Source organism: Tympanuchus pallidicinctus, unplaced genomic scaffold, assembly GCF_026119805.1.
Source record: "Tympanuchus pallidicinctus isolate F22 unplaced genomic scaffold, pur_lepc_1.0 scaffold13, whole genome shotgun sequence".
Taxonomy (NCBI): Eukaryota; Metazoa; Chordata; class Aves; order Galliformes; family Phasianidae; genus Tympanuchus; species Tympanuchus pallidicinctus.
This window is the reverse complement of record NW_026294648.1, coordinates 18,740,954-18,862,849: the sequence shown is the minus strand read 5'-3', so window position 1 is coordinate 18,862,849 and position 121,896 is coordinate 18,740,954. Positions and strand designations below refer to the sequence as shown.

Sequence of the window (121,896 nt, the reverse complement as noted above, 5' to 3'; positions counted from 1 at the left end):
TTGACTGACAGATCTGTGTTTAGCTGATTTTATTGTGGTGGGGTAATGAGAGGATAATAGGAAATAGGATATATTTTAATTTAGAGGAGATAAAAATTCTGCTCTCATGTTAGAAGCTGGAGAACACATCTCCCATCGTGTAGTTCTTGTTTTTTGGGTTCAACATATGAACACTGTTACTCACAATTATTGCAAATAATTACTTAGTGACACTGGAATTCCTTGGCACGGTATCACATCCATTTTAACACTCCTTCCCTGTTCTGCACTGAACTGGTTATACTGAGGAGGCCACTCAGGTGTGAGCTGTTTTCCATCGTCAGAATGTTTTGCCTGCTGTCTTCAGCAACTGACTGCTGTTTTGAGGAAATGGACTGTGTGCAGGAGAATTAGTCACCATGCTTTCAATTGGGTGGAGGAATTCTATAAAGCTATCTAATTGCTAGAGCACTACTGGTGATTGTATTAGCCAAGGCATGATCAAAGCATTTCCCTCAACTCATCTTGCCCTGCAAAGCTGCTTGTTGGTGTGCTAAAAATCCCTTATGGGAAAACAGTAGATGTTTAGAAACAATCCTGTTCTCCTCCCAACAACCTGCTGATCTGCCTGTGACCTCACTTGCTCTGTGAAAGAGCACAGGAGAGCTCCCAAAATGTAACGCTCCCTCTAACACCATTGTCCTGCACACTTCCGAAGGTGGAGTTGCTTGAGAGCCGTCCAGGAAGCCAAAAATCTCCGGAAGATTTCTGCAAAGACTTCTGCTCAACTTTCTTGACCACATATAAGAGATTGGCAGCATCATTTTATGAATAATGAGAATCACTGTACTTTTGAGGAAATTAAAATGCATCCCTGAGCAAGTCTTGGCACATCATGAGGAAGAGAATATGCTTACCAGTCGGGTCAGAGCCCGAGAGCTGATGAACAACATAACCGAGTTCGTGAAAAATGCCCATGCGTGACTCCTTCCCTCATCATATCACCATCTGCATTGAATGCAGCTCTTCTGCTCTCCAGATTCCCAGGAATTATATGGGACCGATGAAATGTTGTTGGAAGACTGGAAAAAGTAAACTGACAGGTAGCTCATGCACACATGATCTCATTTTCCCTTGTGGAGCTGTATCTTCCTTTATTAGTTGTGAAGGACTGCAGCTATTCATGAAAAGGCTTGCGAATAAACCAGAACCTGAAAATTACAAAGGGCTAAGGCATTCCGTGAAAATCAAAGTCTCATCACAGGCAATTAAAGCAGGCTTTACTGAAAGAGGATGATGATTAGAGTGGTGCACTCCCTGAGCAAATCAGGGTTGATGAGATGCTTCAACAGTATGCATAAAAACCCGAGAGAAGATGGAATGGAGCTCTGTGGCCATTGCAAAACAATTAAAACCCTTTGGAATTATTTGTGCCCATTTATGTGTCTTCCCTTCATGCTAGGCATGTGCATGTGTGCCAACACAAGCATTTCCCTTCTCTAAGGCCACTCTATTCGATCCTGAAAAACACAGCAGGCTGCACTAATATTTTTTACCTTTTGTCTCGGTGTTTTAAGAAGTTGTAGTTGGTTTGTACAGTAAACTGCAGCATCTTCTAAGAATATACTCCAATGATTTATCTACGATAGGGTTGAAGGGCCCCAGAGATAGACTTAAAATCACTTAGAGCCGTAAGAAATGCACAGGTAAAATAAAATGATTTTGCTATTTACCTTGGGAGCTTATATCTCACTGACTCACTGACAGTTTAGTGATCAGCTCAGTGTCCCCTTTGCACATCTTTCACAGTCCTCCCAGCTGAAGACTTCCAAGATACTGATTATGCTGTCTTGAATCACGCAAATGAAGGACTGCATCAGAGTTGAAGCTGCAGTCAAAAGTCTTCTAGAGAAAGTAAAATTTTACTTGAAATGCTTATGTCAGCAAAGAATTGCAGGGGGCTGTGCTTTCCAAACCAACACACCACCTTTGTTTCTTAGCTTCTTCACAAACACAGTTTAAGGATTTGTTCCACATCCCCCACAAGCATCTCTCTTGGTCACAGCAGAGCAGTGCAGCCGCTCTCCTCCAGGAGCTTTGCTTAGAGGCAAGAAGAAGAGAGGCAATGGAGAACAGATGGCAGAGAAAGCAACAGGATGGGTGCGAACATCCACTGCTGCCAAAGAACTGCCAGGGCTTCAGGTGGTTTTGTGAGGGATTGTTTGAAAGTAGTTTCAAAAGTTGAAATGTAGTGACATTTGTACTCCTTTCTCATGGACTCATAGAAGGGGAAAAAGTAAGATGAGATCTGATCTTCTCCAAGAATTAAGAAATCAAAGGTCCTCCTGAGCTTTATCCAATGTTTTACTGATATCTTTCTCTACCACATCCCTCATCAGAAATGCAGTTCTCAAGGCCTTGACTACAAACTTCGCAGGCAGATGTGTCCCTACTCAGTGCAAGACACAACTTTGGCAGCTTTGTAGGATGATATTTCTGCAAACTGTTTGACTGCTGACTCCCTATTCTGTGAAATGGTAGTTCAGAGGCATTGTGTAGCATCTGCTCTCTGAATGCAGTTCTCATGGCAGGCAAATTCCCACCCAGACCCAGACGCATCCCTCCAGTCATGACTGGACCTACAATGTTTGATCAAGCATTCATGTCCCAAGTCCTTTAAAATGTTTATTTTTGTGTGTATTCTTTTTCCTTCTCTCCAGTAGTGCCATGCACTTCCTAGGGTAGAAAGTAGTAGGAGCAAAAAGAAATTATGATGGAGACGGGCGAGCAGAAACATCTGTCAGCCAAATGGTGTCTTAAGACTGAAGCTCTGATTTTCGGTCTGTGAAAGGCACTTCTTGTCTTCTGCCAGCAGGGAAATCTGGATGGGTGCCCAGGAGTTAAACAAGAGCTGAGCAGAGAAAGCATCAACAGAGCTGTAATACAGGAAAAGGTGGAATTTTTGTGGAATCTTCACTCTTTCCTGCTGGTTTCCTGCTTACTACATATGAATCACAGAGAAAACTTTTGTATTGGAAACTGAAGCAGAGCAGCCATTCTGGGATGGCCAGATTGAGAAAAATAGCCTGTGGATAACCCGCTACCACTAACCTGTCTTTAACCCTCTTTGTGGCATACAACTCAGCTAACAGCTGCTCTGATTTCCAGGAGTGTAGTCAAAGTGCTCTCTCTTTTATTTCTCTCATTCTTATAGTGAAAGTCTGTCAGCCATCCAGCATCAGGGAGGATGGAAGCGCTGTGGGTCAGTACAGTTAGCAGTGGCCCATCTCCCACATGCCCGAACAAGCGGCTCCCATTGCATGATTTTTCACTCTCATAAGATATTATTGATTCATGACATATTTACTCCAGAAGGCTTTCCTCTGGAGGCCTTGCAAGACCTTTTTTGGGGGGTTCAAGGACTAATAAATGCGTTTCATTTGAATCTCTTACTATTAAAGAACATAAAAGTAATACAGACATTCACCAAGATATTTCCTTCATTGTGTTTTGGACCTACTGTGGGAGAGAAGCAGCTTGATTTATGGCAAACATTACTTCCAGCACCAGGCTGGTGTGAGCCATGCACGTGTGTGTTTTTATGAAGAGATTACATTTAATTAAAACGTATAAGCCTGATGGGAGAACTTTAATGGATCCTGACAGTATTTTGCATAGAAAGAAGGACAAAAGCCACTCACAAAAATACATTTTGCAAGGCAGATTTAGAATGACTTACACTGTAAACCTGTCCCACCTGAAAATAAACCTCAGTTAGATTAAATGAGTTTGCTTTTGCTGTTTGAAAGAAAACAGTCCACATCCCATCTAAAGAAATGGGACTCTAAGCATCAGAGAGATGGGAAACACGAGAGATAATTCACTAACTAACGTTCTGTTATCATTATAGTTCAAATGTGATTAATTCCTCTGGAATTTGTTGTAATAATATTAGTCCTGGTGACCTCATTTGTTATACATATTGCTGCCATCAGGAACCTGATGTGTTGCCTAAAAGATTCGGAGCCTGCAGCCATCTGCGCTGTACCTGCTGTGAGGACATCTGGATCTCCTCATCTACAACTGCTGCCTGATTCTTCCACCTTGGCAGTGGTTTTGTAGCTGAAGCTGCCAAAGGAAAACCACTGGCAGTGATTCAGTGGTTTGGGGCTCAGCAGCAGTTCGGTGTCCCAGCATGCACAGACTCTGCCTAGCTTCCTCTCCACTCATTGAGAGATCCCCACTTTATTTAATTCCTCTTTGTTTAGTTTTGGCATTTGTTTCTGTTGTTGTTGCTCTTTTTTTTTTTTCTTTTGTCATCTTCCATCATCTTGGTCACATCTCTCCTCTTCAGCCATCTGCTTACTTCTCTCTCCTGATGCACTCACACTGGTGCTGCTGTTCCTTCCATATGTGGCATGGCTCTCATCTGAACTTGATTATTACAAAGAGCAGGAAAGGCCGAGTTAGTTTCAGACTCTCCTTTTGTTGCCGCACATATACAGGGATGATGGCAGTTACTGTTACAATTTTTGGATGCAGATCTTCTACCCAGAATTTGGAATAGCAATCGACTTTTGATGAAGGGACTATCATGTTTCCATCTGTAACATTCAAATTTCATAAAGTTAAATAGACCGTTTGACACCTAGAATCAGATTGGTGCACTTTTCTTGAGTTTGAACCCTGCTCCTAAAAGTTTGCTCTTGCTGTACATGGGGAAAGCCAGTAGATCCAGAAGGTTTGTGTGTGGATGACAAGTGCTGGCTGCATAGGGGCAGGACTCTGGGGAAAAAGAAGTGCTTTGTGAGGTCCAGGCACAGCCCTGAGCAGCCTTGAGCTGCCTTCATCTCAACCAGCATTACTCACCTTGCAGGACTGCGCTGCAAGTGTGGTTAATGCATACTGACTTCACAGCAGTTCCAAAACCTAGGTGCCTGCATCATAAAATGTATTACTAGCGATCAATTTCTGTGTCTTCCCAAAGACTTTTTGTCCTGTTCTCTGTATGTGCTCTGCACACATGACAGTGCATTTCCCTTGGCTTCATTCTTTTTGTGTCAATACTACTTCATAACAGAACTGTTTTTGTGATGTTTCAGGCAAGGATACACAAATTACAGGGCTTGAATTGTTACATAGCAGCTGATGGTCATTGCAAATGAAGAAAAAAAAAAAAAAAGAAAAAAAAAAAAGCAGTATAAGAAGTCCCAAGGTTTCCTGATGGTCAGGATTTCCCAGTTGCAAAAGCAGAATACAACGCCCTGATGATGTCACTGCAGCATCAGTTGATGACCAGGCTATGTTTATAATACTAAACAAAACATTGTCAGCTTGAAAGCTTAAGTACAAGACAAGCAATCATCTGCCACACTTAATTGTTAGCTCACAACTTGGCAATTTCAGCTGTTGCTAATTAATACTCTCTAAAATGATGTCTGAGCATTGTTTGGACAATATCATAAATCAGGAAGCATTGCCAATAGGCAGCATAGGCAGTGCAATTTTGTGCTGTGAAAACACTGTGCTAATGCATTACAGGACAGGCTGTGTGTCCTTTCATGAGCTCTGAACTGGAAAAGAGTTAAGGACTACGACTTAGGACCACAAGGCCTCCATGTGGTCCAGCTGGGAATGAAATACAATGAGAAATCCCATTTGGGAAGCAGTCCCATTGTGCGACTTCAACCTTTACTGGATCCCTTTGGACTTCACTGCTATGTTTAAATCAGACCCGTAACACAATGAAAAATGTTAGGAGTGTTCTCAGTTCTCCCTGATAGAAAGAGCTTCACCTCAGTGGTGCCGTGCAGGCAGAGAGCAGTGCAGCACATCAGGCTCAGGGCAGTGTGGTCCCCCTTATCACAGCAGCATCCACTGCAGGTCCTGCATCCCCAGGCTCCCAACTCGCCAGGCATTTAAAATAAAAATGATAGCGGAAGACAAACTTGTTTTCAAATTATGGTCATGACATGTGATAGTGAAAGCATGTGTGTATAAACTGAGAAAATGTTTAAAAGACAAAAAGCAAACAAATTCCAAGAAGGGAAGATTTTTTTTTTTTTTTCCCCTCATGAGAACATGACGCAAAAGGCAAAGAACCAATCATGGGAAGAAAAAAGTTTCTGAAGCACGTATTTATTTTATTTTTACTGATTAAAATAATTTTAAAATGTGGCCCTGAATAAAGAAACAAAATGTTTCAGTCTCTGAGAAAATGACTCTGCAGAACATTTTCATAGACAAATTGCATCAGAGACAGCACAACTTAGGAACTGCTCCAGGGGATGAAGTGTCTCTGGGTAGCTCTGAGCAGGAGAGGTGCAGGAGTCCAGGAACAGGAGCTAAACAGGAGATGAACAGAAGCTGAAGTCCTGCATAGAGCTGCAGTGAAACCTCGGGGTCTGCTGCAGGAGTGAGTGTGTCACAAGGGCTGAGCTGCTCACAGAGCAGACTGAAACCTCAACTGTACTATCATCCACTCTTCCTCCTCTCGCAGTCATGTGAACTTCCACCCCCAGTCTGAATTGCAGATACTTTTGATTATTCAGCTCAGGTGTCCTTGCAGAGTAATGAGGTCTTTCTGCCCTGTTATTTCCAGCTGCCATCACTCTCGGCAACCCAAACAAACCCAACTGATTGCACTTATTTATAGACCTGAATGCTGATGCTGCTCTCCCCTGGGGTTGGCTCTCATCTCTCCGGATGGAGCAGATTTCAGGTCAGCTCATTTCCTAGCCTTCTTTCACTTCCTCTTGGCCCTGGTGCTGCTGCCAGTCCTTTTCCTGCAGGATATTCCACTGGTGAGTACTCACGAGTTGCTGTGGTTGACACTTCATCTGCATTCCAAGTGCTGGCTGCATGCTGTGGTCTTTCACTCATCTAACTCTTCTACTCCTTCAGCTTTTCCTGTCTTGGGGCACTGGTAGTATGGAAGTTGTTGCAGTGCTCATCCTGGCTGGAGAGACTTACAGAACTTGTAGGACTGTAACTGCTAGATAAAGAGGTTTATTTCTGCCTACATCAGGCTGTAGGAAACTGGAATAAATCCACGGGGAGAAAATGGTAGCACTCATTTCTGTGTATTGCTGTTCAGAGCTGCTCCATCTCTCAGTGTTGAAGTTTGCTTTGCTGCTGCAGAATGTTTCCTGTGCTTGAATCAGTCCCTTGTCTATTTGCTCACACTTGTTTCTGACCAGTAAATTAAGCTGGGAAGGTTGAATGTGCCTCGCCTGTTCTCGAGATGTGAAAGTCACATGGGAATGCCTGCCCACAATCTCTGTTAGTGCTGCAAAGTTGGCCATTTCTTCGCCACACTAAGTACAGCTCTGAGATATTTTGTATCCAAGCCTATCAGAGCGCTCCAGAAAGTAGCCCTACAAATGTAACACAGTAGCTTGGACTGCCAAAGAAAGGAATCCAAACAGCAGCGACTGTTTGCACTACCTCAGGCAGCGATCTCTGGTGGGGCTGAAGCTGGAAGCTTTGTCCACGTTGATGGTCCATGAGAAGAAGGTGACTTTCCCGAGGCCAGGTCTGGATAGGCAGCAGTTCTGGTGCATCCCCTGGTGCTCCTCTGCATTAATGACATACAAAGTGAGGGTGCTGGGCTCTTAGCTTGGGGAATTGAACTATGTACCTGGCATCCCACTGCAGCAGCAGTGGAAGTAAAAGTTCTTGGCTTGTTAATTAGAAAGTGAGCAAATCAAAATTGGGTCCACTTTTCTGCAGGGGTTGAACATGAGCACTGCTGTGATCCCGGGTCTTGTACTGCAGTCGGTCGTTGTCACCTCCTCAGTTTTTTTGTCAGTGCTTCATAGTTTGCAAACCCTTTGGGGCAGAAATTCTCTCCTTTCTGTTTACAGGCCCTTCTGAAGTCAGGCCCTGACCTCCCCTACAAATATTTGTACAGATGTGATCATATTGTACTGTAGTTCAGTGGAACGGCTGATAAATATTGCCCCTGCCTTGAGGAGCTTGAAACACAAGATGAACTGTTATGAGCAAGGGCATGGCATTGCTTTCAAGGCATGAAGTCTGATACGTTAGTAAATCATTTCTCTTCTGTCCAATGATATTGAGGTTGTTTAGAAATGCCTGCCTCCAATCATAACAGACAGTGGTTTGAAGCAGGGATAGGTAGGGGTGAGTCCTGCAGTTGAGTTCAGGACAGGTGTTCTAAACAAGTGGGTATGACAAACAGCAATAGGCTCCAGAGATCTTCAATCTTAATCACCACTATGAACAGACATATATTGAGAGAATGAGGTCAGTGAAAGCCCTGGCCTCCTAACATCAATATTTTCTTTTGTGTGCTTCTTGTTGAGCCTCCGTAAGACTGACCTGGAATGAGACAAGCAGCTGGCTGTGAGGGTTCTGATCATTGCTTGGTTTGGGTATCAAGGACTGTGTTCCAAAAATTACTGTAGTTATTGAAGTCTGCTTAGTTTTCCTGATTTGGTTCTGGCAGAACTGTCAGCTGTGGGTGATGATAACAGAAGTCACATTTTAACCAGTAGAAAGACGATCTCCAGGGTGAAGGTTTCAGTACTGCTGCCTTTACTTTGATTACAGCTATTCAGCAGGACCGCTCTAAGCAGCCTGGGAAAGTGTCTCTGCCACTGCTCCACCGCTCCGTCTTCTGGGCACCACAAGCAGGCACAAGCCTTTATCTGACTTATTTTTACAGTCTTTAAAAATAAAATCCAACTCCCAGACCGAAATGTTGCCCTTGCATTTTTCGTGACAGCAGCTATTTCTCTGGGGAGACTTTAAGCTGAGGATTGCAAAGAATGTTCCCATGCACTTTGCACAGCACCACCCGCCATGGACACAGAGCATCTGCCGACCAGTGAGCCACCAGGAGTGAAGGCAAGCTGCTATTCTGGCTGCTTTCCTAGCAGCCCACTCTAACTAGGTAAAATGAGGAACTGACCTTGTGCCTTAGATTTGGTGGCTGTGTTTTGGCAGGACTTGTTTTATATCTGGAAGTGCAATGCAGCTGCCCAGGTCCGGGTGCAATGGACGCTTAGCCCTTACCGGCCTCTGGGCTGCCTTCCTTTCCGTGTTAAAGAGAAGGGCAAGATCGCCCTTGGCTGCTGCAGCGTAATGGTGCTGGCAGTACAAAATGGTGAAAGTCAAAGCTCGTTTTCCAGCTCTGAGCGCGGGATGAGAGCACCGCGGCGTTGGGAGCCGTCTCGGCGGGGCGGTGGCGCCACCTGGTGGCGGCGGACGGAAGCGCGGGGCCTGGGCGGGACGGCGCCCATGGGTCGGCGGGTGCTCTGCTGCCGTAACGGCGTCCCGGCTCCCCGCTGTCCGAGCAGGATGCAGCCCTCGTTTTCCCCACGAAAAAACATAACCTCTCCGCGGTCGTGGCGTGACGCCGTGCTGCAGGTGAAGCCATCTGTGTGGGACGCGGTGGAGTGGAGCTGTAAGGCGCTCGAGCGAAACAGCTGTGCGGGAGCGGGGCGCGCGGATCGCGGAGGACCGGGGCAGGGCGATGAGAACAGCTCCAGAGGAGGGCAGAGCAGCGGCTGCAAGAGAAAAGGGCGCTGCGCAGCGCGTCTTCCTGGCTCGGACACCCGGATCGGGCTTCGTGCCTGAGGGGACTGCTCCGAAAGTAATGCCTCCTATTTTATGACGTTGGCCGCGATGTCGGTCGGAGGTGACAGCCGAGGACGAACCTTCCCGCCAATATTCCGTGACAAATCGTTGTTGTGCGACAGATGGCAGCAGAGGGGCGGTCTGAGAGAACGGTGCCGGACATGGAAGTGTGTATGGAGCAGAGGGGTGGAACTGAATTCATCCCAGTGGAGAAAATGGTGCCCGTTGACATTGATCGACACTCATTGCGTTTTTATGGAGCCCTGGGTGCGGCTGCTGGCACAGCGAGGCGCTGGGTGCTGCGTTTCCGCTGTGGCGACAGCGATGTGGAAGACAAGAGGCTGTGGATGGCCATGCAGATATTTATGAGCACAGCATGCAGGGTCTTGTTCGTTGCTGGTGGAAATGCACAGATAACAGTGGTGACTATGTTAATAAAATGTATATATATATTTATAGCTGATAACTTGCTCTATCAAGTAGTGTTATTGTGCTCTTTGTAGATGTTGGGGTTTCCATGGAAATAAATGACTTTCATAGCAACCCATGTGTTAAAAAGCTACAAATCCTTAGGTAACTCCTCAATGTAACATCCAGAAATGATAGTCAGCCAAACAGTTTTAAGATTCAGCATTCATATTTACTCAATCTTTGACAGGAGGCCATCTGCCCCATAGACAGCCTGTCTAGTTGCCTGGTAGCACCGCAAACCACTCATTTTTGAGTGCTCTGACACTCGTGCCTTGTTCAGGCAATGTGCTCAGATGGTCAATATAGTTTCTGTCTTGGTGCCGGATGTGTAAGTTCACTGCCTCGATTAGGCTGAAATGCTGCTAAAAGTACACTTTTAATCTACCTTGTTGATTTGTGTGGTGTTCTAGAAGCTGCTGGTAAAGAAATTGGTTTGATCTTTATATATTTGAAATCTTCAGAGAGAGATTGGGAAACACTGTAGACTGTTAAGGCAATGTGTACATAAAAAAACAAAAAACAAAAAAAAAAAACTGGTTCCTTCTCTTATGAAACTTATTGGCAGTTGTAGCAGCAACACCTCATTGTGGGTCTGTCTTGTTTCACTGTGATGAGGTTTGATGAAGCAGCTGGTTATGCTGTGAGAGGGGCTTTGGGGGTCAGCTTTACGAGAGCAACTGAAGAGATCTTTTGTGTCCCAAGAGGACAGGTTAGATCTAGTGGTTACAGTGATGATGCCCATTGGATTGAGTCATGCATTATATTGTACAGCAAAGCCACTTTCCTTCTGTTAGGAAGGCTTCTGCAGCTGAACAGCAGCTCTTTGTTGGGGAAGCCCTTCGTTGCCACAGAGGGTGATGGCTGATGCAAACCCAACTGTCACTGTTGAGCAACACGGAACACGAAATGGGAGCTGGAGCCCAGAGGTCACATACTTCCCTAAGACAATGACTCTGCAAGCAAAGACTGCAGTGTTGAAATGCCCTCTGCATGCTAAAAGTGGGGTGTATGATAAGCTGCACATCTGTGTCCCCTCAGAAGCCCAAAGCAAAAGGGTCTGAAAACAGCAAAAGCTGGCGCCTTGGTGACCCTGTGGTGGCTGCTGGCAGGCCTGTGAGAGCACAGGGCTGATAAACATGACATCTGGGTATGGTAGGCATTCCTGGTACTGTTGATCCCACGTTGTTTCTCCAGTTGTGTCTGAGGCTTAACTGAACAGCAGAACATCTGCTGGAGATCAGACGAGGGGGCAGCCAACCTGCTGCCCTATCACTTTGGGTTTGCCAGCAGCAGATGCTAAAGGGCAGAGCAGCTGGTATCGGAATGGGGCAGCCCCGCTCTCTGGTTATCTGTGACTCAGCCTGTCAGAACTTGTATCGCTGAACTTAAGAGTTCTGATGCCCTTTTTCTTCCCTGACTTTTGTAATTGCTTTTGCCAGTGGCGGCCAATGGCCCCTTGATCAGAGTCTGAAACATCATTTCAGAACGTCACTGAGCAAAGCTATGCTTCTTGATGTGTTCCCATGAAGGAAAGGACCTGGTGTAGTGCAGAGACAATAGCCACAGTAGGAGCACACCAGTTTAATACAGACCTTCGCGTGTTACATCATGTAGTAATCAGAAATGCTTTGTTCCCAGGGTATTCATTTGATAAGATCACTAGAAACTGGTAGCAGAGAAACTTGGTGAATATGTCATTTCTGAAAGCAGTATGCAGAGAAAAGTAATTTAATGTGGTCAGTAAAAGCCATTGATTAGCATCAGAAGCACAATCTCTTGGAAGGAGCAGGGTGGAGCTCAGGAGGAGTCAGCACAATGCTGGCTTTCTGATGACTTACGTGCTTGTTTGAACTTTCACATATAGAACTGCATTGGAATCCATGGCTGTTTTCCTAGTGTTCTAGGGCTGGACTCTTTTATTAGGGATAATACATATGCAGTAACTGCAATGACATCAGCAGTAAATAAAATGCATCTTTACAGCTCCAAATTTTCTTAAGAGATTGACTGTTGAAGTCCTACCGGGTGTAAGACTCATTCCTTGCCTGGTCACATAACAAGGTTACTGCAAGAGAAAACATACTCCTCTGAGGGAATAAAGGTGGGAAAATACGGCTTTATTTTTCAGTGATGTGCTGGAATTAAGGAGATAGATAGCTGCAATATGTGCTTATTTTGAGGCAAAGCATCTAGGCAAGACCGTGATTCTGGGTACGTGTGAACAGAGAACAGGTCCCTGCTGAATGGAGATGACAAACTCAGGGAAAATTAAGTAAGGTCTGGTTTTCTTTTCATAAAAATGAGAAGAAAAATATGGGTGTACTAAATGACATAAAGTAGTGCTCTTTTTCTGCCTCTTTAGAATTACAGCATTTGCTCAACAGTTCTTTGTTGTATACTATTACTAATAGTGTGTGCAGTACAGAATGCCTTGTGGGTCATTCAGTGGCTGTGACAGTTAGTGTGGTTTTGTTATCTGCTGCTGTCCATCAGGAAAACAACTTTGAACTCCTGGTTTTTATTTGTCTTCTTTCTCTCTCTTTTTTTGCTTTGTAACCATAAGTCTAAAATAAAAGACTAACATGTAATCAGCCACAAACAGAAACATCCTCCATTGGTTGGAGTCGAGCCTCTGACTTACTGCTGTGTGCCTGCCTGAGAAGGGGGCACGAAGGGAGGGAGACAGCTCTTACAGCAAAAATGGGGGTATGTGTGCGGTGCTGACTTGGTTTTTCTTTTCTGAATGAAACAAGGATTCAAAATGGAGGGAAAAAAAAAAAAAAGTGCTCTCACAACTCAGGGCCCAGGCAGGCCAGTGAGGCATGTGCAGCCATGTGTGTGTTTTGCAGAAGGAACTAGCAAGCAGGCAGACAAGCAGTGGGGTGCAATGTCTCCAGCCTAGTTTGCTGGCTGAAGAGATTCCTACTCTATGCCCAGCTGCAGGAGTTAAAGGCCTGGGTTACAGGAGGATTTCCCCGGTGAGTTCCTCTGTTGTGGATGTCTGAGCCTTTGAGGAACAGTTGTCATTTTTTCCTGCATTGCTGCAGGTTTTTTTAGTGTCTGTAGAGTTAAGCTGTGGCTTCATCAACCATCTTCTGAATGTTCTCAGCACTCGCCCCATCTTACTCCCTGGAGAATCGTGCAGCACAATTGCTCCCAGATGTAAGCCTTGTGATTACTCCTGACCTCCCCTTTCCTCCTCTCCTCGCTCCACTACGGTCACTCATGTGAAAGATCCTTTGTACTGTTTTCTTTTTCCGTGCATGTTCATGTAAGGCTCACACCGGTCTCCTCAGCTTTGCCCTGACATCGCCTGGAGAAGTGTCAGGGTTCAGTGCCATCTGGACAAATCGCCACAGGCTGTGCTTAGAGCTGACTGCTGTATCAGGCACTCCTGGCTTCCTTGGAGCCCTGGAGTTGGGCTCCTGGACATAGGCTGCCCCCGGGTACATCAGTATCTACTGCTCGCAGAGACAGCTCAAGAGAAGTTCCAGCAGCAGATGGCTCTTTGGGATTTAATCTGAAAGCTCTCCAAGACCCCAAGGGTGGAGAAAATAACACTTCAAATAGTTAGCCAGTGTGGAAATAAATAGCACTCCACCTGGGAAGAGAATCTAAGCTTGATGTACGAACAATTCATGTTTGCATCACTTTATACAGTGACATAAAAGCTGATGACCTCAGTTCCAGGTGCTGCTCTCTGGATGGTAAAACTGTGTTTTCACATTTTCAGTTTCCAAGGAAACTGAAAGACCATCCTGATGGTTGTAATCAGTCGTATATATATATATATATCAGATGATATACAGCTTTAATTCCTTTGTCAAGAGGAGCTTGGCTTTGAAGATATTTATGGAATGAAGTGTTACGAGGAAAATTCTCTTGCTATTCTGGGAAGGTACACTGAGCAGTGGAGCAAACTCAGCATTCATTTGGTCTTCACCAACTGGTGTAGATCAATGAATACAGAGCAGCACAGAAGCAGAATGAGAAGGAATTGTTCTTTGTGCAGTACAAACCTGCTAATTCTTCATGGCTGATTTCGTGACAAGTAAAACGTACAGTGACTCGAAACTAAAATGCAAGAGAACTTGTTGCAGGCTGGTCAGATGGGCTACGTGAGCCATTTTAGCCACTTCTTTCAAGCTGTTTTCCAAGACAATTTTGTGGTTTGGGAAACAGTGTAGAAACCTCTGAGACTGTATTAGTTGGCCATCTGTAATCCTTCCTATCTTCTCTCTCTCCTTTCTCCCACTTCCCAGAACAGGCCGCAGAGCTGCATGCTGCAAATGTACTGAAAAAGCTAGCTTGATTAGGAAATAGAGTGCAATTTCAAGGCTCTTGCACTGAGTGGGGTGCTGTGGTGACATTTGTAAGCTATGGAGGAAGTCAGCTTTGCTGTGAACGTCCACCTTAGGCATCAGTATTGGCCTCCAGGACCATGCAGCATTTGGGAGCTGCGCAAAGCAGTGTCTTGACTAGAGAAAGGCACTGGATCATCCTCTATCAGACTTAATGGTCTGTGCTGGCATGTCTGCTAGGAACTCTGGCTGAAGCTGGCCTACCTGAATAAGCTTCAACCTAGCTGCTTTGGACGGAACCATGGAGCACATGTTGACCGTGAAGGACCTCAGCTCTCAGTGTGAGTTTTGCAGCTGTGCCTTAGGCTTTTCTGTTGAGTGCAGAAGAGTCGTGTTTCTCTTCACACTGATTCAGTTTCATAATGTCTTTTAAAATCAGTCTGTTTCTCGTATTACATGCGTAAAGTCAGTACTAATTTGTGCAGCCACCCAAGGCGAGCCTGAAATGCCCACAGACCAATTTTCAGCATGATGCTGCTCCCAGATCTGCAAGGTTTGCTACCAGGTGCAGCCAGGTGACAAAAATGAGCGGGACAAAAGCACCAGACTTGGAATGAGCCTTCTAATTTCCTGAAATGCAAAGGACCTGATCTGCAGGTGCAGTGAGGAGGCTGGGAGCCTGCGAGCCTGCAGTCTTTGCCATAAGGCTGTTTGCACCAAAAAGCTTTATCCACAGATTTAATGGCCTACATTTAGGCATCTGAGTTTGATGCTTCTCACCATTAATTGTGAGAAGGAGTGGCCAAAAGAGACCACTCTGATTAACCACCCTGACCTCCTGTACAACAGATGCAGCACACTTGACCCCTAGCTTCAGAGCAGTATGGAGATAGCTGCCAGCAGGATGGAGCCAAACTTGTGGAGGGTTGCAAAAAGGACAAGTAAATCTGTGGAGGAATTCTCTCCTGTTCTCCTAATGTGTGTATTGAATAGCATCTACATTTTGAGTGCATTTTTCAGGTTCTGACTTTTTTTGCCTGTGGGCCAGAATCGATTCTGATCCACGCTGTTGTGCATCAGCACTATTTCCAGTAAAATACAGGAAGTCCCTCAGATGTTCAGAAACAGGCTGACAGGGTTTTATCAGTAATGCTAAGAACTTGTTGTTGAAACTAGCAAAGATGAATTCAGATCTTTTGTTCACATAGCAGAAAATGATGGGAGAGACACTGTTAGCTGCTTCATGTTGAGAATACAGAGAAGTCCAATGTGAGATTAGAGTGTGGACTGAAGAATTTGGATTTGTCTGGGATTTCAGAAATGACAAAATGCTGTGGTATTTGCCTGGGTGTTCTCTCACTCTTAAATTCAGCCCTGAGTTGTCTTCCAATGTGAGTGACCAAGAATTTTGTTTTTCAGCACTTTATTTGCACTGCGTGCCCACAAATAGTAAAAATAAAATACCTGCCCTTTCTTTCTATAGATCCTAACCTCAGTGCTAAGCCATTTTAAAGCCTTTTGGGCATAAGCAAAAGAAGGAGAGTGAAAAAGAAAGGCCAGAAAAAGGCTACAAAGACTACATGAAGCCCGCTTCTTTGCCCTAACTAAAACCAAAGTAAAAACAGAAATAAACCACCCAGACCTTTCCATTCCTCTTTTATTATGTATTTTAAAACGCAGGCAGATGAAAGAGGAACTTGAAAGTAACTGTATTCCTCATTATCTAACTATCCCTCAGCACAAGCGTCAGGTTTGGATTTCAGCAGGAGAGCTGGCCTCTCTGGCACCTACACACAAGCACAGGAGCAGCCCACGAGCAGTCCCAAGGATCTTGGAGCACACAGTCCCTGGCATACATGTCTTACAGATCAGGAATTTGGACAGAACTGCAGGAACATAATAAATAAATGTCTGCAACCCAAGCTTGCTGATAACATAACTGAAAGCTGCTGGAGATTATGCAGCACTTGCTGCTGGAGCCTGCATTAGCCAAAGGACTGGGGCAGCACATGTGAGAAGAGCTCTGAGTGGTTTGGCATCAGAGCTGGGACTGGAGTAGGAAGGCTGGGAAGGAAAACCTGAGAGTTAGAAGTTGGAAAACGAGGACAGCAGCTGAGTGCTGGGAGAGAGAAGATGGATCCTGAGAAGGATTCCACATCTTAATGGTGGCACTGCTGCTGGCATACATGCTTGGGATAATGCAGGCACAAAATAACACTTTTAGTGAGTCCTGTCCTTACAAAATATGGTACACCATACTGACCACACTAAAGAATCTCCCTCTAAAGTTTCTGCTTTTGTTTGGACCAGTTTAGCTTCTGCACTGGCCTCTGTCTATACAGCTGTATTGACATGCCTTGCTGCCAGTCAAGTTAGATGAAAGCAGCACTGAGGGATGATGCACCATCTACCTTAGGGCACCCTGTACTGCACGCAGGCCATGATGTAAGAATCGGGATCTGCTCTGTTTATAACTCTGGATGATGCTGAATAAAGTCTGGGTGCAACTCCAGAGGCAGCACTTTGGCAGCCCTTATCCTGCTGCTTATGCAGCTGAAGATACAAGAAACCCCTCTGGGTCAAGCATGTTGATGAGCCTGTTCCTTGAGTCAAAGACTTCCTGGTGGTCCTTGACTTTGTGTCCTTTCCAGCTCTCCCTGCAGCTCCTCTGGGTCCCCCAGCCCAGCTTTGCTGTGATGCTGTGAGCTGGCCAGCTTTGGTCAGCCAGTACAGCCGTGCAGCTGCTTCATTGTGGAGACAGCAGGGCAAGCAGGATGATGCCCTCAGCTGGGATGTGAGGGATTGGCTGCTCTGCTCCAAAGGCCTGGGCTTGCTGAGGTGACTTGGCTGCACATAGTGAGGGCTTGAGGGTCATCCTAGCTGTCTCTTGCCCTCTCCAAGCCTTGCACACTAGTATGGGATGGGGAGCTGCTTTCACAACCTGAACGTGTTGTCACTCGCTTCCAGACGTTTCCTGTTATCTAACCTCAGCCTTATCTTCCCCATTTGCAGCTTCCTCTTGAAGGAGGAGCGGCCCCTTCAAAACTGAGCTGTGTTCCCTGAGCTGTGCCCTGCTGCCAAGCCAGCCCCACACCGCTGCCTCTGCCTGGTAGGTGCCAGAGGTCTGTTCTGCAGCTGAGGGGAGAGGGAGGATCACCCTGTGGGTCACTGGCTTTGGGGCGCCCTGCCGCCATTTCACCTCCAGCTTCTGGGGGATGGGAGCTCAGGTCTGGTTGCTCCTTCCATGTCGAGAGCATTTCTTGCTAAGCCAGAGAAGCTTTGTTGATATTCCCCTTTGGGGAGCAGCTGTGGTTGGGCAGTGTGTCTTCTGTGTGTGCAGAGCTGCAGGATGCAGACACAGCCCATCCTACCTAGGGAATGCAGTCCTTGGGACAGTGATTCAGTAATGAAGATAATTAGGAATTAATAATATTAAGTGGTGTCCATACCCTACTTAATGTTGGGATGCATGTGTTTTCCCTGCCTCCTGCAGGCACATGCAGACATGCTACAGATGTTACTGGCTGTAGCAAGATTATGATCTCAACTAGTCATAGATGAGACATCAACGAAGAGTGGGGAAGTTGTGGGATGGAGGAGGGTGTACTGGGGAATCGTGTCCCAGCTGGGCACAGTTATGTCCTTCAGCTCCTCTCCTGGCTGTTTCCCAGATCCAGGCTGTCAGACGAAGGTTCTCCCGACCTCCAGAAAGCATCGCAGAGCAGCGGGGGAAGGGGCTGGAGCTGACAGGTGAGTGTGGGTGATGTGGGAGGGCATGTGGCCATGCTACCAGCTAATGTGGTGACTGGGCCCTTCCCAGCACTTTCGCCTAAATGCGAGGTGCCAGTTAAAGCATTTTGGGACCTCAAAAGCTTTTTCTGCAGCCATAGCCAAAGCCCACGGCCTCCTTCCCAGAGCATTTGCAGCTGCTAGAAGGTGCCTTATACTTATGGCTCTGCACCCAGAGCTGGGGCTGGCTGTATGCTTTGTTGCCTCTTACTCCTGGGAAGGAGGTGTGGAGGCATGAGGTAGGCAACCATGCAGTTTCCTGTTGGAAGTGGGGCTACATTGTATGCGGGGAAAGAGTGCTGAATTATGTTCTTTGCTTTTGGAGTAGGTCCAAAGAGGGAAAGTTAGACTTATGGGACAAGATGGAGGAGCAGGGCCAGGAAGGGGATGTCCAGCCTGGGCTGCTCTCAGCCTTTTTACAAAAGCGGGAACAAACCGAGCGTGTGTGGAGCTGTATGGCCAAGGTAATGGCAGTGTGAGTGAGTGGCAGTGGGAACGTGTGGCTGCTAGATGCCTACGGCCCTCATCAAGCACTGTAGGCTCTTAGCTAGGTGCTCCCAATGCTGTGGTGCGACTGCTGAGTCTCAGCTTTAGGAGCTTTCTTCAGGACAGAGCAGTGGCTCAGTGGTGACCTTCAGCCCACAGGCTCCTGGCAGTCTGGTGTGAGCGGCAAGGGCCCTTCTAATCGCTGCAGAGCCAGGGGGGGAGAGGCTGCTGGGGCAGGAATGGGGCTGTCCCTTGAACACTGCTGCTCCACAGTGTTACTGGGCTGTGATGGGCTCAGTCTGGAGCTGCTCTGTATGACAAAGGAGGCAGCTCAGAGCTGCTTTGGCACCTTCCAGCTGAGGAGCAAAAGTTATTATTTAAATAGATGTTGCATTTGGCCTCTTGTTCCATTTTTAAATTGCTAGCTGTCTCGTTCAAGCCAGCAGATGTGCTACAGGGAGCTATAATAGATGTACAGCCCAGCTTGCCTGTGATGAAGTAAACCCTTAGAGCTGCAGCTCCAGGCTTCACTGGAGCCTGCCTGATAGATGAGACTGGACTGTGCCAAACATTCCAACATTTTTCAAGCAAAGCTCTCAGCAGTGTCAGCTGCAGGGCTGGGAGCACAGGAAGATCCTAAATGGATCAGCACCCATGGGAAGTCTGCCACCAGCAAATGCTTATTTAAGTTTGACTTGGTTCTGACGAAGGCTTCCAGATCCTGGAGAAGCATGTCCCAAGGTTCACTGACAGCCATGGTACAGAGGACCCGGTTCCCACACATCTGTGGGAATTCTTGCTTTCAGTCCAGGCTGCTATTTGGGTTTCACTGAGCAGAAAACAGAGATGGCCTGGATTCCAGTGCTAATCCTGCACAGTAAGTGCATATCCTGGAATGGAAGTAGCCTTCAACTTAAGGCACTGCCACTCAGTGTGCAAGAAACACACTGTTGCATATTTGTGCATGCTGTTATCAGGCTTAGAGAAAAATGTATGCAATAATTTTACTTTTCATTTGTTTTCATCACAGGCTGCAGACCTGCCTGGTAGCCATGTAAAATCCCCCGAGAGACGGTGAGTGACTTAGAAAAGTTTTGGTTTTTCCCCCTAATTTCAATAAAGGACTTAACTGGAGAATGCAGGAAGCTTTCTGTTTCTCCCCCACAGTATGGAGCTGATTGCTTGGTCTCTTTTACAGCACTAAGCTTTGAGTTGGAAATACCCCAAAAGCTTGAAACCAGAAGCTCTGACAGTGACAGATCTATTCAGAAGAGATACCATCATTACAGGGTGGGGTAGTGAGCTCCATTCCCATCTGCTGATAGAATTATCTCCACTGTGTGACCCTCCTCTTATCCGTTACTGTCAGCAACGTTTCTTGTGGCTGTTCCCCCCACCCACCCACCCAGCTGCAGTGAGGGGTTGTTGTCAGCTGCTGGAGCAGATGCAATGCTGGCTGATTTTTTTCCTCTCAAGGCCAGATCTTCCAGTTGGCAACCAGCACTGAAGCAAGGCAGGTCTGTGGCAGATTCCTACTCAGTCTCTGTACAACCTCTCCATTGCACACTGATGTTCTGAGTCAATGAGGGCAGTTTATTTTTTAACCCCCTGCTCTCCTCTGTGTGCAGTGTTGAATTCTTACTGACAAAGCATTTTCAGGCAGAGGGATCTTATCCTGCTTTTTTTTAAGACTGACAGCAGCTGTGTAAACCCTTTGGGGTTTATTAATTCATTTTTTTTATTTCCTGCAGTACAGCAGAGTGTGATTTGGAAGGAGACCCGTTTGGCCCACGTACCTGTTTTAATTGCACTTACCAGTATTTTGCTGGAGTGATCTTAAATCAGCTTATTAGCACTGACACAAGTTTTCTAGTGTGAAATGTGCATAATTCTTTTATCCACTGCAACATACCACTTTTATCTGTGGTTGAAACTCACCCTGAATTAGGAGGCGGAACAAAGAGTTGTTCACTATCTACATCTCCCTGAAGGCCTGATGCAGAGGGCAGGGGAATGTAAGACTTGTGAAGCCGTTGTAGTAACCTTGCCTGGAAATTGATTTTATCTTTAAGGCTGTCGCTGTTTTTTTTGCTGTAAAATGCTTTTTCACTGTACTGGTTTTGCAGCTCACATGAAGAGCGCATCTTTGGCACAGACGTGCCACTAACATTTTTTAATTTGTACTTTAATTTTTGAGAAACAAACAAACAAACAAAAAAACCCACCAAAGATGCCCTTTTCAGTTTATTTCTGTGTGTAATATTGATGAATTCCTACAATGCTCCTTGTAAAATAGAGTCCTAGAAGTCAGAGACAGAAAAGGCTCCGTATTGCTCACTGCAGAATGCTGTTAACACACCTCAGCTAAATTCTACCTTCATGTCTTTAGTGGTTGTCCTTCCAAAGTATAATGAGAAGCTGAGCTGAAGTTTATTCTTTCTCAAAAACTGATGCTGCAAGTCATGTGAAATGAAGATGAGGGGAGAAGCAAGGCAGCTAAAAGCACCGTGATTCAAACCAGGTCACAGCTGAGCATGGCCTGCCGAGCTGTGATGGGTGCTGGATCTCCATGCTATGAAGGATGAGTACAGCTCAGGAATCACAATGAATTTCTTAGAGAGTTGAACATGTTGGAATTCAAAGCTGCTTGAATTCTGAACTGCCAACATCCCATCACAGTACGAGTTAAGAGACATACTGCTATTACTATTGTCTAGTTTTTTTAAAGTTCTTCAGGTGCTTTTCTGAGTTTAATTCCCACTCTTGTTAAAGGAACAGGGGAGCTGGCAGCATCTTCTGGCCTTTGTGCAAAGGAATAATGGGAGAGGGAAGGTTATGTTCACGCCTAAAGGGACATGGAGAATGTCCATGTATGAGGGTGGAGAGTTCTGTTTATTGCAGGAGAGATTCTTGTGTGCTGGAAATGAAGCAGAAGGGGATTAATTTGGCAGCGGAAGAGAAAGTTTCACTTCATTCCCCGAGAAGTTCAGTGTTTCTCTGTGGAGCAGCTCAGTTTTTAACATCACAGGCTTTACAATGAGCAGTGCAGCTTCCTGCTGGCAGGCAGACTCTGGGAGCAGAGTTGTGAGGCAGAGTTGTGCCTTTTTCCAGATAGGCTTGAAGGGTTCCCTTTTCAGATCTTTAGGTTTAGGTAGAAAGATCCCTTTTAACCGTTAGTGTACAATATGAGGTAAAACACAAATCCTGTTCCTGTTAGTAGGAACTCTGAAGTGCATAAAGCCAGGATTTCACCCCAGCCTGTGTTCCTTGGGATCTGTCAGACTGGCTACAGCAGAAATGCATATCTAGAATTGGGCACTGGAAAGCATAAGACCACTTGATTGCAAAATTAACAGAGATGCAAATAAAAGAAACCAAGTACTAGAAGCCCCCAAAAACTCGTTTAAGCTTAGGAGAACAGAAATGGAAGTGGTGAGAAGCCTGGTGAAAAATCATGCTCTTATCTCTGCCCTGTGCAGAATTGTTCCCCTGCAATATGTTCTCCAGGTCTTTGTCTAGACGTTGTGTGTCTAGAGAGACATTTGTCTTCATGATGTTGTACCCAAATGGCATGTCTGAGTGCTCAGATGGATATTTTGTCAATATTTCAAGCTACCAAAGTTGATCTTTAGCTAAAGGGAGAGCTTAGAACTCAGCATTATTTCCAGCTCCACAGATCTTCAGCACTTCAACAAATATAGCACTTTCCTCAGTAGGAAGGCAATGTCTGCCTCCCCAGATGTGTTGGAATGGGGAAGTATAGGAGGGATGATGATGTTTGCTAAATGGAATATGCCTCTGGAGTTAACAGCAGCTTCAGCGCTCTTTTCCTTCTGTTAGCCCAGGACAGCACCGCAGCGAGGATGGTGACAGCCTGCTGAGAGCTGCAGTGCAGCACTGCGTGTATTTGACAAGCTGAGTTTGACACTCAGTCTGGCAGAGTGTCAGTTTGTCAAATACCCCAAGTGAGGCACTTGCTGAGCAACACGGCCGTGCACTGAGGCGATGGACTCCTTCACGCCCATATTCTGCTCCTCTCTAAAAACCCAACAAGGTACGGAACAAACCGCCCCACTGTTAGTGGGTGCCCCACTGATTTCATGCTGTCAGGTTTCCTTTCCACCCTGGTCTCAGGGATGCCTGTTGGAGTGGTATTCTAGTGGCAAACTGCTACAGGAGTGCTAGTACAGTTCTTCTGCACTGGGAGAACAGAACTGGGCTGTTTTTGAGAAAGACCATGGAGTCCATTACTTTTCCTTGCAGCAGTGTTGTTTGGTTTTGGCTGGGTCTTCCTAGTCAGCACTTGCAGCAAGGCTGCTTCTTGCTTTTGCCACGTTTCTATTTTGTTCAAATAATTCTCTCTAAGTGACCTTGCTTGAAGATCGAATGCTCTCTTAGCATTTTTTTTAAGGACAGCCTTGTAGCATATCAGACACACAGCTTGAGATAGCCCTTGGTGAGCGAGGGGCGCAGCTGACAGAGCACAAGTGCCCAGCCCAGTTTGACTAACTGCTTTGCTCAGACGCTGAGAGAAAAATGCCAAAGCCCTACTGACCTTTCTTTTAGGTCAAATTTTGTGGTATTTGAGAATATTGATATTTTTTAATACTAAGTTTTGGGGTTTTTTTTCCTAAATATTTTGAAGAAGTTGGAGTTTGTACAAAGCTGGGACCAATTAACATGTAGTTTGGCCTAAGCAAACTGTGTTCTGCTTTCTGAGTAAGTCCTATCAGCAGGGCTCACTGTGTGCTCCTGGACAAACACGGTCTTGCCCGCTGTGACTCACACTCCCGTGGTCTCTTTCCAACCTACGCATGACTCACAGACATCACTCTGATCAGTATCACTGAGGTCAGCTTCAAAAGAGAGCAAAGTCTATTATTTGAGGGTTTGTTTTGTCCTCTGTGGATCCTTAATGTAGCTGGTAGATACATCAGCCCCAGCTCTCATCACCCTCACAGACCTCCGGGTTGCAGCAGGCCTGAAGTGTTGTGCAGTGCAGTGCAGTACAGCTAGCCCAGTGTTCATTTTAAGCTCTTTACAGTTGTTTTGTTATGCATTTACAGCTTTTGCTTTCAGAAAAGTTAATCCATTCTTATTCTATGAGAAATACCAAAGCAGAGAGGGACAAACTTCCCTACCAGAGCCTTCCTCTCCTCTCTCTGTTGAGAGCAGCAGGTTCAGGAGGGCTCTGATGGCTGGCCTAAACCTGGCAGTTTAGAAGCCAGCAGGTCTGCACAGCTGTACAGAAGTGAGGAGAGCTTCAAGTCTCATGATATTGTGCTGGCTGCTAGAAATAGTGTACTTTTCTGGAGACCCTGTAGTTTCAGAGCGGAAGCTGAGGTTTCCCTTTCTGTGCTGGTGTAGAACTGGGCTCTGTCAGATGAGCCATGTCACTGGGTGAATACAAGCACAAGGAAAGGAGAAGTTCTGTTTGATGAGATGTGACACAGCAGAGCCCTCTACGGCTTTCAGGAGGAAAACATTCTGTTCCCACCGGCTTTTACTACCAAGCACACAAAAAATATAAATAAAAAAATAAGCATGTGCTGCATAGAGGGAACAACAACCTGGGCACAGGATAACGTGTGTGTCTTTCTCTGGTGACCAAGGCCATTTTGCTGCCTGGACTGGAGGCAGTGCCAACAGCTGAGGTACTCAGGATGCGCTCCAGCTGAGGTGTTTGCTACCTCTTTCTTTGTTCCTGTTGCTTTCTTCTTTTGCAGCCTCTCCTTGAATTCAGGGCTCCTGAGGAAACTGCCTGGAGTTGCTCAGGGAAGATTGATGCTGGGAGGAAGCACAGTTTGGAGAAATCACATTGTTACTAAGTCAGTGAGGGAATGTGAAGTCTGGAGCTTATATTGAAAGTAAATCTTGCCTAACACATTAGGCTAGCTGTAAATGAATGAGCTTGAGACTTGGAATGGAAGAAAAGAGAGCCATGTTCTACATTTTGTCTGCTGTGATGACAATTGGGAAGCTCAGAAGCTTTCAGTTCCTTCCAACACAGCACTGGCCTCATACCATATGCTTCTGCTCCCTGTGCAAAGGGCTGCAGCTCCCCATTTTCCTCATTTCTTTTGTGCTGCTTCACCCAAGACTGGCAGCACCAACACTACTGTTTCAACCCTGCGCCTTCAAGGCCAGCTTCTGTGAGGTGCATTCTGCAGTGAGTGCATGAGTTACAAAGAGCACACAGCCCTTTCAGGATGAGCTACCCAGAGACAAAGCAAAAGAGCCCCTCGCACATATTTCCAGCAATCCCAGCACTTCTCCTCCTCAGCCAGGACACAGCTACCCTCCTCTCCAGCAGGCAGGAGCAGGGAGCAGGCCAGGTGGAAGCACCAGCAACACACGTGTGCAGATCAATGCTTAGCGTGAGGCTGAGCCCCACGTAGCACCTGGGGACACAGTCCTGCTGGGTGCTACCTGCAACTCAGGAAGCTCAGCATCCTGGTGCTGCAGCACAGCCATCGTGCAGTGCCTGCAACTGTGGTTGAACTAATGAGAGGAGCGTGGTGTGGGCTTGATGTCTCTCACCCGTCCTCTCTAAAAAGGAAACCCAGGTCAAACTTCCAAGTCACAGAGTCAGAGATTCCTTACAGTTGGAAGGGACCTTCAGAGGTCATCTAGTCCAACTCCCCTGCAATGAATAGGGACATCCACAGCTCCCAGGTTGCCCAGGGCCTGATCCAGCCTTACCGTGAAAATTTCCAGGGTTGGAGTATCCTCCACATCTCTCTGCAACCTGTTCTGGTGCCTCACCACCACATATCCAACCTAAATCTCCCCTTTTATGCTTGAAGCCATTTACCCTTGTTCCATCACCACAGACCCTGCTGCAGAGGCTGTCCCCTTCATTCCCACAGCTCCCCTTTAGATACCAAAAGGCCACTCCCAGGTCACCTCACAGTCTTCTCTTCAGGCTGAACAGCCCCGGGTGGCAGCCTGTCATCGTAGGAGAGGTGTTCCATCCCTGGGATCATTTCTGTGGCCCTCCTCTGGATGCTCTCCAACAGGTCTATGTCTCTCTTGTCTGGATGCAGTGCTCCAGGTGAAGCCTCACAGCATAGAGTAGAGGTGCAGGATCACCTCTCTTGCCCTGCTGGCCACGCATCTTTTGATTCAGCCCAGCATACGGTTGGCTTTCTGGGCTGCGAGGCATACTGTTGGTTCCTGTCCAGCCTTCCACCCACCAGTAACCCCAGGGCTTTTTCATCCAGGATCTCCCTTACTCAGTCACTATTCCAAATGCCTCAGATTTCTCTCTGCAATGCTTTTTTATCATTCCTTTCATCCCCCAGTTGGTAGTGAGGGTTGCCTCAACCCAAATGCAAGACCCCACATTTGGATCTGCTGAACTTCATGAGGTTCACCTGGGCCCACTGCTTGAGCCTGTCTCAGTCCCTCTGGATGGCATCACATCCCTCTGGTGTGTCCACCAGACCTCACAGCTTGGGGTATCAGCAAACTGCTGAGGGTGCACTCGATCCCACTGTTGCTGTCACTGATGAAGATATTAAAGACTATCAGTCACAGTTCTGACCCCCGGGGGACACCACACATCACTGATCTCCATCCAGACATGGAGCCATTGACAAACACTCTCTGGCCTCGATTCTGCATCCAGTTCTTTGTCTGTTGACCAGTCCACCCATAAAATCCATCTTTCCAATTTGGAGAAAAGGATGTTGCTACTGTGCCAAAGGCCAAAAGTCAAATGCTGGCCATGTCTGGTCTGTACCCCTATCCGTTCTATATAATCGAACCAGAAGACAGAGAAAGAGCACAGATTTGCAAACAACAGACATATGAAGGCACTGTGTGGTAAAACACCAAGAAAGCCAGAAAGCATCTACTACAGATGCTTTTGAAGTACTTTATATTTGCCATGGGAAACAAATGGCAGTGCACTAATCAAGGCATTTTACAAATGAAAGCTCACGGCACCCTCATTAGATAGACAAGCATGAACATCACAAGTGTAACCAGATTTAGTCATGTCCCATACAGTGAGTCGGTGTCAGTCTGCTGGATCCAGGATCTCCCTTACTCAGTCACTGTTCCAAATGCCTCAGATTTCTCTCTGCAACACTTTTTTATCATGCTTCTGGCTTCCACACTGCAAAATGAAGTGCTAGCAATCCCTTCAAAACCAGCTCTGCTTTGCCAGAAGAAAAACAGAGGGTGCTAGTTAAGAGGCTCATCACCTACAGGGTTATTCCCACTTGTGAGGAGCTCCAGTTTGATTGCTAAATGATATTCCTGGGATATCAACCCCTTCTGTAGTCTTTTTAGTATCCTCTAACAACAAGACAACTCCAGAACAAACAAGCAGTACAACCAGTATCTGCTGGACTGTAAAAGCCAGAAGCCATCCATTTCCAGTACAGTTCTTGGCTCCTCGCAGTCTGGCATGCCCAAACAGGGGAACATGCGCTGGAGAGTGCGCCTTGCTGGTGTTATTGGCTAGCAGTGTTGCACCCAGCTGCACTTTGACCTGGAGGCAAAGGACGTTTCTGTTTCCACCCCTTCAGACCCTTTCTTTCTCACTTTGCTCCTTCAGGCTGCTCAGAAATTATTTGCTATTTAAAAATGTGTGGCTGAAGGTTTCTGCACCACTGGGCAGGGACTCATTTGCCAAATCCTAAGAAGTTCCCCTGAGTTAAAGAAAGCAGTAAAACTGGTATATTTATCAGAGGAGAAGGCAGACAGGAAGAATAGTTTCCCTTGGTAAAGTTTACCGCTCAGTATCTGTAGCCTCATCTTCTGCACAGCTGCTCACGTGGGAAATGCTGGTACTCTACTGAAAGTTCTGTACTTCGTATTCTGATTCCATTGCATTCACAAGGGTCTCACTCTCAGCATCTTTACTCAGGCATGTGCTCTCATAGCTGTTGCCTGTTATGCTCTCATAGTTGTTACATGTCACGGTAACATTTTCATAGGATTCTTCAGTCTCAGAATTTATCTTCTCTTTTCTGCACTTAACAGGGACTTCCACATCAGTGTCCAATCTAATCACATCTGCAGTGCTGTGGCTGAAACAAAGAGACATTCTTACGAATGAGGACTAAATCCCCCTTAACAGCTGCTATCTCACTCCACCTTCCTCTGCATAATGGAAAGAATGTAAGATGGACAAGTTCTCGAATTAAGTTAGAGGCACTTTAATGACAAAAGCAAAGGCCATGTGTGGAAGCCATCAGAAAGAAGCAGGGTGATTTATTCTTTGCTTCCCATCGGCCGGCAATACCCAGCCACTGCCTGGGAATCCGAGCCTCAGTACACGTGATGGTTGCTTCCAAAGGCAATTGATGTAACCAGAAACGCCTCCCCCAGCTCCTCCCACATCCCTCAGCATTATTGTTGAGCTGGGTGTCATACGGTGTGGAAAATCTTTGTGGTCAGGATAGGTCAGCTGTCCTGGCTGCGTCCTACCCAAGCTGTTGCCAACCCCGACCTGCTGGCCTCTGTGGGTTGGAAAGAGAGCCTTGGTGCTGCACAAGTGCTCAGCAATAGCCAAATCCCTGTGGGGTTACTGACACTGTTTTAGGCACAAATGTAAAGCAGTGTTAGGGGTGTTATGAGGAATATTAACTCTGTCCCAGAGTAAGGCCAGAAATCTCTGGCCTTTTGCTGAGTAAAAAGGCTTTTCTGAAACAAATAACAGTATGATGCCCTCAAAAAGTCTTCTCAACATAATAGGTGAAAAATTGTACTTACAAAGCAACTTCATAGATGGATTCTGAAAAAAAGGAAGAATTGAAGATATGCATCAGTACATTTTATGATGAATGTACCCCAGAAATAAAAATAAAAAGGGAAGAAAGCAAGCAAAACCAACAAAGAAACCACAGATGCTTCCAGGTATTTGCACCTTCAGGAATCCACCTTGTTGCTCCCTGGGGGGACAGTGGGGCAAGGAGGGGGCCAAGGCAGAGTGATGGGACTGTGGGGATAGGAATGGGGCTGGAGGGAGCACAGTGCCCTGCCCTACCTGCCCCCCCCTGTTAAAAAGATGCTGTTCTGAATGCCTTTAACAAAAATAATTTTTAGAAAGTGCATGCTCTTGTGTGTTCAAGCATTCAATAAATATATTCTGTGTTTGTTAATAAAAATGAAATGCCTTTTTCAGTCTTTCACCACCTATTTTAATTTGTATCTGCTTTGGTCAAGTGTCTTCAGCTACCAGAGCTGTCACACACAGCTGTGAGGACAGTACCAACCCCAGCCCACAAAGCCCTCAAAGCCAAACCACGGCAGGTATTCAAGCTCCCCACAACAATCTACTCACCATTTTTGGGCTTTCTAGCACAAGCAATAGCAAAAATGACAAGGAAAACCACAGCACCACCCAACACAGCAATCGGGATGACCAGGTACAGGTGAGTCCTCCAGGAACCTGTAGCAATATGGCACAAGACTTTCAAACAGAGAAGCCCTCCCAGGCTGCAACAGCACTTACATGATGCTGACCACATCCTGGAGGCCCAGCCAGCCCCTGAGCTCTGCGTGCAGTTGTGCACTACTTGACTATGTCCCTGCTGCTCCCCATGTAGCAGCATCTTGCCCATTTGGCCCCGCATGGGTATTTTTATGTGAGCCAGAGCCTCCTGCTGAGTGCTGGGGCTGTAGCTGTGAGCGGGGTGGAATTGTGCAGTGCATGCCATTGAAGAAAGACTTTCAGATGGTGCCCTTAATGCTTTTCATTCAAGGATGCTGTCCAATTGTATTTGGAGCATGTTCAAACCTACCATGGCACTGCAAACTTAGCTGAGGTACAGAGAGTCAGTTTGCACACGGTCCTTTTTGTTGCTCCAGCCTTGAGAGCAGAATGAACTACTGGTCAGGAATGCTGCAAGAAGTCTGGATGTTCTGGTTATGGAACGTATTTCTTTTTTCCCTAGAAGTATCTGGTTTATTTTAAGGGTCCCTAAAAAACATCTAGGTTGTTGAGAACAGCTTGAGAACAGCTAGCAATGCCATTCGTAGTCAAAATACAGAACACAAACTTTGGAATGGAAGATACTGAGCAGTCAGTTCAGGTCCCTCAATCTTGTTCAGAGTTACACCGATGTCTCAACTTACTCTGAGTTGTTTCATCTGTTTCTGGGTATCCCACAACATTCTCAGAAGTCACTGCAGCTTCAGGCAGATCTGCAAAACCAACAAGAATGAGAAGTGTGCAGTGCAATTCCAATCTGCCGTGGAAATAGATAAGCTCTGGAAATAAGCAGCCCCTTCCCTTAACTTCTAGCTGCTGAAGCTGATTTACATGACCTGCTATGGTGGCACACAATCGGTTCAGATGAAATGACCTCAAAGTTTCTACAAGAGGTTCTACTGTAGCCCAGGTCTGAGTTCCCACAACCCACAGAGATGAACTGGCAACTTTGCATCCTTCCTCAGAGGAGATATCCTTGGCAAGGAAAGCAGCTGCTTTACAGAGGCTTTTGTCTCATTTGTATCTGTTGTTTCTGTTCGGTCCTTTCTAAGGTCTAAGGAGAGTCTGAGGTGGCATGCCTAATTGTAGATATCAATATAAGCTTCCCCCCTCCTCTGGGCCAGTTTTATGTGGGCATCATTGAGTTTGTGTTCCCAAGGATGGTTGCCAAGAGACTGCGGTAGGGAACCGAAGTGGCAGTACATGGTCTGCATGTGCTCTTGGGAAGGATTTCAGGCATTGCATCAGCTTGTCGTCTTGGTGACTTTTGGACTGACTTAAGCATCATCCCAAGATTGCTGTTATTACTGCTAAGTACTGGGTCAGCTCCCAGCCCCCAGCCCCTCACCCTGGTCACACATTGCTCCCTGCTGACCTGTGGCTGGGCGGTGTGCCTCCATCGTGACAGACAGATCTGCAAATGAAAAGGGCAGGGAGGCTCAATGTGTGCCCGCAGGATGCAGCACTCCCCCAGCCACTCCTGGATGCCTGGAGTCCTTCTCCATAGGCACTATAGCATCGGCCTCACTCTGCCAGCATGGCTTGCCAGGCACCATGAGGTGCGCTGAGGGCTGAGCCAGGCTCCCTCCTGCTCAGCCATGCTGCCAGGGGCTGGGTGCCATCTCCTGGGCTTTGCCTGACCTGCTACGCTCTGGAGCAGGCAGGACACGATCCGCATTTGGCATTATGCACCCAAACCCTGCACCCCTCTGTGTCTGCCTCAGTGAGGAGTTGAGAGCTGGGACTCACCTCTCACTGTCAGCTCAACAGCATCACTGCGCTGCACCATCTGGGTATTGACCCTGTTCTTCACCTCGCAGTAGTACACCCCTGCATCAGAGGGCTGCAGGCTGCTCCACACCAGCTCAGCTTCATTGCCCAGGAGCTGCCCACTCCTGCCTGGTGCCATGCGGAACCAGTGGTAGCTGATGGGGGGGGACCCTTGTGCCACACAGGTCAGGCTAGCCTTGGCTCCCACCGGCACAGCCAGCCCCAGCTCTCCAGCCACAATGGTGGGCTTGGTCACAGCCACTACAAGACAAAGCAGATGGGTCATGGTGGCTGTGGTGGGGGAAGGTTTCCCTCACACTAAAGCAATTCCCATCCTCATGGTCCTTTCCCAGGACATCACCACTGGGTTGTGCTCTGTGCAGCTGTGCCTATGGATATAGACGTGCACCAGCTGTGTCACCTATTGCCATTGCTGCACCACATCAGCCTGCTCTGCTGATGCTCTGCCAAGCACTGAGAGTGCTTGGAAAGGGGGGAAGGCACGTCTGGCCAGCATGATTCCCATGTGCTACAAGAGCCAGGGACATTGGGTATCTGCACAGAACGAGATCCAGTCCTGGGTGCACTTGGATCTGTGTCCCACTGGCAGATCCACACCACAGTGAGTGCAGACTCACTGCTATCCCTTCCTGAACGCACAGAACTGAGCAGAAGGCTCTTCCCATCCAGGTACCTCAACACCCAACTCGATATGGATATGGGCAGGCAGAATGGAGTGAACTGCCTCTTCTCCGAATTGTTCTGCAGATTATACAACAGCAAAGCTTTATTGCTGGATTACCTTTGGTGACTTTAACCGTAGTGGTCACCTCCTTCGTTATCAGGCTGTAGTTTTCAGACCTCCAGCTGACTTGACAGGTGTAGTGTCCGCTGTCAGGAATTTCGAGGTCTGTGATGTGGAGTGAGGCATCCCCTGGGCTGCTCTTTGGGACACTGACTCGGTTTCGGAACCGAGATAACAGGATGTGATCACCAGAAGCATCCCTCCGAAAGATGGTGGAGGTGCTGAGGTCTCTCTCCACGCGCCAGGTGAGCACCTGCTGTGTGAAACCTCGTGAAGGCGTGTAGGTACATGGTATAGTGGTGGATCCCATCCATACCCCTTTGACCTGAGCTGCACCAGACAGATCCAGGAGGGCTGCAAAGAAACAACAATTGAAGGGAAGAAACAAAAATGCAGCAGAAGAGGGGAACATCCCTTAGGACCAACAGAAGCCACGAGGCAGTGGAAGCCGGCATGCGGTAGCGTCTTAGTTATGCACTAGACCACAGGCAGCTAAATCTGGGCCTGCCCCCATCTCACTGAGCATGGGGAAGTGAACAGCTACATCAAACTCATGACTATTCTTATTGCTTCTCTCTGGACACTGGCCAGTTCTCAATTCCTTCTCAGTACCGAGAGGCACAAATCCCACCTCCAGTAGCAGCATCACAGCTGCAGCCTTCCAAGAACTTCAGGAGCATCTCTTATTCCTGCTCCCTAGCCGCAGCCTTCACACAGTACTTCTGCTGCTTGGCTTTCTGCTTATACTTGCAGGATGACGCAAACAGCAGAGGCCTCTCCCTCTACTGCTGACACTGCTTGTTCTGACAGCACCACTTGCTGCATTGTCCTGTACCCCCTGTACAGGAAGAATGGTGAACAAATCACATTTACTGTTTCACTGCAATAAGCGTGCACGTAAGACTCAGTGTTTGCACTCCTTAGCATCATTAGCTTCTTACAAAACTACCCTGTTGCTCATGGAGGCAGCAGTGCAGCCGTGCAGGGAGAAGCCCTTCTCTGTGCAGCTTTGCTGTCTCTGAGCGGCAAGAGGGGCCCTTAGGGTGTGGAGCGGGTCTGTGGATCTCTGTCCACACGGGCACCTGAGGGAGCTGCTGGGGCTGAGCTCTGTGGAAGCTTCTTTCTGACAGCACCAACAAAATATTCATCCCCAAGATGGTATTTTTAAAAGAAACGTTTCTTCCCTGTGATGCTTATTAAACTGAGATGCTTCCTGAGACTTCCAGAAAAAGGGTGTCAGTTCTCACAATGGGGGAGGTAGAGCTGAATAGACAGAAACCCGCAGAGCAGGTTTGGAAGAAGCAAAGTAGTGAGAGAGATTTGTATCATCAGCAGTGCATGAAAAAGAGAAGAAAAGAGTTCTTACACTCCGGTCCATTTGTAAAAGAGCTGAGCACCTCCTTCCTAGCCTGATAGCACCAGCATTCGTGGTGGCATGGAAGCACTATGCAGGCAGGTATCTGCCTTTACTGGTCTGGACTACCAGATTTGGAACACTAGATCAAGCCCAATCTTTTTGCATTAGCCTTGGAGAACTTCAGCTCTGACCTGGATTCCTTGGTTGGTATCTGTCTCAGCCAGATAAACACTGCCAGGACTCAAATGGGCACAGGAGGAGGGGGTGTGGACTTTGCGATATTTCATTTGTTCTCCCCTTCTTTCCAACTCTCTGTCCAGTGAGGCTGTCCCAGGAGCAGCACATATGTTTCATGGGCATATGAATTGAAGCCAAGGTTCTACTGTCACCTCTCCTAATGCACTGGAGAGCCAGGGCATCAGGAGTAATCAAGAGGAATTATGTGCCTTCATAAATCGTCACAGTTACAGCCATCTCTCTTCTTCTTCCCAGGACCACGCTAGCAGAGCAACGGAGATGCATTATTAAATTGGAATCATAGAATTGCTCAGGTTGGAAAAGACCTCCAAGATCATGCAATCCAACCATCCACCTACCAAATTCTAGAAGAACGTGCACATTCCAGCTTCACAAGGACAGTTTTGGAAGGTAACAGCACATCACAGCATGTCCTCTGCAAGGATCCTGAAAGGTCCTGTTTTGATCCTGCTGTGGCACATGGAGCCAACCTGCCTCACTCTGCCCTGTCTGCTGCACTCTCGAAGCAGCTGGGTGTCCCTGATAGGAGTCTTCCCAAAGGAGACTTGTGAACTCTCAGGCTCTATTTTTCAAGAAGAAACTAATGGCTTTCCACACTTCACAACTTTTAAAAAAAGCAGGACATCATAATTGAAAAGAATTCTCCTACCCTCTTAGTTCTTTAGTTTTAGTTCTCATGCAAGGAAGCAGTTACTCACCCCTGCAGCCAACAAAAGCCTTCACCACCACCAGCACCAGCACCACTGCTCCCATCCTCCCAGGACTGCAGCTCCGCTCTCCTCCTCCTATGCTTGAAGAGAGACCTCCACACTTCTTGGAGCAGAAGACAAGTCAAGAACACTTCCCTTTCTTCTGCCCTGTGTCATCTGGGATCCAGGCTGTGCTGCTGTCCTTCTTCCTTCCTTCTTTTAGAAATATCATGAGTCCACTCACCGAGGTGAAGGATGACCAAAGATTGCAAGGCTCTGTCTCTTTCCATTTCAAATCCCATCCCCACCCTCTTCTCTTGCCTTTTTCTAATACTCTATTTTTTTTTCCTCATGGTTTTGTATACATTTCTTTTTTCCTTTTCATCTTCTTCCAATTATTCCACGTTTGCGTTCACTTTGTAATGAAAGAGCTTTATGATGGCCACATAATCAAGTACTCAGTAAAAAGGGAAAGCAAATTGGAGAATGCTTGAAAAGCAAGAATTCAGCTACCTCTGACTCGTGTGTGATGATACGGCTCAGCATCTCCTTCCATCACATTCAAAATTGGCTCCAGAGATGTCGAAGCACAGCAGCCTTCCTATGGGAGGTGTGAGCACATCGACTCACTGCACGTCAGGCAGGAGCATGAGGCACAGATCAACCTGCTGGGGTTCTGTTATTTCCTTGGAATCTTCCTTGCTGATGATACCGTGCTCTTCCACCACACACATGCAGTATTTCAGCAGCACATGATGTGCAGGTCAGTCTGTAGCCTGAATGAGGAAAAGGAACAGCTGTAGTTCCTTTGCCTAATGGAGCCTTTTAGACCAGAAAAACTTTTACTTTTTTTTCCCCCCCGATTCAACAGAAATATTAAAAAAAAAAATACAAAAAACCACCAACATCCTGCTCTTTACTATGAATTTCCCCACAAAAATCTGCATTTTTCCCCACCTGCCCAGAAATTGCCCTGTTGTGATGCAGCTGCAGATGTACTTCCCAGGGCAGCAAGGGAAGGTGCACAGCGAAGGTCAGCAACCCAGAGACACCCACACTTAATGCTAGAGCAGATCTTAACACCCAGAGGTGAACAGATGTTCAGTGCCTGCTGCTCCCATTTTCAGAGAGTCACAGATTGTCTTACACGCAGAATTATTCTGTGTTCATTAATATTAACAAAAGAAGGAGTTACAGAAGACAAGAAATGTATGTGAAAGCGAGCCTGCCAGGTGAATTATGCTACAGGCAGTCAACTATTCATTAAAGCTACTGCTTAATGTTTTTTCAATAGTCATATTTTTAACATCCAGTTTGCATTTAATTTTAACAGCTGCATCATTCAACACAACCCACTGAAGTACTTCCAAGAAATAATTTCATTTCCCCTCCACCCCTCACTATTGTGTCACTGGTGAAGATTTGTCTGCATAGACTTCTTGGTGGAAAGAAAAGACTGATGGAAGGAGAGAAACAGCAGGGCATCCTGGAAAACTGCTGAGAAGTCAATCGCATCAATATGGGAGGTCTAAAGGCTGCAAGAAATACTGAATGGCATCTCTGAGCCAAGGGCCAACGTGTCTGAAATATGGGGGCCATTTTCTCTAGGAGCTGGAAGGGCAGCTTATCTCATTTTGCCGTGGCTGTGTTCCATCACAGCAGGCATCCGTCCTGGTTGCACTGCAGCAGTCAGACCGTTCTCTGGAGGTGCTGCAGCTGGGCAGCATTGGGCGGCTCTTCCTTTCTGTTCAGGGCAATGAAATCCAGTGACCAGCTTCATTTTTCCAAAGTCAGTAACCTGATGGAAACAGTGCAGGTTTCGTTTTGCTCTTTGGGCAGAGGCACATCTGCAGTTGCATGATTTGAGGAATGGGATTTCAGCTGAGTTCTGATTATTGCTGCCACAGAACTTGCAACAGTAAAATTTGCAGTACAACCATGTCAAGCATGGCCAGCCTGGAGGAAAGAGCTAAAATTGCTGATATGACAATTTTTTGAACCGGACATGCAAGACTTCCTGAAGCTGTAATTGTACAGGATAAACATTGACTACTTAGCTAAACCAAACATGAAGAACTATAGTTCCTCAAATATGATCAACGCTGCATCTTTCTCTCCTTGTGACAGAGACACAGCGGCCAGAGTCCTTTGAGTCATGCCAACAGCCCATTTCTTTCTTACTGTAAGACTTCTTGTGGTTTCGCATCTGAACGCATGGAAGAAAAAAAAAAAAAAAAAAAAAAAAGCCTTTCATGTCCTCATATTTCAGTGCCTCTGCTTTGGATTGAATCCACTGCTTTCTCCCTTTGCAGTGCCAGGCAATAAGGCACCCAGCAACTGTCCCCCTCACAGGAGCCCATCCTCCTGCTGCACACTGGGCACGACACTCCTCAGCATCATTTCCTCAGCTCAGATAGCATCACCAACGTTGCTCTTTGTTCTGCAATTCCTGCTCCTACAGCTCTGGCTGGTAAAAAGTAGCGCAGCACAAGTCCATGTTTCACAAAAAGTGACCACGGATGGGACCTCAGAGCCCACCCATAGGGCCCACACCTACAGAGCTCGTGCCTTACCCTCGGGGTTTGAAACAGCCTGCCGAGGGTTAGAGAACTTTGCTGCAATTTTCCTGATGCTGCAAATAGGGTTTTTAGCCTGCAAGGTGATGGCAAGCAGTGCTTTGTGCAAACCACCAAGATAGAAAGCTCCCAGTGTGCTTTCATAAAGCATCTGCACCCGGGGGGAAAAAAAAAGAAAAAAAAAAAGAAAAAAAAAAAGAAAAAAAAAAAGAAAAAAAAAAAGAAAAAAAAAAAGAAAAAAAAAAAGAAAAAAAAAAAGAAAAAAAAAAAGAAAAAAAAAAGAAAAAAAAAAGAAAAAAAAAAGAAAAAAAAAAGAAAAAAAAAAAGAAAAAAAAAAAGAAAAAAAAAAAGAAAAAAAAAAAAAGCCAATTTTACCAGAAGATGTTCTTATTTGGCCAGGCCAAAGCCAACTGCCTAAACAGAGTGGAAATAATTCCTGGATGGTGCACAGAAGCTAACTGCATGGGACTTTACTGCGGTGTGCATCACATCAGCTTTCCCCACACTTACCAGAGAACTGTACAGTCAAGAAAACATGGCCTTTGTTCTACTTGACAAAACAGAATTTTAGTGTTAAAGAGCATTTCCTTCAAGGCTCAAGTCATGCAACAGAAGAGTGATACACAAATGATCTTCCTGAAAATTAACTTCCCTTCCTAGAAATTCCAAGGTCATTGACATCAGCTCTGGGCCACCTATGAGCTCAGCCAAACTCTAACAAATGGTTCCTAGCACTAACAATGGATCCTGGATGTGTGAAGCCACCTGAGTGTGCATTTCCTGCTTTGTGCCACCTAAGGGTGCAAAACGCAGGGATCAAATCCTCCCTATACCTACAGGTTTCACACTCACCAGTTACCATTGCTTTTGGTAGCCCCACTGCTATCACAGTATTTGCTCCTTCCATGTTCCTGTTTTAGTGACTCCTTAGAGGCTGTCTGAACCGTTCAGAAAACACAAATGTTTCTGTGGGACGATCTGCCTTAACCTCAGCTCGTCTCCCTGCAGGCTCACTGCCTGCTGCCAGCTGCGCCGCATGAGATGCGCAGCAGCTGCTCTTATCTCCAGAGGTATCCCACACTGGGTTAGGATCCAGTCTCTATTTTGCATTGCCAACTGCCTGAAACCCTCAAGGAAGGTTTCTCCACACAGGGCAAAATCCAGTTTTCTTTGAAAACAAGGATGAAAGAGGAATGGAAAGCAAGTTAATGCCGAGAGCTAGGGTTATGCTGCTCAAAAGAACTGCCTCAAAGAGAGCACAGATGGTCTTTCCTAGCTAGGTTAAGGCCAGCAATAGTGGAAGCACAGGCAGGGAGAGAAGAGCTGGCAGTGCGTATCGCATTATTGTTCCTGTGTTCATACAGAAGTGCCACATCTCATGGTTTGTTGGCTCTGCCCACTACCCCACCTGCAGGAAGGATAAGCCCTTTTTCCTCCATTCTCCAAGCAGCATGAATAGTATCTGCCTCTTTGCTCAGATGTTCACCTGGCCACCTGAATTTGGAGCACCTCTGCTTCCCACTAGCTCCATGTAAAGCTATAGTGTGATGGAAGGCCCAGCAGTAACAGCAGGGCAGCAGCAAACGAGGATAAGCCCAAATGCAGCCATAGATACAGAAACAAAGGAAAAAAAAACTGCTTACCCTTGGAAGACCTCAGGTAGGCAGGGATCCCCATTGAGATACCCTCACCTCCACTGCCAACCCTTAAATGAGGGCTGGGAAGGGATGGATCCTGGCTCCATCCCATCTATCACTCAGCTGAACTGCATGCACCTGAGCTCCCCTGGGCTGGCCCTGCCTTCCCACCAGGTGCTCCATCACTGCTTCAGGCCATGGCTGAGCATTTCTGCTACACTCCATATAGCACCACAGCCCCAGAGACCCACATTCTCACTGCAAAAATTTCTGAGATGGACATGAGATAGGTGGGCTGCTTTTCAGTAACAGGGATGTTCCCTTCCCAACTCCTGTCCACCAAACACATGCACACACTGTTTAAAATTACTTAAAAAAAAACCAAAACCCAGACCCTTACTGCAAGGCTCCAAAAACTGCAAGCTCATCTAGAGTTGAAACATGAAGAAAACATAACCGCTTCCCAGAATGCTTCAGTGCTGCTGATATGTTGCTGTTTTAACAAACTGTTCAGTCATGATTTTTCTGTTGCTCTCTGTAAAACCCTTTTGGTGATAGTTGCATGCCCTGCAGTATTACTGCAGCAATCTTTCTCTCCTACTCAGCTTCCACACTGGGTAGAGAAAGCTGGTAAGACTTCATTGACTTTTTATGCTCTCCATAACAAAGCTCAATTTCTTTCACATGCTGAGCGTCTCATTTGACCAATTCTTATTCTCAGATTGGATTAGCAACAATTCTTGCATCTTTGATTCCCTAAAGCATAGCTGACGAGCATCATTTAACATAACATCCAAAACATATCCCCACTCAAAGAGATTCACCATCATTCCTGCACTTACAGGAGCACTGTAAGGTCCCCTGGGCACACACAGACATTCACACAATCATCTATATGGGCAAAATAAAGATAACAGTGTAACAAAATAAATGTAACAAAACAATGCTGTCCTCAAGTTTAATGATTTCCATTTGCTTCCCCACATTTGCAATAAGCTGCATGCACTTGTTGGTCATATGCAGCCACGTTAGCATTAGAGCTCAAGGGACTCTCGAGCTGCCCACTGTTTATAGGGTGAGATTGCAGAGTCATTGGATCATCTAGGCTGGGAAAATCCCCTACAGTCATCAGCTCCAATCGTCAATTGGCAAAGCTGTAATTAGCAGGACAGCATTATCAGTCCTGAGCAAGGCCTTACCACATCAGCTATGCAATGGCATAACAAGACCTAGTGAAACTTAAAGCTCTTCCTTCTGGGAAGTTCAGCAAACTGTTTGGGAAATGTATCAGCATGCACAGAGGAACATAAAAAGGATGCACAAGAATCACAGTTTGGGTTTTGCAATTCCATAGTTTAATTAGTTCAACTAATTTGTACTTTTTTTCCTTGCTAATTTATCTTCTATTGCAATCCCTGTTAGGAAAGTAGCAAGTATACCCATTTCCTAGGCCAGAACACAAACCAGACGCAGATTCACAAATTGTTCCTAAGCCTCGGTTTCTTCTTAAGAGACAAAGTGTGTTTAAAAACTATTCTGCAATTGAGTCAAACACCTGATGGTGAGACGCAGTGAGAGCAGACTCCATCGTGGAAGAATATGACAGTGCTCCATTGCAGCGCTGCTCTTCAAGTCTCACCTGCTCAGGCAATGGAGGTTACAGATCAGCCCCCCACAGAACTGTGACCCGCACTGCGCTGTCACAGCAGCACTGAGGAAAAGCTTGCTCTGTATTGTCTTACTCTCGGAAAAAAAATCAAGGCTTTTGGGAGAAAGTAATAAAAAAAAGGGGATCACAGACATAAGGAACAGTTATAAGCAGGGGAATGAAAGGACACTGAAGGTGTTCGAGGTGTGCACATACGCAGTAGCGAGGTCCTCCTTTCCGGTGGGGAAGATCTGACAACGAAGCACAAATCTAACTTAGCAGGGTCAGCGCAGATAATGGGCATCATCCAGGCTTCAGCATATCAAAACAACTTGGATTCTTCCACATAAAAAGAACCCAAATCTTATTAGTTCAGAAACTCCAGAGAGAATAAAGCCTGTAATTGGACTGACTTCCTAACACTGAGAAATGTCTCCTACCACTGCAGCTACTTGAAAGAATCAGCGAGAATCACGCAGCCAGTTTTCTGCCTGCCCCCAGGGCTCTCCCAGCTCCCGCAGCTGTGGATGGCTGTGGCAAATTTCGGATTTCTGTGAGCTGTGGATAGGCTCCTCCCAGCCTGTGCTGGTGAAGGAGCACTTCTCCTACCGGTAAGGAGGGATAAGAGGCAATGTCTGTCACAGCTGTTCAAAGGAGAGAAGAAAACGGTGCAGGAGGGAATTTTGGGGAAAATTTTCAGATGAAGCTGATAGCAGCTTTTGGAATTCGCTATCAATCCATTCGGTTGATTGAGCTTTAAGATACAACAGGCAGAAAATCCAGGAAAAAGTCCAATGTCTACAGAGGGTCAGGTAAACAAGCAGAAGAGAAATCTTACTGTGACGTCCCACCACTGCAAATTACCCGTCACTTTTTTGTGTTCTTCTTTCAAGGACAGTGGCTGGACTTTGCTGCACATCTCCTGACTCAGTGCTACTCACAGTTCCCGAGGAAGGCGATGGATGTGGTGGGTGCAGGTCACTCTGGAAAAGCCTCCATGCAATGTGCATGAGATCAGCACTACGCACGGTGGCAAAGCACTTCTACTGCAACGCCCACAACCCGTGGCAATGGATGTGTTAGCATGTTAAAAAGTCACACGCCAGAGTTAAAATGTCATTTTCCATAGGAAAAAATTCTCCCTGTACCTAGGAGCAAATCTAGGAATAGGAAAGTAATTTAAGCCGATGCAAACATTTGTAGCCACAAACTATTAAAAAAGAAAAAACAACAAAAAAACAACCCCAAACCAACAGCAACAACAAAATAATTCTGAATTCCAATCAGAAGATACTTCTTGAAGCACCTCAGAAAGAATAAAACCCATGTGGAAAACATTACACACCACATTACTGTATAGCTGATAAAAACAAAAAAAACAAACAGCCAAACTTTACAAACAGGATACAAACAGCTTTCCTTTTGCAATAAGGATATCAGATAAAAACAGTTATGAAATACACTGTGGTATGTGCACAGGGAGGCTGTCCTTCCCTCCTCCCAGTGCCTTCAATCTTATAGCTCTTCTTTGAGAGCTTTTTTCAGCCTTCCCACATGTGCTCTTCGCTCACAGAAAGAGAACTTTCTTTAGTTGATACAGAATACAACACTCAGGAGGAAGGAGAGGAGAGAGAAGATCAAACTTCTCATTGATCCATTTATCTTTGCTGTCTAATTCACACCACTAGGCCAGTTACAGATGTGAGTTCAGGAAGTTTCTATCTCAGAGGCTTCTTCTATGAAGCTAGCAACAGGACTGAGGAGCAGGAGTGGGAACAGCTTATACTCTCCATTTCCATCTTCCGAGAGGAGAGGCGGATCACCCATTCCCAAAGTGTCCACTGGGGGCTCAGCCTGGTTTGCTGGAACTGCCAGTGGCAAGACTGTTTCACCACCTGAAGGAGGATGGAGAGCAGGTTTTTCCTCCAGGGGGGCCAGGAGGAGGTCTTTTGGATCCTCTGTCTTCCCACCAGCTTCACCAGAAGGCAGCTCTTCAAACAACGAAAGCAGAGGATTGGCCCTGTACTGTATCAGCTGCATATCTGAGGGAAAACAAACATTTTAAACTCCAGGCTCCTACAGTACGTAAGTGAAGTCTTTTACTCAAGGCAAGGAAAATTGGAAGGGCTGCTTCAAAACTTTGTTTGCTAAAGAAAAGCACAGCTGAGCTCTGACAGATTACACCAGCAGGTGCAAGAGAGTAAGGCCTGCAGCTAAGGCTCCTGTGTCTTTTAAGATCAATGTCTGAAACACACTTCAAGTCCCTACAAACACTGCATGCACTGGCATCACTGAAGTAGTAAAGTGAGTTGCACTGCACTTATGTGGGTTGTAGCCCTGTAGGAGATACCTCCACAATGGCATTTGCAGTTCTTCTCCTTACTGTGGCACTCTGTCACACATAAGAAAAGAGGAACAGTTAACATGGGAAACAGAACAGGGTTTGTAAAACTGAGGTACAGCTTCATTAAGATCAAGGAAATCCCAGTCGTCGTTCACATTCTAAGCCCACGCCAAAGAAGGAAATGAGCCACGTTACAGGCTAGAAAAAATTCCATTTCCATACGCAGTTTTGGAAGAGTATGGAACTGTCACAGCTCTGTTCCCTCCTGCCCACCTTTGCTTCCTGCTGTTTCTCTATCACTTCCTCCCAGATGTTCAGTGCTGTCTCCCATGTCTGCAATCTGAAGCACAAAGGACAGAGAATAAAGCAGAATGCTTAACAAAAATATCTGGCTATTTACTGACTGCTTAGCAACATCAATGGTGAAAGGAGGAGGGAAGAGGAATTAAACAGCTGACCAATGTAAACTGACCTGACAAACCCATTACTGGAGATAAAGGCTAGTGAAGACACTGAACTACAGACAAAGTTATCTTACCAAAAGCAACCAATCTTCTCATTAGCCAATATTTACTTCTCCCTACCAGAAGTTTGCCTTGTTGGAATAACACAGCTAAACATTATTTCATTTGTACAATGAAATTTTGCAAACACTGCTTGAGCACAGCAGCATTTTACCTCAATGGTGGTTATGGCAAGAAATTTTAGTTTAAAAATTATTTATAGGCTACAAAATAAACAACAATGCAAGAGTCCTTTAATAATGTGAAACAATCTTAGGAACAGGGCCCAGAAAAGGAAAATTACACTGAGCTTCTACATGTCCTCTCAGGAAGTTCTATTGAGCCATGCTCAGAATAAATACAGCATCCTGTATTCTTGTTTTTTTCCTTTAAAAAAACACAAAAAAACCCCTTTCCTTCAGCCTTCTGATAGACTGCAGGCACACAACCTGAACTACAATCCCAGGTCTTGTTATTACTTGGCTAAAAGACAGCAAGCCAAGAAACTCATCTCACACATACTGGAAAATGACAAGATTTTCTGACCTCCTCTTTCTAAACAGATCATACAGAAGTAACAGATAGGAATAAAAAAAAGTTCCTCAACACAGACAGCTGATTCAGCAACCATTAGTTTTCTTCTTCCTTATGTTCTCAGATTATTATAAAGTAATGAATACCTTATTTTAAGCCAAGTGGCAGCACCATAAGACATGAAACTCTTTTGAGAATCCTCTTAAATTCCTGTATGCCAACGGCAATAACAGAAAGCATTAAATCACCCAGATTAGAGAAAATGGTAGTTTCATCCTGAGCTATCAATCTCAACCCAGTCCCTACCCTCAATTTACATCAGTCAAAGTTTAACTTCCAATAACATTTTAACCCTCCCCATCATAGGAGCAAATCTTACTCTTACATTTTCCATACCAGGGGAAGTTTCCATCAAGTTCATATCCAGGGCTGGCAGTTCAGGGTTAAACACCTGAAAGCAGAACCAGATCATACATAGGAGAGTATATCACATAATAAGGTTCTTAAAGCAAAACTTCAGAGCAATTCCACTGCATCCCCCCATGCAAGCACAGGGATGGTGGCTCACTTGCAGGTCTACTGCAATGTATTCTGCCCTGTGGCAGTTAACTGAGCTCACAGGAGCTCTACATGATGACAGCACTGCATGAACTGAGAATGGCTCTCCAGATTGGTTCGTGCTTCGTTACCCTCCTTGCATGACTACGCACCACTCTATCCATAACTATTCGCCTTTCAGGATTTTCTTCTCACTTGATCACTACAGCAAGGAATAAATCTGTAAAATCTCATAAAGCAACCTAACCAGTATCAGACACCAGAATAAATGAGAAGACACTTACATCGCTGAAAGCTTCAGAACCAAAGCTATACTGCTTCCCAGATAACATTGCTTGAAGCTCTTCAAGGCTGGCATCAATGCAATTAAGAAAATCCTGAATTTCTTCTCTAAGAAAGACAAAATTATACAGTACAGTGTAAGAAACAGTCAGCACTTAGGGCCCTTTATTGCACCACAGGGCAGGAAAAACCTCTTAGAAGTGAGAAGTGTTAATTTCTGGGTTATTACAGCTGTTGGATAAGCAGAGTGCAAGACTGTATTACTCATAATCCAGAACAGTTTATTGCCAGATGAACAAAACCACAGTCCTGTATCAATTTAATGGTCCAACTCTTTTCCCAACACGTACAAGGACACCTGAAGAGGGGAGTTAATACCTGTCCAGTAAAGGATCATTTTGGTTTCCAGAGTTACTCTCGTTCAAGATGGAGTCAATCACTGACACAGGGTCTTCTGCAGCATTAGCTTGTGCAGTGTGCAGTTCTACAGCAGCATTTCCCACTTCACTGGATTTGCTGACATCATTTATATGAGCTGGGGGGATGGGTTCTGCACAACTTAACTCACTGGGCTGCGATACTTGACAAATCGGTAAGCCGGGATCCAGAGCTGTCTGCGCCTCTCTAGAACGTGACCCAAAGAGAAACAAGACAGGAAAATTCATCAACCGTGTCACTGCTCATTACACATTTAGTATTTGATATTTTAATGCCCAGTGAGGTCAAATTCAGCAAGGGCTCAAATAACCAACCGCTTTTTTAAAAAATAAGCTAAGTGCCTTCCTAAAGGGAAGTGAAGGATCACTTGTTAAGGCTAATTCAGTCAGCACTGAACATCCCCTTTACCCCGATTGGTAGAACTGTTTGGGCTGGAAGACATCTTCAAAGATCCCCAGCCCAAACCTCCCACTGCAGCACACTGCTCAGCAGCCCTGCCCAGCCTGACCTTGAACGCCTTCCATCACTGGTCATCCACAACTTCTCTGGGCAACCTGCTCCAGCATCCCACACCCTAATCACTGCATGAACTCTTTTTCAAATCCAATTTAAATCTACCCTTCTTTAGTTCAAAACTATTGCCTCTCATGCTATCACTAGAGGCTCTTATAAAAATCTCTCTATATCTTTCTTCTTACCCCCCTTTATAAATTAAAAGTCAAGCTTTCTCAGTTTTTAGAAACAAGAGCTCCACCTTTGTGCCTTTCATACTTTCTACACAGGATAAATCCAAAGAAAATTTGTGAATTTTTAAAAGGTTCCATTTGCATTGTAATTTTTTTAGAAAAATCTAAAAGCTTTCTTCTTCCAGCATGGTGACCAAATGCCGGCTCTGCAACTCTTTAGATTGGTAATGAGTTCTTAAAAAGAAGGTACAGAATGTTCTTGACTTCAAATAATGAGATTCTGACAGACCAAAGAGGGCAGAAGGCCACATGGACACATGGTGGTAGGGAAACTCACAACACTGTGTCTAGAAATATAAGATTCCAAACCGGTCTATATTTTACTCTGAAGGTTAGCAACTGAATGGGTTTTCCACAATAATCTGAGATCACAAAAAGAAGACTGCTTCCCCTCCAGTGCATTTAACATAATATTAGCCACAACAGTACTGAAATCAGAGATAAAATCATAAGTTTTGCATTATCTGTAAACAATGAATGCATTCAGTTCCTTGTTCGGTCAAAAAGCGACATGTTTATTTGTTGAACAGACAAAAGCAGGTTGCCAGAAATCATACCAAAGAATCACAGCACGGTTGGGTTGGAAGGGACTCTAAAGCCCAACCACCCCCAGCCCTTTGTGGGCTGGCTGCCCTCAGCTCAGGCTGCCTCAGGCACTTCCAGGGATGGGGCATTGCAGCTCAAGGGCAGCAGTGCCAGGTCCTTCTATCCTGTACAATGTTTAACTTACACTAACATAACCACTTAACAAGTTAAGCATAAGTCTGTCACATCCTTACACGTACCTATCTCTGCCACTTGTGTGTGCTACAGCAAGGAGACCATTGGTGGCATTTTCCAGGGTATCAGTGATATCTCGGATGATGAGACCTGTACGATTTCCATCCTCATCATCTGAATTACGTTCAGAAAAAGCCATCTGCAGGATATGATATATCAAACAGAATGAATAAAACAAAAAGATTTTGTTGTTTCTAAAATGTTTACTCTCTTCTCTTGCAGCTTCCATTTCCCATTCAGATTTCATCTACACCAAGCTGTACTGATTTGCATGACTGTATAGTCTGCATTTACAGACTGTATAGTCTGCATAGGGCAGTGTTTTAAATTGGTCTATTTATTTCAAAATAGCCCCAGCTATAAGGAAGCAAGGAAGTAAGCTGTGAGGAAGACTTCAAGGGCACTGTACAGCACCTTGTCTAACTCGGGCCCTCTTTCCCTGCACAGACTTACTGCTTGGCCACTCTCCACAGGTATGCGGACATACTGACGGCTGTACTTGGAAGGTGAAGCACCTGCAGCATCTGTCAGAGACCTGAGACAAAGTACAACGTTAGTGGATCCTGCTGCAGTAAACAGCTGCAGTAATGCTAGACATGTGCAGGAGCAGTAAGAACTATTACTCATCCACTTCTAAAACCAGCTTTTTGACATAACTTTTAATAAAGAGACTGCAGATGGACCAAAGTCTAAGTACACTTTTTGTTTTGTAGTGAATCAGTAACACTGGCACTTTTTTTTTAAAAAAGAGTTACCATTTCTGCAACTTTTTCCTTCAAAACATAGAACATATACTGTACTGTCTTCTCATCCTATTCATTTTTGATTTAAGAAATCCATGCTTTTTTTAACTTCTTCCACTTTTCTCAAGTATGAATAAAAGAACACAACAGTGATAACAATATTCTCTATACACCCCAAGAAAAGCATCTTGCTTCTAGAAGTTGATTCATCTCCATAATGCACACTGGATGCTGCTTTGTGACCCTATCCAGTAATTACCTTTTCCTTTTGACCCCAACAATATAATTTCCTCGCATCAAACTTAGTATAAACTGAAGAATCTAAAAAGGAAAAACAAAAAGCCAAAAACAAATGATCAGCTTGGCAACGTGGATACTAACACATTAACTCAGACTTAGCTTTTATGATTTAAATTAGCAAGTAAATTAAATAGCCATTCATGCCCTTATCTTAAAAAGCAAAATGATAGTTACAGAAGGCACTGAAAAACCATCTCATTTGGTCTCATTTGGACAGTTCTTTTTTTTCAAGTGTAAGAAAATACCACAGGTCACTATGGAAGATTCCAGATCAGAAACAGCTGAGGGATAAACCAGAGAAAACCCGATCCAGTGCAGCAACTCCTATAGCTTCCACACCGACTTCTTGGCAGATCTGCCTGAGCCCTCACAGGCTCCACCCCGTGTGCCTGCAGTCTCTCCCTTTAGTTCCCATTACACTGCCTCCAGCCCCACTTGTACCCCGGTTGCCTTGACTCTCCGCTTTCTCTACAAATACGAGTCACTGAATTGAAATTCTTATCACTAAGATTTTCTTTAGATTTTGCTTTGCTGCGCTGCTTCTTGGACACTCAGGAACTGTGAACATTTTCGTTATGCTGTATTAATATAGCCTGTTCAGCTCTGTGTCATTTGTCATTCTACATGAGCAAAGAATGCCGTCAGGTATCACAGAGGCAGGAATAAGGATGGTAGCACTGAAGATGCTGCAATGGTACCTTAGACAGCAGCTTCTGTTGTTGACTGTGCTTCTGCCTTAGAACTGCCACTTCTTTCCACAGGGCCTTATTTTCTCTGCAATGCAGAATAAATCAGAAGACAGAGGATGAACAGAGTTTACTTTATATGATTTAGTTTCACAGCTTTCAAACTTTCACAGTACCTTGCAGGACCAATGGCAACATTTTTTCCATGGGTAACTAACAATTGGTTCATCAAATTCACTGCTGTAAGCTCCGAGTTAAACTAACCCTGTTTTTCCTCCAGCAGGACCAAAAGCTCACTAATGGCACCTTCTAATCTTTCACTGTTCCATTAATAATCTTGTTTTGAGGGCACTCCTCGTTTCAAAGTCTTAGAGTAAGGACATGGTGTTTGGAAACAGGCTAAGTGCAACACAGACCCATCGGAATGGTTTCAAATGATTCATAAAACACAAAACCAAAGAGGAGGTGGAGTGTATGCATGCCCTGAGCTCTGGTTGATACCCACCTGCGTGCCAGTGATCTGGGCATGTTACCATTGCCCATACAAAAAGCACACGAAGGAACAGAAAATGAGGAAACAAAGTTAATTTCCAGTCAGGAAGAAAACCCAATGTTACTTCTAGTTGCATCAACCCCTGTTTTGTGTTTAGAAGATGAAAAGCTTTGATACCCTAAAAAGCTACTACAGTTGATGGCAACCAAAAGCAAATCTGAAGATAGCCAAGAAACTCACAGTTTGAATCTCTGGTCTGCTACTGCATTATGGAAACATACAAGATTCAGAATGCTGTGTGCCATGTAATGAGGATTCTTAGGAAAAACAGTTTCACCTGTTTGCAGTTCAACTAAACCACGTATTTAGCCAAGCTCCAATACATGTAAACTCTACTCAGTGCCTAAGTGCTCCCTCAGCAGGTGGTACCTCTTCATGTTAGCCAGTCTGATGTCCATGTTGTTCTGCTGCTCTCTCATCTCCTGGACTTCAGAGAGTACTTTGTGTAAGTCCTCTGCACAGACCTTGAGATCCTCAGTTCTTACTGCAGACACCTACAATAAGTCCAAGTTATACATGCTTTACTAAGAACAGAGCCTTTTATGCACCCTTGTAAATGAGCAGTGCAGTTAGGCTGTGGAAAGGGCATAAATTTCATTAAAAGATTGGCTAAGATTACTAACTCCAACACATCACAAAATACCACAACTGATAAAGATGACAGCCCTTACAACAGTCTCGACTGTCTGAAAATAAACAAGATGTGAACGAAAACACCATCACAGTTCAAGCTAAAATCCAAAGCACTGATTGAAAATGGCCTCTACTGAGGGATTCTCCCTGCCAGGCCTGGTGAACGCTTGCCCCCTAGTGTCAAAAGGTAAGGCAAAACCAAAAGGACTGTGGAGCAGTAAGGAGGGAATGGTCACATTCCTTGCAGGCGTGGGCATACCTGCTAGCACAGGAACAGCAAAGCGCCACGAAGTTACTAAGGAAAAAATGCAGGCGCCTAATTACACGACTGGAAAATTTGTCTTACAGCTGGTGAACTGCAGATTCCTAAAGCACTGCTTCATCTTCTACCTCTCAGTGACATTCCAAGACTTTGCAGACTTGTCCTCCAAAAGTCAGAGCCAAAACTGCTTTTCTACCCACAGCAAAACTTCTAAATGCCATCTCTTCAATGAGGGTAGAAGAGCTATCAGATAGCAAGGAGTTCAGTTTCTCCTCTCCACAGTTCCATATCTAAAACATTCCAGTTCCTTCCGTAAGGCTGCAGTGGTGCCATTAATGGCTTATAAATAGTTCAAGTTCTAAAATAATAGATACAAGTTTTATACACAAGTTACAAAATAACAGGTCTCATCACTTACGAATGGTACGCACAGGTTTTGTAGGCATAATTTAAAAACTATTTAGCCAAACACAGACTGCAATGAAATCAAATGAAGTTGGAGCAGGTAATCACCAGATCTCTCTTCCAACCTAACAGTGTGCTCTCATTTCACTTATTCTGTTAAAATCCAGGAGATGTGGAAGCCTACTGTTTCCGTGCAGGCTGGCTCACAGATTCCCACTGTTTTTAAATTAAAATTGGTATTCATTGGTCAAAATTGACCTACAGTGCTGTAAAATAGTGTCCCATCACTGTGTGATGACACAATAGCATTATGGAATTCTGTGCTAGAATTGCTCCTGCTTCTAACAACGCTCTTATATTAGCTCTTCTATACTAGTTTGAGGAGTAGACTTTTACAGTTTCACACAGATCTCCCAAAAGCTGTCACTGCAAGATCTGCCTGTCCACTCCAGCTCAACTAGCTAGCTGTTACCTCTCATGCTTTTTCCTCAGCATTTCGACTCTGTTTCAAAGTACAACATCCTTCACCAAGCTAAAAGGCAGCCCAGCAATTGGTAAAGACAGTCCACAGTGCCTGCTGCTGGTTGGCAGACAAGCAGCAAATGTTTTCCAAAGCACACAAATCCACCGGGTATTACGTGTGGTCACTGCATTTTGATGTTAGAGCACACATAACTACCTTCATAAGGCTCTGGGGAGACCTGATAGCAGCCTTTCTGTATCTAGTGGGGGCTGTAAGAAAGAAGGGGGCAGACTCTTTAGCAAGGTCTGCAAAAGGAAATGGCTTCAAACTAAAAGAAGATTTAATTGGACATAAGGAAGAAGTTATTTACAGTCAGGGTGGCAAGGCAGTGGCACAGGTTGCTCAGAGAGGAGTGGATGCCCCATGCCAAGGTCAGGCTACATGGGGCTCTGAGCAGTGATGGAGTTGTGCCCATCCCTGTGCACTGCAGGCGACTCTTAAAGGTCCCTTCCAACTCAAACAACTGTAAGATTCTACAGCACTATCCCTCTGCAGAAATAACTGTTTTCTTAACACAGCCTAGTGTTCAAAAGGATGCACTGAACGGCCTGACAGTTCTCGCTGTCTGCAGTTTTGGATGCTTTACTATTTGTTGTAGATAGCACCATGTGCTAATATACTTTATGCACCCCAAATGAAAACCTGATTCCTCTTCAGCACAACACCCCTTCATGGGAAGGATACCCAAAGGATGCAGACAGTAGGTGCAAGTACCAAATGCAGTCAGAATGCCTCTTGGAGGGAAAGCCAAACTAAAACGTTCTGCCAAATACGAGGAACAGCTTTCTTCCAAGTTTGTGACTATATAATAAGGATGTCAAGACTGAGTCACACGAACAGAGATCCTAGCCCTAACAGTGAAATGAGTAAAGAAAGGAAGTCCTGCATTCAGACACACTCCTGTTTGAGGCTGAAATACATTTCCATTCCAGGCAGTAAAGCATAAGAAAAGCTAACGGATGTTTTATCCATTGCAAAAATCACATTTCCTGTGCAACAAAGAATATATTTCACCAGAATTTACATGAATGTCTTTGGCACTAAATAGTGCTTTTGTCTTCTCATCTAGAGTACTCCACCCAGTGCAACACCCATGGGATACACAGTGCCATGTGTAATGCCAGCACTGACTGTCAGCATACCAGAAAGGAAGGTGTGCAAGCTAGGACAAGTTAGCAGTTATGGCATCTGCAAAGAGCACAGGTCTGTGTCAGAGAAACTGCTACCATATTTGATCAACTGAGATTCTGAGCAGAGAGTTCAGCAAAGAATCAATCAAAACACAATTGTGACTCTAGCTAACCCTCAAGCCTACTCTCTGCTTTTATTAACTTGGGCATTGCAGTCACCACATTATGACACTCTAAAGAAAGAACTCCAAAGTTCAAATGTCAACAAGATGTATCATGGTAGTGTCTTTCTCTGGCAGCCAGGATATTATGGGCTGTAACGTGCAAGCAGAGAAAATATATGCATGCAGGTGCAGTTAAGACAAGGCCAAATACACAAAAGAAAACTAGAAAGTGCTTGCAAAAAAAGTAGCTTATTAGCAAAATGGTGTTGGAGGAAAAAAATAATTTATGTGAGCTGAGTATTGCTGCCTGTGCTGCATCCACACCACCTTTATCATTAATGGAACTGTTGAACACAGTTGGACTCAGTATTGACCCTAGAGGTGCACCACCAGCTAGAGTCTGTGCCACTGATAAAAGCTGTAGACCTCCTGTGTGTTGCTAGACAACAACAGGGTGCGTTTTGTTTAAGAGCTGACAGGAGGAGGCCAAGCCAAGCATTAGTGTGGCATTCAGGAGGGAGCTGCTAAGGCTTGCCAGTGCACAGCCTTGGTTCTCCAGGAATTTGTTGGCTGTAAAGTGTTTGAAACGCTCAGAATTGCTCTAGATAAACTTCTTTTCATAACAATAACAGTGAAGTAAATAAATGCTTAGACTGTACCTTGCGTTTGATGTTTTCCAATAAATGTGCATTTCCTTGCTTGAAGAAAGGGTGCTGGAACTCAATGACTGAGTTTTTCTCTGCTGTAATCATACCATTCTCCAAAGCAACCACCTTCCTGAAACCATCTGTGGAGAGGGATTGAAATAAAATCATTTCTTCTAAAGTAAAGCTCACTGTTACAAAACAGAGCTAAAGAAAACCACAAAGCTATTGAAATACCTACAGCTACACAGCTATTGGAAGCAGGAGCCTCCTTTCAGTGCTCAACCACTTCACTGCTCTGATCACCACAGACAGGGAACACACCGACCTACCACACCACCAAATGATCTACAAACAGCATGCATGGCACCGGCCTGCTAGTCCTGGAAGCAAGACAGTCCAAATAATCACAGAAGCAAGTCAGCAGATTTCCTAGGACACCTCGCATAAAATGAGGAATGGACAGTATGTCCCACCTTCCCTTTCATCCCTATAGACTCAGGCAACTGCATACCAAAACAAATGCTGTTGTATCCCACCAGAGTCTATGGAATATTAAAAGGAAGAGAAATTAGTCCTCCGCCTACAGCAACAAATCAGGCACAAAAACCACTTCTTCCACCCCAGACTGTCTCCATGAAATAAGGCTCTATTTCCACCACTGCTTTAAATACCGAAAGGATGATGCAAATTAGTTACCAGACCAATGTGTATCTTTTCTCACTCAAGTTCTTAACACAATTGATACGTTCCAGCCTCGCTGCGCCCCAAAGGCACTATCATGAGAAAACCTCAGTGTAAGCAGCATGAGGAGGCTGCCACCCCACTGCATACCTTCATATGAATATTTGTATTTTATCATTTAACTGCGTTATGAGACTGCTGACAACTGTTTCTTCACATGTCATGCAAACAGTGTCCTCCAGATCCTCTCCTTTCCCGGGAAGGATTCACTCAATCACTTTTAACCCCCTTACTCAAAGGCAGCCAATTCCTGCGCAGTCTGCACCTTCACCTGGCCCCAAACCAACTCTTTGTGCTCCGCACACTGCACTGACTTGAGATTGCCACCTCATTCTGACTCCACTGCCTGCACACACTGTGCACATCTCACAGAACAGGCAGTATGTGATGCTCACGAGTACGGCACAGAAAATATAAAAAGGAGACTCGGTCCAGCTTGAGCCGTCGGTGGGATTAACGCTGCTTCAACAGAGAAAGCAACACAAACATGCATGCACAGCAGCTGATGCTTACACATGTTGAGCTGTCGGATGAAGCTGGAGATGTTGTTGTGTTTGAAGTACTTAGGGAGCAGCTCCTTGGCAAACCGCTGCTCATCCAGTATGCAGAAGTTCTCACCATTCTGGGAAATAAGGGACAGTAACAGTGAGAACAAACATTTCTGAGGCGCTGCTCTGATGCCAGGATCATTGCTGGAGCCAGTTCCTACGGCACCATGGGCACAACACACCAAAGGGCACCGCCTGAGGGGACTTAATGAGTTTTCCAGATCGTAACAAAAAAGATCGGGGGAAAAAAAGCCTTTCAGGGAACACTGCTCTGGAATTGCGGTTTGGTTGGTTTGTTTGTTTTTATTTTTTTTTTTTTCAAAGTCTGAACTTTGGCCTCGAGCCAAAGAAAAAAATCGTTCTAAAACAGATCCCGGCACACGAAGGGCAAACGGCGCTCAGGCCGCGCGGCGTCACCGCTAAAAATACCCGGGGGCAGAGCGGGGCGGCGGCGGTACGGGGCGAACGGAGCGCACCGCGCGGGCCGGATGGAGCTCGTGGTTCGTATGGCCGCGACGGGGAGCGAACGGATCTCTTCACCTTCGCCTTTTAAAGGCCGACATCCGGAGAAACGAATGGAAAAAATACGCGTTAGAAAAGGACACGGAGCGAAAGTCAACGCCGCGGGCGTTCGCGTCCGCGTGCGGCTGCGGCGTCCCCGCCTGGAGGCTCTCGGCGGCACGAGAGGAAAAATTAAAGTTAACGGGTTCGGAGCGCCGTTGGCGGCTCAGACGCAGCGCCGCTCCGCTCCGATCGCCGCGCGGTGCGGCCCGGACGCGGCACGGAACCGCTCCGGGCCCCGCTCGCGCCACGTGCCACGCGCCAGCGCTCCCGGCCCGGCTGGCCCGGCTGGCCCGGCCCGGCACGCCGCCGCCTCCCCCGGGGCCTCGCTCCCCGCGGGGCCTCCCAGATCACCGCCGCCGCCGCCGCCGCCGCCTCCCGTTGCCCCGGGGCCGCCCTCACCCGACTCCAGCAGATGACGTCGTCACTTTGCGGATCCTCCACCAGGGCCCACAGCTTCGCCAAGAAGCCGGGCACCGGTGCGGCGCCGGGGGCGCCGGGCAGCGCCGACCCTTCCCTCATCCTCAGGCCGGGCCGAGCTCTCGTGCGGCGGCCGCGCGGGCGGATCCCCACCGGAGACCGTGACGCCACGACGGGCGGGGCCCGCGGGCCAGGGCTCGTTGGTGGGCGGGGCGAGGCCAGGGCGGCTCGCTCATTGGCGCTCGCATCCAGGTCCCGCCCCGCCCGCCTCGCCCCGCCCCCTGCCGGCGCGTGCCTCTTGTTTTGCTCTCAGGGGAGCGCGGCGCGCGGCCCCGTGACTTCACCGCGCGCCTTTAAAGGGACCGCGCGGCAGCAGAGGCGAACTCGGCGCGTCCCGCGGGAGAGTAGGGGTGGGCGGAGCCGCGTTCCCAGGTAGGTTCGGCCGCGCTCCGGCTCTACTTGCAACGGGCAGGTGTGGGCCCGTGCTCGGATACGAGCGGGGCGGCTCTAGAACAGGTGCGGCTCGGTACGGTGGTGCGCGTGTCGAGCTGCGGCCGCCGGGCTGTCGCTGCTCGGGATGCGCCGCGGGCGGCTTCAGCCCTCCTGAGAAACGCGCGAGTGCCCGTCTGCAGAGTCCGTGTCGGGCGGACCCGCTCCCCTCGGTCGGTGCGGGGGCATCCCGGGCCCCGCCCCACCTGCGGGTGGCGCCCCCAGCCGGGTGGACTTCGCCCCGCGGTGCTCGCTGGGCCGCTCCCTTCGTGCCGCCGCCGCGGACGGAGATGTTCCTCTGCTGACGGCCGACCCTCCGCACAGTAAGCAATGAAGCGGCTCTGCCCGCGCGTGCTCCCCCTCCCCTTCCCGTTGGGCGTCGCGTTTTTTCTCTATTGAGAAACTCGGGTTCCGTCGGGTGAATTCGTCTGATTAGTGGCATTTGATTAGCGACCCGATTAACTTGAATTATTCGGTTACGATTCCAGTTTTATTAATTAAGAATACTAACTCTTGGGAAAACTCTGCTATCTAAACAAAAAGGTTCAGGGATGACCCGCGCGAAACTTGCGTTTATTCTTAATCAACTCTTATTTCAACATAGAAAGAACTCTGGGCAGCGCAGTTCTATGGCCGCCGGCAGCGCAGCTGGAGGCAGAGGCGCGGGGCTGAGCGGGCCGGGGCTGCGCGTTGTGTTGGTGCTCCCAGCGGAGGGCGGCTGAACGATAACAGCCATCCTTGTATCGTAGACAAAACCCGTCTGTGTTTGCGTAGTGTTTTGCAGCCGTCGCCTTCTTGAAGTTTACGAAAATCGATGGCGTCGCTCCTTTGTTGCATTTTTCTTTACTTGTGTCCTTGGTTTCTCTCTTTGAACTTTTTCGAAGTTGCTTTTATGTATCTCAAGAACTGGGTCTGTATTTTAGCTGCCAGTTTCTTTATAGGCTGCACATAACCCTGTTATATCTCTGCATGAGATCTTTCTTAAACGTTTTTGTGTGCGTTTGTGTTTAATTTCTCATCCATTTTATTTCATATCTATTTTTATATCCTCTGTGTAATTCTGCGCTCTCATGCTCCATCAGTTTCTCTTTCAGACAGGTAAGATAGAATATGGGGAATGCTTTCACATAATTCCTGCTGCTCTCCTTGAGTCCCCCAGAGTGTTCCTGGTGCCTTACACTGAACTTGATGCTGAGTGCAGTGTTTATGAGCAAACTCCTTGCTTCATGACGTAGATCATGGGGAAGTATTACTGGGACCAGTTGAAGGGAACCAGCCTTGTGCTGCTAATCCAGACATACCCAAGGGTGGCAGGGAACCATTCCTTAAGAGCATCCTTGAGGGTAGTTAGAATTTGAAATGCTTCTTGTTGGTGGAATTGTATTTCTCGGGGGCTTAGTAGAGCAGAGAAGGATTGTGCTAACAGTACTTTAGTGTTATTTGCTCAGGATTGTTTTCTTCTGCCTTTTATGTGGTCCTTTATGATTATTTGGGACATTGGTGAAAATGTTGGTGAAAAATGTCACTTGAAGTTCTGGTGCCTGTGGCAGGTTCAGCCCCTGCTTTGTGTCATGCAGCATAACACTGTGGGTGCCTCTGCTGCAAACAGCTCTGTTCTCCTCATCTCCCTCTTAGTGAAGGGGTTGCCAATTATAGCAGCATTTTCTCAGCACTATTAAACAAAATATTTGGAATTGCTGTTGACAAAGCAGTGAGTTAAACTGTGATGAGGAAAGCATGGTGCGGAGCTGTGTGTGCTGATTATCAAGGCAAATCTGTGCCCTCATTGTGCAGCATGAGGATTTCCTTTATTCCTCACCCTGGTGGGTATTCAGGTAATGATCCCTACAGGGCTTCTACCTGACTTCACACTCTCTCAAAGGATGTTGGCTCGATGTGCGGTGTCATCAAACCAACTAATTTAGGGTACAGTTATGTGGTCAGATTCTGCTTCCTTTTCCTTTCTTTTTTTTTTTCCTGCCTGCAGACATATCCTCCAGAAGAGCATTCTGCTCACACCACGATGCGGTTGTTCTGGCTGTTGCTGCTTTGCATCTGTTGGCCATCGCCCCTGTTTGCTGGAGGCATCACCCGAGTCTATTACCTGGGGATCCATGAGGTGGACTGGAATTATGCTCCAACAGGAATGAATGTGATGAGCAACCAAAGCATCGCACGTAGCCTGTACGTTTAGTTCTGTAAGAACTGAGTCTTGTGCTACCTGAGTAATTTTGTGCAAGTATTCTGGGTCATCTAAGCAAGCAGGAGATAGGATCAGCTGTGTGGCCTTTATGAGCTTAATGGTTAACTTGTTTCTGTGTTCTTACGATAAAGCTGTTCCTGTGAGGAAGCGAATGGTCAATTTAATGAAGCATCCAGTGACCAGTGCCAGCTACGTTGGAGGGAAGTAAAAACACTATAATAGAGCAGATTGTGTAATGCTCTGCCCTGGGGTTTGCATTTCCTACTTCCAGTTGGTGATGTAGGTATTCTGAAGCATGACAACTTTTCACTTCCATGGAAATGAGTCCATGGGGCTGGCTTGTTTTTGTTAATTGAGACTTCAAGCCTTGGAGGTGATGCAACTTGCTTAGTGAAATCTTGGGGTTGTTTGGAAAATGTTCTGTTTTTGTGAGAGAAGTAAATCTGGAAAGTGCAGTAATCCCTTTGAGTCACTACAAAAACAGTTTGTTCCCAGTTTTCAGCATAACAAACTTTTGTTTTTTGTAGCTTTCCACAAATTTCTGAAGGCATTTGTTTTTAGTCCTTTTTCTATGACAAATTATTTGTTGGCCTGCCCAGCCGCTCAGTGCTGTGTGCCATAACAAATAGCACCCAGCGGTTTCTACATCTTTCAGAAATCCAGCAGGAATAGGAGGAGGGCAGAGGAAAAGCAAGGGCTGTCAGTTCAGCACGAGTCGCCTCTCTCTGGAGATGCCAAATAGGCTCAGTTTGTTTGCAGAAAAGAAGCCCCCAAGGTCAGGCTGAATCAAGTGACGCAGGTATTTTCATTGGTACCCACAGTGATAACAAATGCAGTATTTATTGTTCACTTTCTCTTGGAGTACGTGAAGAGAAGAAATGAAATGAGGAGCTGTTAACTCTTCTAAAGCTGTCACTGCAAACAGTTAGCTAACAGCGCTCCTGTGTGCAATGATTGCAGAAGTGAAACTGCTAGCAATAAGAACTGGTAGGAGAATGGCAGATGTGGTAAAACAGTAGAATTCTTTAGTTTGAAAGGGATGGGCTATGTGGAGAAAGGTTGCTAGAAGTCTGAATTACCCATATACTTTGATACTAGCTAGAGGGATGGCTTCTCAAACATGAGCTTTAGACTGTATAGCTGGAGCCCAGCCCTCCACAGCTCTGAATGACAAAGGCAGCGTTTACTCTTTTGACCTCTGCTGTCTGTGTTCTGGAGATGAGCGCTGGCTTTGCCCATTTCAGAACAGTGAGCATTGCTCAGTCCTAAGGGGGTGGGGAAAGTAACCCGAGCTCTCATCTCCGCCTGTGTTGTTCATATCTGGGCCATGACTCATCTCTTTATCTACTAAGAAATAGTCATGAAGAGCAAATATACTCATGTCTTGAACTTTGGCACCTCTGGAAGCTATAATGTGCTGGGTGTATACCTGCCATACTTGCCTGTCATTTTGCAAGTAAATGGCAAAAAATGAGTTGAAAAGCACCCTTCAGGCTGCATATCTCAGCTGGAGAGCTGTGAGATTATTATTAGTATTTTTAACCTTGTTTGTTGAGCCAGCAACAAACCCTACAAAGGCATTGAGATGTGTTTCCAAAACACGATAAAGGCTGATGGAGGAGAGGGAAGGGCTTTGTTCTTCCCTATGTCCCTTGTCTGTGACTGCTGGAGAAGTGCCATCCTTCACACCCCACAGTTTGCAAAGTTCAAGATGCGCTCTGTGTCTTTCCATGATGAGTTCAGGACGAGGCCATGGCTGTGTGTCAGCAGGAGTTTGCCCCTACATGTACCTGTAGCAGTTTCTGGACTCACAAAGCCATTAGCTGCCCAGTGTCCTCTGCTGAATTTTGTGTAGCAGATGATGCTGTTGGCTATGCTGCCTGTATGGTGCTGTGTTCCCCTCGCAGCTGCTGGGTATGGATGTGTTATGGTAGAGCACGGGAGGTTTCTGTGATGCTGAAAGCTTTGGGTCTTACCTGGGAGCAGCAGTGACACACAGCTTTCTCCAGTGTTATATTCTGTTTTGTGTAATGTGTGACTCACAGTGTCTTCCTCTCTTCTGAATTTAACAGAAGGGCCTCAGTGTTCCTCCAGCCTGGCAAGGACAGGATAGGAGGTACTTACAAGAAATCTGTCTATAAGCAATACACAGACTCTACCTACACTGCTGAGATTCCCAAACCGGCGTGGCTGGGGTTCCTTGGGCCCATCATCCGAGCAGAAGTGGGAGATACCATTAAAGTACACTTGAAAAACTTTGCTAGTCGGCCGTATACAATCCATCCTCACGGTGTCTTCTACGAGAAGGACTCTGAAGGTAAATGAACCACTGCCATAAAAGAGATGGATTTTTCTGATTGGGAAACTGAAGAGTATGCACTGAGAAGTGTCTGTAAAAAAAAAAAATATCCAAAAATCAAACAAAAAAACCAGCTGCACTTTGGTCTGTACTAACCCAGCATTGTGACTTGACTTACCTTCATGGATCTGGGAGCAGTCTTCTGACCTGGGCATTGCAGTACACAGTCCAGATTTCCTGATTTTCATAGAACCTCTAAAACTTGCTTCTGGGAGAGTGGCACAGGAGGAGAGTTACAGTAATTATTTGGAGTGTTCCTAAGAATGAAGTATGAGGCCAAGGAGATGCGATTTCAGGCGAACTCTAGAGACTTGTAGGAAGGCTGACTGGCACATGGTGTTGAAGGCAAAGCAGTGGTAGGGAGAATGAGAATAACCTTTCTGACTCTGTTAATCTGTTTGTTGGGCAAGTTGCCTTACAGTGGTTCTTTGCCTTGGTTTCTTTTTGAGAGAGTGATGTTTAATTGCTGCTTCAACCTTGGGTTGCTGAGTCTTGCATTGAAAGATGCTATCCTCTACTTGTATGCAGCTATCCGAGTGTGAGAGGCTCATTATAAGGCTATGTGTATGAGTATTTCTGCTCTTCTTGAATGGACGTTGATTGCTCAATTGTTCTAGGATCCCTGTATCCCGATATGTCCCCCCAGGATCAGAAGAAGGATGATGCTGTCTTCCCAGGAGGGAGTTACACCTACACTTGGACTGTCCCTGAAGATCACAGCCCAACAGCTGATGATCCGAACTGCTTGACCTGGATCTATCACTCTCATGTTGATGCACCAAAAGACATTGCATCTGGATTAATTGGGCCATTGGTAACATGCAAGGAAGGTAAGAAGGGAAAGCAGCTGAGGGCTGTGGTTTCTGGTAGCGAAGATTTTTGTGGTGACTTGAATAGAAGCAGGATGAAAGAATGCTCCAGTGGGCAGCTCCCACTTTTGTAGGGAAAATGTGACGTGACTGGAGATGACAACACCTGTGTTCTGGTTGGGTTGCAGTCATTGAATTGTCTTCATCCTGTTGTGGCCAGGTAGATGAGTTTGTAGGTTTGTTGATTGACAGGGCTACTTGAATTCATTTTAAGAGAAGGAATTTTGCATGAGACCTAGTTTGTATATTTTAAAAATAGAGATACTGATTGATTTCAGCACTCAGAACATTGAAAGAGTTCTAGTTCAGCCATGCAGAGCTAGAGCAGTGTGGGACTGAGCTTGCAGGGTTATATCAGAAGTGTATGAGATTACTGAAGCTCTGCAGTGTGCCAGAATGGTGGAGGAAGCATCCACCTGTAATTTGTGTGATAAGCTGTTGTTCTTTTATTGGTTCTTTAAGCCTTTAAAACTAGTGTCTGCTTTTCTGTATGAACGGGTATTCATTCTTTTCTTTCCCCCTAGGAATACTGACAGGCACTTCTCAAAGGCGGCAGGATGTGGATGTTGACTTCTTCCTTATGTTCAGTGTGGTGGATGAGAACCTAAGCTGGTACTTGGATGAGAACATTGCATCATTCTGCACTGATCCAGGATCTGTAGACAAAGAAGATGAGGAATTCCAAGAGAGCAACAAAATGCATGGTGAGTCAATTCTGTAAAGCCACCGCCTTTGCCCAGATGCTCTGGATGGGTCAGTGCTCTGATATCTTGAAATGCGCTTTCCGCTGTTGTATGTCAGGCTGTGGGTAGAGAGGAAAAGGGGTATAGAAAGCTCTGAGATCAGGTGATAGGCAAACTATCACAAACTGCAGCAGCTCCAGGAAAAAGAAAGTATTTTGTTTTATTCTTTGGCTTGAGTGAGTCTCTGAGTTGTTTGGAGATTCTGAAAAATGGTTTGTGTTATGAAATGAGTTGTAGAGCCAAGCTCTCCAGAAGAAGAAGAGCAAGGTTGGTTCCCCCTTCAAACATGTCTGCTGTGACCTGCAGGTAGAAGCTCTGCTGGCCCTTTTTCTAACTTCTGATTTTAACTTGCTTGCCTTTTCAGCTATCAATGGTTATGTGTTTGGGAATCTCCCTGCACTGACAATGTGTGCTGGGGATCATGTTGCATGGCACCTCTTTGGCATGGGCAATGAAATTGACATTCATACAGCCTACTTCCACGGAGAAACACTCAACATTCGAGACCATAGGACAGATGTGGCCAGCCTCTTCCCAGCCACTTTTGTTACAGCAGACATGATCCCTGGTAACCCTGGGAGATGGTTACTGAGCTGTCAGCTCAATGATCACATACAAGGTAAGACAGAGGCTGGAATCTGTTCTGCACTCTGTGGCTTCCCTTTTTTCACCCAGTGTCCATCATTGTCCCCATCACGCGTCTTGTGATGTACAGTGTGATGAGGGGCAGTGCCTTGGGCAGCATTCCCAGTAGAAATGTCCATAGTTAAATGGGTGATTCCTTGTCTTGTATGAAGTAGGGTCAATTGGCTGCTAATATGTAGGTCAAACTTACTGGGAGTGGTGTGATGTTCTACATCAATTGCTGGTGAATGATAAATTTGACACAGCTGAAAGCTGAGATGAGACAGTGCCCTAAAAGTGCTAGTTCCTTTAAGAATTCCTGGTGTGATACATTAGAAGAAGGCTCTGTTTGCTGTCTGTCCGTAATCACGAAGCATCCAGAGTTTAAGTGTAAGGAGCTCTGCTCACCAGCAGAAAGAAGCTCCTTTCTGTGGGAACAACCCAATCACCTCAGGCATGTACCTTTTGGGACAGCAGAGGAGGAGAATCCAGTTTCTGGTAGAAGGGTGCTCTGTTCAGTGAGAGGTGTAACGTTAAGCTGATGTGTCCTCCACCTGTTGTGGGCAGCTGGGATGGCTGCCATCTATGAAGTCCGGCCGTGTTCTCGGCAAGCTCCGGAGCCCGCCCTGCAGGGCAGAACTCGGAAGTACTACATAGCTGCAAAGGAGGTGCAGTGGGACTATGGGCCTTCAGGACGTGACCGCAGCAGTGGGAAACAGCTGAGTGAGGTGGGCAGGTAAGCTGATGGTCTTTCAGCTGTAGTTGGAGGTCTCCAGTCTGCGGGGGGAGGTTGGTTAAGATAATATGGGGTTTATTCCTTAGCAAGCTGTGTGCCTGCAGTTTGCATGGAGTGGCCCATCTAGAAATATCAGCTGCTATAGCTGGGCTGCACTGAATGCAGTACTGGGTATCTCAGGGGACTTCACATGGAAGTGTGCTGTTTTGTTTCGTAGCCTTACCTATAAGCTCCAAGAGTCTCCATTTGTGTAGGATGTGAACTGCTGCTTTTGTCTCTGCGCTTCATTGCTGCTTGTGTCTGACCTAAGAAGAAATGTAGAGATCTGATGAGCTGTTAAGCAAACAGGTCTTGCAGCAGACACAGGGTGGCAGAGCTAGCCTGCAGATATGCTTCAATGTAGCCCTGCTGCAGCAAGGAGTTTCTCGGAAATCAAATCTAGTGACCTCTTGACATCCTTCCATTCTAGTTGTCAGATGGCTTTGATAGTGGTTGGTTGAGTGGTTTCCCTTTCAGACTTTGGCAAACTGAAACAAAGACATGCTTCTCTCTCCATTCCCTTCCCTAGGAAGCTGCTGGAGGGAGAAGTAGAAGTGCAGAGAATTTAATGATTTACCCAAAGCCCCGCAGTGACTCTTGCAGACCTTAGAACTGAAAGCTGTGACTGGTCCCTGTAACCAAACTGCCTCTCCTGCAAGGCAGGTTACGTCTGTGTATTGCTGAGGATGTGACAGGAGAGGAAAATCTTTACAGCTGTTATTTATTTTTGATTTTTCATAAAAATGAGACGTTATCTGTGTCTTGCATTTTTAGCCCTGCTGAGCAGTTTTTCAAGCGTAGCCTCTACCGAATTGGAGGAGTCTATTGGAAGGTGAAGTATGTGGAATATACTGATGAGAGCTTCCGTGAGGAAAAACAGCAGTCTGAAGAAGAGAAACACCTTGGGATACTTGGTAGGAATCATCTAGCAATACAAACCTCTTTTGGTGCTAGCATGAATGATGGGCTTATGTAAGGAGTGCCCTTGTTTCTCAGTGTGGTAAGGTGTTTTAATGTAGAATGTAGGGAATTGCCTTCCTGCCAGAGCACTCTTTGGAGGTCAGCAGTAAGGACTGGAGAAGCATGTTATAGTATTTGTGACAGTATAGTGTTTGTGACTGGATGAGCCTGTGGGTCCATTGAGTATCACCAGGGTGCTCACAAAAAGCTTCTGCTTCTGTGCTCTCCGTGATACCCAGGTGAATGGGAGCTGCTGAATCACAGCCTGAAGCTCTGATTGACCTCCTGAGGTGAGCACTGAGTCAGCCCTGGAGCACAGGTGAAGGCAATTCTCCTGTGCTGCCGGAAGGGATGGAGCCTGGCTGTGCCTCTCCCAGAGCCATTTAAGGGCTGACTGCCAGGGGGAAGGATCCCTGCTGGAGATCCTTCCTCTGGAGTTTTGCAGTGAGCCCAGGACACGTGTAAGCATTCTATCTATTCTCTTTCTGTTATTATTTGCTTGCCAAACTCTCTGGTTTATTTCACAATTATAATATCTTTATATTAATTGATTATACAGCAAGTATGAGAGGTGAAGCAAAGTAAGAATATAGGGAGTCTGCAAGGGCAAATGAGTCATGCGAAGGCTGTGAGGTATGCAGTAGGAGCATGGTCCAATTTCCTGCATTAGTGTAGACTAATGAGAGCAGAAGTTAGTGATAGTGGTACTGGGAGAGGCCATGGGAGGAAGGAGCACATGGAATAAAACACAGATCTGTGGGGAGAGAACAAGGGATGTTGTTACCAGCAGTAGCCATGGGGAGAGAAGTGACAGAGGGTAATCTTGTGTATGACTTCATAGGAATTGTAAATATTTTTCCCTAAAATAAATAGGGAAGAAACAAAAAATGAAGGTCAGATAAGCATCATCCACAGGGGGAGCTGCGCAGACTCATTCAAACTCATCCCCCTCCCCTCTGTTCCCAGTCTGTTCCCATCCGCCTTGGATCAAAGGTGGCGCTGCCTTACTTTGTTCACCTGGTTGTCCTGTTTTGCTCTGTTTTGACATGCTTTCTCTGCTGTTCGTGTAGGTCCTGTAATAAAAGCTGAAGTTGGTGATACCATCCTGGTGACATTTGCTAACAAAGCCTCCTGGCCATTCAGCATCCAGCCTCATGGAGTGTCCTATGGGAAGGCATGGGAAGGGATGCTGTACCATGATGGTTTGTGGCTCATTTATTTTTATTAATTCAATACTCTTCCTGGTGGTAGAGCTCCATAGCCTGTGCCTCGTCTGTGTTGGAAGTTCTGAAGGAAGGACTGAATGTGCTCAGGAGCTGGGTGGCACTCTGCCTGGTTCTCTGGGTCTGTCTGAGGAAGAAGTGAAGGAATCTTTCTGCAGATCTTATGCCCAGGGAGGATGCCTGAGGTAGCATGGTTCCAAAGGTACCATTTTCACCTGAGAAATGGTAAAACTAAACCTCAGGCTGTTTCTGACTGCTTGAGACCTACTGAGAGCAGCTGAGTGCACTTTCTGAACACTTTATGTTATACCTCAGCTGTGATGTGGATGAAAGTGTAACTGGTGAGAGGATGCAACTGGGTTTGTACAGACTTTAAAAATAACCGTGCCCATCTGTTTTTGAAGGTGTGTCCCGAAATGGGGTGTCTGTTCCACCTCTGCACAATTTTACATATGCTTGGACTGTACCGAAGCACGTTGGGCCGACATCCAGCGACCCTCCCTGCCTGAGCTGGATGTACAGCTCTGCTGTGGACCCCATCAGAGATACCAGCTCAGGCTTGGTAGGCCCTCTGGTCATCTGCAAGCCGGGCACTTTGGATGACAACAACAAACAGGTAAAAAGGATTTTTCCTGCCACGCTCTTATCAGATTCTTTGTATCCTTAAGGGGAAAGGAAACATCCTCAAACCATTGAAAATAAACACGTGATAGTATGAGTTCAGGAGAGTCTAATCTAAGTCAGAAGGCAGGTTGACATCAATGCACTTGGGTGCTGCAGGTCTGGTGGGAAAGGCCAGCGTTCAGGACTGCCCTTGAAATAGTTTCTGGGCTTTGTTTTAAAACTCAGATGTGAATGTACCTTGGGTGTGACTTTCTAGGTAACTTTGGTCCTTGAGAGTTGTAGTTGACTGCCTGAAAATACTCTTTTCAGAGCAAAAGAATATTCACTGCAGCCTTAGAGGCATTGAGGAGCCATCTTAACACACCTGCATGGTGTGCACACAACTGAAAATCTGCATGGTGTGCTCAAATGACTGTGATGCTTTGAGGTTTGGGGGAGTCTCACTTGTTCTGCAATGTAAGCTCATTTTCAAGCAGAGCTTACTACAACAATTGAAAATCTGCTTCAGTCTTTGGTTGTGACGAAAGTGAGATCTGGGAAATGGCCAGAACTTGCTCTTGGAATTTCAGTCAGGGATAACTCAATGCAGTAAGCCTGGGGAAGGCAGTAAACCAACCTGGGGAAGTGCAAGACGTTAACAGACTTGTGAGAAATGGTGGGCAGCAGAAAAACAGCCTGGTGTCACCTTACCTGTCTGGCAGTTTAGATCAGGGAGTGGCTGAAAGATCTGGACACTGCTGCTGCTAAGCCATCCTGGGGGAGTCTGCTTTCACTGGTGGCAGGGTGTAGCTAAATGGAGAGTTCTGAATAGATTGGAAGATTCACGTTTCTGCACTGGTGAGCAGGTTGAGCAGAGAGGATCACGAGTGTATGAAGTGTGCTGTGTGAAGGAACTGTGGTAATGATAAGAGCTTTTCAGTGTTGAGAGGCAATAAACAGAACAGGTGGACTTATCTGGAGATGTATGATTGGAAGAACCATCTGGGGCAGCAATTCCAGCTCCATGATATTAAGTAACCCATTAATTGGGAAAGATGCACAGCCATTCCTCACACATACCTACGTGCTGCAGGCTGCAAAATGCTTAGCCCTGTCTATGGTGTTTTCCTTTGTACAGCTAAGGAAACAGATACCAAAGTAAGCATCTGGACAGTACTGGCAGTGTTCTGTTAATGGGGAAACACCATCCTGTGCAGTGCATCTCTTAGGAGAGTTAACGTTTTTGAGGCTTTAAGGCAATACAAAATTCCCAAACTAAGACCTGTGGTAGGAGAAAGGAGGGGTGGGTTGTGATTATAAGCCGTGTTCTCTGGCCGACATGTAAATGTAAGTGTGGTGGGGAAGGAGGCAGTGTTGTCGTGCTCCTCTCCTGATTTTGATTGCTTTGCTCACTTGGCATACCAGGGCAAACCTGAGAGTGGTGCTTGTAGAGCAGAACTGAAACACTCAAAATGAGCAAAGCACAGCCCTGCCCTCAGTGAGCCAAGTTACAGGAGAAGGGGGAAAATAAGAGACAAACAAAACAGTTTGATCTGTAAGGGTAGTGAATGGGGACATTTTAAAAAATTAACAGCTGTCATTGTGATTGTATCTTAGAAAGGTATCGACAAAGAATTTTACCTTCTCTTCAGTGTGTTTGATGAGAACCTCAGCTGGTATTTAAGTGCAAACATAAAGTACTATTTGAGGATGGAAGAGACTTCTCTGAAAAAGGATGATGGCTTTGAGGAATCGAACAGGATGCATGGTATGGCCTGATGCTGTTCTGTGGGCAGCAGGAGTGAATCTGCCAAACACTGCTTGGTGCTCACCCAAAGTCTGAGCTGGGAACCTGGAGTGGCTGTGTGTTGTGCTGGGCTGAAATCAGGCGAGGCCAGAGAGCGGGTGGGACGTGGGGTGAGAAGCACTGCTGTCTTGGGAAGTCTGTCCTGAGTGTGTTCACGGATGAATTAAGAGGAAGATGCTTTTCCAGTGGGAAGCTCACCCTATCCAGGCAGATGCACAGAATAAATCTCCTGGCTGATATCTGCCGGAGAGTGAATTGTTTTCTCCTTTGCAGCCATCAATGGATATATGTTTGGTAACTTGCCTGGGCTGGATATGTGTGAAGGAGACAATGTGTCCTGGCACCTTCTGGGATTGGGCAGTGAAGCAGATGTACATGGAGCTGTGTTTCAGGGAAACACTCTGCAGATGAATGGGATGCGGAAAGATTCAGCCAACCTGTTCCCCCATACATTTGCTACTGCCTTTATGCAACCTGACAACAAGGGTAAGAGTCTGCATACTTAACCCAGCATTAGGATAAGTCTCTGGTTGTAACAGGTTGTTACTGTGGCTGGTTCATTAGCAGTGTGAACTCTTGCATATTACAGGCTGAGCTGTGCATTGCATCTTGTTTAGACCTATTCACAAGCCCAAAGCTCTCGTCTTTGCACCTGATTCTGGAGAAGAATGGGAGATACAGAATCTTGTCCCATCATCCCAGATTGATTCTCTAAGCTGCCACTTCCTATTTAGTATTTGCAATAGTAGCTCTGATGCACTTTGCTGCCTGTAATCCATAGAAACACGCAGCCATACCATTCAGAATGAAGCAGAGTTGTGGTGTGCAGAGGTTCACAATAACAGACCTGTGTCTTCCCAGTTTGGGAGTTAGGCACACAGTGCTACCTCGCCATCATGCCTCAGATGCTTCTTGTCCCCTCCCTTTCAGCTTTTGCAGGCTAGATCTCTTGCTTAACCAGCAGTGGTAGCATAGTTGTCACTTCCTTGGCTTCTTCATGTCTAATAAGCTGCTTGTTTTGTGCAGGATGGCCTGCTGAGGTAATATTTGTGTGGGACTTTGTCATTCCTGATTGGTTTCTCCGTCAGCTCTTTTTAATCTTAGCCTATGGCAGCCAAGCTCCCTAAACAAACACCCATATCTGCTCAGCACGCGTGCCGATGTCACACACTGTGGGAAGCACTGCTTCCTGGCATCTTTGAAGCAGCTGATGTCCTGTTTGTGCCGCCTCCCGCAGGGACTTTTGAGATCTACTGCCAGACGAGCAATCATTACCAGGCTGGAATGAGGGAGCAGTACTCGGTTTCCAATTGCAACAGGAGGGCTCTGCCTCCCGCTCTCCCATACAGAGCGGTGCGCACGTACTACATAGTGGCAGAGGAGGTGGAGTGGGACTACGCGCCAGACCGGAGCTGGGAGAGAGAGCGGCACAACCACTCTGCTGAGAGGTACAGCCTGAGCTGGGGAAGCCCTGGGCAAGGTTGTTCAACAGACCTGAGTCAAATCTGTTGGATGTCTTGGCTGCGTGTTGCGTGGTGCTGTGGCTATACCCAGTGCTGCAGGGGCTGGTGATGTAGCCCAGGTGTTGCTGCCAGCCTTTGCAGCTGAAATGAGACTCTGGGAAACCTGTCAGCTGCTGAGCCCTGTACCACGGGCTCACTGCCTGTGCCTTGTGAGCATTTGAGTAACACAGCACTTGTTTTGCACTTCTCAGCTATGCCGATATATTTTTGAGCAATAAGGATGGACTGATTGGCTCCAGGTACAAGAAAGCAGTTTACAGGGAGTACACAGATGGGACATTCCAGACCCCTAAAGCTAGGGTAAATGGTGACGAACATCTGGGGATACTCGGTAAGGAAATGTGCAGAGTATTTCATTCATACAGGTGGTGCTTGGGCTAAGGGTTGTAATCTGAAGGCCCCCTGCATACTCAGGTGTGTGCTGTGTATGCCAGCAAGGAGAAATCCCGAGTGTCCAGATCTGCCAGCTTTGGATAAAGCAGTAAAGAGGGTCCTGAGTACAGCCCCGTAGTAGAGCAGTCAGAGATGTGGGTGAAAATCTGTAGGTATGAAAGGTTTTTGGAGGAGGGAGTAATAGTACACAGGCTTTGCAAAATGCAGAAACACTGTGGTGTTGTAAAGGTCTGTGGAGACATTCCTTTAATGAACCCAGGACTGCAAGTGGTGGCAGGGCAGAAAAGTTGAGGCCATTTGAAATAGACTGCAGTTCTGATCTGTGATGCTGGCAGTCCATATTGAGTATCGCCAATTTTTTTGAAACCAAAAGCATCAGATAAAAAAATGTTGTAAAATTTGGTGTATATTCAGAAATTAAGGTTTAGTTGGATAGGCTACAGCTAAAATGTGTAATAGCCTTCATTTCCCTCGTTGTGAAACTCACATTTTCTTGAACTGGGACTGTTCTCCAATGCTCGCTTCTGGTGGTAGAGTTATGGTAGTGATGAGTCAGGGGAGCATCATATGTACTACAAGGGAGTATTTCTGGGGAGAAAAGAATGAGAAAAGTGGGGGATAATCTTAGAAGATACGACAGTTCTTGCTGGTCTTAGAGTACATTACTACTATTTTCAGGTCCTTTTCTGTGGGCAGAAGTGGGAGAGATTCTCAATGTTGTATTCAAGAACAATGCTTCACGACCCTACTCCATTCATGCCCATGGGGTGCTGGAAAGGCAGGCAGGACAGCCACAAGTAGCACATCCTGGTAAGTGTCCTCCAGCCTTATTCCTGCACTAAGTTAGGAAACTAATTTTAGCCTACAGCTAGATTGTTCCTTTAAATAGGCTTAGATGTACTTGTTTTCTTCTCATAGAGGACTGGAACAGAACAAAACTGATCTTTCAGGTTCACTGTGTCTTTTGGCTGTCACTTATATGGGCAGCCCAGGGGAGTTTTTGTGTTTCTGCTCTGACTTTGGGGTAAATGCAGCACATTTTTTCTGTATAGCCTTGTCCCCCACACCAAGCATGGTCTGTGAGAAGAAGGCTGATCACTGTTCTCAGCTCTGGTAGCCCTGGCCTGATGGCCCCTGTTTTTCTTCATGATCTGTCTTTGTTGTAATGTGCACAGCTGCTTTCCAGGATGCTGACTGAAATTTTGTTCATGGTCCAGATGTCCATTTATGTAATTTTTGGTCTCCTTCGAGAGTATGCTCATCAGAAGGTTATCTCTGCAACAAGCAGGCTTTAAGTTGGACTCTGTCTTTCTGAGATATATTGCTAATAAGCAAAATATTAGCTTTAAAAAGAAATTTGAGCATCATAAATGAACTTCAAAGGAGTGAAAGATTGTTCCAAACATCACAGGTGCTGAAGAGGGGCAGAATTCCCTTGCTCCGGTCTAGTCTTAAATGTGGCAGATAAGACTGAGTTGTGCTAATTCCAGTTAGTGTGCATCTCTTGTCACTCCTCTGCTTTGTTTGTGAGAGGGGAGCTTCCATCCTTCTTTCAGCACCTGTGAGTGATGCAACCTCCAACAATGGGTTGTAATTCTGAGACAAAGTGGTCTTTTGTTTTTGTTCTGCTTTGCTGCCCCTCAAAGTTGGGGGCTCCCTTTATCGAAGTGGTGCTAATGGTGCTTCTGTCCTCAGGTGACATAGTGACCTACCAATGGGAAATTCCTGAGAGGTCTGGTCCAGGGCCGGATGATTCAGCCTGTGTCCCTTGGGTTTACTACTCCATGGTAGACCCTGTGAAGGTAAACTACAAGAAGATAGAACTAAAAAACAAGATCAGATCAATTTTTGTCCTATCTAGGAAACAATGCAACTTGAGTATATTTTAGGAATTGGCCCAGGTGAAGGGCAGAAAAACCACCTAGTTGGCATATCTATCATTCTCTTGGGAGAGGGGATCCTCTAAATCTGCCCTGGTGTTTGTCACTATTTTCCTAATGCAAACCTACAGGAAAGAATTCCATGTCGTGCTGAAATTAACCTTCCCTCAGTTATTTGCAGGATGTGAGGACATCTCCCAGTGAGTTCTCGCTTCAGTTGGGGAAAAGTTTAATTCAGGAAGGCAGAAATTGTTCAAATTTAGAACAGAGAGATAAAATAGGAAAATTCTGAGCTTTGCTGAGATCTGCTGTCGTAGCACTGATTTCATAGGGAAAATGACCTGAATGATACTGCAGTAACGCATCACATTGAACCTGGAGATAATGGACTTTTCAAGTTCTGGATGTTTTTGCAGTCTTAGAGTGGGGGTTATTTTGATACCATTCACACTTGACTTTGATTTGCATTCATAAGAGCTTGCGTAGTCTCTGTCCTTGTGCTCTGCTCCTTGATTGCTACCAATGAGAGTTCATACACAGCAGCACAGTGTAAGTGGGGTGTGATGCAGGGAGCAGTTGTGAAGAGGGAAGAGCTCAGATTTTTTTCCCTTCCTTTGGATTAGGATGTGTACAGCGGTCTGATTGGACCCCTGAAGGTCTGCAGGAAAGGGACGCTGCAAGCTGATGGGATCAGGAAGGATGTGAAGAGGGAGTTTGCTCTCCTGTTCCTGGTTTTTGATGAAAATATGTCCTGGTACTTAGAGGAGAACGTGCAACGTTACAGCAGTGGAAGTCACAAGGATATTGACCTGTTGGATGAGAAGTTTGTGGAAAGCAACAAAATGCACGGTAATGCTGGCTGGGCTCTTTGGCACCCAGCTGTCACTATCTGTGCAGGGTTATTAATGACTCTCACCACTATCAGCAGTCAAAAAAGCCCAGAAAACAAGAGCCTGACTTCTGGTGATTTCCCTCACCCTTTCCCTTCAACGGTGGCACAAACGAAGTTAAACTCTTGGTTAAACTCTCGGTTGTTCTCAGTAATGTAGGACATATGCCACAGATCTTTGATTTCCAATGAAGGCTAATCATTATGGCTGTCTTCCTCAGGAGAAACAGCAAGATATGGGCTGGAGAGGTCAATATCTAGTGTGCCTGAGTGACTCTGGACAGGAAATATTAGATGTGAAATGAGATGTCAGATTGTTTTCATTCTAGTCATCTTGGGACCATTAGAATGTTATATTTCAAATGAGTTGACCAGGCTGTGTGACAGCAATATACAGACAGTAATACACAGATACAATTTAGCTGATTATGAAGAAACCATCCTATAGCAACACTAACAAACCTCCTCTAAAATCTTGTGTTATTTACGGTTCCTTACATACTGTATCTGTTTTTCCACCTAAAGTATTCTCAGTAATACCAGCCCCTAGGCAGCTGCAGCGATGAGAACAGAGTTGTGCTGTGTGCTATTATTACTGCCTATTTTATAGAGGTAATATAAGGAATCTCCAAATACCAATGTCTGTTCAGTTAAGTTGTCAGCCCAATGTTATAACTAGTAAAGCAACACACCAAAGCTGAATGCTTGCTTTGGGCTGCCCAAAGTGCCCCTGGCAGATATGGGAGTAAAACGTGGGAGGTCTTGTTTTTAGATCAGGTCTCTTCCAGTATTTTTCCTTCCATTGTCATCTGAGCACGGCAGTCGCCCTGTAAACATTAACCTGCTCACCCGTTGTTTTGGTTTCTTTTCTGCATTTGCAGTCAAAGCATTATTCCTTCTTGCTATGCCAATTATGAAATGAGGTCCCACCATGTAGTGATTTCCTTTTTTCCCTTGATGATTAGCACACAGTGTGTGCAGGCAGCATAAGACACATAGAATGACAGGGTTCCTGTTGGCAGAAATTGCCTGTTGTCATTCAGCAAGTAAATGTTCGAGTTGTGCATTTCCCTTGTTTTGAGCCAGACTCTGGGTTTTCTGCAAGTAATTTTTATAGATTATTTGGGGTGAATTACAGTGTGGCTTTAGGTGCGAGCTGTGTCTTCTGTATCTGTTAACAGAACGAGTATGTAATGTGTCTGTAGAGAGACTGCCAAACGTTTTGGGACAGTGTTGTATGGAAGATGTGAAATACTGATGCAGTGGTTCCTAGATGAGCTTTAAAACATCTAACTTGTCCTGTGCTTTCTTCCTTTGAGGTGATTCAGCATTTTTACCATTTCAATAATAGCTTTTTTTTTTTCCCTGCATGTTATTCACTGCCTAGCAATCAATGGGAGGCTCTATGCAAACTTGCCTGGGCTGACCATGTTTGAAGGAGAGTGGGTGAACTGGTACCTGCTGGGAATGGGACAGGAGATTGATGTCCACACAGTCCATTTTCATGCTGAGACCTTCATATACAAGGTAAGAAGATCCTGCTGATAATAAAATGACCACTGATGTCATTGCATTTGCATGACTGACTTGAACTTCTTGAATGGTTTTACAGGAACAGTGCACAATGTGCTATTATGTGCCCAGACTTGATAGGCTGAACCTCTGTTTATAGCTGATATGCCTAGCTAATGTTGCTTTAGTTTAGGCATTATTTGCTTTCTCAGTTACAGCCCTGGAGCTGTTATTTGAAATGTTCTGTAGAGCTTTGATAAACTGTAGTCACACTGAAGTGGTCTCCAGTAAAGCTGACAATTTTAGAGATGCACAGAGCGCATGCAAGTCTCCTTTCTCCTTCACAGAGTGGCAAAAGCTACAGAGCAGATGTTGTGGATCTCTTTCCTGGGACCTTTGAAATGGTAGAGATGCTGGCTGGGAACCCTGGGACGTGGCTGCTTCACTGCCATGTGTCTGATCATATTCATGCTGGCATGGAGATACTCTTCCAAGTCTTGCCCAGACAAGGTCAGAAATAATCACTACTTACTACCATCAGACGTGTAACACCATTTTCTATGAATGCTGCTGAATTCTGTTTGCATCACGCTTAGCAACTCTTTTGTACTATAAACAGCTAGTTAATTGAGCATATAATTGCCATTAAGACATTCCCTTTGAATATAGTAATACTTGCAGCTGGAGGTAATAAATTGCTTTTGGAATTTACTTTGCGTAGGGTATTATTATCAGATTTATTTTAGTTTGAGTTTGGGAAGCAAAGTTCAGCCATCAGCGAGCAATTGTTGTTGATAAGGATATTACTGGTCAGAAGTCAGGTCTGTTCTGGACTCAATTTGTTCAGCCCACACTTTGTCACCTGCTTCTTGTTTCCTTTCAGAGCCGGTGCCTGTGGTTTTGAACTACGATGAAGGTAATGTATGGCTTGCACTGCTAAGGTGTGTGTGTGCGTGGCAAAGAATTAGAGATCTCCTGTCAGTATGGAGACCTAGATTTGTGCTAGAATGAGGGGAGAAGGGAGGAGCACGAAGACAGTATACAGCCTCCTCAGCCAGACTGGGCAGCATTAGCCTGATGTTTGGCTACTGATGGGTAATAGAGAAGTTCCAGGTAAGTTAGCTGATCTGTCTCTTACACACCTGTGCTCTGATGATAAAAAAAAAAAAAAAAAAGGTAAGATGCTTTGGCTTGTTTGACCTTTTTAAGTCAAAAAAACTCAGTGGCCTCATACCCTACTTCTGCATATGAATTTATCATACAAGCAGAGATTCAAAGGGTTGTAAAAGAGGATGCTGTGATTTTTCTGATTCCTTTCAAATGAAACTCACAGGGATCATAGATTAGTTGTTTTTTTTTCCCCCTTTTTGGACTGTCAGTGCCTGTATGGTTGAGGGAGTGTTCAGATTAAGTCCCTCCAGTTAGTCATAGTGGGTGCACCACCAAGCACAACTTCTTTCTGGTCTGTTTTACCCACAGAGAAAAAGACTAAGCATGTGCTGTCATTCTTTAAGGTTTTTTAAGAAGCAGATGGTTGAGCAGAATGAGGGAAAAGGAAAGTAGTAGATGACTTTTTTTTCCAGTTCTCTGGAAGTAACATTTGGAAGAGCTGATGGCGGTGCGTTCTTCCCTTCTTCTTTTCCATCTCTTTACAACTACTCCTGTATTTCTCAGCTGCTTTCAGTAAATGCAGCTGAGCTGGTTTCAGAGCTTCAATTGGCAGAAAATACAACCATCTATTTGCAAAGCTTCAGTCTTGGTACTGACAATTCTGCTGTCTTCTCAACAATGTTTTCCTCAATCAGAATGGCTGTGAAGAAAAATAGGAAATGTAGTTTTGACAGCGACAGTGTGACAATACTTAAATAACTTGTTCTGCATTTACTTGAGCATCAGCCTATGTATGCTCATGAAGGAAGAACCTTGACTGAGGGTTGCTGTCTGTGCCAATAGCTGCCTTTCTCAGGGGATTTCTGCTGTTTCACTATAGAAGTGTAAGAGCTCAAGATGTGAAGTGACTCAATGATGGTGAGGCTGAGAAATGCATTACAGCAGCAGAAGCCACACACGGGCAGTCTGGAGCAGAGTGGGGACCTCGCAGGAGCCCCAGTCCAGATGTTCTCATCTCAGTTCTTTTCTCCTAGCTCAGCCACTGCTGCTTCACACAACCCCCAGCTGCCTTCCTCATGAGTGGCTTAGCAGTGATTAGCTGATAGGGCTGGGATAGCTTGAGACATGCTGGGTTTGTGGGATGGAGTGGAGTAGGGAAGGAACCTTTTATTCTCAAATTTCTGACCTGAGTGGTGTGGGTCTGTTGGGTTCATGGGGACTGGGTCTGCTTTAGCTTGCTTTGATTGTGTTGGGTCATTCTTTTGCTCTTTTTCCAGAAGGATTCTGAACCTTTCCGTGCTAATGAGAGTGGGAAATAATACAACTATTTTTTTTCCCTCTCAGGGGCACAACCTGAGGATGAGGATGACTCCCAGAAGGTCAGGCTTTTTGGAGCTAAGTTGCCTCTAGGGCAAGTAGAAGCTGCAGTCATTATTCTAGCCATTACAGGATTGGTCCTCCTCCTGGTTGCTGCCTTTCTCCTGGGAGTCGTCATCCACCTCCAGAGGCAAAGGAAGCTGAGACGGAACCGGAGGTCTATTCTGGATGATGGATTCAAACTCATGTCTAAAAAGAACTCGGGGCTATAACAGCCACATACGAACTCTGGCTGTGTCCACATTGTGAGCATTGTCTGCAGCAAAGACTTCAGAGTATCACTTCCATTGCACACTGGGCTTCTAGGAGCCAAGGTGGGGAACCCTTTCCACTGAGTGAAGGCCAACAATGGGAGTAAAAGGTCCTTCTAAAATACTTCTCATCCACAAGAAAGGAAAGAATTTCCCAATTTTCTCTCCAGAACAGATTTGGTCTTCACTAGAAGCTCTTGGACCAAATCCAGTCTTACTCCATTGCCAGAGCTGAGTTGGGCATTGCCTCAGTCTCACAACCAAACTGTGAGCCTTATTCCTCCCCCCCGATTAACTTAATCTGTGGATCTGTGGTTTTAGTGTGGATTTTTTTCTGATGAATCAAGTAAGAATGCAGTAGACAAAATGTTAATTTAGAGTTGGATTGCTGTTTTTTGATGAGTAATTGGGCAGATGTAAGTTCAGGGCAAAGCATGTTGCAGTGTCTGAGAGCTACATCGTGGAGCATGGCAACAGCTGTGCCTCACAATCAGCCTTGCTGATGCATCCTTGTGCAGCACTGTGGGCAGTGTGTTCTAAGCACAGGTCTTGTGCTGGGAGTTGAAGATTCCCTGTGCTGCAGAGCATCTGGTGACTTCCCCCTGCCCACAGTTCTGCTGGTGAAGTGCTGCACCCCAGTATCTGTACAGCTCCTTTGCAGCAGGATCGAGGCTGCTGTGCTGTTCTATGGTGTGGCTTGCTTTCATACATTTCCCTGCAGTTCTCTCAGTTCAGCTGCTGCCATAAGCTGAGCCAGAGGCTCAGTGCAGTGTGACCTGGGGCAGAAGTATGAGAGGGCTTCCACTGACAGAGTGTCAGCAGTGTGCTGCTGTGACAGCCCTGGGATGGGCTGTGGCTGCAATCCCTGCACTCGCCCAAGGGGATGTGGGGAATGATGCCAGGAGTGAGCATTGCTGGTGTGTGGGGTGGCACAGCCCTGGCAGTCCCCAGACCCTGTGTCTGCTATCAGGTAATGCCTGTCCTCCCATGGTCACGCTGCCCTGTGTGGTGGCACTGAGGTGCTCTTTGAGTGCTCCTGTCTGCATGCTCTGCTGAGTCCCTGTGTGTCTGTGCTTATGTACTTCTGTCCTTGGTCTTAAATGGAAAAGGTAGAAAAATCCTTTCTGTGCGTCTTTCAGTGGCAATTAAAGCAGAGCTAGCTGAGTGGTTCTAATGATAAGAAACTGCTGTTGGCTGTTTAGGTGTATCACTCTTTTATTTTGAGTGGTGGTTATGATGTTCTTAATCATACTCGATTCATATTGGGTCCAGCTGCTCTTTCTTTTGGCAAATGGGGGGAAAGTTCATTAATTTCCTTTCATTATAGTTCATTAAACTTGATGAGGAGCTGGAGGGCTGTTGAGCGCTCTGAATATGAGCGCTCTGCTCATTGTCAGCCCTAGTTCAGCTGCTGCTGCTGCTACAGGCTTCCCACTCCTGGGCAGATTTTAACTCTGTCATCAGGAGTAAGAATTGTGCAGGAAACTTTCATTTCCAACCCCACTTTGTCAAACAAACAAACAAACAAACAAAAAAACGTTATCCACTTGTGCTGAGAGAAAAAGGAGTTGTTTTAAAGTATTCATCTAAAAACAGAAAGGAGGAAGTCACCTTTTCTTCAGTTCTTCATCTGGGTTTGTTTCAGTGCTGGCTGTGAAGCAGGGAGGTATGGGGCTGGAGCAGGATCTCCACATCCTGTGTGTTCCTTACCCAGCAGGCTTCCTCTGTGTGATGCTGGGTTTGGGTTGATGGGATGCTGCTGGAGGTCTGCTCTCCAGCTCTGTCCTCAGCCCAGGCCATGGAGGGAGCCTCACTGAGCAGCTCTTCTGCTTGGACAAGAGAGGGCAAAGTTTTCTGTTGGTGGGGGGGACAGCTGTGACAAACAGTCAGTGACTTCATGACTGCCTCATATCAGAAGTTGGTTCTGCCAGCTGGTGTGAGTATGTGGAGGAGGAGATGTTTCACAGTTCTGGTGACTGTGAGCTGCCTGTGAGCAAATGTTTGCATTGGCAGCATGCCTTCTGAGCACCTGACAGCATCTCCTTTCTGCTCATCCGTGATGCACAGACAGCTGCCAAGGAGTCACCTCAGCTTGAAGACTTGAGCACGAGCGGCAGGACCAGGCTCAGCACTGCTGCCCCAGGGCACACAGTGGGATGAAGATGGCACTCCTTCATTTTACTCCGTTTAGCAAAGTGTAACACTTAATGGTTTCTGAGCTCTTTAAAAATATCACGAGAAAAGTACCCTGTGTTTTGTCTCTTTCTTTCTGTGATTGTACAGAGAAGGGTGTGGGTGACCCTTGTGGTTCAACCTGAAGTAAGATCTGCTGTGATTTGCATCTGTGACACCTCTGAAAGCGGGGACGGAGGTGTAATGTGCAATTGCTCTGTGCTGACTGAGACCCCTCTGAGCTGCTCCCAGCTCTTTCGTCCATGCAAAGTAAGCTATGTAAGGAAAACTCTGCAATGGTTTGAATTGGATCACAGAACAGCTGAGGTCATCTTGTCCAGCCTTTGCTCAGCAAGGACACCTGTAGCAGGTTGCCCAGAACTGTGTTCAGGCTGCTCTTAATAACTCCACAAATGATTTCAGATAGTAAATACAGAAAAGTATTGAAAGTGTACCCATGTGGGCACAGGGAGTGAAATGCAGGCATCCGCGTTTTTAGGTAGCTTAATGCTGTTTCACTTCATAGTGCTGTTAAAAGTACCAGAACATCTTCATAGGAGAGCTCATTTTTTATGTTTCTTCTGTGGGATACGCAGAAGGAGCAGCTACTGCTTCCTATTGTATGTGCTTACAGCAATATGAGATTTACACAAGTCAAAAAGCCTTCAGGACTTGCAAGCAGAAGCATAAGAGGTTATTTTGTATCTTGTTTTGCTTTCACAAACCATGAGAGTTAAAGTCAGATTAACCTGAGGCACACGATAGAAATAGACTAAAACTGGTAACTGCCAGAGTGTCTTTCATGTGTAATGTAGTCTTTGGTTCTGAATTAAATGATGTGCTTTGTAATATGTAACCACCATGCGGGCTGTTTGCTGTGGTTATAATTTTGTTGGCGCAGCAAATCACAGGAGCAGTGTAAGCCCAGAGCTGTGTGCACTTACACTGCCCAGGGAAAGGAACTGAAGCACAAGGGCTACAAAGCAAAGCAATCAGCAGGAGCACAATCAGATGGATCTGAATGCAAGCAAAGGCTGGCATTCCTCTTATTCCTACTCACTGCCAGCAGGGCCTTCAACAAATCCTCTTATATCTGTATTTCCACAATGTTGTCGTGTTCTTACGGCTGTCCTGCCTGTCAGTGCTCTCACTGGTAGGTTCCCGTCCATGCAAATCCACAGGAGGAATTTTAGAATGACAGTGCATTAGGATAGAAGGAGCAGCACCAAGATAGCTGAGCTTGAAAAAGAGAAAAATAATCCCGCACTGTTGGAATCACCAGGATTACAGCGGTAACCTCTCTGAGCTGTTGCTCCCAGAGATGTCCCTGGGCTGTCAGCACTGCAGAGCCCCGAGGGCACCTGGTGAGCAGCACAGCTCGGTGCTGGGCTCAGCCCTGTGGCAGCCTGGGCAGCTCCCCTCCCTCGCAGCCCTCCTGCCCCCATCTGCATCGCTGGAGGGCGGTTTCACCCATTGCAGAGATGCTCGGAGCTGGAGGTGTGGATGTGGCTGGCAGAGTGCAGGCAGCAGTGCCTGGTGCTGTGTCACTGAGCGCTGCCTTGTGCAGCTTTTGTTCTGAGATGTGTTTGTAACTCTTGTGGAAATGAACCGTGATGCTGAAAAGAATGTGAATTTATGCAGCTTTTCAGACAGACAAAATAATTTTGTACCCTGTCCATTGAAATAAAGTGAACCTGAGCTTCTCCTTTGTGTTTTTTTTTCTTTCTGTTTTTTTGCTTGTCATTTTCAGATTGCACAGATTGACTTCTTTTTCACCAGGCTCTGTTTTCCTGCTGCTCCCATGTCCCTCTGTCTGCTTTTGCTACCTGGTTCAGTGCAGGTGAGGGCTTATAATCACCAGACTGGTTTGGTGCTCCATCTGCCCTTCCTACAGGGAGAGCATTTTCTTGGGTATCAGCAGCATGTTATGCACAGAGTCCTCAAGCTGCTGCCAGGCTGCAGATGAAGATGTGTTTCTTACAGCTTTGGTTCAAAGGAATTTCTCACAGTCCATCGCTGTGATCCAAGCTGCTGTTTGCAGGATGGAGCCTCCTGGGACAAGCAGAGGCAGAATGAGCACAGAACTCTGTGGTGAAGCAGGGAGCTGCTTGCCATCAAAACACATGCTGGGCCCCAGGGTCATTCTGCAGCACTAATGGAGAAGCTGTCTCTGAAGGGAAGGAAGGCAGCAGTGTGGGGATGGGCTGTGCGGAGCAGAATGATGTCCTCAGTGAGCAAAGATGCATCTATACTGCTTTCTTTTTAAATAAAGCCACAGAGGGAAGAAAGGGGAATGAGAGAGAAGCTGTTTGTGTAACCAAGGTACCACATGTGCTGAAACACTGGTCTCAGAAACTGCTGTTGAGTTTTGTTGCAGGCTACTCTGGCAATGGGAGAACAGCAGGACTGGGCATGTGATTAGTTGACAGCTTTTACAGGAAATTAGAATGTATGGTGTTAAAATTCAAATACTGCCAGTCTCCAAAATCAATTTGTTTGTTAATTTGTTCCTATTTGTGGGAAAGTAAATCTATTGCCCGGTAGGCATTGTTTATAAGCTTCAAATCCTCTGGTGTTCTTGAAAGGGTTTATTCTGCATTCTTAAACCTTGAGAAGGAGAGTTCCATTTCTTTTTCAGTTAATCTGCAGTTGGTCCTGAACACTGGCATGGTTTATATAAATGTACGTACAGATGTTTGTGGACGCACATCTAGCAGCAGCCAATCGATGTTTGCACAGCACGTGTCACTGAAGCAGTGGTGTAACCATGGAGGGGGTCCTCCTTCCACCAAGTTTTTGCAAGCCCTGTAGGAATGTAGGAATGCATCCCATCCCACGTGAAGGATTTCATCTGCGAAGTTCCCAACTTGTGCCTTTGTGCTGCTGTTACACAGCAGCTGTGCACGGAGCAGAGTGGGGGTGTTCTGTGGGGGGGGGGTACACCACAATTTTCAAGCTGTAACCCCTTCCCAACCCCCCCAAAAAAGCTCAACCTGCATTTCTGGACTGAAAGTTCTTGCTTTGATGCCTGAATAGAACTGAATCATGCATTCCAGTTCTGACTTCTGAAAAAAACTGAGACAGTTTTATGTTAGAACTATGGTATCTCTTTCAAGAAGATTACTGTTAGCAATGGGAAATTGAACTCATATCTTCAGTCTCCAAAGATGTTCTGGTGCTACTGAAATGTTTCATTTATTTTTACAAGGTATGACTGAACCTGACGTTTCAAGAAATAGCCATCAGTAAAATCTCGTGCAAGTTCTTCCCACTGTTTGTCACTCATACATTTCAGGAGACTTATCCAATTTCTCATCATCTGTAACTTACAGAGAAAGCACATGTGTTATAAAATGATAGTGACCACAATAAGGCACAAGGCGGGAGAAAAGCAGCTGTCTGTCCTCGTACCCGAAGATTACCTGAGGAAGAGGGCCTGACCTGCTGCAGCTTGAAGAGCAGCTATCTGGGCTGGGACAGCCACCACATGCCTGGCTTTGGGTTGGTCCCTCCTCTTGCAGCCATTGGTTCTCAATCAAGGCACCTTCCAAAAAGTGCCAAGGAGTGCTTGGAAGCAAAGCTTGACCATAGCACAGCAGCTTCCACTTCCTCCCAAGCTCAAACCCCTCTGACTCCTCTGTATTTCTATACTCTGCCCAAAGATTTGACTGCAAGCTTTGTTTCGTGGAACAGCTCATAGCTCTTGGCTCTCTCTGCAGCTGGTAGAAGCCCTCATCTTGCAGGTCCCAGCCAGGGCCCCTTGTGCTCGTGTCCAACCTGCACAGCCACCTCCCAGTCCTGCAGTCACGAATCTCCTGCTTTCAGGGATGCTGTAGGTGCGTGGTTCTGAAATGGCTTCTTTATGGGTTCTCTTCTTTTCCAAGAACGGAAGCGTTTCACAAGCTGAAGAGTTCTGTGTGAAACTACAAACTGTAGATGCAATAAATATCAGGTTTAACTGTTGTTTTATGAGCAGCCCTCTGAGAACTCTGCTGCTGCTGTCACGGCTGAGTTATGTGATTTCCCGAGGGCGAGGCTGTACAGAGGTCTGATGAAACTGATGGCGGTGTTTCATTAGGCAGCACGTTCCCAGGAGGCCATCATCCATCACAGCATCCAATCACCACCAGCAAGGATTCTGGCTGTGGTCTGTGGCTGCGTAATGCACCTGTTTGGGAAACTCAGATAAATCTCTGTGAAGGGAAGTCATCGTGCTGAGCTGTGCTAAGCACCGTGTTAAGGCAGGTTGGAAGGCTCACAGTAAAATCAGACGGACTGTGAGGAAAGGAGTCTGGCATTATTCAACTCAGCCAAAGAAATACAATGAGCAGAAACACCCAAAAGCACCAGCTGAGTTAAAGTAATGTTAATTACTGCGTGCTATAACCTAAGGGACTGTAATGAAGCAGATTTTGAGAGATTACACAAGGCTAGCTTTATGATTTTCTAAGAATGTAAATAAAAATAGGAGATGTTACTTTTTCTTGGAGTTATGCACAGTGCTTTTGCTCTTAATTCCAACATTTTCAAAATTCCAGTTGGCATGCGGAGAATCAGATCAAGCATTTTCTCATGTTTTGCCCACCAGTAATAATTACATCCCCAAATGCCCCATGCAGTCCCTTTGGATGATCTGTGGCCTCTGTCCTTTCTCCAGCTCCTCGTGCACAGTGCTATACTGCCTGCCCTTCGGTGCTGCTGTGACCAGGGTTTCCCTCCAGGAGTGCTTTTGAGTACTCTGCCCCACTCTCAGATTTGTCCAACAGCAGTGTGTGTGTTACACACTCACGTGAGCCCCGCATTGCCAGGAATAGCATCAGCCTTCCTGCGTTCCTGCAGAGAGCTGCGGTAGCATTTGCTGATTTTTCAAGTGATAACATTTAATTAAGTCCTTTCTATCTAAAGATCTACCAGTGCCCTTCTGACATTCCTTGGTTCTTGCACACCCAGGCAGGCTGTGCTTTGCTCTGCCATCCTGCTCTGCAGCAGAACTCCAGCTCTTCTACCAACTGCCCAACAACTGCTGATACAGATTCCCCTTCCTGTATCTGCAAAGTAGGCAATTTGCCACCTCTTCACGGATAAGTACTGAGTCCATACCTGGCTATTAGCTATTAGCTATTACTTGAGTTGAAAGTCTTAAATCTAGATTGGATTGCCAAAGCTGCAGTTTCATTTGCTCACCCATTTTTATCTCTCTCCCACAGTACAGTGTGGAAAATTAGTCATTTATTCCCATGTTTCTCACTGCTTTGCAGGCCGTGTGAGCCTTTACCATCTCATCTGGAAGCGATACAGACGTATTCTGGCGGTTGCTTTTACAGCACTTTCCCTCCATGCAGAAACCACCATCATTTATAAATGCTCAGCAAAGCCTGAGAACCTGCAGATTGCTCTCAGTCCTTTCAGCCCAAGAGTGACTCTGTAAAGGAGCATGTCAAAAATAAATCCTATTGCTAAGAGCTATGCAACAAGAGATGAGCTTTCTTTGCTGTTAAGAATCTTTTAGAGGTTCAGAAAGCAATGGCTTCTGCTGCCTGCTCAGCCCATGGCATCTCCAGTGCTGTGGCTGCATGATTGCGCTGTGATTGCAAGGCTCATGCTCTGACAAGTGCTGAACAGAGTCTGATAGCAGCTGAGATTTCACACTGCCTGTGTGTAAAACCATAAGTGTACAAAATACTTGCCATGAAAAGGTAACCATGGAGTTGGAATTTTCTATTTCATTGCACTAAAAATGATCATAATGCTAAATTCTATCTGGACACATCTAACTTGCACAAAAGAGCCTGTGAGGACCCCCTGTGAGACCAGCTGTGGGTATAAGTGCTCGACTCAAAATGAGTTAATTGTAACATCACTCAGGAGGTTATGCTTTAAAATACCATTCAGGGAGAAGGAAACAAGGCTTTTTAAAGTCTGATGAAGTCCTGAGGGTTTGTACATGCTCATTTGCACCTCTCTGAGGTCTATCCTTCAACCACAGGTTAAAGGCAATTACCCAGCTTTCTGCAGGCTAAAGATAAATTATTAAACTGGATGGGGATGGGGGGGACTTCATCACATCAGCAGTGATGGAGATCCTCCCTGTTAATTCCCTACTGAAGAATTACAGCATTGCTCAACTGCTCACCACGAAACGTGGTCAGCTTCGTCTGCAGAGCACAGTTCAGAGAGGCAGCAGAGAATTACCTCAATGAAAGCCTGCAGGGCAGGGAGGATCCACAGTAAGAGGCCTGAATTGCAGTTCATCCCAATTTTCAATTAGGTATCTCTTAGGCAGTGATTTTAATTTATCTCATGCATGTACCCAAGACAAACCATGCATGCAGAGAATCATCCCCTTCAAAACTACCATAAGACTCCTTGAAAGTGGTCAGACAGGGTGAATGGCTTGGGAAAGTCAATCCCTCACCAACCATCATGGCTCAGCATTCAACCTGAGGAGTCCTGTAGGTCTGGCAGGTAGGGAGCATTCATTACACTTACTAAGTGTAAACTGTTTCTACTTAAGTGAGATTGTGCTTTGGGGAAGATGATCTTACAGATTCTTGCAGCTGGTCGAAATGTGCCATCATATGCTTAGTTCCCAGTTATCAAGGAAAGGGATAAAATTTAGCATTGTATTAACTGGAATATTGAGGAATGTGCTCTAGAATAAAACTGTTTTATCCTATTTCTGAGCTCCAGGCAAACATGTCAGAGCAGAGATAAGGGAATCTGCTGCATTCCCTGACTCGCTCTTCTTGTGGCGCTGAGTGAAACCTGAGCACTGACCTGCCACATCACACTGAATGGAAGAATTAAAACTCAGATAAGCTGCAAACCTTATGAATTCCACAGTCTCACAGATGGCTGTTTCGTCCTCTTCCTTCATGTCTTCTCTAATAATGAAAATCAAGTCTGGCAGAGATAAGAGGTCTCATATTCTGCCTCTCCACCAGCATGGCCCTCTCAGCATGCCTCTGGTGAGGGGCTGTTCTGAGTGCCTCATGCTTACAGCTGCGGGCTGGCATGATGGGCACTGAGCCGTGTATGTGGTGACCAAGGTCACAGGAAAGCCCACAAGGCTGGTAGTGTCAGAGCTGGGGTAGCACAGAGGAAAAACTCTTTTTCATCTGAGCACCATCAACTAAAATTGCTGATCAGATCCATTCTTTCAATATAGCTTTGGTTTCATAATAAATAAACATTAAATACATTATTTTACTCAAGCAGCCAGCACACACAAAATAAAGCAAATTGCAGTTCACTGCATGCAATCAACCAGACTGTATAGCATTCACAGTAGTTACTGACCTTCCAAATAACACTTAGGGAAAATCATCCAGTGGCATCTGTCACAGATGATTCTGGTCCACGCTGTGACTGCCAAGCAGACTCCATCCTGGGCAGGAGGAGCTGCCCCTACTCTGTCCGCTTGTCCACAAAATCCCTTCAATCTCATCTGCACCCAGACTCCAAGCCATCACCTGCTGCCCTGGAAGCATCGACCTCCACTCCTGTTGCAGAAGTTTGTAGCAGATCACCTCAGCCCAGAGCTTTGGGTCCAACCGCTGCAATAGGGCTATGCCCTGGATGATCCCCCAAAACACTACCAAAGTGTCTGGCTTTGCACCAACGCTCCTCACAAACACTCCAACACATGTTTTTCTTTACTGTCAAAGAGTTCAGAACAGACATCAGCATTCCTTCTGTGTCCTGTGTTTCAGCTCTGAGAAGCTGGTGTGTAGAAAACAGAGGGAAGAAAAGTTCACTATTCTCTAAGCTGCTAATTAGTAACAGACTGGCCAAGCTGGAGCCTGAAAATTCAGGGCTGGTTTTGCAGCCACTTGGATTGCTTATCCACTGTAACAGAAATGGCACTAAAAACAATTAAATTTCCTAAGCCAAATGTTTGTGCAGAATTACTGCCCTTGATTATTTTTTTCCATACACACAGGAAACCTGCAATCTTCTTGAAACCATGGCCAGCTGTTTGGGGCAGCATTATTGCTGCTTTACCTCCCAGCAGCTCCAGCGGTCAGCATTTGCTTTAGAGGTGCACTCTCCATCACATATCAAGGCACAACCGCAGGTCAGGGATGAAAAAGACATCCTCTGTTTGCAGGCTCCTGAGCCTTGTTGTTTTCTTTCGGGTTGACTCACAGCAAATGTTCTGAAGTGACTCAGAAAGAGCCAATATTTAATTATGGAGACATTCTGTGCAAGCATCTGAGGTTCAGCAACTTAAGATGGTGCAGCTGATAACAGTAACTGCCCTTAAAGCCACCCTCATTCAAGAATCTCAGGGTAGTTTCAGCATTACTCTGCTAAGCTGGCTGAAGGGGAATCAGAAACAGTATCAGGAACAGAACCCTCTGCCCAGTTTGGGAGAAGTTTGGATGTGATCCAGGGCTACTTTGCTTCAGATTGTTTATAATTAAAAATTCCTAGTACCTCCTGAAGGCAAGATTTGTGTGCAACAGAGCAGCACTGGTAGCGAGCTACATAATACCTTCTTTGGCAGCGTTAGGAGTGCTGTTGTTTTCAAAGTATGAAATGAGACATCCTGTTCCCAACACGATTTTTACTTTTGATCTTTCATACGGCTAACCTCTGGGAAACTCCAGGAAAGCACAGACAATAAGACTGCCATTCACTTCAGAGAGATCAGAATTAGGACTAAAGACAGGAATAGCCTTTTTCAGCTCAAGATTTTTTTGAGAAATTCAGAGTGTTGCCCTAAATTTCAGCTTAGTCTCTGCTCAGCATCGTTCTAGCTCCTGGATGCCACATAAACTACATCTGTGCTTCCAACAAAGCCTTCATCTCAGCTGAGCTAAAGGAAAATGACTTAGAACAGTGAGTACATCCACTGTGGTCCTCCAGCAGATTGCTGCTCTTCCATTAACCATCTCCTGGTGCCAGCACAGAGAAGTACTGAAGCAGCACAGCCTGTATTTTATTCTAATTTTGTTTTATTATGTATTTATTTTCCTAGGACTGCCTCTTGTGCTGTTGTCAGTATAATCACAGCTGTTCTCATTCTGAAACACTCAACAAAGACCAGGGTGCTTGTTACATGGAGATGGTAACTAAGGTACTGTTTTGTGGAAGTAGTCTTGCGTTAAGATCAGCAGCTCCTCTAGCGTTTGGGCTGCAGGAGAGCCTGTGTCACAGTTATTCATAGGGCTGCTCTTTGTAAAGCAAACTCCTCTCTTTCAGCAGCCTGAGGAGCTCTGGAGGTGGGCAGGTGCTGCGAGTGGTCAGCAGCTCCGTGCTGCTCTGCTCCCTGGGAGGTGAGTGGCTGCTGCTGGTTCTGCTCTGCTTCTTGCTTTGGGTTTTCCTGTCCTCTGGGGGAGAAGAATCTCAAACTTTTAGGTTGTCTTTGACTCCTGAGAACTGTTTTTTTTTCCTCGTGGGCTTCAGGACAGTTGCCATGGCTGTGTGATCTATGGAACAAGGAGAAAAAAGAACTTGTTTGTTTAAATATTGAATCCTTCCAATCTGAGGGGCAGTTCCATAGTCCAAATGACCCATGACAGTGCAGAGCAGAAAGAGAAAATGTAGGAAGCTGTCATCTGCACTGGAAACCTTCCATCCAGGAGCTTTCACAGAGATGTTGTGTCTCTACAAATTCTGAGAGCTGGGGAAGATGTAATGCAATATCAGACTTAATTTCTTTCTCCTATCCTGCAGTTCCTTACTTTCAAGCAGCTCTTCCAAGCTGAGAGCATTCTAAATTTCTAGACACAATTGTAGCTCTTATACAAAATTACTTATCATGGTGATTGCTGCCCAGTAGCATCATTCCCATGTGAAATTCACCGGTTTTAAAGAAATGAATTACACTATAATAACTTCATTCTTTTTCTGAAGGCACACGAGTTCTTGTCAAGCCGCATTGTAAAGTGAAACCTTCAGGACAGTTTAACTCAGTTATTTTTTCTTCCTTAATACGTGCCTCCCCACATCAATGGGCCTTGTTGTCACGGATTCAATCCTTAGTTTTTCAAGCAGCCCAGCAAAAAGGAAAAGAGAAGAATGACTTCATCTAATTTTTAGGAGCATTTTTGTCTTTATCATGTTAGGTGCTTCCAGTACAGTGTGCAGTTCAGGGCTCAGAATGGCTCTTGAGCAGTCTCCCTACTGATTCACAGCAAATTTTATGTTTAGAAGTTCTTCTAGTCTCTTACATCGGCTGGAGGAGGTATGGGACTTTTTGCACTCCCACTTGTAAGTCATGCTGGAGGGATGTAGGGAAGCACAATGCTTACCTATTATTCCTTCGCTCACTCACAAGCCACTGATATTGAATACTGGCACGCTGGGCAGAAAAACAAAACCAAAATGTTTCTGCTCTGCTGATCACCAGTAATTTACAGTACCTCTAAGAATGTCCAAGTAAATGTTATATGTAGTAAATTTACACTTCCTGAGAGGTTTTGAGGAGCAAAGTGACTTTCTGGGGAAGGCTTGAATTGAGGGAGGTGGAGGACAGCAAATCCAAACTGTAGATGTAGTGGTTGATGGGTCCTTGCTGCTCAACCCAACAAGGTCTGGAGGATGGCTGCCTGTCGGTCGGTCCCAAGGCACGTACAAGAGGTGTAATTTGTTTTTGTGATGGTGTTAGGTAGTATGATGTTGTTGGCAATGCATCAGCTGGGTAGCCAGGAGAAAATCTGTGTAGCTCCTCAGAAAAAGGGCAGTTTCCCAAGTGGGCTTCAAGAGACTGCTTTCATGGATGTGCAGCTGGCACAGCTGAGAGTTGGACCTAATGAAAGCTGTCTGGCTTCCTCTTCCCCACAAAACAAAGGAGAAAAAGGCAGCAGGATCCCTGAAAGCAACAACAGGAAGTTTGGATGTTGGACAGAGAAGGCAGCAGCTGTGTAATTTTGCATAACAAAGCAATTCTAGGAGGTTTTTGCTCATTCTTGTATCATAGCGCATCTTTTTGTGCTGCTGCTGTAGCTACAATTTGGCTGCACTTCGAAATGGATCAGCAGGAGATGGGGGTCATTAAAAAATCCTTAATGAGGCACAGCAGTGGCATTCATCCAGACCCCTCTGTAAGGAGATGTACAGGTCCAGCTTGAGAGGTCGAGCCTCTTGCAACCACCTCCAAGTGCCAGCAGCCAGGTGTGCACACAGCTCTGCAGGGACAAGCATGAGGTGCAGGCATGCTGCTGGGCTGCTTCCAGCTAACAGACCCTTGCTGGTGCCTGGTTTCAGAGCACCAAAGTGAGCTATGCTGTTTGCCAGTCGAGCCATTTGGAGCACAGACAGCTATTTTGGAGTAGGTCTCAGCCTGCTGATGATGCCATTATCAACATTTTACACTTCCTGCCTTCTGCAGTGTGTGGTGCCTCTATCCCTGCTTTTGGAGATACGAGGATTGTAGATCATTCAGGAACATGATTTGAGCATCTGAATTTGCCCTGGCAAGTAATAGTGTGGATTTTGTTCTTGAAAGCTTGGAATGTTAGTGAGCACAATGAATGTGACAATAAAGTTAAGGAAAGAAAGCAATGCACTGGGCAATTCTGGATTTGTTATGATTATTGCAGGAGAAATGAACGAAATGCAGATGAAAATGAGAAGATACTGTGGACAAGGATATTTTTTCTGCAATATGAATTCAAACTAATATCAGTGGGAACAACCACTGATGTTTCAAAAATTAACCCCAGAAACACAAATATTTCAAGAAGGAGAGAAATAATCTCAGAGTAAAAGCCATTGAAAGATGCTGGGAGTATTAGAAGGACTAAAGGATGCCGGTGGGAGATGTTTGGGCTGAAGAGATGTAGGAGGATCTGTAAAGCAGAGGGGCCTTAGTTGGGTGAGGCTGAGCTGCGCTGCCTCCAGGGAGCCCTCAGAAGTATTTCAGAGCTTCTCACTTCATGCTTCCTTTCAATTTCTGTCTTCTGTATCACTTAGTAAAGGAATGTGGTGGTGTTTTTTCTTCTGAATATTTGTAGTTCTTAGTAAAATCAAGCAGGTTTTCTGTTATTTCAGAAACTTGAAAGCAGTTTTTAATCTAGTGCAGCTTCAGATCTACAGTGGGCAGCAAACTGTGATGCACACGGACTTATACTACGGGTGAGAGCATTCACAGACTGACACTGCATGTCAACTCCTCGGCCTGTGCTGGGGTCTCACTGAATCCAGCAGTCACTCTGAGTGTGGGAGCATGAAAAGAGAAGAGGGAGAGCAGCACTGCATTTGGTTTCGTTGGAATTTGGAGCTGACAGAAGCTGAAACAAAGCAGAAATAACGCAAGCCATTCTGCGTGAAATGCACGGACATCTGCTCTCCTTTACAGCAGACTTCAGGTCTGAGCACAGAGCCACTCGTGCTGTGGCAGTTGGACGCTGGCAGGTCAGTGACAGCGCTGGGCATGGCGCTGTGCTGGGTGATAGCATGTTACCACAGGCAACAGCAGCCACAGGAGCTGAACATTCTTCGTGGCCTCTGTGCCTGATTTCTTTCCCTTCTGCTGAGTTGCCCTCAGCCCGGCTCTGTGACTGTCCCCCGGCTTCTGAAGGATGGGGCTCAGCTCCAGGCTGACCTCAGTCCTGAAAGCCAAAGGCATCACTGGCAGCTTCCTCAGCCTATGCTAAATGGGTGAAGAGCTTCAGTTTTGTGCCTGCATCGTTGAAGGTGGCATTAATTGGATGCTGAGCTGAGTCAGCTGGCGGTGGGAAGGAATCATTTCTGGTCTCAGTGGTGGGGTCTTGTCTGGGTCGGAGATGAATCACTTTGACAAGGGTACAGAGTGCTGCAGTGGAAGGGGCACACATTTGGGTGCTGCACTGAGTCATGGCAGAGTTCTCAGAGCTGAGATCAGACTGCAGAATTATTAGTTCCTAAATAAGCACTGTCTGCACCAAACGCACCGATGTTATTGCCATCAGCAGAAATAGAAGGAATTAGTTGTCAGAGAGTGTTTCCAATTTAAATGTTAGCAGCTGTTATTATTTCAGTGTGGCAAATTTTATGGTTTTGCCTACAAGTCTGCTCTCGGTAAATTAAAAATTACGTAACAGCCTGATTGTATCTGCAGTGCATCTCAGTTATCAGGAAGGAACACAAGAGGAAAACTGCCCAGTGTCTGTGGGAGTGAAGGGATATGAACTGATGCTGCCAAACACTGCAGACTGAGCCCAGGTGCCCCCTGCAGCACGCAGAGCTTTGGGTGCTGAGCACCTCACACGGAACTGCTGGGCACTGCATGGCTCTGTACTGTGTGGCTTATGGCACTGCTGCCTTTGTGTGGAGCAGTTCTGCATCTCTAAGTAAAAATAGTGGAGGTTTTGAATTGTCAGCATGTCTGAATTTCAGAGCTGTGTTCTTTAATTCACAGTCACTCCATTATCATCAGTCCTTGGGGGTCTGTGAAACCCTTTATCACATCCGTGTAGTTTCCTGCACGATTTCTTTGCCTGCTAATCCTGCATTTCTCACTCACAGATGCAGTACTGCTCACTGCAAATGAAGAGGAACGCAGCAAGCATCCTCAGGGCATTAAAGCAAATATAAAAGGTAAGAATCCCAGATCAGAGCTTCCAAGGACTGTTTAAACTTTTATTCATAACACAGCTACTGAGTAAAGGGGGGAAAAAAAGGGGGGAAAAAAAAGGGGGGGAGGGGGGGAGGAGGTGATCGGTATACAGCTCAAATTGCTTCTGCTTCTTCACCGAATTGTGTATTTAAAATAAAAGTACAAACTGCTGGCTTCTCTGGAGAACTTCCAGTGTGCTCTCTGATGCAATTGACATATTGATGGGAATATTTAGACTTAGAAAATGTAACCTCTGAATTTTCTACCTCTTGTTCACACACTCAAGCAATGAAACACTGCATCTTCCCCAGCTGCTTTCAGCTTCAAATGGCAAAGCTCAGTCATTTTCTCTTTCAAACCAGAAGTCCACGATTGGCTTTTGCACCACACGGGCTCACACCCAGCACTGCTGTGCCCTGAAGATGTTGCACGGTGCCTTGAGGATGCTGCCCACCCCCTGTGGTTCTCTGCTGCTCTCCATTGCATTCCTAAGGTAGGGGGAAATGGCTCAGATTGTGAATGTGTGAGCAGCTTTAGCAGGGGCAGCTCTCATGACCTTTCAAGGGCTGCGGGAGGCCCCTACCCAGCACCAGTAACTGTGCTTGCTGAGAAGCAGGTGGGTGCACTGCTGGGAAGCAGAGAAATGCACCTCTTGAGCATGGTAGGAACTTTGGGACTGGCAAACTGTCTAATGCAGTGGCCTTGTATATTCAGCATCACTCTCATATCATCATGTAAAGTATTTATGTACCTCATAAATATGGAATAACTTGTAGGAACCTGTAGGGACAATATTATTCAGCTTTTCAAGCTCATTATGCAGGTAATGGAAGCATTTTCACTCTGCTGAGCTTGTTACACAATGGCACTTTTGCCACTGAATTCTGACTTTGTCAGCCAAGCACAATCCCGACAGCTGATGTGAAAATCATAAATGGATTATGTATATTAAAATATTTTTGATACTGAGAAAAGAATGAAGATATCACTATCTGGGACTTTAGTTGCCCTGAACAATTCAGCTGCAGACCCACATCTGTGTAAATGATGTGACTGCTCCCACTGGCATCACCCAAGCGTAGGAGAACCCTCCCAGCTGAAGCACAAGATACCACCATCAACTCGTTTCACTTTGGGCCTCCATCACAACCGACGTCCCTGGCTGTGGTCCTGGCAGTGCTCTGCCAATGGAACGTACCTGCAGTACCAGTGAGGGCAGTGTGATGGATCTGCCAGGTGATGCCCTGGCTGCTGCTGGCCTTTCTTTGAACAAGTCTCAAAAATAGCTTTTCTAATTGTCTCTTGAACTGCCTACTCCTCCTGATTAAGCAAGCAGGGCTAATTACAAGATGAAGCCCAGAATTATCCACTGGAAGATAGATATTTGTTAATGAAATCGATTGATCACGAAACTAATGATGTCCAGCGCTTGGGGCCATCCTTGATGATGGACAGTGCTGGTTTGTGAGGGTACAAAGTGAATGTAGCTGGCTCTGGCCTCTCCTCTTCCAGGCAGTTATTTGTGATTAGTTTTATTTCACCCCAAAGCACAACAGGGTAAAGAAGAGATCTCTTTTACACCTCTGTTTACTCTAGAATTGCATCTGTTTTACTCCTCTCTGAATTCAAGTATCTACATCCTTCTACTGGAGAAAAAAAAAAAAAGGAAATGAAGCCATCTTAATTTTTTTTTCTTTAAATCTTCACAGGAGCAGGCAGGAACAAGCACTTAAAAATGCACACTGCTAAGACTGTGATAACAGGACCTGGGGAGAAAGACTACATAACTATCAGCTTTTGGCATGTAGTTCTACACTGTCTGGTAATGAAGATGAATTGTGTCTTTTGAAACCCTTTCTTTAAAATTAGCTTAAATTAATGTGCAGGAGTGAGCATTCTTGATCCTGCGCACTTCTACAGAACTTACAGTGAAGCTGATTGCTGAATTATCTGGCTTTTATTTGTGAGATGGGGAAAAGTCCTGCAGGCACACAGAAGGTATCCTGGAACTAAGGCAGGCAGTGATGTGCCTGTGACAGCTGACCTCATCCTGGCCAGGTGGATTTGTGCCCCTACAGAGCAGGAAGAAGAGGAAAAAGCTGCAGCAGCCCCCTGATGCTCATGCCCTGAACCAGCTGCACGCTGGGCTCAGTCCCAGTGATGGGACATATGGCAAAAACACTTATGGCAAAAGACATTCTGAATGGCCAAAGGTGTTATGCATTGCCAAGGCAGTGCTGAGATGCTGAGTCTGCCAGAAAGGTGAAGCTGCCTTTATCTCCAACACAGGATGAAACCTGACTGTTGGTGCTGCAGCAGCCCCCCTGCTGACCACAGGGCTCTGAGTCAGGGGCAGCGCAGAGCAGGGTGGATTTGTCTGGAGTTGGAGAGGAAGCGAAGAAGATGAAGGATTCCTGCCCTTCTGCTCCTGCTCTCCCACCCTGCCTCGATGTCCAGCTGGCCAAGCTGTGATAGAGTCACTGTGGACATCCAGCAGCATCCTGGAACTTCTGCTCTCATTTCAATATTGCATTTCAGTTTTTATGTGCTCTGCATCACTGGGGGGTTGCAAAGGGGACAGTGCCAGGCACAAAGTGGGGAGCTCACCAGAGGCAGAACTCTTCAGATACTCTGTGTTTGTGAAAAGCAGAAAAAAGATGTTGAAATTTAGTAAAAAGGCTGTACTCCACCAAGCTTTTGTGCTGGGTATACAGAAAGGAGGGAGAGAAGACGGGAAAGAGGGAAAATAAGGGCACATCCATCTCTCTGTATTTTGCTGCTCTGCTAGAATCTGTGGTTGTCAGATACTCCAATCACCTGTCTGTGGGGCTGCAATCCATCTCAGGGTGAGCCAGGAGGAGATACACCATTGGCTATTTCACATGCAGTGTGTCATCTGGCAGGCTGTACATATAGTGAGGAAAGCGGGGACCACTCAGTCTCTGAGCAAAGCTGCTTCCAGTGAATAGCTCAGAGATAATCTGAGGATGGAAAGAAATGGGAAAGGCTTCCCCTGCTTTTTTTTTTTGTTATTGTTGTTGTTCTGATAAGCTCTGAAAACTGTTGGGAAATGGAGCGCTGATTGATGAAGGACTGTGTGGAATAGCAATAAAGCACTTTTCCAAGGAGAAGCTGTGAGAGAGAAGAACAGTACCTGAAAGTAAATATTTCATAGGATTTCTTCCTACATAGAGGAAGTGTTTGGGGATATTTCAGCATCTGAATCGTCTCCTGTATACAGGACGTATGGGACTGAAAAAGAAGAGCAGTACCTGGAGAGTCCTGGAGCACAGCTGATGCACAATCAGCACAGGAAGAAGGACCCATTTATCAACTCCTTTATGCGCTTTGCATCTGCAGAGCATATTTTTACAATGCAAGCATGCATGTTCCTCTCTGCAACCGCTGACTGTAGCACCTGAGCTCCCAGGAAGGAGGAGGGCAGGGAAACTTGCTGCTGGCCCCGTGGCAGCACTTCCTGAGCCATGAGCAGGCACACGTGGTTCCCTCTGCAGTACATCTCCAAGCCCTTCTGGAGAACAGAGAATCACACCGGCACCAGCTTCCTCTCCACACGGTACAGCTTCCCAAATCAGTCCTTCTTCCACAGTGATTTGGACCTGGAGGACTTGGGAGACTTTGACAGTGGGACGAAATACGAGGGCGAATCCCAGAGCAGGACGGTGCAGGCGCTGCTGATCATAGCTTACTCAGTGATCATCTGCATCTCACTCTTTGGAAACACCCTGGTGTGCCATGTGGTGATCAAGAACAAGAGGATGCACTCTGCCACCAGCCTCTTCATCATCAACCTGGCCGTGGCCGATGTGATGATCACTGTCCTCAACACCCCCTTCACGCTGGTAGGACTTGGGCAAGGCTTGGTGGGGTGGTGGGATGTGGAGCAGGGAGCTGTGTGCATGCACACATCAACAACCTGCTGGCATACAGAATTTTCTAGCAGCTCTCCCCCCCTGCTCTTGTCTCATGGGTGGGCTGTGTGCTGTGCACAGCTTCCCCTGTGCAGATATGGGCTTGGTGCAGAGATGGGGCCACTTGCCTCCGTGTCCCAGAGCCCACCAGGAGGCCTCCCCTCCTGGTACTGTTCCCTCTCCAGGATGCGGACAATACTGGGGTGTCCTGCTTGTGCTTTAGTGGGGAAGGGAGCTGGGATATGTTTAGCACTTGAAGGCACAATTAGCTGTCAATTTGCTATAGAAACGCAAGCAGTCGCTGCTTGTGAAGACTGTGAGGTCTGTGCAGTGCCATGCAGCTCTGTGTGCCTCTAACCAGAGCTGGGAGTCCTTTGTTTGCTCCCAGGCACTAAATAATGGTGGCCATAAAGAGAAAAACAGAGTGAGGTGGGACAAATAGGCTGCTGCATTGCCTACAAGTGATGCAGTGCAGGACTGTCAGTGTAGCTGAGTTTGGCAGAGTCCTCTGGATCCTGAGCATCCCGAGTGCTCCTATTGTGCTCTCTGGCCATAGCTGCCCACAGCTCCCTTCCACCTTCCAGAAGCACTCCCTGCATTGCTGACTTGAATTCTCCTTTTCTCAAGCCAATCCTATGTCTTTGGAAGGGTTTCTCTGCTTTGCACTTTTGGGATTGTTCTGGGAGAGAACAATGTGAGCATTGGCACAGCAGTTACATATTGGGCATAGGTAATTAAGAAACTGCAATCCCTCTTAGAAAAGAGCTTTGCATCAACTTTAGAGAAAAAGAAAATTGCTAAGGTTTCGTTGTTACTGAGTTGTCTCTGTGGGAGTATAATTAGAATTAAAATGGTAGGTTAATTGAAAGCATTAGCTAGTCTTGACTAATCTTCTGTGTGGACATATATGCTGCAGTAAATGTGCCTTATTTCAAATTAGCTTAATCTCCCTCCAGAATGAGTTACACCAAATGCTGTGCAGTGAGGAACACTTACTTAGCACTTGAACAACGTGTGTGCAGGGAGCAAAACAACAGCAGGTACTTGGAATAACTGCCTCTGTAGGACAGGCACAAGAAGCAGCGCCTTCCAGGAATCCGTACGGAATGGCACGAGCCTTTCTGCTGTGCTCTGGCTTCAGACTCCACATGCTCCCCCCAGCAGCAGTGGGATTTCATGCCTGGTGGGGATAACATGGGCACCAGAGGTCAGATCGATGAGGAGGGCTCATTTCCTGGTAAAGTGTTAGTTGCTTTCTCAACTGGAGGGAAATTTTTTCTTCTGTTTGTCTAAGCTAGCTGACACCTATGAAATTGCTGTTGATGTATCTCTAACAATGTGATAAGAGGGAGCCAGCCTCAGAGATCAGTGTGGAGTTGAGGCTGCCATCCCCATTCACTGCTGAGTGGCCACGAGCTTCTGGAGATGCTCCCAATGCAGAGCACCAGCTCCTTTCCAACCCATCCATGAGTTCTTCCATGAATTCATCTCCGAGTTTTGAACCTGTGGCAACTTTATCATGGCACTTCTTCCTTACAGTGCTCCTGGGAAGCCTATTTGCAGCCCTTCAGACAGTGCACAGTTCCAATCCATTGTTTCACCTCTCCAGGTGCGGTTTGTAAGCAGCACGTGGGTCTTTGGAAAGCTGATGTGTCACATCAGCCGGTTTGTGCAGTACTGTTCTGTCCATGTGTCTGTACTGACCCTCGCTGCCATCGCTCTGGATCGTCACCAGGTACGTGATGCACCTAGCAGCTGTGTTTGTTGGGAGGTAGGGAGCTACGTGCATTAGGTTTCAAGTTCCAGTTCCTGAAACCCTGCGGCGTCTTGGGAATGAAGGAACTGGGCTGAGGGATTCTGGTTTTCATGCTGCTGGACAAAAACCTGCTTCCTCGTGGTAATGGTGGTCCAATTAGAGAGGTTGTGGAGTTCCCATCCTTGGGGATATCCCAAAGCCAACTGGAGGCAGCCCAGGGCAGCCTGCAAGGTATGCTTTCTTGCAGTGCCGGAGCCTGCAGTAATGGCTGTTACTGATAAGCACAACAAATGACACAGAGAAATTAAGTTTAAAACAGTAACTGGTGGCACTCTGATTGCCTGGGTTGTGCTCCATCTGGTGTTGGAGCACAGATCATCCATTCCCATCCAAGGAGTTTGGTAGTCTGCTCATTCTACAGATACTGCAGCTCCTGAAAGAAAATTCTGATAATGTTGTATTTTAATTAGTAGATTTTTGTCATTTTTATCGGTTGAGGGTGCTTTAAATCCACTGAACTGGTTGTTCTCTGCAGGTTATCATGCACCCTCTCAAGCCGCGCATGTCCATGGTGAAAGGAGGGATTTGCATCATTATCATCTGGGTTATGGCCAGCTGCTTCTCACTGCCTCATGCCATCTATCAGACCTTGACAAGGTTTTACATCGGGTAAGACATATGCACGGTGCTCCTTTGTAGGACATACTCAGTTTAGTCAAGGTCACACAGATTCTAATGCATGTTTCTCCGTCTGAGTTACTGAAATGTGAAGCATGGGGAAGCAGAGAAGTCTCCTTGGCTTTGAGTCGATGGTGACTTTCTCTCAAATGGATAATGAAAATCAATGAAATTGCTTTCAGGCTTGTTGTTGGTTGATGTTGACTCAGAGATTCAGCGCTGTCATTTGAGTCAGGCACAGAAGAGAGATGCTCTTCAGCATTAGAGCATTTATATTTTCTGAGGATATGTTTAAAATACTTCCACTGAGGCCAAAGCTCAGGCTTAACGTAGAATTCTCTGAAGAAGCCCTCACCCACGTTACTGAATGAGTTCCACTGCCTGTACCTTTACTGAGATGCATAAGTGTGTCCTGCATGTGTTGTGCGATGTGCTGTGGGACTGACAGCTCTCTCCCTCTGATCCCAGGAACAGAACAATACGAACTGTTTGCCTCCCCAGCTTCCCTCCTCCTGCTGACCTTTTCTGGAAGTATTTGGACTTGACTACATTTGTTCTCCTGTATGTTCTGCCCTTGCTTGTGATCTCCATTACCTATACCATCGTGGCTAAGAAGCTCTGGCTGAGAAATGCCATTGGGGACATCACTATGGAGCAGTACTACGCCCATCAGAGGAAGAAGAAGATGACGCTGAAGATGCTGATGGTGGTGGTGATTGTGTTTGCAGTCTGCTGGTTTCCCCTGAACTGCTACGTGGTGCTGATCTCCTGCAGGGCCATCCACAGCAGCAATGCTCTGTACTTTGCTTTCCACTGGTTTGCCATGAGCAGCACTTGCTACAATCCCTTCATTTACTGTTGGCTGAATGAGAATTTCAGGTCTGAGCTGAAGTCCCTGCTGTGTGCATGCCAGCGGAGGAGCGCAGCACAGAGCCATGCCCTGCAGTCCATCTCCCCTCCATTCAGGCCAGCTTGGCTCGAGAGCTGCCAGTACAAGAGAGGCAGCACCTGCCAGAAAACGGCATCATCCCAAAGGAATTCTGCCAAGACAGACATATCCAGCGTTCGGCCAATTGTGGCAGAGCACTGACCCCTGTCTGGTGGCCGGGCAGCATGCAGTCTGTCCCACTTTGGGAAACTGAGCTGCCGGTCAGCAGTGATGACGGTGTGGCAGCCGCTCAGCAGGATGCTGCACTTTGGGTAAAGCCTGCACTGTAACACTAGGATAAACGGTTTTTAAAATCTGAAGCTGGAAAAGTTGGCACAGGGTTTGTTTGTAAAACTTCATGCCCTCCCCTAGATAATAACGTACCTTCTGTGTAACCTGGCTTAGAATCCTCACAAGCAGGAGCCTCACCAACATCAGGCAGTGCTGTGCTCAGGGCTGTGGCTCTGTGCCTGGTATGGACCCCAGGCCTTCATGTTGAGAAACAGAGGGATGCACAGAGAGCTGTGTGTAAACACGAGGGGAAGGGGAAGGTGTTCACCTCTGGAGGGTGATTCTCATTTTAACTGTGAAAAAAAGAGATCTGTGGGCTCACTGCAGAGGCTGTCAGCTTCCTCTCCTGCGTGCTGCTGTCGGGCTGGTAACCTGAATTCGGGCTCAGCTTTGGATTGCTGCTATGGTTAAGTGATCCAGAACTAATTGTGCAGGAGATGAGTTTGCTTCTGGAGTAAAGATTAGCTGATTGTGTAACTATTAAGCTAAAGCTAACAGTGCCCTTCCTTCACTGCAGATTTTGTTCATTTTTTGAATTTTTGGTCACTGACTCAGACCTGAGAATTGTTCCCTGATCTTATCCTACTTCTACAGCAAGGCCGATCTGTCACAAAACCATTATTTGCACAGATGTCAGTGTCTGGTAAGGTGAGGATGAACCCAATGCTTTACGTGACAGAATGAGAACCCATTATTTTCTTTCTGAGAAAAAGATGATTTGGCTTTATGGAATGGAGAATCATCCTCCACAGTGTGTGCTGACTCTTAAACTGCCCCTTTTTCATTTTTAATATTCTCTTGTTGAAAAGTGGCCCAGGGGTAAACGGGTTTTCTACTGACATCCATGTCACAGAAATGTGGTGTAAAGCTGCCCCATGGGTGGCCTAAAATCCCACAGGTTGTGCACTGACAGCTCTGTGTGCCACCACAAATGGGGATGGACAAGGGTCTCATCAGAGATGGAGATTGAAGGGTAGGAGATGGGACTGGGGGACCTCTGATGTGCTGGGAAGCTCTGCAGACCTGGAGGGTGGCACACAAGGCACGCTTTGGTGTGTCACCTCACACCCACTCTGAATCCAAAGGTTCTGGAGCCTATGTTCCAGCTGGAACGTGTCACACCAATGTCTTGGCATCACCAAATTCTCTGTAAGATCAGCACTGCCAGCAATGCTCAGTTATTTTACCTTATAACTGCACTCCACTCTTTCAGCTCGTGCCTCCGTCCATTTGCTGAAATCCTGAAACCTCTGTGGTTTTATTTGATTTATCCCAGAACATTTTGGTGAGGTATAGAGCAGATGTTTCAAGGGAGAAAAACTGTTTGCCCAGTGTGTGTAGCTGCCAATTCAAACGTTACTGAATGGTCTGTGGCTTCAAGAAACTTTTCTATGTTTTGCTAATTCAAATCTCACTTTGCACCTTAATCCCCAAGGGAAGTATTACATTAAATACTGAAAATAAGCAGGTCTCATCTATGTGAAAAATTCCATAAAAACCAGAGCTGAGAAACTAAGAATTAATGAGTTGTTCTGAATCACAGCCACTGAGAAACACAACAGCCAGCATCATCAAGCAGTGACAACAAGTGTTCCCAGGGAAACCTGTGTGCACTTACTGGCAGAGCCTCTGCCCAGAGGAACTCACCTAATATCAGGTCAACGTCTTTGTAAGTGTTTAAACAGATCTGCAGTGATTGGAAGGACTTTTGTCTCCCATTCTAAAAGCATCTCAAGAAGAAATTTTCTCACTCTTTCAGTGAAAGCGGAGTGAGAAGTGAACTCTCCTCCTTTTTACAGAGCTTTTGTTTTGCGCTGGTTTCCCTCCTGCTTTAATGGGCTTGTAGGAAATGACCCAGGTGGGGTCAGGAAGGCTCTTCTGTGTCTCCTGAATGAGGTACCCAGGAAGGATGAGCTGGGCTCGGCTCTCCGTGTAACTTGTCCTTCTGACCTCATCTCAGTGCATGTTGGAACTGCTTCCTCCACCGTTATCCTTTAATGCAAAATCCAAAGATGTGTGTTCTTGAGAACCAAAACCCAATTAGAGAGTATTCTGACAGTCAAAGCTCTTTGTGCAGCACTGCACGTGTCCTAAATGCTGTTTTCAGTTACCATTCGATGCTGTTAGTATAGCATTTGCTGCATCTCTCATGGCCCAGAAAGCACTTCTGCAGGTGCTCTGCAACACTCCCAGCCTTTCCTTCGGGTCAGTGCCCCCTGTAAGGGCCATTTTCCCACATCAGCATTTCAAATACCTCCTAATGAGCTCAGAGAGTGTGGCTTATGCAGCTGCCATGGCTTTACCCTGCGATATCTTTTCAGGTGATGGGGACAGGTGGTTGCTGTCTCCCGATGGGTTCTGAGCAGCCCAAGCACCCACCCTGGCCGGTGGTCTGTCCAGCAGGCTGTCAAAAGCTGCCTAGACCTGACAGCAGGATGCCTGGCAGCAGATGGAAGAAATGTGGCTCATCCCATTTCACATCTCTAAAATAAGGTGTTGGTCTAGGCTATATCAATTTCCTGCCTTCGCCAGCTCACAGCAAAGTGAGCTACCCTTCAGCTCCTGCTTTCTTGCTTAACAATGAGAGACAATGGCTCACACTGTGCAAGGTTGGTATTAGGAAACATTTCTTCTCTGAAAGAGTGATGAGGCACAGGAACAGACTGTCCAAGGAGTGGTGGAGTCACTCGCTGTCCCTGGAGGTGTTCCAAAATTGTGGAATGTGGCAAATGGGGACACGGTTAGTGGGCAGGGGCGGGTGGCTTGGGCTTGGTGATCTGAGAAGGCTTTTTCAACCATAATGGTTCTGTGATTCCATGATTTTTCTGCTCTTTCTCAGCCAACGTGGGAAGGCTGAGCTGCCTAGGAGCTGGCAGAGCTCAGCATTGCTCAGCTGCAAACTCTGTTGGCTAAATCCAAACTGGCTCATCGGATCAGTCCCAGCGCCCTGCATCGTGAGCTATCTTGTTGAAAGAGTTGTACTCAAAATCAACATATTTTCTCTTATCAGGACGCGATATTGGTTGTCAGTCCTCTTGTTTTCCACGGGAGGAAAAGAGCACGAGCAGAGCAAAGAAAATACACCGCAGGAATCCACGCGCATCGGGCGCTGCGGGGAGCGGCGGGACGGCGCCGTGCGTGGCCGCCAGGGGGCGCCGCCGCACCGCACTGCCGCGCGCGGCCACTAGAGGGCGCCGTGACACCGCGTGTGGGCTGGGCGCAGAGCCGCTCTCCCCCCTCAGCGGAGCGGCTCCGTCCGCGCGCTCCCCTCCCACGGGCGCAGCGCCGCGCAGCCCCGACCCGCGGCCCGGGGGTTGCGGTCAGTGCGGGCTGCTGCGAACGGGAAGCGATGAGGCTGTCGTGCACCCAGACATCTTTATCGAGTGCCGCTTTTTCTGTACCTCTGTAATAGGGTGAGTGAAGGACTTCCCAGAGAATTTAGAAAATCACGTCGGAACGTGATTAGGCTTCAGAAGTGCGGTATGAGCTCGGACGCCTCTCGGAACCCCGCGCCGTGGCAGCCGTGTCCGCGTCCGTGCTGCGCTCGGCTCCGATCGCTCCTTAACGCCGGGGCTGTGGCTCTGCAGCGCTGCCCTGGCACTGATCTGCGGGGCCTCAGACATAAAGCGCGTGTGAGGAGTTCTGTATCGAAGTTAAAAGGACGCATTAAAATAAATAAGATAAGGTATCCTGGCTGCGAGCTCCTAATGCACCCAGCCAGATAACTACAATGGGACCCGAGCTCTCAGCAGCGATAGCGCGGGTCTGCAAAGGAAGCGAAGCAATTAGGTTCCAAACACACTTCGCTGATGGATCTCAGCGAGCTGGGCTGGCAGGCAGACTTCGGCAGAGCCTTTTGTGCTCCTGACCATAGAAAACAATCAATAAAAAGGCTTAACTTCCTGGACCTGCGCTGAATGCTAAGTTAGCAAAAGAGTACCTCATTATTATACTACATTTTACAAGGAAACAGTGGGCAGAGGAAATGTGACTCAGTGCAAATACTGGGATAAAAAGGTACTGTGCAAATGAACAAACAAACCTCTTGCAAGCAAGCTCTGCTGAGCGCCACTGTCACATTCTTGTTGAGTCTCAGGGCATTTTAGGACCCACTCCAAAAGGGTTCTTCGCTATTCATACAGCTAAAAATAGACCTGACGTCTCAGTTGCAGTGCTCAGCCAAAGCTCAGAGCCAAGGAACACTGATTCATTGAATCCAAACCTTTGGGCACTTCCAGAAAACCACAAGGTAGGTGACAAAGCTCCAGTGAAGTTGATCCAAACATTGACAACATCGGCCTTTGTCCTCTGACGGTGCCTCTCCTTTCCAGATTATAACTATTTGCTAGTAAGAATATTGCAACCAAATATACACAAAACCCAGGGATTGCAAAACAGTCGCCCTGGGGATGTTAAAACAAACAGAAATCCCACACGTATTTTTCCTCTTTCAGTGTCTGCCAAAGTCTGATTGCTGCTCTGAAGGCTGCTTTGTGCTATCTTTTTTCTCCATTTCTTCTCATGAATGGACTTTTGTCCACTCTTCTTCTATGTCCTCCACATCAGGCTTAACATCGTAAGACTCCATATTTTTCATACGGAAAGCCCAGTGTACACAAGGTTTGCTTCCCTCAGTTCCCTGTCATAGGAAAGGATGCTGAGAACGTTGTGTAGAAAGGATCTGAACAGTTATGGTCCTCGTCTGCTGGGAACCATTGAAAAAAAGGGGTAACTAAAGAATCACGGAATCACAGAATGGCCAGGGTTGGAAGGGACCTCAAGGATCACGAATCTCCCACCCCCCGCCACACGCAGGGCCACCAACCTCCACATTTCACAGCAGCCCAGGCTGTTCAGGGCCCCATCCGACCTGGCCTTGAACACCTCCAGGGATGGACGGGGCATCACAGCCTCTCTGGGCAGCTGTTCCAGCACCTCACCACTGTCATAGCGAAGAACTTCCCCCTGACATCCAACCTCAATCTTCTCTTCCTCAACTTCAAACCATTTCCCCTTGTCCTGCTGTTATCTACCCTTTCAAAGAAACTTCTGTGGAGGAATGAAAAGCAGAGCAACGTCTCTCATCAGAGGAGGGGATGGGTGATGCTGCAGGCTGGAGGCCGGGCTGCCTCAGGAGGAGCAGAATGAGGGGCACAAACTCACCCTTACCCTGCTCCCCTTACCACACCCATCAAAGCCCCATTTTCCACTGTTTTAGCAGCTGACAGCTGAAGACATAAACTTCATCTCCTTTGAATTAATGCTGCGGTAAAACTCCTCTGAAGCAGCACAGCAAAAATCACATCCACACCTCACTAACATCTACACACCTTCAATATTGAGAGCAACCACCTCATGTTTGCAAAAGTTCTGGGAGTGTTTGAAGTGCTGAGTGCTGCCCTTCTGTGCCATCCGCTCTTCCCTCTCCTCCCACAGACGTGTTTCTGTCTCAGTGGGATGCTGTACTGATGGGCAGAGAGGAGCAGCACAGCTGCTCCAAGTTTGCAGCTTGGGTTTGGATCTCACCCTTCACCTGTTGGGCTCCTTTGCTACATCAACACAAGAGAGAAAGTTTCAGCATTTCGTAAGGCACAGAAATCTTCACAGCTTTCAGCAGAAATGTAACGTAAGAGAAAAGCACACATTCCTCATGTATTTTGTTTTTATTTTCCCCTCCTTCATCATTTCTATCTGGAAGAAAAAAAATTACAGGGTGTTATTAAAAATACTTAGAGCTTTCCATTATCTCGAGTTGAAATGACATCCCGGAAAGCTGCTTTAAGGCACGCTGCCAGCTCCTGTCACATAACTTGCAGTGTTGGTACTTAGGAACATAGAGAGGAAGGTCATCAAAAGTTGATATATTCAGATGAAGTATTGGCCAAACAAGATTGCGCCGAGCCATTCAGCCCAGCTGCTCTGATTGTGCAGAGTGGTGCTTCAGAGCACAGAGGCTGAAGGCAGAGCTTTATGGGAAGGAAAAGCTCTGCCCATGTCCCAGAACTGTTCTTTCACCTCCCTGGTGTAGAATCCATGGGAGATGCCAGCTGTGCCCAGGGTTGGCTGTACTGTGCTCCTCTGGTGCCCAAAACTGTGCAAAGCTTGGGGGTTGTAAGGATGCCACATTTCCCCCTTTGCTTTGCCTTGCTAGGGTATGGGGAACAAAAGCTGGAGCAGGAGGGGGGTGGATGCTGCTCCCATGGGGAGATGGCTCCTGCCTGCACAGCTCATGGCTAAGACTGAAAGGTTTTTTTTACTTCAGCTGTGGTTCCTCTTTGAACAGAAGAGAAATGAAGCTCAGCTTTGCCCCAGAATGTCTGTTTCTTCCTGGAAGGATTTTAATCTGTTTTACTCTTTGCAGTTTTGCAGTCCGACTGTTGATATGGTCACTACTGTGACAAAGTATGATTTTTCCTTTCCTTAATTTGCTGAATCTCTTTGGCCTTTAACAGCAGCTCCTGAAGCAAAGTACCCAGCAACGTGCCCTGCCTTATATCCTGGCTCCAGGAAACTCACAGAGATGTGCTCAGCTCCGCAGTAATTACTGTGTGTGTATATAAATGCCAGTCCCACTTTCCCCATGGCCCAACATTTCTTAAATGAACTGAATCTTCTTCTTCCTTCTGGTCTCCCTCCTTGTTATCATGGCCTCTTTGGGGCTACCTGAGGAGATACTTCCAGCTTCTCTCCAGCTAAGCCAGTGCAGAGTGAAGTGTTCACCTTTCACGTGGAGTCCCACCATTCTCTTATTAGGGCATTCTGGCCCCAGGTTTCCTTTCTTAATGTATTTTTCCCTTTCTTAATGTAACTTTCCCTTTCTTAATGTATTTTGCTGATTTACAAATGTGGTGGCAATGCTCAGTCATGGCCTGAAGCAGTGATGGAGCACAGCGATGGCAGGGCCAGCACAGGGGAGCTCAGGTGCAAGCAATGTAGAGTGATGGAAGGGATGGAGCCAGGATCCACCCCTGCACAGACCTCATTTATGGATTGGCAGTGGAGGTGAGGGTGTTTTGCTGGAGATCTGAAGCCTTCCAAAGGTAAGCAGAGCTTTTTCATTTGTTTCTGCATCCACAGCTGTACCATTTTGGCTTGTTCTCATTTGCTGCAGCTAAAGGCTTTGCCACCCTGCTATTACTGCTGTACTTTCCGTCATGTTATCAAGTTACAACAAATCTTTATATTTCAGTAAGGATAAGGGAATGGTCTGAAGCAACACTAAGCTGTGTTGTCAACGGGGCCCTCGACCTTCTGTGTAAATGGGAAGTCTAAAAATGAGCGCTGGCTGTGAATTTTAAAAGCTACTCTGGCATCTCACTGTCCACTTTTCTAATGAAGTGTAGTGTAGAAAATGGTCTCATAGAGTGTCTGGAGAGAAGGCAAAAAAAAAGGTTTCCAGGGAGAAGGAATAAAGAGTTTATAAGAACAGAGCTGTTCTAAATAAGCGTTCTTGTTCGTGTGAGCTGAGACAATATTAAGGTGGCAAGAAGCCCATGAGGAATAAATAGAAATGATGCTGTGAGTCACCAGCGTTCCTTTACTGCTCACATCACAGCGGGAGCAGAACATCTGGGCAGCGTCGTTCAGTGGGAGGCTGAGCAGCTGCCAGGCAGGGCTGAAAGGCGCTTCTGAGTGCTTCCAACCCGGGCATGGGATCCTCCCTGTGCTCCAAATCCACCGGAGAGCAGCATTGGTTTCTTCGGTTCCACAAAACGTAGCATGGTTTTAGAGAGAACAGCCGACCCCCCTGCACCCTTGAAAATGGGGGTGTGCCTGTGTGTGTGTTTGTGTTTATATGTGTATAGGTGTGCAAGCCTCATTTGAAATACAGTACCCTCATAGACAGTGTGTAAGAGGGGCAGACTTTCCCCAGAGTTTCAGGGACCAGTCGTTAGATCACAAACAAATCCAGTTGAGGATCTTATATGGGATTGGATCACATTCTGGCAGCTGTTTCTGTTACCGCCCTTCCATGATGCCTTGCAAGTGAGAACAAATAATCAGAGAGTGTCTGGGACGTTTTTCTGCTCAGAATCAGACCCAGAGGCTCTCCAATGGCATCACCAAAATAAATCACCCCTGTCCAGAATGGATGACCACAGATTTTTTTCTCAATTTTCCAAAACATGAAATGCAAACCAGGTGTAAGGAGCTTCTCTGTTCCTCAGCAGCTTTGCCTGCTGCCATGGCTTATGTAACTGCCACTCTCCCCCAGCACATCTCTGCTGAGATCACTGCAGGCACAGAGTTGTGGTCAAACTGCAGAGCTCAGTTAAGTGGTGAAGGAGTGAATTACTGGTAAAACAGCAAAAGTCAACGAAAAGAAGTGTGGTTCATATGAAAACAGAACTTCTGTGACAATCAATAAGCTGGACAAATGTTACCCAGATTTGGAACCACTCTTGGCACAGATCCTCTCCCACTCCCTCTTCCAAAATCAGGCAAGCTCAAAGGCAGGCAGAGGTTTGGTTGTCTCCTAAGCGTTTTAGGTCTGGAAGCCTCGCAAGCACTTATGTGCTACATCCCGTTATCTGGGGTGACTGCCTGTGATGGCCTCTGCCTCTCCACATGACTGTTGGCACCTCAGCACTTTTGGTCTCCTCTGCCCTGTCCCTCTTTTCTCTCTGGGTGAGGCCGTCAGTAGTCCCAGGAACAAAGCTATGGGGGGAGGAGGATGCAGTGTTCCTTTGCCAAGATTAATGGGCAGTGTTCTTGGAGCTAATAAGAGTGTTGTCTTTAAAACAACATTCATCAAAGGAAAGAGCTTGTTGGTTGCTGATTTACGAGGGAGAGTGACTACCCTCCCTCTGTGGGCTGCTAATCCTGAACTGACTCACTGACTAAAATTGTTAAAGCCATGATATTCCTGAAGTATTACATTTCAGACCAAGGCTTAAAGGGCGAGGAGCGTAACTGCCTGCCACCCTTCTGCACGTGCCTCCATCCATCTTGAGGGAGTACTGGGGCAGCAGGAGCACACCCCAAAAAACTCCAGTGATCGAAGATGCTTTTCTGGTTGCTTCCAGTAGTGCTAGTTTCTCCCACGTTTTTCCCCTTTGCTTTGCAAAGAGGCAGCGTGCTTAGCAAGTTGGTAACTTGAATGAGGACAAAGGGAGTTTCCTCCCACCAGAGTGTGCTGGGGGCTTGGTCAGCTGAGATCCCACCGGGCACGTGGGTATCCGCAGGCAGAGATGGAGCTGTCCTTGTGCCTCTGCTTGTCCCAAGAGCGTGCCGTTACATCCTTCGCCTGGCACTTGGGGGGCAGTTCTCTGCGGGATGGTCTCCTTCTGACCCCGGTGGGCTGGAGCTGCGTGATTCACTTCCCTGGAGAGGGTTCTTCAGCATTTACCCACGCAGGAAGACCGCGTCTGAGGCACAGGCGCTCCAGAGGAACGCTTTTCTACTTCGTGGAAACTGAAAATCATCCTGAAGGTCTTCAGGTGCTCCGCTACTCGAGCGCGGCCGCCTCCCCTCTCGCCCTCCGCTCGGTGTCACCTCCCCGCCATGACCGCCAGGTGGCGCTGCGGGCCGCCGCACCGAGGTCGCTGCGGGGGCGCTGCCGAACCGAGCCTGCGGTCTGCGCACCTGGCTGGGGAGGACGGGCGGTGGAGGCTCTGCTTCCCCTCTGCCTCTATGGCCTGAAGGTGCCGGCACAGACCTTCCTTTCACTGCAGTTCAGGGTCTTCAGTTAACTACAAGGTATCTCAAGTTCTTCGCCGCGTTGGTGGATGTCAGACCCAGAAAAGCACTCCGATGTTTTCTGGGCCTCACTGTTCCGGACGTGGGCCAGGCACTGACCGCAGCCCAGCCTGTTCCTCACCAGTGAGTGCTGACTATCAGAGAAGTGTCATGAATTCCACCCAGCCTTCAGTCAGTTGATCAAATGAAGTCATACCTCGTGCTGCAAGGAAGCTCTGATACATTTCTTGGAACAATAAGCGCGCATCAAAACGACATTGCAAAATTCAATAGAAAAATAACACCCAAACTCAAATGAGAAGCAGGGAAGGAAAGAAGTGACCTTGTTGTGAAATGTGACAGTTCGCTTCAAGTCTGAATTAATAAGATGTGATGTTTATATCAGAGAAGTGTGTGCCTTAACCTGCTGCATGCGCTCTGCTTTGTCTTCGGGTTGCATCTGAAGACTACAGCATCCTATGGGTACAAATCAAAGTGCTGTACAAACAGTTTTTCAGGGTTATTCTTTGCCGACTGAGCTTGTGCAGATCTTCAGAAACACCCTTACTGGCACATCCTCAACCTGGGTTCTGCCTTTTGGCAATCCAGGCCTCTATGAGCTGATACGCGTTTTCCAGTATATGCAGCATCCAGCACAGATACGCGCTGAGTGCAGAGAGGCAGCACTTGTTTGTTCCAGCGTCAAGCACAGTCGGCAGCTCTGTGCGACTCGGCCCTGTGACAGCTGGGGCACAGCGAACTGCTCCTATTTGTCCAACACGTCACTCAGCAAAAATAAAAACAGCTGAGAAAGCTTCACTTCTGGGAAGCCGGCAGATACCGCCTCTGCATGTCAGAGCCGTGCTGGTGTTGGGGAACGACGTTATCGCTGCACCTCGGCGTGCTGCTCAGTGCTCACAGCTGCTCCCCGGGCACACAAAGCCCTGCTGGGGGCAGAGCTGTGCGGGTACCGGCTGGCTCCACACCGGACATGTGGGAGGTGGAGCCCCACAGCACGGCTGAACACAGAACGGCGTCTTCAAGCTGATGGAAGGCTTCTTTCACTTCAAATGTTACTGTGGGTCTGCCTGGCAGAAGAGGGAGGGAAGGAAGGGTTCTCTTACTGTTATGACACTCGAATGGCCGCAGAATTTGTTTTAAAAGGTTGTGTGGAAATATAGAAGGTGAGATGTGAGCACAGTGCAGTGTGGAGCTCTATTGGCTGCTCAGAGAAGGATGGGGTGCAGGTGGATGGACCTGCAGCTCGTACTCCCTTGTTGTCTGGTTCTACCTCTGTACCTTCAGCAAATCATTGAATTTCTCAGCTCTCCCCTTCCCGTAAACTGAAGTTAATGGTAGAAATGCCTCTGCTTCACAAGAGTGCTGAGTATGAATTAACACATGCTGAATAACAAGGCAGAAGAGACAATGTTAGGATGAGAGAAAAGTGCTGCGGAGGAAACACATTTTTTAAATTGCTGTGGTCTCAGGAGTGAAATAGCTGGGCATGATGGGTCTAGACTGGGGAACACGAATTAGATGTCAGAGACATGTGGGAGTTCATGTGATCTGGACTGGAATGCCTATAGCTGAAGCAGCAAGAGCATGGGGTTGTCTTCAGGGTACAGGAAAGTGCTCGTTCTTTCACTGTAAATGGAAAGGAGTCCTCAAGTTAATGTCTAGTGATGAGTGGGATTTGTCCTTTCTTTTTGCGTTGGCAAATTTAATATTAAGCCCCATGACTTTAAGGTAAAAAATCATAGCAGACAAGTGTGAGCTCTCGTGCTTTCTGCCCTCCAGCCACAGCGTGGGACTGCTGGTCCAATATTTATTCCATCGTTGGGATACACACAGCACCAGAGTGGGGATGATAAATGAGCAATTCGTACTGTTGGACTGCATTTGGAGTTTGCCAATCATTCCAAAATAGTTCCTGAGTTCGTCTATCGCTAATCACCCACTTTCACCATAATTGGGAGGCCAAGAAGTTCTCGCAGGCAGCGCATGAGACATGGAGGGGAAAATGATTAAAACACAGCCAAAAATACCACCGCATTGGAGTCATGAGTCAGATGCCGACCTTTCACGTAAACGCCGCGGAGAGGCTGAGGTCGGTCGGCACCGCGGGGCTCCCGGTGGGAGGGAGGGGCGGGCGGACATCGAGCTCTGCGAGGAGGGGACGGGGCGGTGACAGCGGCACGGCGGGTCGGAACGAGCTGCTCCCCGCAGGTCCGCGGCTTCGCGCGGTGTCGGCACGCAGCAGCGTTGTGAAAACTTCGAGCTTCCATCGGCCGGGCTGTTACGGCCCCTCTTCGCACGGAACCCGCAGCTCTCTGTGAAAGTGACTGCGAGTGACCGGATTTCGGAGATCTCACGCACTGTGAGACTCCCTGAGAACCTCCGAGCTGGCGCCAGGGCGGCAGAAGTAACAAAACGCTTCTTACGTCCGCTTGGGCTTTTCTCCCAGTTTTGGCTCTGGATGCAAAGCCGGAACAAACTCCACTGGTTCACAGGGAGCGCAGCACGGAGCGCAGCACCGCTCGCTCTGCGGCATGGAGAAAACCCTGAGCAACCCCCCACGGCTCGGCCTGGCCTCTCCTTTGCGCCCCCGTGTTGCACCAGCGACCGCCGCCCGAGCGTGCGGCCGAGCCGTTCCGTGCCGTGCCGGGACTTTGGTCGCGCTGTCCCTGCAGCTCTGCGCGGAGCCCCGCACCGCCGCTACAGAGCGCTGCTCCCGAGGCAGACGGGGGAGGAGATTCCAATCGCGTTAATCAACCGGGTGCCGACCTTACCCCTTGTGCTGTAGGAAAACATTTCCTTTCGCTCCCTTTGAAAGATAACAAACGGTTCTGTCCTTCAGACCCTGCCAGATCCTCCGCAGAGGCAGAGAAGAAAGGCCCCGTCCCACCCGGAGCCGAGCGCCGCGCACGGAGCCGTACCAGAGCCGAGCCGTGCCGGCTGTCCCGGCGCACCGCGGCCCGACGCTGCCATCCACCCCTCGGCCTGCTGATCCCAGGCAGATCGGTGCGCAGAGCCTTCGGAGCCGAGCAGACACAACAGCAGCGTCCCTTTGCAAGGAATGGGCTCTGCCCACGGTCACCGAACCGCCGCAGCACGGAGGGCAGCGGTGCGATTAGGCGGCGATGTGGCACCGGCGGCACTGGGTGCGCTGCTGCCCTGCGGCTGCAGGGATGCTCTGTGCAGCTCAGCGGTCAGCAGCGTCTAACCAAGAGCTGGGAGATAGAAGGGGAAGTTAGAAACGGTCTTGATATTTGGTTTCCAAGTCACCCAGAGTCACCCACTGGGGTCTGCTGATGTTTGGCCATGGATGTTTCACAGGACTACAATTTTCTCCCTCCCAGGCAGAAATTACTCAGCCAGATAAAACAAGCAAAAGATACCGGTTGTGCTGATTCATCAGGAAAAAATTTCCCTTCTATTTTAGCAGCATTCCAGCAGGAAACTGCAGGGCACTTTGCCACGGGCATAGAAAATGGGACAGGTTACATGTTACCCAAGAGTTCCTGGGTACCCATTAAGTCCTTCATGGCCTGAAGTCTGTAAATCTGTCAACAATGCACAACGTGAAGTAAAGAGAATTATCCCATTCTTTAAGGAGCTTCAATAGCAGGAGGAGCTTAAAGAGAGCAGCCTGGGGCTCAGTGGAGTCTGATTTACACCTTTGGAAATAGGTTCTCATTTGTACCATGCAGTGGCTGTTTTTCACAGTGATGCAGCTGAAAGTTCTAGTCCCCACATCTCGAAGTGCTCTGGCGTTTCAGTAGGAGTTAAACCTTCAGTTTGCACCTGAAGGCCTAGTCTGCTCCCCGCCTAAGGATAACAGCTTGTTCTCATCTGCTTTCTGAAACCATGAAGTGGTTTCTCCCTTCTATGAATCTTTCCATGCTGTCTCACCCCTCTGCTGATGATGAGGCTGTGCCACAGTTCTGAATCCTCTGAGCCCCGCAGCTGCACTGTGGGAGTTGTGTGCTGTGGGGCTCTGCTGCAGTGCCCAGAGCTGCCCTTTGTGCCTCTGCTGCCCTCAGCAGCTATTGAGGCTCTGCCTCAAACGGTCTGCACTGCTCTGAAAGAAGGTGCTGTGTGGTGGTGCTTGAAAGCACTGTTTCTGAGCCGATGAGAGTTCAGCCCTTCAGGTGTTACTCTCAGCTGCACTCACAAGGAGAGAGCCCACATTTCCTGGGGCCTTCTGCTGTATCCAAAGCTGTGTGTGGAGATGCTGCTGCCTTGGAACTCCCTGCAGCCTCAGCACTCATCTTTCTGACAATGAGCTGCTCCTTGCATGTGAGGAGGCTGTTCACTTATGATTGCTTTAAATGCAGGCAACGCAGCATATTGGCCTGTCTTTGTTCGCAGCCCCATGTAGCTGTAACAGATTCTTCTGCACCATTTTCTCTTTTGGGATAAACACTAATCCTGAATCAGAGTGGCAGCTTAGGCTGCAAAAATAAACAGAGGACAATAGCCCAGAAGTTTTTCTGTGCTCTCGTTTGAGATCTCCAATGTTGACAAGAGATGACTTTTCCTAACAGGAGGATTTTAGTGTTCAGTTCCTTAGCTCAGTGTAGGTCAGTGCTGGGTGTTCCTCCTCCTCAGCAGCAGCAGTGACCACAGCAACCTGGATGGGCTGTCAGCTTTTCACTTAGATTATACTCTGTTCATTAACACAGCCAAACTGAATAGAATGAGGAAAATTTCTCGCCAGGCCCTGCGTTTGGAATACATTTTCTGTATGAAAAGGAAAGACCTCTTCAGTTTTAATTGTTCATACTCCTAAACTAACAAAGAGAACAAAGTAAGGAGAGGTTCATGGCATTTCTCCTCTGAGGCCATCTATGCACCTGCAGGAAAGATTTGGCTTCTGTGCTTGCCGGGCTAATTGGTGCAAGAGAAAACACAGAACATTAACATGCATTTAAATTCCAGGCTCAGCATAGTCATAAAAAAGAAAATATGCTTGAAAGATGAATCCACCTGATCCCAGGGCCACTTGATATTAAATGCGTCAGATGGGAGAGAGAAAAGCAAAGGGGACTTTATTTGTGTTACGTTTCCTAACAGGTTCAGCTGGGGCAGGGATGAAAACTGGAAGGAGAATGGGTGGGACCTGAGCTCTGGGCTGGACAAGACCTGCATGCTCAGATTAACCCAGGAGGAGCCCTGGGGGGCAGGAGGAGATCCAGACGGTCGGATCCCCTTAACAAAGTTTTCCTGCACAGCTGCAGCTCTGCAGGCTCGGACCAGCAGGGTGCATGCAGGCAGACTTGTGTTCAGGGCTTGTGCTCAGGACTGAATGGGGAATGAGCTCTGAGCCTTCCACCAAGGCAGCAGGGCTCCGTGTGGGTGCAGGAAGAAGTGTGCTGCTCAGTGCTGCTGCGTGGTCTCACAATGGACTCGGGTGTTTCTCACTTATGTTACTGCATTTTCACACACTGTGCACCAAAAAGTAAAATGTGTTCCTGCAGATGAAGAAGTAAATGTATTCGCTGACCTTTTCCATTTCTGTTAGCAGTGAGTTTTCTGTTAAGGAAAAGTGGATTTGGTTTCTTTTTCCGTCCTGTATTCCAACACCTGTTAGGAGGAAGGACTCAATCAGGGCTGTGAAAGGCTTGGAGGCTGCGGGAGCCGCAGCTTTACCACTGCAAAAGAAAACGTCAGAAGCGCCGGGCTCTGCTCCTCCCATCGCCAGGGCTGCGGTGTGCTGCTGTGCCCTCAGCTGCCACGGGCACAAAGGTGCCGGCAGGAGTTGCTGCTCTCATTGCTCTCTGCTGCCTTCATTCTGCATGGAAACCGTGCGGCCAGCTGTCAGGTGGGGACGGAGTGCACAGCTGATGGCAGTCCGTGTGATTGTAACGGATAAAAAGGACAAAAAAATTGCAAAACGCAATTGCAATTGCTCTGTTGTCTTCTTCTTGTTCCTGCCATTGAAGCCATTCTTATGGATCTTATCCCTCCACCCACTGGCTTATGATGTGCATTACTAGAGCAGCAGCACCTCACCAGTAGGGTAAAACTAACCTGTCTCACCACTGCCTAATCCCATAGTATCCTTATCTTTAGCCCAGGTTGGCACAGCTCCACTCAGCTCTATGGAGGGAGGCTCACAGCCGTGGCAGAGAGCTGAGCTCTGAGGGCACGGGGCTGATGGGAGCAGCCTGGTGCAGTTCAGAAGTCATGAATTCAGACCTTGGCTGCCCTGTGTGCACTCGAGCTGGCTTTACACGCATCACATGAGGGAAAGGTGAGCAGCTGCACACACTGAGCTGTGCCTGTGGGTGCCATGCATGGCAGAAGGTATTGCAGGGCATCGGCTTCACCTTCTGTACCTCAAAACATAATGATGGCAATAAATATCAATATCTGAGAGCAAAGGAGCTTTCTTGTGGCTCTGAACTTACAATGCCTCTGGTTTCATGTCTGAGCATCATCTCTGCATTTCTCCAGAGAGCTCCCAACCCTTCAGGAGACAAATTAACCTTCTGGCATTTAGCAGAAAGACACCCAAAGGAAAAATACTGAATGCCTTTAACATCTTCAGCTGCAAAGCCTCCCCAGACATGTGGGCAACTTGCATTTTGCTGAAGGAAATCAACACAGAAAACCCTGAACAATTTTCTTCCACAGCTCAGGCGCTGCTCTCCCAGCACACCTGGACAGGTGAGGGATGGATGTGGGGGAACTGCCATGCAGGCACAGTGGGCAGCACCCAGATCTGCTGCACATCTGCCAGGTGGGAGCCTGGAAGCCACGGCACAGCACTTGTTGTTGATGTGAGTTGTGTTAAAACAGCCTGATTTCAGCTGATTTCAGCACAGTGGGCTGCCCTCCATCTCTGCTCACCTGTCTGCATGCAGGAACTAAACACAGCTGAGGGTCAGTGGGGATTACTGTGAAAGGAAGATAGGATGCAGGGATGGGACTGCACTGAGTTTCATTCTGAATGTTTCAGGAGGTTCTAATGCATACCTGCAAATAAATCCTTTGCATCTGAAGAAAGATAATGTTTCTGAGATCCTGCTGAGGATCTGATTAAGCTCACTGCTCTAATTTCTGAATGTGCTGGCAGTATAAAGCCAACACCACATTGGGCAAGACAGGAAGCACACACAGGCTTATAGACAGAATAAGGCAATGGCTCTTCAGATGCAAGGAATCTCATAGTCCAGATGGAAATGGCTTCAGAGGAAAAAAAAGAAAAAGAGACCTACAAGATCACTTGTGCAGAATGTCCTTACGTGCCTCAGGCAAGAAGGTACAGTAAGTACAAACTTCACTCCTCTCCTGCTGAGAGCAACTGGAGGTTTGTCACAGATTTGGGGTGGGCAGCACTTAGACCCCAGGAAACATCCATCCCAAGGCTGTCTCTTCCCTCCGATGGGGAGGATTCCCATTTCAGAGCAGTGCCTCTGCTATTTATTATTATTTGCAAAGATTTTCACTGGTTTCTCCAAAAGCCTCTGGCAGACGCAGCACCAGCTGCACCAGGTGCCTGAACTGCAGAAGTGTGCAATTGTGAAAAGGTTCATCGCTGTCTGCGTGCTTTGAGAGAGGTTATGTGGCTGTGGCCAACTCCAACCACACGGTAACTCAGGACACCCCACTCTGGGAAGGAGACATGGGCTGGGTTCCCCTGTGCAGAGGGAAAGTGGCTGCAGACAGAGCCACAGCCACAGAGGAGATGGGAGGAGGACAGAATCCAAAACCTTTCTTCTTTTTAATAAGGTGTGAGCTGCACATGGTGGAAATTGAAATGACTACCATCTCCAGTTCAAACACGTATCTTCCAATATCTGTGTCTGAGACCAAAATCACCTTTGTTTCTTGTGAGGCTGTGTCTGCATCTGCCAAGAAGGATTCAGGCCCGGGAAGAGTGCTTATTTAAGAAGAATCCATCAGGGCTGAAATTCCACTAAAAGCCCCACTTCAAGATTTCAAGCTTGGAGATTGTTGTGCTTGCTGTGATTTTTGTTCTCTGTTAATTGCATTACCCATACATGCAGATGCTGTGTGCCCAGGGATGCTGCAGGGCTCCGTGCCCACAGGGCGCCGCAGGGCTCTACGCACCTGGGAGGATCCAGAGCCCCATGAAATGCAGAGATCTCCACTGAGCCTCCAGCCGGCCTTCGCAGCACTGCCCCATCAGAAAGGTGCCATAGGCACTGACTTCCTTCACCTGCTGTTCTGGGAATTAATCTGTGGAGATCAGACTTCCATCCTCTGCATCAGGGTTGTGTGTGTGGGCAGCCCACATGGATGGGTGGCCAACGTGTCCTTCCTGCTCCTGCTGATGACTTTTGAGATCATCCAAATGTCTCAGAACTAGAAGAAAAGAATCCTGTTCTTTTTTTTTCACAAGAACTGGCGAACAGCCCGTATCCAAAGAGATGTGACAATTTCACTGCATGCACTGAGCATCCTGTCTGCTCTATTCCACCCTCTTACAATGAGAGAATGAAGTTTGTGGACCATGAGGGCTGCTACAAAAGAAATGGCTCCTGTGTTATTATGTTGGTCAGAGGTGGACGCTGGTGAGATTTGGCAGCAGAAGCTGAACCTTCCCATCGATATTCCATCACATTTTGTTGCTGTGTGATCCATGGCAGCAGAAAGGTGGTCTGACAAAACGGTGTCTGACATAGAAGTACATACGGAGCAAATGGTCGGCACGGAATTTTTCTATGCAGAAAAGATGGCACCAATTGCCATTCATCTTGCTGAGCATTTACAGAGACCAAACAGTGCATGTGAGCACAGCGAGGAGCGGGTGGTGCATTTCAGCAGGTGACAGCAGCTCACCTCCACTGGTGCAGATATTTATAAGCATGTTATGCAGCTCTTGCTCACTGCTGGTGAAAACACACACTTAACGGTGGTGACTAAGTTGAAAAACAGTATTTTGCAACTGAGAACTTTCTCAAATAGTGTTATTGCACTTTTGTATTCGTTGGAGTTTCCATGGACGTAGGTAGGTGTATGGGAACTGTTGAGTTCGGGTCTGAACCACTGGTGGATCGCCTGGGGGAAGGACCCGGCCAGCCCTGGGAGCGCAGGTGAAGGAGATTCAGCTGTGTGACAGGAAGGGTGGAGCCTGGCTGCACCTCTCACAGACCTCATGGAAGGGGTGACCCCCACCGGGGAAGGATCTCTGGGTGGAGATTCCCTCTTGTAGAGTTTCCTCGTGAGCCGAGATTTTTGGAGACGGGTGAGCGCTTTCCCTTTGTAACACCGTCCCATCCGCGTTAATCCCTTTTGCTGTTTCACTCCTGTATCACCGTTCCACCACGTTAACCTTTCTGACTGTAGCAATAGGAGGCACAACATTCTGAGCGAGCAACGCTCTCCCCTTCTGCGCGGGAGCCGCAGCGGAGCGTTCCCACAGCGCTCCGTGCGGGAAGCTTCACTCTGCCTGACCTGCCCGCGAAGCACGTGCGCACCGACGGCGCGGCGATACATGAGGGCGCTCCCGGAGCCGCGGCGCTGCTTTCTCATGAACCTCACGCACACCTGCGGACGAATCGCGCTCCCCGCCGTGCTCCGACCGCTCCGACAGTCCGGCACGGAGCGCGCCGTCGGGCTCTGCCTCCGAGCGCCGATCTCCGCTAAAGCCAGAGGAGCGCAGCGGGGCGCGGAGCTGCACCCGGGCTGCACGTGTGGGGCGCGGCGGCTCCGCGCTGCGCGGGTCCGGCGGAGCTTCGAGCCCCAAGGGGTCCGAGCCGGAGCTGCCGGCGGCGGCACAGCCGGTAAGGGGCGGGGAGTTTTTCTCCCTCTGTTATTTGGAGTCTGTTGGGAAACCGCGTTTAACTCGCGCTTTGCGCCCTGCGTGCTCTTCCCTAGAGGCTTGCTCGGTTCGGGGGGTGAAGCGTTGCTTTGTGTTTAGAGTTCAGGTCGTACAGACGGTTGTCGCTGAGGTGCCTTTAAATTCTTTGTGATGAAAGGTGAGCGCTTCTGCAACAGAAAGGGCTGAGCTGGAGCCGTGGGTGCTGCGGCCGCCTGCAGGCACCCGCGGCAGAAGGGCGGGGGAAGGCTGAGCTGGGTGGAATTTCCCTCTCTGATCCTTCGGGTTACTTGGAGTTATAAAGCTGAACGCTTGTTGTATTAAACTGTGGTGCAGAGTGCATGCACCTCCTCAGGAGAGCAGGATGCTGTCCCTGCTGCACCTTTGCTCTGCTTGAGGCTGCAGCCAGTGCCGCGCTCCAACAATTGCTTCATGTTTGACTGATACAGAAATTCTTAAGGAGTTCCATGCTGGAAAATCAGGTCACAGCTCCATCATCTCCTTAAGCTCTCCTGTTCCTGAGCCTCTCTTGAGAGAAATAAGCCATGAGGTCGGCCAGGTCAGTAGCTGGGAACACCACTTGTTTGATTTTGGGCTGGCTCAGCTCCTTGGTGTGATAGCACAGGGTCCTCACTGTGGGCCTTTCAGCACCCCGGTGGGCATCCACCCAGGTGGGTGCAGTTCTGGGTGCTCGCATTGCTGGGTGAGCATTGCGGCCTCCTGACATCTTGGTGAGTTTCTGCAGCTCCGAGAATGCTGCTTCTTAATCCTGCCCTCCATACGAGATCACTATTTGTGTACACAGCCATGGGGCACAAAAACAAGGCATCTCCTTGCTGAAATCCTGATGCTTTCCAAACAACTTTCTCCTCCTGTGTGCTGCATAGCTGGATGTAATGGTGTGAGTGCTTCTTAAGTTCCTAACAACAACAGATCAATCTGAAATCACCAGAAATACCTAAAAACGAGAAAAGGAGGTTGAGAGGTGAGAAAGTAGTGATTTTTATGCCTGATGAGTTTTCTGATGCTTTGTGCTGGTTTGTATATGCTCTGAGGGTGTTTTTTGACCTGTGTACCTCTTTACTGCTGAGTGTTGCCTTTGCTGGGCAGATTGCTTTCTCCCTGGAAATGAAACTGAACAGAATTTAGCTATTTTTGTGGTTTTTTTTTTAAGTATGAGATAGACTGAAGTTAACTTCTGATGTGATTTTTCAAGTTCTGAACAACTCCAGGGTACTTGCTGGGGTTAGGTGCATACAACAGCTAGCTGTGATCTCAAAAATGACACCCTAAATGAACTTGTTTAATCTTTCAGCAGAAAAGAAACAACTGTTCTGAAGTATGGGATGAGAGCAGCACCAGAACATCCTTCCCTGAAAGTTGGAGGAAAAGTGCACTCACCTGAGAACGAATAAAAACAACCTGACAAATGCCCATTCCTACACGTGCTCTGTGTAATAATGAGTTAATCTCTCCAGCCCACCTGTGGAGTTATTGCAGCTCCTGGTATGCAGAGGAGTTGGGAGTGCACAGTCCCAAACCAGCCCTGTGCAGAGGCCTCTGCTGTAAGTTCTCCCTGGTGCTGCTCCCTGGGAGCCCATTGCACCTTTGAGGCTGTGCACCTACAGGCATTGCTCGCGGTGCCAGCTGCATCTTCACCAGCTTCCCAGAGAGCTGAGCAGGTGTGGCTGGTGGGCCACTGCTGTGTCGGCAGCCCGGTGATGCCCTGCTGAGCAACGACCTGGGTTCACCCACCATGCCTCACGTGCTGCTTCCATCCCACCAGGCACAGATAGCAGCTTATCTTGAGGAGTTTGACCGTTACTATTCCTTGACCAAACTCATGTCCATCTACCAAGCAACCAACAGGACCGCCTTCAACTGGACAGACAGCTGCATTGTGGAGTGGGAGAAGTTTGCGGAGCTGGCTCGATACGAGCCAGAATCCCAGAAACCAACTGTGAAGGCTCTCCTGATCGTGGTGTACTCAGTGATTATCATCGTGTCTCTCTTTGGGAACGTGCTGGTGTGCCATGTGGTGCTGAAGAACAAGAGGATGCACTCGGCCACCAGCCTGTTCATCGTCAACCTGGCTGTGTCTGACATCATGATCACACTGCTCAACACGCCCTTCACTCTGGTAGGTGGCACGCAGGGCAGTCCTGTTGGCCGGGGGCACTCGCCCCAGAAATATGCAGTCCGGTGGTTGCTGTGCTAGAACTGAGGTGTGAACCCAACGCAGCCAAGCCTAATGGATGGCTCTGCTGCACAGGTAAAGCAACGTCCAGCAAACTGTGGGCTCCCTTGGCTCTGTTGGACTCTGTTTCCTAAAGGACTCTGAAGTCTCTCTAGGTGTGCTGACAAACTGCCGCAGGTCAGGAGAGCTGCTTGGGGATTGCAGAGTGGATGTCTGGGTTTGTCAGAACCGATAACATGCATGCAGCAGGACTGCAAAGTCAAACTTTAAATCCAAGGGTTCAGAGCAATGTGGCTGCTGGTCGTAGCTTGGGGGAAAAACAGCCAAGTCCCTCACAGTGAGCAGCTAGGTAAAGACTTCAGTGAAAGCCCTCCAGATGTGCAGGGAGTGGCAGAGGAGCAGGGCACGGCCACTTTGTCCAAATGTAATTATTGGTATAATAAAGATGTAATTACTGCTGTTTGTAGATGCTATTTATATGGATAAGCTGGGTGGGCTGCAACAGCACCACTCATTTCAACTCAGTATTTTAACTTATAAGCTCTTATGTAAGGGTGCTTCAACATCCCACATTGCTGCTTCGTGGATTTTGTGTGAGCTGCCCAGCAGCCAAAGGGCAGCAGCAAGGTCAGGTGCAGCCCAAGGTGTTCCCTGGGAGTTTGGTTGCTGATGGCTTTTGTTTTCTCCTCAGGTTCGGTTTGTGAACAGCACCTGGATCTTTGGGAAGGCGATGTGCCACGTCAGCCGCTTCGTGCAGTACTGCTCGCTGCACGTCTCCACGCTCACCCTGACAGCCATCGCCCTGGACAGGCACCAGGTGAGGCCCTGCTCTCCCACACCTTCTTGCACAGCTCCTCCCAAGCCCCTTCGATGCCAGCTGAGCTTTATGTTTGTGGTGGTTAAAGCAAGCTGCCATGGCATGGCTGATAGGTGTGCATGGGTTTTGTTTGCAGTGGGGGTCTTGAAAGGCAGCAGAGCCACTGCCAAAAGCAAAGCAGTGGTTCAGCTATGCAGGGGA

The 121,896-nt window shown here is 46.9% G+C and overlaps 5 protein-coding genes and 3 long non-coding RNA genes across 17 annotated transcripts in view; 5 read left to right on the top strand and 3 right to left on the bottom strand.

Moving 5' to 3' along the window:
- The first annotated feature begins 6,296 nt into the window (after nucleotides 1–6,296).
- LOC128075808 (uncharacterized) lies at nucleotides 6,297–28,774 on the top strand. The gene is made up of 7 exons (XR_008204121.1): nucleotides 6,297–6,782; nucleotides 17,367–17,463; nucleotides 18,026–18,104; nucleotides 18,472–18,607; nucleotides 19,660–19,703; nucleotides 22,470–22,683; nucleotides 27,624–28,774. It is a non-coding gene; the product is annotated as an uncharacterized LOC128075808 (long non-coding RNA).
- Nucleotides 26,495–34,743, bottom strand: VSIG4 (V-set and immunoglobulin domain containing 4). 2 transcript variants are annotated; one of them, XM_052672875.1, is made up of 8 exons: nucleotides 33,965–34,742; nucleotides 31,649–32,005; nucleotides 30,826–31,107; nucleotides 30,452–30,490; nucleotides 29,721–29,789; nucleotides 28,927–29,034; nucleotides 28,356–28,377; nucleotides 26,495–27,670 (listed from the first exon to the last, which is right to left on the bottom strand). In XM_052672875.1, the coding sequence occupies exons 1-8, from the start codon at nucleotides 34,017–34,019 to the stop codon at nucleotides 27,433–27,435; spliced, it is 1,170 nt and encodes a 389-aa protein (XP_052528835.1). In that variant the 5' UTR covers nucleotides 34,020–34,742; the 3' UTR covers nucleotides 26,495–27,432. The 2 variants fall into 2 exon arrangements, with proteins under 2 accessions (XP_052528835.1, XP_052528837.1); XM_052672877.1 differs by lacking the exon at nucleotides 30,452–30,490 and having other exon boundaries at nucleotides 33,965–34,743.
- LOC128075809 (uncharacterized) lies at nucleotides 32,372–33,956 on the bottom strand. Its single transcript, XR_008204122.1, has 2 exons — nucleotides 33,605–33,956; nucleotides 32,372–33,507 (listed from the first exon to the last, which is right to left on the bottom strand). It is a non-coding gene; the product is annotated as an uncharacterized LOC128075809 (long non-coding RNA).
- Nucleotides 34,744–39,500: 4,757 nt separating the features above from the next.
- Nucleotides 39,501–54,489, bottom strand: LOC128075806 (heat shock factor protein 3). 2 transcript variants are annotated; one of them, XM_052672873.1, is made up of 13 exons: nucleotides 54,300–54,487; nucleotides 53,302–53,410; nucleotides 52,060–52,187; nucleotides 48,653–48,777; nucleotides 47,743–47,818; nucleotides 47,004–47,065; nucleotides 46,455–46,536; nucleotides 46,007–46,140; nucleotides 44,416–44,661; nucleotides 44,040–44,145; nucleotides 43,583–43,648; nucleotides 42,434–42,500; nucleotides 39,501–41,858 (listed from the first exon to the last, which is right to left on the bottom strand). In XM_052672873.1, exons 1-13 carry the CDS (start codon nucleotides 54,417–54,419, stop codon nucleotides 41,524–41,526), a joined length of 1,656 nt encoding a protein of 551 aa, XP_052528833.1. In that variant the 5' UTR covers nucleotides 54,420–54,487; the 3' UTR covers nucleotides 39,501–41,523. The 2 variants fall into 2 exon arrangements, with proteins under 2 accessions (XP_052528833.1, XP_052528834.1); XM_052672874.1 differs by lacking the exon at nucleotides 39,501–41,858 and adding an exon at nucleotides 42,072–42,208 and having other exon boundaries at nucleotides 54,300–54,489.
- Nucleotides 54,490–54,621: 132 nt separating this feature from the next.
- On the top strand, nucleotides 54,622–79,782 carry HEPH (hephaestin). Of its 4 annotated transcripts, none has more exons than XM_052673523.1 (21): nucleotides 54,622–54,749; nucleotides 56,794–56,990; nucleotides 59,082–59,326; nucleotides 59,986–60,198; nucleotides 60,762–60,941; nucleotides 61,345–61,599; nucleotides 62,172–62,340; nucleotides 63,154–63,293; nucleotides 64,410–64,541; nucleotides 64,967–65,178; nucleotides 66,783–66,933; nucleotides 67,246–67,458; nucleotides 68,210–68,420; nucleotides 68,687–68,826; nucleotides 69,567–69,698; nucleotides 70,584–70,690; nucleotides 71,392–71,617; nucleotides 73,045–73,184; nucleotides 73,517–73,679; nucleotides 74,053–74,085; nucleotides 75,624–79,782. In XM_052673523.1, exons 2-21 carry the CDS (start codon nucleotides 56,830–56,832, stop codon nucleotides 75,866–75,868), a joined length of 3,468 nt encoding a protein of 1,155 aa, XP_052529483.1. In that variant the 5' UTR covers nucleotides 54,622–54,749; nucleotides 56,794–56,829; the 3' UTR covers nucleotides 75,869–79,782. The 4 variants fall into 4 exon arrangements, with proteins under 4 accessions (XP_052529483.1, XP_052529482.1, XP_052529484.1 ...); XM_052673522.1 differs by lacking the exon at nucleotides 54,622–54,749 and adding an exon at nucleotides 55,010–55,129; XM_052673524.1 differs by lacking the exons at nucleotides 54,622–54,749; nucleotides 75,624–79,782 and adding an exon at nucleotides 55,010–55,129 and having other exon boundaries at nucleotides 74,053–74,350.
- Nucleotides 79,783–91,523: 11,741 nt separating this feature from the next.
- LOC128076163 (uncharacterized) lies at nucleotides 91,524–95,043 on the top strand. Its single transcript, XR_008204273.1, has 3 exons — nucleotides 91,524–91,606; nucleotides 91,988–92,118; nucleotides 93,335–95,043. It is a non-coding gene; the product is annotated as an uncharacterized LOC128076163 (long non-coding RNA).
- Nucleotides 95,044–95,110: 67 nt separating this feature from the next.
- Nucleotides 95,111–100,559, top strand: LOC128076160 (G-protein coupled receptor 83-like). The gene is made up of 4 exons (XM_052673538.1): nucleotides 95,111–95,488; nucleotides 97,167–97,292; nucleotides 97,849–97,982; nucleotides 98,460–100,559. Exons 1-4 carry the CDS (start codon nucleotides 95,111–95,113, stop codon nucleotides 99,079–99,081), a joined length of 1,260 nt encoding a protein of 419 aa, XP_052529498.1. The 3' UTR covers nucleotides 99,082–100,559.
- A 12,691-nt stretch (nucleotides 100,560–113,250) lies between these two features.
- Nucleotides 113,251–121,896, top strand: part of LOC128076157 (G-protein coupled receptor 83-like) — a 15,454-nt gene continuing 6,808 nt past the window's right edge. For 2 of the 5 annotated variants that reach the window (XR_008204269.1, XM_052673532.1), the window contains exons 1-4: nucleotides 113,251–118,108; nucleotides 118,210–118,646; nucleotides 119,997–120,821; nucleotides 121,570–121,695. Coding sequence is in view for 4 of the 5 variants with exons in the window: in XM_052673532.1 (XP_052529492.1) it covers nucleotides 120,438–120,821; nucleotides 121,570–121,695 (510 nt within the window). In the remaining variant the exon portion in view is untranslated. The other 3 variants (XM_052673533.1, XM_052673535.1, XM_052673534.1) reach the window with 3 other exon arrangements.

What these genes read in the sequence shown, in the direction of transcription:
- VSIG4 (XM_052672875.1), bottom strand. Translation starts at nt 34,019, where the DNA reads ATGGGAGCAGTGGTGCTGGTGCTGGTGGTGGTGAAGGCTTTTGTTGGC. An exon ending in TGTTGAGCTGACAGTGAGAG is followed by an intron (nt 30,491 to 30,825) that starts GTGAGTCCCAGC and finishes TTTCATTTGCAG; the next exon opens with ATCTGTCTGTCACGATGGAG. An exon ending in GGCACACCGCCCAGCCACAG is followed by an intron (nt 29,790 to 30,451) that starts GTCAGCAGGGAG and finishes TTGGTTTTGCAG; the next exon opens with ATCTGCCTGAAGCTGCAGTG.
- LOC128075806 (XM_052672873.1), bottom strand. Translation starts at nt 54,419, where the DNA reads ATGAGGGAAGGGTCGGCGCTGCCCGGCGCCCCCGGCGCCGCACCGGTG. An exon ending in CACACAAGTGGCAGAGATAG is followed by an intron (nt 44,662 to 46,006) that starts GTACGTGTAAGG and finishes GTCACGTTCTAG; the next exon opens with AGAGGCGCAGACAGCTCTGG. An exon ending in GTTCTGAAGCTTTCAGCGAT is followed by an intron (nt 43,649 to 44,039) that starts GTAAGTGTCTTC and finishes TTCTGCTTTCAG; the next exon opens with GTGTTTAACCCTGAACTGCC.
- HEPH (XM_052673523.1), top strand. Translation starts at nt 56,830, where the DNA reads ATGCGGTTGTTCTGGCTGTTGCTGCTTTGCATCTGTTGGCCATCGCCC. An exon ending in GGAATCGAACAGGATGCATG is followed by an intron (nt 66,934 to 67,245) that starts GTATGGCCTGAT and finishes TCTCCTTTGCAG; the next exon opens with CCATCAATGGATATATGTTT. An exon ending in CACAACCACTCTGCTGAGAG is followed by an intron (nt 68,421 to 68,686) that starts GTACAGCCTGAG and finishes TGCACTTCTCAG; the next exon opens with CTATGCCGATATATTTTTGA.
- LOC128076160 (XM_052673538.1), top strand. Translation starts at nt 95,111, where the DNA reads ATGAGCAGGCACACGTGGTTCCCTCTGCAGTACATCTCCAAGCCCTTC. An exon ending in TCGCTCTGGATCGTCACCAG is followed by an intron (nt 97,293 to 97,848) that starts GTACGTGATGCA and finishes TGTTCTCTGCAG; the next exon opens with GTTATCATGCACCCTCTCAA. An exon ending in TTGACAAGGTTTTACATCGG is followed by an intron (nt 97,983 to 98,459) that starts GTAAGACATATG and finishes CTCTGATCCCAG; the next exon opens with GAACAGAACAATACGAACTG.